The sequence below is a fragment of the Salvelinus fontinalis genome, chromosome 23, assembly GCF_029448725.1.
Source record: "Salvelinus fontinalis isolate EN_2023a chromosome 23, ASM2944872v1, whole genome shotgun sequence".
In the NCBI taxonomy this organism is placed as follows: Eukaryota; Metazoa; Chordata; class Actinopteri; order Salmoniformes; family Salmonidae; genus Salvelinus; species Salvelinus fontinalis.
Window position 1 is genome coordinate 4,569,881 of NC_074687.1, and position 144,179 is coordinate 4,714,059.

Below are 144,179 nucleotides of genomic sequence, written 5' to 3' on the forward strand. Positions count from 1 at the left end.
GCAACCTGAGGAATGGATTGTGAAACACTGACCTTACCTGTGGTCAATTCTAAAATCAGGTGACCTGAGACATAGGTAAAAAAAAATGTGATACTGCTTTAATGCAGAGTGTCCGGAAGTGAGAGACAACAAATGATGTGACTTGTCAACATTCAGCAAGATCAATTGAATTCAGAGCTGCAGAGGCGGTCACTTTCCTATGGAATAAATAGGGCGAAGGTCACTAGAGCACTGTCTGGCCTGACAAACACTAGACACAAGTCTAGATCATTTTGGCATAACATGCACAGAAATCGAAATTGAATCATTTTTTCAAGAACATCAACAAAAACACACATATAGTCAGATGCTTGGTAAACAACAAGTGTGTAGACTAACAGTGAAATGTTTACTTACGGTCCTTCCCAAAAATGCAGAGAGAGAGCGAAAAGAGAGGAATAATACAAAAGTATTAACACGCAACAATAAAAGTGTTACCTTGGCAATATACACAGGGTACCTGTACCTAGTAGATGTGCAGTGCTACGAGGTAGTTGATGTTGATATGTACATACTGTATAGGTAGGGATAACGTGACTAGGCAACAGGATAGGCAATAAAACTGTAGCAGCAGCATAAAGGGTCAATGCAGATAGTTAAATACTTAACCATTAGCTACCCAGACGTACAATTGATCAGTCTTATGTTTTGGGGGGTAGAAGCTGTTCAGGGTCTTGTTGGTTCTAGACTTGGTACATCGGTACCGCTTGCCGTGTTGTAGCAGACAAAACAGTTTATGACTTGACTAGCTGGAGTCTGAACATTTTTAGGGTCTTCCTCTGACACCGCATGGTATAGAGTTCCTGGATGACAGGGAGCTCGGCCCCAGTGATGTACTGGGCCGTACGCACTACCCTCTGTAACGCCTTGCGGTCGGATGCCAAGCAGTTACCATACCAAGCGGTGATGCAGCCAGTCAAGATGCTCTGAATGGTGCAAATGTAGAACGTTTTGAGGATCTCGAGAGCCCATGCCAAATCTTTTCAGCCTCCTGGGCAGTGGAGGCTGCTGAGGGGAGGACGGCTCATAATAAATGGCTGGAACGGAGCGAATGGCATCAAACACATTCAAAACATGTTTGATGTTCCACTTATTCCGCTCTCGTCATTACCACGAGCCCGCCCTCCCCAATTAAGGTGCCACCATCTTCCTGTGCTCCAGAGGGGGAAGAGGCGCTGTCGTACCCTCTTCACGACTGTGTTGGTGTGTGAGGACCATGACCGATCCTAAATGATGTTGACTCCGAGGAAATTGAAGATCTCAACCTGCTCCACTACAGCCCCGTCGATGTGAACGTCCTTTACGTTTTCTGTAGTCTACAATCAGCTCCTTTGCCTTGCTGACTTTGAGGGAGAGGTCTCTGACCTCCTCCCTATAGGCTGTCTCATTGTAGTCGGTGATCAGGCCTACCACCGTCGTGTCGTCAGCAAACAATGACGGTGTTGGAGTTGTGCACAGCCGCGCAGCGACCATAAAATAAACACCCCCCAAACATGAATGATGCCATAATCCTCATAAATCAGGTTTTGCAAGAAGCCTGATCTCTCTCCTGATCACTCAGTTAATCATGGGGGGTTATCAGAGGTTTGTTCAGTGTGCTTGAACCTTTTCTACATTGTGGAATGTTTTGTACTGAACAACACGTCTCCTCAAAACATTCTCTTGTGTACTCGAACAGACTTTAAGATACGTTTGCTCCCGTTTGGTGGCTGTGGCAAGGTGTGGGTTGAAGCGATGAGTGACGTAATTAAAGGGCAGTGGCCATGTTAACAGCGTTCCCCAACCTCTCTGTTTTTCAACTGTTCGTTAAGTACATGTCACGTTCGTATGAAGAGATTCGGGAGATAGGCGCAGGAATGCGTAATAGGGTTTTTATTTAGCCCAAATTACTGCGAGCCGTGTAAAGGTACAGGGACGAAGACCAAACAAACACGTACACAAAACACAGGGTTGAAACCCAAACAAAAGAGCGAGGAGTACCTCGAATCAATACACGCACGCACAATGATTAACACACGGGACGAGACCTGTAATAACCTGCGCAATCCACAAGGGAACGAAAGCCCAAAACACAGGTACTCACACGCACCAACGGACAATGTAACAATAATGGACAGCCCAATGGAAACCAAAGGGCACACTTATACAAGTACAATCAGTGGGAATAAGGGACAGGTGTGCGTAATGAAAGTTCCGGAGTGATCCGTGGCAGTACAGCAGTTTCCGCACCAGAATGTAAAAACGTACTGAACGCAACCCAGTTGATTCAGTGGGTGTTTCCTGTTTTATTCACTCTCATCTAGGGTCAGAACAGAAGTACATTTAATACAGATCCTTGGTCAGATTGGCTGTGCCCTTCTGTTTGTCTATTTGTTTGATAACAAGCATTTTTAACTCATCTTGTTGCCCCTCATGTCAGCAAATTGCACCTCCATCACCCATTTCTGATTTTAGTAGCTCTGAAAATAAACTACACACAATCAATTTCTCATCAACTACTTGAATTATTTAACTGCCATAGGTGTAACCCAGATGAAGCCAATGCCATGGTTACCATCCCCAGGGATTGAGATCCCAGTCAGCTGGGTTGATTAGTCCAATGGGAGCTAGCGCCGGCTTAGAAAGCTGCATGCAAACACATGAAAATAACTAGATGCTATCTCACTTGGTTATGACTGTTCAGTGACATTCAGCTGTGCTGTAGGAGCCTCCATTTCAGCACAAAAGGTGTAATGGCAAGCAGCTGGATTACATACTCACAGACCAACACGATAAAGAGGAATCATGACCTTGCTGATAACTGAAGACGTGATGATTCATTTCTAACTAACTGATCTGCTCCACTCATTGGACTATTAAAGGACAAGCTTGGATGGACTCCAACCAGATCTGCAGAAACCTTCATCTTTCATAAAAACCTCAAAGTCCTGTCTGACATGGGCCTGGCCCTGTGCAGACAGTCTCACAGCCACACGGCCAAAGTGGTTCTAGTGGGCCTGGACGGGGCGGGGAAGTCCACCCTCCTCCACCGCCTTCAGAGGGGCGAGCTGGCGCACACCACCCCCACCGTAGGCTTCAACGTGGGCTCGCTGGAGCTGGACTCTGGCCCGGAGCTGACCGTGTGGGACATAGGGGGGCAGGGGGGCATGCGCGCCCAGTGGGGAGACCACATGGAGGAATGCGATGCCCTGCTGTTTATGGTGGACGCGGTAGACCGGGTACGGATCAGGGAGGCAAGGGCGGCGTTGGGGCAAGTGCTGGGGGATGAGAGGGTGAGGGGAGTCCCTCTAATGGTGCTGGTTAATAAGATGGACCTCCCAGAGGCGATGGGGCTCCAGGAGGTGACGGGTGGGCTGGGGCTGGAGCAGTGCTGGGACAGAGACTGGGAGGTGCAGGGGTGCAGCACTCACAACGGGCTGGGGCTCCAAGAGGCCCTGGACTCTCTGGCCACACTGATCAGAAAGCGCTGAGGGGTAACTCAGACACACACACACACGAGGATATATGGAAAACTTTGGCAAATACACAGATCAATGGACAAGGCATGGGCTCTCATACAAACAGGTAAAGAATAGGCACACACACATTTGGACAAAAGGGAACATGTGAAGCTTTTCATAAGCTAACTGTGCTCCTATCACTAACTAGCCCCATGTCGCACAGTATGTATCATGCCAGTAGGTTATTTGAATATAGAAACAGTTGTAACATTCACTATGAAGGAAACTATTTAATGGGACTTGAGAATCGCAGATTGGAATTAAATGGCTACTTTTATCAAAAGGACAAAACCCAACGGGATCATCCACCTGTTTTTACACTCACTGTAACAATGACATGTCTTACATTCAACTAATCTCCCCACAGCAATGTCACAAGTGCCACTCATTTTTACAATTTACAGAAGATGCAGTATCCTTCTACACCACAAGGTGGTCTCCTTATTTAGCCACAACTTAGTCCTGCTGGTCATAGTTTCTCCCTGGAAGTTAAATCAATGGTTACTACTACAGATTGAAGTGTTGACACTACCAGACTGAAGGGATTGGTGATATACAGTTACATTAAAATAGAACCTTTAGTTGTATATTCAGTAAAGCCGATTACTTTCATTGGTCTTAAGTATTTAAGAGCAAATGTGTCAGGTATATTTATCCAGGTACCATGTACAGCAACTCTAAATCACATCCATGAGAGCATAGTCACCTTGTACCTTCTTTCAGAATAAGAATCTCTCACCAATTTTTCCAGACACAGACAATACACCTTGATGTTACTGTATCAATCAGAAAGCTTGCAGCACGTTTATTTTGGGTTAGGATCAGTAGTACAGAGAACATGTCCTAAGGATGAGATGAGAGGAAGTGATGTCATAATCCCCTGATTAGCAGAATGTGGCATTGATGGGTTTGTTTGTGGTGAGGTGAATGTAGTGTCTTCAAAGTATTTACACCCCTTGGAATTTTATAGAGTTTGTTGTGTTACAACCTGAATATAAAACAGATTAAAATGTTGATTTTGTGACACTGGCCTAGACACAATACCCCATAATGTCAAAGTGGAATTGTTTGGACATTCTTACAAATTCATTAAAACTTAAAAGCTGAAATGTCAAGTGAGTGTTCAAACCTTTTGTTATTTCAAGCCTCAGTAAGCCCAGGAGTAAATATGTGCTTAACAAGTCACATAAGTTGCATGGACTCACTGTGTGCAATAATGGTGTTTAACTTGATTTTTGAATGACAACCTCATCTCTGTACCCCACACATACAGATAATTGTAAGGTCCCTCAGTCTGGCAGTGAATTTCAAACAGATTCAACCACAAAGACCAGGGAGGTTTTCCAATGCCTCGCAAAGAAGGGCACCTATTGCAAGAACGGTAAAAAAAAAGAAGCAGACATTGAATATCCCGTTGAGCATGTTGAAGTAATTACACTTTGGATGGTGGATCAATGCACTCAGTCACAACCAAAGATACAGGCGTCCTTCCTAACTCCATTGCCGAAGAGGAAGGAAACCGCTCAGGGATTTCACCATGAGGCCAATGAGGACTATAAAACAGAGATGAATGGCTGTGATAGGAGAAACCTGAGGATGGAACAACATTGTAGTTACTCCACTATACTAACCTAAATGACAGTGAAAAGAAAGCTTGTACAGAATAAAAATATTCCAAAACATGCATCCTGTTTGCAATAAGGCACTAAAGTAAAAATGTGAAAAATGTGGCAAAGAAATTAACTTTATGTCCTGAATAAAAGTTGTGTTTGGGGCAAATCCAACGTCACTGAGCATGGTGGTGGCTGCATCATGTTATGGTATGCTTGTCATCAGCAAGGACTAGGGAGTTTTTTGGGGAGGGATAAAAATAAACAGAATAGAGCTACTGTAAGCACAGGCAAAATCATTGAGGAAAATCTGGTTCTGTCTGCTTTACAGCTGATATGGAGACAAATTCACCTGTCAGCAGGACAATAACCTAAAACACAAGGCCAAATATACACTGCAGTAGCTTACCAAGACAACATTGAATGTTCCTGAGTGACCTACTTACAGTTGATTTATCAGCTAGAAAATCTATGGCAAGACTTGAAAATGGCGGTCTAGCAATGATCAACAAACAATGACAGAATGAAGAATTTTTAAAAGCAAATGTCACACTTCCCAGGTGTGCAAGTCTCTTTAGAGACTTCCCCAGAAAGACTCACAGCTGTAATCGCTGCCAAAGGTGATTCTACATATCAACTCAGGGGTGTGAATATTTCTGTAAATTATAGTATTTTCTTGTCTTGGTCATTACAGGGTATTGTGTGTAGATGGGTGAGAATTTGTTGTTGATTTAATGTATTTTGAAACATTTCTCAAGACACTGTAGTTATAGGAGGAAAGAGGGGTGATATGTCAAAATGGGTTACAATTATCAAACAACAGAATAGGAGTAGAACAAATCGCTCTCTTCAGCAGAGCACAGCATTGACTACTCCAGTGGCAGACTCCAGCAATATGAGACACCACATGAACATCTCCCATTCTGGATGCCTCAACAGCTTCTAGCATTTTGTTTCTTTTCTCATTAGTACATTTGTGGTTGAGAATTTTTTTGTTTCGTAGAAATTAAAAACAAAAAAGGCACAATGAATTTCCACTCACTCACGTCTTTAATGTGCACAAGAGTTGAAAGCATCAGCGAGCCACCTTAAAAGAGAAGAATTCAATCTAAAATGTATAAATGAAAAATACTGACATTTTATTAAGTTCTTTAAAAACAACTTTTCTCTGGCAAGTAAGAATCTTGCAACAAACATAAGCTTGTATCGTTTTCTGATACAAGACAAAGAACTTGTAATTCGTTAAAGTGGCTCGGTCCGTCTAGGGATAGTTCACGACACCCTCTAGGGTTTTGTTCATCAGTAATAAACTATTGGTTCCCAAACAAGCCTGGGCTGCTTTGAACACCCCCCTATTCCAAACCCACTCCTTACAAATCCTTCCCGGCTTTTGCTGTGCGCTGTTTGAACGGGCCATAACCGAGGAACACAAGTTCAGACAAGGGACCAGGGCTTTGGGTTAGCGTTTTCCCTCACACTTCCTAGATCCTGGAAACAAACTGGGACTGGCTCTTGGACGGTACAAAGACACAGTCTGTCCCTACAGACAGACATAACTGTTCTCAGATTCATCAGCATGTCATCACAACACATTATGAATGTTCAAAAAAAAATTGAATGAAAATCAAAAACAAAAAACCCAAAACGTCAAAGGAACAACCTCCCCGTCCATCTCTGACAATAAGTAGCCAATGTTATCGTTCTGCAGAGTGAGTCCGTTTCAACAATGACTGTTCAGCTGCAGCAGCTTTGTACAGGCTTTATGGAAATATATATATTCTCAAAAGACGAGTTTGAGAGATATACATTATTCAGGATGCTTATGAACTGTGACCTCATTTAAAAAAACATTAAATAAAGTTCTGTATAGGTCAGAGGTCATGTTCTATCCTCTGTTAGTCCTGTCTTCTTTCCGCAGGAAGAGAGAAAAAAAATGTGCATAAGACAGAAGAAAATCTAAAAGTAAAAATAGTAAACCTGGAGGCTCCACATACTTGTCCGAGAGAGATAGAGGACTCCTCTTTGTTTCTGTGCCATTTCTGTGATAGCAGGGGTGGCGCCATTGAGGCAATCTCCATTTTAAAAAGTAGTCAATTTTAGCTGTTCCCTCCTGATGACCCAGTTGGACATTACTCCAACAGGGTCACCAGGAGGGCTAAGCCAATGAATTTGGAAGTTCCACCCAGTTGACTACATTAAAATTGTGGAAGCCCTCAATGGCTCTGCTCATTCTAATATGACCTTTAGCCACTAAAGGCCTCAGTCATGTTCTATACCTGGACCAGAAAAAGACAAACCTTGCAATATTTTCTATTTCAACATAAAATACAATTTTTTTATAAGAATGGGGTAATACTTTTTGTTGTTGTTGCCAAATATAAGTTTGTTTTAATTTTCACAGTCAACTCTTCTGTTGGAGTTCTGACAAGGTGTTTCTGATGCATTCTGGATCTTACAAAGTCTGGACAGGTATTTTACATATCAGCTAACCAACTCATGTGTTACAGCAATCTGTCAGTCGATGACGTGGCACACAACCATTAGTTAATACAAGGAATGTCTGAGAGACCTATGACATCACTACCTGCTCTCCACAGGAAGTGACATCATTTCTGCAGCAGGATTTCATGTCCTCTGGGCTACAGTGTTTTCCTCATGGACATTGCATCATTGTACCGGTCCCATTATGGCGTCTGTGAGAGAATGGGCAGCACCATTGAGGCCATCTCCATTTTGAAGTAGTCCATTTTCTAATACTTCTATGAGTTTGTAAACAAACTAAAAGGATGCATACTGACACCTGTAGTGTGTTTGAACAGGTATTAAGCCAAGGTTGGCTGCCACCTGCTGTTATGAAATGTTTACTCACAAGTATAATTCATTGGCTGATGACCTAGATGGAATTATGTGAGCCTTCCTTAAGCGAGACATCCCACTCTCTCTTTTTCCAATGGTAGTCAATGAACTAAGTAGACCAGACTCAGCTGCTACGCATTGGTGTCTATGGGAGAGCCACCCCATTACATTTTTTCCAATGGTAAACAGCCTGAGTGACCCATTTTTATTTATCCACCATCTTGGTTTAAAATGGTGAAAGTCTTCAATGGAGTTGCCCATGTTAAAATGAGCTTTTGGGCCCTAGAGTCCTCTAGCATTCTCTGTGGTTTTCCTCCAACCTCAGGTTGCCAGACCTGAAAAAAATGAAGCTTTTTTATTTTGCTCTCCCCTGAATTAGAGCAAAATTGCAAAACAATTATATACTTATATGAACAGTTTTGCAGCATTATATATATTTTTAATTACATGTATTTTTTTTATAAATAAAAATCCATAACTCATGATTCAAGAGAAGTCAAAAGCAAAAATAAAAAATAAAAATAAAAGTGAGTCAAAATGTCTTGTCAGTCAGTCTGCCTAAAAACCTCTTCCTGCCTAAATCCCACCTCTTCCTGTCCTAGGACTTTGGGGAGGGGGACAGGGTCCATGCCTGTTCATTGTTTCGCTCTGTGGTCAACATCATTAATTGGGGGCACTCGGACATCAAGGGAGAGCGAGCGAGCGTGTCCACAACCAGGGGACAATCCAGAGGTGAAGCACAAAAATAAACCGCAGTATCCTTTCCCAGTCTGTGATATTGTTTTCTAAAACAAATATGCACAGAAATTATTCCCAAGTGTCTTCAACTGTGTGTTTTGTGCGTGTGTGCATGTGTGTAGTTGTGACATTTGGCAATTCAAAAATATTGCCTCAAAAGGCTTTTTCTTCCTTTGTGATTTTCACGTGACATTTCAAAGCATTTGCTAAGATTGCCTGAGATCCTCCCCACACGGGTGGCCAGATTGTACTGGTGCTGGATGAATTACCTGGACCCGTTTGTATTGGGTTGCCAGGTTGTGGTGGCAGGTGGTAGTTTTAAGTAACCCTTCAGTGCAGAGGTGGTGTATTGTGGAGTTGGTGGGTGAATCCTTCAAATCGCAAGGTGGGTTGCCATGTTGGAGTAATGGTGATGGTAGTAGGTGGGTTCAATCCTTCAGTATTAGGTTGCCAGATAGGAGGAGAGATAGATGGATGAATGTCTGGGGTGGGTTAGACAGTACTAGTGAAGCTGGATGGACCGGCTCCTAGAACTTGAACTCCTTCTGCAGGCTGGAGGTGGAGTCAAAGTTGAAGGTCCCTCCTTGGGTGGCTTCAGGAATCAAACTGGGATCCTCATCAATCTAGGAAGGAGAGACAAAGACGAGGAATGGTGAGGGATGTGTGCGTGTCAGCGTTTCTGTTAGCTGGTAAAAGACGATAAATAAACATGGGTGCCGACCAATTGTCCAGAAGAAAAGGTAGAATCCCATTGCAAAACAATGCTTTTTAGCCTATTCATTTATGTAAATACAAGTTTTATGTAAATACATTTGACTGGTCATGCTTAAAAATGGATCTAGGTTAATTTGCTAAATTTAGTGGGATTAAATTGGCACGTGTGTATTTGTGTTAGTCGTTATGTGTCCTAATATTTATCACACGCGCACAGCATACAGATACAGAGGCTAGTTTAAGGGGGAACTCTGTCAGACAACAAGAGGGCTGCTGCTACAGCTCTTCAAAGAGCTTGTGATGGAACATTTTATGTTGGTGCTTTTCTATTTATGAATTTCTGTGTTCTGTGTTTGTGCTTTTCTAATAACCGTTTTCTGTGTTCATGCAAGTGACTGAACGAATCCTCACTATCAGTATCTGCAATTCAGCTTAGAGAGAAGAAGCCTTGTGACGTATTGGTCTGTCACATGAATGACGCAGACGTTAATGATGAATTATGAATAAGCTAAATCATGCAAATATAACTTGTCTGTATTTAAAAGAGATCTAACGGGACTGCCCCAAAGGAGCTCCTAATCACCATGTGTACTTGGTGCATTGAGTTGGTTGGAACCTCTCCAATTAACAAAACAAAGATTCCTTTAAGTTTGACTTTGTCCCTGGTGTAGAATTTCCACGACAAGCTCATTCATTGCTGCTGGAGTCCAGTCATTACGCAACAATTCTAAATTCCAATCAAATGTTAAAAACAGGTAGATGGCCACAATTAAAAAGAACTACAATTTTTACACTGAACAAAAATATAAATGCAACATGTAAAGTATTGGTCCCATGTTTCATGAGCTGAAATAAAAGATCCCAGAAATGTTCTATATGCACAAAAAGCTTATTTCTCTCAGAATTCTGCACAAATTTGTTTATATCCATGTTAGTGAGCATTTCTTCTTTGCCAAGATAATCCATCCACCTGACAGATGTGGCACATCAAGAAGCATGATCTTTACACAGGTGCACCTTGTGCTCAGGCCACTAAAATGTGCAGTCGTCTCACACAATGCCACAGATGTCTCGTTTTGTGGGAGCGTGCAATTGGCATGTCCACCAGAGCCGTTGCCAGATAACTTAATGTTAATTTCTTTACCATAAGCCATACCATTGATCATGTTTGGGATGCTCTGGATCATACGTGTTATAGCATGTTCCAGTTCTCACCAATATCCAGCAATTTTGCACAACTATTGAAGAGGATTGGGACAACAGGCCACAGTCAACAGCCTGATCAACTCAATACAAAGGTTGATGTGTCGCGCTGCATGCGGCAAATGGTGATCACACCAGATACCGACTTATTTTTAAAGGTATCTGTGAGTACAGATGCATATCTGTATTCCCTGTCATGTGAAATTCATAGATTAGAGCCTAATCAATTTATTTCAATTGACTGATTTCCTCATATGAACTGTAACTCAGTAAAATCTTTAAAATTGCTGGATGTTGCATTTATATTTTTGTTCAGTATAATTCAACTGGTAAATGAAGCACGCTTCCCATTCATGTCGATTGGTAACGGTAGGCAGGCGGTGAAGCGCGTAAAAATGTCTGTCCTCGGTTTCAGGATTAATGGTCTGGGGCTGTTTTTCATGGTTCGGGCTAGGCCCCTTAGTTCCAGTGAAGGGAATTCTTAACGTTACAGCACACAACGACATTCTAGACATGTCTTTGCTTCCAACTTTGTGGAAGGTCCTTTCCTGTTTTAACATGACAACACCCCTCTGCACAAAGCAAGGTCCATACGGAAACGGTTTGTCGAGATCAGTGTGGAAGAACTTGACTGGCCCGCACAGAGTACTGACCTCAACCCCATAAAACAACTTTGGGATGAATTGAAACGCAGAATGTGAGCCAGGTCTAATCGCCAAACATCATTGCCCGACCTTACGAATGCGCGTGGCTGAATATAATTAAGTCCCCACATCTAGTGGTTATGACAGCCAGTCATAAACAGTTGCAAAAACTCTTTCTTGCCCTGCAGTATTGGAAGACTAAGGAGTTTCAGAGAGACTTTTGCTGGCAAAAACTCTAAAACGGCCAAAGAATGAACTTCGGAACAATATTCATTAGATAGGAATGTTATTAATGGTAAGACAGGATCGAAAGAATAATCCTGTCATATGGTTTATTATTTTGTGTTGTCAAGGATGGTATGACAAAGTAACTTACTCTGAAAGTGCACACGTCCTATGTATCAAGTTTACATCTAAATGTGGTATAAAATGACTAAATATGAGAATACTTTTGTGAAGATAGCAATGTGGTTTTAGCCTTCTAAATGAGAATAGTTATTCATATAAACTTGTGCCCAGTCAGTAGCCACGTCCAAGTGAGCTCAGAGTTAGCGTCAGCATGACGTAACGTCCCTTTGGCGAGTGCTAAAAGGACTCGCTAAGAATAAACATACAGACCAAGCAGACGGACGGTATAAACCGGACGTCATGAATGGTTAAAACTACAAGACCAAAAAGACGTGAGGTCGCGGTCCACACGTTGAAATGGTTAGAAACGTTGTACTGAGACCAGACAGCGTGGAGCGGTGGCTACATGGCTGAAAATGGTTTAAACTCCACAGACCAGCCGACACGAAATGGTTAGAAACTATGAAACTCTCAATCTCTACAGAAGAAGATAACCTCACCTAGGAGACCAGAAACACCCACAGTCTGCAGCTGTGCATGTAAAAAGTGGTCCTAGAACTTTGACTAAAAGACACGAGGTGGGAAGGAAGAATCCCTCCCATACAACAATTGGTATGTCTGAAGTATCTATTCTAAAGAACACTCCAAGACCAGAGAAGCTCTACAACTAAGGACATTGTGACCTCTGGTGGATAATCAGAGCCTTACATCGAGCCATTACCCATAGAGGGATCGATTGGTTTCAGAGAGACAACAGAGAAACACATCTACCGTAAATATATATTGCATTTCTAATCTGAATGAGCAGTGGTTAGGGTGCTAAGTATACGTATTTCCATGAGCGCAGCTTCCAAAATGTATGTACAGTAAGTTGACTCTCTCCCTCTCTTTCCCCTCCCCCTTATGTAACAAGCCCTCATACGGAGTCAGTTCACTAGGGACTTTTATCTCATGTAAGTGTGTACGGGTATTCTGTGTTATTATTTATTAAGCCAATTTGTGTATTGCTGATTCATCAATGAGGTTAGTGTTCTTTCAGATATCAAGGAGTATGCGACGTTCAGAATGAGACTGATATGAGGTAATAATAAATTCATAATTGACTGTTATTGATGTAAGAGATATCTGTATATCTTTAGAGTTTAAAGTCGAGAGACAGCAACTCGCTAAACAACTTTTCCTGTGGTGCACCAAATGTCTAATGAGTTAATTGTTACATGATTAACTTCAATCGAGTAACAATTAAACATACTTTAAAACACAGTCATCAGATTAATGATAGTCACGACACCTACTGGTTGTATGAATTTGTGATCTATCGTCTCATAACAGTCCCAGAGTCTGTTTAGATATTTATTTCTCGTAGCGAACGACAAGCTGATCAATAGAAAAGGTCAACTTTTCTACTCTGGTGGATAGTAGATTGACAGGCTAGTGATTTTGCTGTTTGTTACTGGTCTTGTTGTCTGAGGAAAAGTACATGTGGACAGTTATTCTAACATCTTCAAAGTTTGCATCGGAATTCAGTAAGAAGGATGCACGCCGTTGCATGTTCCGTTAAGATTAATTACCTTAATCAAAATGTGATCTGTATTTCTGAGCACCGTGGGTAGACACCCTAATCAGGTTACGCACCCAATGCATATGGGTCCGGTTAATGAAAATGCTGCAGGTCAAATGTCTGGCGCCACATTTTCCTAACAGAAGCCCTGGACTGTGTGTGTGATTTATAACTCACATCGTCGCCTGAGAAGTACTGGTCAATAATCTCGAAGGCTAGTTTGTAGATCTCTTCATTCTCATGTTGCTGTAGATTCTCAATCTTCTCCAGACCTGAGCGGAAAGCAGATCAGAAAGCAACAATTCACCTCAGACACACAGTACCTCCTCTAGCCATCATGAGAACATGCAGGCACACACACACACCTCCACACTCCTCTATGATCTCAGTGACGGTGCTAGCCTCGTCCCCGGCCATGATGAGGACGTTCTTGAGGCCGTCTAGGAGCACCTGGACCACCTGGGAGTCCTTCACTGAAAGCAGGCTGCAGAAAGGAGGGACTACATTCTGCTGTACCAAGTACTCCACCTACACAAACACAGCAGTAAGCAATTCTGACAAATCACTGCTGACACTCATGATTGAACCTGCTTACACAGTCACTGGCATTAGACTAGATCATAAACTCACTGGTCTGAACGCTCCAGAGGCCCTGGCATGACAATGCAGCCCCGTACCTGTCCATGTCTAAGTCAATAGTCTATCTGATAGAGGTTGCAATGTGTGTGACAGACTCACCTGGTCTTTCCGGCCACTGATGGTGAGGTTGCTGATGGTCCACGCTGCCTCCTTCTGAGTCCCAAAGTCCCCCTGGAGACACACGGGCTGTCAGCACTACGTAACATATCACTACATAGCAATGACAGGAAAATCATCTCTCTCAGGCTCACACAGACACCAGCCATCTAGGCACGGGGGAGCCAGGCCCACCCAATCAGATATATCCTGTTTTATCATCTCTACTAGACAGTGTTCCAAACAGGCAGAGGTAGGTAGTAACATGTACTAAAGTACATTTTTGCTTGTAGCGGCACAACTGAGGAGAAGGAGAAATTCCCAGCCAGCCAAGAAAAGATCCTTCAAAGTGGAGAGGTTTGGAAGAGGGTAAATCCTACCATGGCAAGAAAAAGATGATTTGAGTTCACTATGGCAATTGATATCAGCACTGTTTATTTATTACCCGAATACCAATCTTGATGTTTTATCCCATGCTGAAATCGGTGTGATTTGCATACTAGACTAGTGACATTTCGATATGGATTGTTGTAACACTTACCTGATCTTCCTTGTTAATTTTTTACTCAGAATTAAATGTCATCACACTTGGAGTAAAATGTTTAGTACACATTCACCATCACATGTACTTGTAGTATGAAATATTTCTCTCATGAATGCTATTGAAATTGTGAAATTATTCAGATGTCTCGAGTACCATTCACCTTTTTATGAACTTGAGCACATTGATAGATATTAAAACAACTTTGAATAAGACTAATTTAAACTGTACAGTCTACGGATTTTCTTTGATGTCAGTCTTCATTGGAGACTACCTGTGCTGGAGGACATCTGCAATTTAGCATTTTTATTTGGATCCCGTTAGCTGCTGCTAACAGTCGCCACAAGATGGTGCTGACAGGCTTAAATAATACATTTATGTCAAATAAATTGCACTAAGTTGTTTCTCTTCTTGCTGTCACAGTTTACCATTAGGTGTTAAAAAAAATATTACACAAAATATGTAACTAGTACTGAAAAAGTTGTGACCGGAAACTTTTTTACTATTTTTTTTATTAACTCATCCACCACCCCCTTTAAAAATATTTTTTTTACTCTTGAGTAGTTTAAGAGGGCTACGTTTACTTGAGTAAATCACAATCTACTGTAGGTAACAGTACATTTACTTCGATTTTAGGTACTCTACCCACCTCTGCAAACGGGACATTATTTGTATTTTTACCTAAACATGCAAATACCATCAGATAGAATTCATAGCAAGCTGTGAACTGGCACGGCCTTCAGATGCACTGGCACGGCCTTCAGATGCACTGGCACGGCCTTCAGATGCACTGGCACGGCCTTCAGATGCACTGGCACGGCCTTCAGATGCACTGGCACGGCCTTCAGATGCACTGGCACGGCCTTCAGATGCACTGGCACGACCTTCAGATGCACAATGAGCATTGTATTTGGTACAAATCATTCCCTAAGTTCTAGACCTCAGATGAATCTGGTGATGAACGGTGTGGCTGTTGAACAAGCTGAGGAGACTAAATTACTTGGTGTTACCTTAGATTGTAAAAACGGGTCAAAACATACAGGTTCAATGGTTATAAAGATGGTGAGAGGTATGTCCGTAATAAAGAGATGCTCTGCTTTCTTGACACCACACTCCAAATAGCAAGTCCTGCAGGCTCTAGTTTTGTCTAATCTTGATTATTGTCCAGTCGTGTGGTCGAGTGCTGCAAGGAAAGACCTCGTTAAGCTGCATCTGGCCCAGAACAGAGCGGCATGTTTTGCTCTTCATTGTAATCAGAGGGCTGATAGAAATACTATACATGTCAGTCTCTCTTAGCTAAGAGTTGAGGAGAGACTGACTGCATTACTTCTTTTCATAAGAAAATGTATTGAAAATCCCAAATTGTTTGCATAGTCAACTTTTCACAGTCCCCAAACCCAGAACAAATTCAAGAAAGATTACAGCATAATATAGAGCCCTTATTGCAAGGAACGTCCATCTCATATTGCTCAAATGAACAGCAAACTTCGTTTCAAAAAACAGATAAAGCAACACCTCAGGACACAACGCCTCTCCCCTATTGGACCTAGATAGTTTGTGTGTATGTATTGATATGTAGGCTACGTGTGCCTTTAAAAAAATAATGTATGTAGTTCTGTCCTTGAGCTGTTCTTGTCCAATGATGTTCTGTATTATGTTTCATGTTTTGTGTGGACCCCAGGAAGAGTAGGTGCTGCTTTTGCAACAGCTAATGGGATCATAAAAACAATTTTTGTTAACTTTAATTAGCTTTAAAAATGCACAATTCTCTCAGCCTCATGGCAAAATGTGTAGAACAGCATGAGATTGTGTTGTCACGATACCAGGCCAAGTATCATGATACCACGGGGGAAAACTTCCGTGGCCTAGCGTCCTGTTCACCCTTATACAACATATTTAAAGTTCACATTGTTCACCATATAATAGAATACTGAGAAGGCCTACCCATGATGTGGCTGGAGGAATGACTACACGTGCATAATGATTTGAATGTCATTGTGGCAGTAAGCAGAAAACACTGCATGAAACCACCTTTACTCTTCAGTTAAGACTCCCTCCCTGACTCATAAACACACACCTCTCTCTCCCACAAACACGTACACACACTGTTCCCAACTTTAAAAGCGTTAGGCACCAAACAGAATGTAAGGAGCACCACAAATATATATATTTTTACACTTTAGGCTTCCATTAGGCCTATAAGAATCCTGTGCCAATGAAATTTTCTTAGAACTACTGTCAAGTTACCATGTTGTTAGCTAGCTAGGTAACAAGACTGAACAAAGTTGTTTGTTATCAAACGAATAATTAGTGTCCGGGATTAGTTTAAAAACGGCCCTCGACATGGTGTGTGAAATTATATCAAATGCGCGCGGCGTCGCACAGAAAGAACAAAAATTATCTCCGGTAATATGGGTCATATTTTTAACCGTTTGAGATCGAGACGAGACGTTTTCTTTCCTGTAAAGCTGCAGACATGCCTCTTGCAAAACGGGGTTTCCTCTCTGGCACTGCTGCGTGACGGTGAATTTGCAAAGCCTATCAGACTGGCCTGTACTGTTGGTTATACAAGGGATGAAATTATACAATGTATCAACTTTTCTCACTCTGCACGCTGCTCCAATGTATCACATGTAACAGAAGACTGACTAGAGTCTGCACCCCCTCGCCATCACAGCTAAATTATATTTAAAATACTGATGCAGGAAGAGCGGACAGAGAGAAGCAGGTGAGTGGTGGCTGGATTTGGATACGGCTGGCTGATTACAGATGCCACACGTGATATGCAGACATTATTGGACTGGCGCATACAAGAGACTTGTTGATGTTGCTTAAATACAACAGAATTTATAAACATTTTATAACAGGCACGAGTACTTCATGGCAAAATGTGTAGAATTGCAAAGTTTTTTTGGGCACACCCAAATAACACATTTCAGGCTACGCTACTGACAGACGCAGACCACAGATCTCTCACCTTGGCCAGTTGGTGGATAATCAAGGGGATGAGTCCTGCGTCGATCACAGCCTGAACCTGCTGCTGGTTCCCAGCCGTGATATTGGACAGGAACCACACTGCTTCCTGTAGACGAACCAATCACAGACAGTTATGCCACAACACTTCCTATTAACGGTCCAATTTCACACAGTCAAACCAAATAATTTCCTGTTGGCCTGCTAATCATGGACATTGGCTTCTCCCCTCCCCGTTTCCGTTCCCTCTCTCGGGGGAGTGTGTGTGCTCTACCTTGTTGATCTTCTCTTTGGGGTGTGTGAGCAGGTTGGGGAAGTGGGAGAGGACGTCACAGTTGAGAACCATCTGCGTCTGCTCGTCTGTCCCTGTCACGATGTTGCCTACTGCCCTCAGCGTAGCAGTCTACAGGAAGTGACATCACAGCAGGTCAACACCCACAATATCAGCACGTCAGAAAAGACAAGAAACACACCCTGATTTATTACTTATAAAACGCATTGTTTCCTCCCTTCCTTGAAATGATCACTGTATGTTGTAAGGAAAGCTAGGAGTTCCTTCAACATATGGCTGCAGTTTTACTAAAATACACCTAACCCTCATGATCAGTAAAGCCAAGGTTTTCATACTTGTTGCTTTTAAATAAAATGTTATTGGTCACATGCAATAACATCTGCTAAATATGTGTAAGTGTAGCGAAATGCTTGTGTTTCTAGCTCCAACAGTGCCATTCCAATCAATGATTCATTTTATAAGCACACCATCTTTCATGCCGTCCCTAGGAGGTGCATCACTTGAGTGGGTTGAGTCACTGACGTGATCTTCCTGTCTGGGTTGGCGCCCCCCCTTGGCTTGGTAAGACAGGACCATGCCTCAGGACTATCTGGCATGATGACTCCTTGCTGTCCCCAGTCCACCTGGCCATGCTGCTGCTCCAGTTTCAACTGTTCTGCCTGCGGCTATGGAACCCTGACCTGTTCACCGGACGTGCTACCTGACCCAGTCCTGCTGTTTTCAACTCCTAGAGACAGCAGGAGCGGTAGAGATACTCTGAATGATCGGCTATGAAAAGCCAACTGACATTTACTCCTGAGGTGCTGACTTTTTGCACCCTCGACAACTACTGTGATTATTATTATTTGACCATGCTGGTCATTTATGAACATCTTGGCCATGTTCTGTTATAATCTCCACCCGGCACAGCCAGAAGAGGACTGGCCACCCCTCATAGCCTGGTTCCTCTCTAGGTTTCTTCCTAGGTTCTGGCCTTTCTAGGGAGTTTTTCCTAGCCACCGTGCTTCTACACCTGCATTGCTTGCTGTTTGGGGTTCTAGGCTGGGTTTCTGTACAGCACTTTGATATATCAGCTGATGTAAGAAGGGCTATATAAATACATTTGATTTGATCTATACCACAGTGTGTTTGGGTCTAAGTCTGAATGTTATCAGTTACCATGGTAATTGTTCCCAATTCTATGGCTGTCCCCTGTTGAGCCATCTTACCTGAACTTTGACCTCCTGGTGGCTGAGCAGAGGAACGAGGAAGGGGACTACGCCAGAGTCTATCACCATCTGAATCTGCTCGTTCCCACCATCAGTCAGATAGGACAGAGCCCACACCGTGTCCACCAGGATCTACAAAATTATGTCATCAACGAGTCCAATAAGTGTTGTTTTAATGGGGCTGCTGATGTCAAAATGATGGTGTGCGAATTGTACCATTTAGGGGTAATGAAAATACACACTTACATTTATATCTGTGTGGTATAGAAGAACACACAGAGCTGGAAGAATCTGGAAAAGAGAAAACAGTTTGAGATAGAGAGAGGAAAAGATGGTGTGAAAAGCAGACTAGAAATGTGGTCATGAAAGGTATGTCGCTAAACATTCCTCCTAGTGATGAGTCATTTGGCTGACTGGCTGGAGAAACTCACTATAACACTGCTCACACATTGAAACACACACGGTACCCACATGTACATACCTCCTGTACAGTCTGCATGAGGGGAGGTGGCTCCTTGTTGCGACAGAGGTTGACGATGACCCAGGTGACGTTGCGGAGGAAGGAGATGGGGATGGAAGGGTTAATGAAGGACAGCAGGGGCTTGACCACGCCCAGGGATATGACGTAATCCCTGCACTGTGGCCCGTCGCCTGGGGGAGAAGCATCACAGGTCAGGGGTCATCATTTGGGCACAGCGTTTTTCCTGGTTAGGTAGTGAGCTATGACAAATACAATTAAGTTAAATGAAGACTCAGCAATATGAAATAGATGCAGAAAGTCAGTTAGTTTTCTCAACAACAACAGAACGTTGAAGCGCAAGTTCTCCACTGTTTTGGTGCCCTGGCTACTACGCTGTGAACAGCGTGACGTGAACCTGTGCACATACGCAGACACTGCGTGTGACTGTGTGAAGGCAAAGTCCAATATCTGCGGTGCTGCTCGTGGCAACGTCATTTCGCTGATATGCTGACCACCCCATTCGTTATGCTCGCACGGCAAAATAAATGTACACATACATGTTATTCAATCATTTCATCCAAACTAGCATCTGCGTAGCCAGGCGCTAAAATAGAACTTGGTTCCATTTGACGCTGGATGCGATTCAAGTCCCATCTCTACCAGCTCCTCATTGGTTTTTAGGAGCATATACCCACATGGGTGACTGAAAGATGAACTGAGGTCCACAATCCAATCGGTGGTGGTAATGCACCTTAAAATTGGTTGCCAACAGCGATATAAAGTCCACAGACAACTGAAGGAGAGATTACTAGAAACTTTTATCTGTGGATTAATTGTCAGAGTAGAGGACACATGATTGTGTGACTCAAAAATGGGTAAAAATTCTACAAAGACTTTGCGCATTTCAGGTAAAATAACAACTCAAATGATTATATCACAGGACAAATTAGCTAGCAACAGCAAGGTAGCTAGCTAAATGTCCATGAATGTTTCATGTGTTTCGTTCCAAAATGAACATAGTTGGTTCAGAGTTAGTTTGGACATTTCAACCTGAGGATCCTCATCTGGTGTGATTGGACAAACATGAACATGCCAGCATGTTTAGTCAGCATGTATGTATCTTTACTCACCTATGATGTTGCCTAGTGCCCACACAGCCTGTTCACACACATTCTGATGGGGAGAGTGGAGCAGTCGCAGGAACAGGGGAACAGCATCTGTTCGTACACACACACAGAGAGAGTTAGGAATTGACATAACACAATTTCACACTAGAGGTCGACCGATTAAATCAGAATGGCCAATTAATTAGGGCCCGATTTCAAGTTTTCATAACAATCGGTAATCGGTATTTTTGTACACCGATTTGCCGAGAATTTTTTTTTGTACACGTTTATTTAACTAGACAAGTCAGTTAAGAACACGATCTTATTTTCAATGACGGCCTGGGAACGGTGGGTTAATTGCCTTGTTCAGGGGCAGAACGACAGATTTTTACCTTGTCAGCTCGGGGATTCGTTTTTGCAACCTTCCGGTTACTAGTCCAACGCTCTAACCACCTGCCTTACATTCAAATCAAATCAAATGTATTTATATAGCCCTTACATCAGCTGATATCTCAAAGTGCTGTACAGAAACCCAGCCTAAAACCCCAAACAGCAAGCAATGCAGGTGTAGAAGCACGGTGGCTAGGAAAAACTCCCTAGAAAGGCCAGAACCTAGGAAGAAACCTAGAGAGGAACCAGGCTATGAGGGGTGGCCAGTCCTCTTCTGGCTGTGCCGGGTGGAGATTATAGCAGAACATGGCCAAGATGTTCAAATATGACCAGCATGGTCAAATAATAATAATCACAGTAGTTGTCAAGGGTGCAAAAAGTCAGCACCTCAGGAGTAAATGTCAGTTGGCTTTTCATAGCCGATCATTGAGAGTATCTCTACCGCTCCTGCGGGCTCTAGAGTTGAAAACAGCAGGTCTGGGACAGGTAGCACGTCCGGTGAACTCCACAAGGAGCCTGCATGGCAGGCTGACTACCTGTTACTTGAGGGCAGCAAGAAGCCAAGGTAAGTTGCTAGCTAGCATTAAACTTATCTTATAAAAAACAAATCTTATCACTAGTTAACTACACATGGTTGATGATATTACTAGTTTATCTAGCGTGTCCTGCGTTGCATATAATCGATGCGGTGCCTGTTAATTTCTCATTGAATCACGGCCTACTTCAACAAACGGGTGATTTAACAAGCGCATTTGCGAAAAAAGCACTGTCGTTGCACCAACGTACCTAACCATAAACAACAATGCCTTTCTTTAAAATCAATACACAAGTATATATTTTTAAACCTGCATATTTAGTTAATATTGCCTGCTAACACGAATTTCTTATAACTAGGGAAATTGTCACTTCTCTTGCGTTCCGTGCAAGCAGTCAGGGTATATGCAGCTGTTTGGGCCGCCTGGCTCATTGCGAACTGTGTGAAGTCCATTTATTCCTAACAAAGATCGTAATTAATTTGCCAGAATTGTACATAATGACATAACATTGAAGGTTGCACAATGTAACAGGAATATTTAGACTTATGGATGCCATCCGTTAGATAAAATACAGAACGGTTCCGTATTTCACTGAAAGAATAAATGTTTTGTTTTCTAAATGATAGTTTCCGGATTCGACCATTTTAATGACCAAAGGCTCGTATTTCTGTGTGTTATTATGTTGTAATTAAGTCTATGATTTGATAGAGCAGTCTGACTGAGCGATAGTAGGCACCAGCAGGCTCGTAAACATTCATTCAAACAGCACTTTCGTATGTTTGCCAGCAGCTCTTCGCAATGCTTCAAGCATTGCGCTGTTTATGACTATCAACTCCCGAGATTATGCTGGTGTAACGGATGTGAAATGGCTAGCTAGTTAGCGGGGTGCGCGCTAATAGCATTTCAAACGTCACTCGCTCTGAGACTTGGAGTAGTTGTTCCCCTTGCTCTGCATGGGTAACGCTGCTTCGAGGGTGGCTGTTGTCGATGTGTTCCTGGTTCGAGCCCAGCGAGGAGAGGGACGGAAGCTATACTGTTACACTGGCAATACTAAAGTGCCTATAAGAACATCCAATAGTCAAAGGTATATGAAATACAAATCGTAGAGAGAAATAGTCCTATAATTCCTATAATAACTACAACCTAAAACTTCTTACCTGGGAATATTGAAGACTCATGTTAAAAGAAACCAGCAGCTTTCATATGTTCTCATGTTCTGAGCAAGGAATTTAAACGTTAGCTTTCTTACATGGCACATATTGCACTTTTACTTTCTTCTCCAACACTTTGTTATTGCATTATTTAAACCAAATTGAACATGTTTCATTATTTATTTGAGGCTAAATTGATTTTATTGATGTATTTTATTAAGTTAAGTGTTCATTCAGTATTGTTGTAATTGTCATTATTACAAATAAAATGAAAAATATTTTATTTTTAAAGGGGCCGATTAAATCGGTATCGGCTTTTTTGTCCCCCAATAATCGGTATCGGCGTTGAAAAATCATAGTCGGTCGACCTCTATTTCACACACAACGATAACAAAACAGAAGCATTAGTGAAGCCCAGACAAACAGTCAGAATAAGAGCAGGGCAGAGAGACCGAGTCCAGACAGACAGACCGAGTCCAGACAGACAGTCAGAATAAGAGCAGGGCAGAGAGACCGAGTCCAGACAGACAGTCAGAATAAGAGCAGGGCAGAGAGACCGAGTCCAGACAGACAGTCAGAATAAGAGCAGGGCAGAGTGAGGGCTGAACTTACTGGATTTGACCACAGCCTGGGTCTGTTGTGAAGTACCAGACGCTATGTTGGTCAGGGCCCAGGCTGCCTCGAACTGGAGAGACGGACTAGCGCAGAGAAAGGAAGGAAAGTGAGAGAAAGAATGAGAGGCCTTCCACTAATATCAACCTATCTTCATCCTAACCACACACACACACACACACCCCTATTGTCCTGGGTGTGTCTCCATTCCTGACCACAAGGTCCTCTGTGTGTGTGTGTGTGTTATCCTGAACACAAGTTCCTGGGAATGGGGAAATATTTTGTTTGGGTTGGCTCCAGAGAAATGGGCCAAGGGACTGTCCTGTGCCTGACACACACACCTTATCTGCATCATATCTCCTAGACGTGAATCCTGTCAGACTACAGGGTTACCTACACACACACACCTTATCTGCATCATATCTCCTAGACATGAATCCTGTCAGACTACAGGGTTACCTCCCAGCAAATGTCCCAACAGTGCATTAGTAGAGACAGTCAAAGGGAGGACATTGGTCTGAGGCAGCAGCAGACTCACTTGTCGTCTCTCTCGAGACATTTGACTAGGATGGGCAGGACGCCCGACTTTATCAAGTCATCAATGGGAGGGTTTCTGTCACTGGAGAGGAGTTTTCTGACGGACACAAAAACAGGAAGTGTTATGTTTGAGTCATGGAATAGAAAACAGGGTTTGAGAGATACAAAGCAGAGAGAAGGACAAGGTGATCACACGTCTTACTTGTAAAAAATAATATTTTCCCTAACCAGCACCCCAATTCTAACAATAAACTTAACCCCTAAACCTAAAAATAGATATTTTACAATTGAGGACCGGCAAAATGTCCTCACTTCTCAGAATTGTAGTTGGTTTACTATTCTTGTGAAGACTTCTGATATTCACAAGTATAGTAAAACTTGTACACACACTTTTACCTGGCAGCCTGTACGGCACTGAGCTGGAGCACAGCGTTATCACTGGTGGCGTTCTTCAGCGATAAAGAGAATGAGAAAACACGTTACACCACCACACTCAGAGGATGTTTTTTAGTTAACAAGTAGACGTGTGTACATGAAGTTGAGGCTGACCTGCAACATGACTTCTAGTGTGATGTTTTGCTGTAAAGACAGAAGGGACAACATCAGTACCAGGTTACAGAGCAACAACTTGGGGGGAGGGGATTCAATTCACATAAACATCCATTTAACAGATCATTCTGAGGAGACAGTGCTGTTTTTCCTGTGGCTGCTGCTGAGTTGGTGTGTTGACCGGCCGGTTGAGGCCGTGTGAGCTCACAGGCTGAGAATGTCATGCTAGCCTATCACTACAATAGACATCACCACACTTCACCTTGTAGCAGCTAAACCAGGCCAGACCAGGGCCTATTCCTCATTTCATTAGCTTAGTGACAGGTCTCCAGTCAGCAGGATGAAAAAGCTTCTCTGAATTTACCATTACATCCCCCTGTGGATCCCCATACAGTGCATTCAAAAACTATTCAGAGCCCTTTTTCCACATTGTTACATTACAGCCTTATTCTAAAATTGACATTTTTGTGTAATACATATTTTTATTGTTCTCAATCTACACACAATGCCCCATAATGACAAAGCAAAACCAGGTTTTTAGATTAAAAAAAAAAAAAAGTAAACTGAAATATCACATTTACAAAAGTATTCAGATCCTTTACTCAGTACTTTGTTGAAGCATCTTTGGCAGCCTTGGGTATGATGCTACAAGCTTGGCACATGTATTTGGGGAGTTTTCCCATTCTTCTTGGCAGATCCTCTCAAGCTCTGTCAGGTTGGATGGGGAGTGTTGTTGCACAGCTATTTTCAGGTCTCTCCAGAGATGTTCGATCTGGTTCAAGTCTGGCCTCTGACTGGGCCACTCAAGGCAATTCAGAGACTTGTCCTGAAGCCACTCCTGCATTGTCTTGGCTGTGGGCTTGGGTTGTTGGAAGGTGAATCTTCCTCCCAGTCTGAGGTCCTGAGTGTTCTGGAGCAGTTTTTCATCAAGTATCTCTCTGTACTTTCCTCTGTTCATCATTCGCTCAATTCTGACTAGTCTACCAGTCCCTGTTGCTAAAAAACAACCCCACAGCATGATGCTGCCACCACCATGCTTCACCATAGGGATGGTGCCAGGTTTCCTCGAGACGTGACGCTTGGCATTCAGGCCAAAGAGTTGAATCATGGTTACAAAAGACCAGAGAATCTTGTTTCTCATGGTCTGAGGCTTTAGGTGCCTTTTGGCAAAATCCAAGCAGGCTGTCATGACTTTTACTGAGGAGTGCCTTCCGTCTAGCCATTCTACCATTAAGACCTGATTGGTGGAGTGCTGCAGAGATGGTTGTCATTCCGGAAGGTTCTCTCATCACCAGAGGAACTCTTGAGCTCTGTCAGAGTGCCCATTAGGTTCTTGGTCACCTCCCTGACCAAGACCCTTCTCTCCCGATTGCTCAGTTTGGCCGGGTGGCCAGTTTTAGGAAAAGTTTAGATGTTTGTAAACTTCTTAAATGGAAGAATGATGGAGGCCACTGTGTTCTTGGGGACCAACAATTTTTTCGGTACCTTTCCCCAGATCTGTGCCTCGACACAATACTGTCTCTGAGCTCTATGGACAATTCCTTCGAACTCATGGCTTGGTGTTTGCTCTGACATGCACTGTCAGTGGGCCCTTATATAGACAGGTGTGTGCCTTTCCAAATCATATCCAATCAATTGAATTTACCACAGGTGGACTCCGGTCAAGTTGAAGAAGCATCTCAAGGATGATCAATGGTAACAGGATGCACATTAGTTACATTGAGTCTCATGGCAAAGGGTCTGAAAACTCATTAACAAGATGTTTTTACATTTCTAATACATTTTCAAACATTTCTAAAAACCTGTTTTCGCTTTTTCATTATGAGGTATTGTGTGTATATTAATGAGGATTAAAAAAAAAAGTTGAATAATGCTGTAACGTAACAAAAATGTGGAAAAAGGGAAAGGACTGAATACTTTCAATGCACTGTACATCATAAAAACCATAAAGAAACCAGGGGGTTTAAGACCCATGTCTAGATCACAATGTCACACATAGAAATGGATTGTATAGCACAAACACAATGTCTAATGTCATTTGATCTCCAGGAGGGTTGGCCACATCTGTCCGGCTGGTACTACCTGACAGATAATCTAGGCAGGACATTTCCACCTGTAACAAGTCTCTCGTCTTAGAGATAGCCAGCCCAGCGCAATAGCAAATGGGTCGCTAAAGTGACATCACACCCACCCCTTTGAAGTCAGAGTCTATGTCGGAGTCCTCAAGACTGTCCTCCTGTGGGACGTTCCTCTTCTTCAGTAGATGCTTGTCTCGTTTGTTCTGACCGAAGAGAGGGAGAGATTAATGAACAAACCAACACATTGATTAATACTGAAATATATGACAGAGTAGCAACACTAACTTCTACAGCACCAACACTTAAGTGCAAGCTGGATATCGGTTGAAAAACAACTGACCCTCGCATCCCTAGGATGTATGTCGTCTGTCTGCCCAGAGACATCTGGGGTACAGTTGGGGACAAAGTACAAACCCTGTGTCGCTATGGGGATGTCCTCTATAAGATTACTCAACTTTAGATACAGTGCTTTCAGAAAGTAATCACACCCATTGACCTTTTCCACATCTTGTGTTACAAAGTGAGATTTAAATGGATGTTATTTTATTGTCGTCAACTACCTACACAAAATACTAGAATGTCAAAGTGGATTAGATTTTTATAAAACACAATACATCTTGTTTAGATCAGTATTCAACCCTCTGAGTCAATACACGTTAGAGTCACCTTGAGCAGTTGGGCAATATGTTTATTCTGTGCAGGCTTCCTTTTCACTCTGTCATTTAGGTTAATATTGTGGATTAACTACAATGTTGTTGATCCATCCTCAGTTCAATCACAGCCATGGTGAAATCCCAGAGCTGTTGCCTTCCTTTCCTCTAATTGAGCTAGGAAGGGCGCCTGTATTTTTCTAGTTACTGGGTGTATCGATACACCATGCAAAGTGTAATTAATAACTGCACCATGCTCAATGGGATATTCAATGTCTTTTTTTAAAGATATCTACAAATAGGTGGCCTTCTTTGCGAACCATTGGAAAAACTCCCTGGTCTTTGTTGTTGAATCTGTTCTTAAAATTCACTGCGACCTTACAGATAATTGTGTGGGGTACAGAGATGAGGTAGACATTTAAAAATCAAGGTAAACACTATTATACAACACAGAGTGAGTCCATGCAACGTATGTGACTTGTTAAGCACATATTTACTCCTGACCTTACACTACGTAACCAAAAGTATGTGGTTCCTGCTCGTTGAACAACTCATTCCAAAATCATCGAGTTGGTCCTCCCTTTGCTGCTATAACAGCCTCTACTCTCCTGGGAAGGCTTTTCACTAGATGTTGGAACATTGCTGCAGGGACTTGCTTCCATTCAGCCACAAGAGCAATAGAGAGAGGTCGGGCAATGATGTTGGGCGATTTGACCTGGCTCGCAGTCCCAACTCATCCCAAACGTGTTCGATGGGGTTGAGGTCGGGGCTCTGTGCAGGCCAGTCAAGTTCTTACACACCGAAAAAACATTTCTGTATGGACCTGGCTTTGTGCACGGGGGAGTTCTGCTGACACAGGAAAGGGTTTTCCCCAAACTGTTGCCACAAAGTTAGAAGCACAGAATCACCTAGAATGTCATTGTATGCTGTAGCATTAAGATTACCCTTCACTGGAACTAAGGGGCCTAGTCAAAACCATGAAAAACAGCTCCAGACCATTATTCCTCCAAACTATACAGTTGGCACTATGCATTGAGGCAGGTAGCGTTCTCCTGGCATCTGTCAACCCCAGATTCGTCCGTTGGACTGCCAGATGGTGAAGCGTGATTCATCACTCCAGAGAACGCATTTCCACTGCTCCAGAGTCTAATGGCGGCGAGCTTTATACCACTCCAGCCGACGCTTGGCATTGGTGATCTTAGGTTTGTATGCGGCTGCTCAGCCATGGAAACCCATTTCATGAAGCACCCAACGAAAAGTTTTTGTGCTGACGTTGCTTCCAGAGGCAATTTGGAACTCGGTAGTGAGTGTTGAAACCGAGGACAGACGATTTTTACACGCTACCCTGGTCCCGTTCTTTGAGCTTGTGTAGTCTACCACTTTGCGGCTGAGCCTTTGTTGCAGAGCTCTTCAGTCAGGCCATTCTACTGCCAATGTATGTCTATGGAGATTGCATGGCTGTGTGCTCGATTTTATACACCTGTCAGCAACGGGTGTGGCTGAAACAATCGAATCTACTAATTTGAACGTGTGTCCACATACATACATACATACATACATACATACATACATACAAAAGTATGTATATATGAGCATTTAGGCTTTCTGTAACATGTCGGTTCAATTATTTACTTATTTTATGCCGGCCATGTTATTTTAGTGTGGGGCAAACAGAGAGAGAGAAGAACGTGTGATCGAGAGGAATAGAGAGCTGTTGCATCGCGAGATATCTCTACCTGAAAATACAAACCTAAATGATTGATAGTTGGTATTCAGCAGTCATAAAAGTAAGCCTTATTTACTTTGAAGAACTAGAAAAGTGATTTTGTCAGACAGCAGCTCTATAGAGATGACTTGGAATGAAATAGTCAAATTCAATATACACAACAACCAAAATATTTTATTAAAGTAAAGTGAATGACAGGTAAGTGATAACCAGTAATGGGCAGTCACCGTCATGGGACTGTGTTAGGGTATTCAACCCACATGATGCATAGCATATTGAAAATATTGAAAAAAAATCATAACCGAACTAACCTTAAAAAGCACTAAGACACACACACACCAACTGCAAGGCTCCTAGGGTACAGTGAAACACACACACCAACTGCAAGGCTCCTAGGGTACAGTGAAACACACACCAACTGCAAGGCTCCTAGGGTACAGTGAAACACACACCAACTGTAAGGCTCCTAGGGTACAGTGAAACACACACCAACTGCAAGGCTCCTAGGGTACAGTGAAACACACACACCAACTGCAAGGCTCCTAGGGTACAGTGAAACACACACACCAACTGTAAGGCTCCTAGGGTACAGTGAAACACACACACCAACTGTAAGGCTCCTAGGGTACAGTGAAACACACACACCAACTGCAAGGCTCCTAGGGTACAGTGAAACACACACACCAACTGTAAGGCTCCTAGGGTACAGTGAAACACACACACCAACTGTAAGGCTCCTAGGGTACAGTGAAACACACACACCAACTGCAAGGCTCCTAGGGTACAGTGAAACACACACCAACTGTAAGGCTCCTAGGGTACAGTGAAACACACACACCAACTGCAAGGCTCCTAGGGTACAGTGAAACACACACCAACTGCAAGGCTCCTAGGGTACAGTGAAACACACACACCAACTGCAAGGCTCCTAGGGTACAGTGAAACACACACACCAACTGTAAGGCTCCTAGGGTACAGTGAAACACACACCAACTGTAAGGCTCCTAGAGTACAGTGAAACACACACCAACTGTAAGGCTCCTAGGGTACAGTGAAACACACACCAACTGTAAGGCTCCTAGGGTACAGTGAAACACACACCAACTGTAAGGCTCCTAGGGTACAGTGAAACACAAACACCAACTGTAAGGCTCCTAGGGTACAGTGAAACACACACAAAAACAAATGCAGGTGCAACAAAGATGAGCAGACAGACACACTGGTGTTGAAAAGAGTGTGAAAGACTCACACAGCCGCTCGGCATGTGAGTCAGTGGTAGGAGAGATATTCCCTTGGCCTACATTCCAGTGTGCTGCAGTGCCGGGCCATGCATCACTGCTGGCGACTAACCAGCCCTGTGCTGCTCTCTGCTCCGGCAGGCAGCACCAACAGACCCTATTCTCCCTCACCCGCTATCACCCATCAACGGCTATGTCTCACTCTCTGTATCAGTGGTAACTTCACTCAGTTTCCCTTCCTCAACCAAGTGACTCAGCAAATCCCAATCAGCATCATGAATTAAAAAGAGTGAGCGACAGACTCAGAAGCCTTGACGAGGGGGATTGTTTCAACGTCTGAGACAAAAAACAGGAAGTGGAAGGAGAGTTAAGAGTGTGTCAAAGCCCAGAGGGGGGGTCTAGCAGAGGAAGATAGTAGGGGGGAGGAAGTAAGATTCAAAGCCATGAACAGGGTAGGCTTTTGCATCAGAGAGATCACAGAGTCAACATGAGAGCAGCAGTTTGTCAGACATATGAGTGACAGAGATAGCTACGTATTACAGGAGGGGGGTCAGAGCAACCCTTCAGTCTCTGGCTCTTTACAAAGGTGTAAACAGAGCAGCTGCATGACTACCATACTAATTGGGTGTATTGTATCCAACACAGTACAACCTGTATATTAAAGTATTCAGACTAAAGCCAATTTTTGCTTGATCTGAAAATGTGGTCGGAAGCTCCGTATGGAGGGTGTGATGCAATTTTGGAGCCTCTGGGGTAATTCAGAGGCCAAATTGAGCTCTGTACCAAATGTTTAAACAAATGCGGAGGGCTCTGTATAGCTCCGCATTGACATGATTGGTTGACGGGTAGGTGGGGGCGGGGAGGTCCTGTATAAACAAACTCACTTCCTTGAGAACTTCCTTCACAACAGCTCTGCGAAACACAAGTACACTATATACAGTACCAGTTGAAAGTGGACACACCTACTCATTCAGGGGTTATTATTATTATTTTTTCTACAGAATTGTGAAGACATCAAAACTATGCAATAACACATATGGATTCATGTAGTAACCACAACATATATTTTATATTTGAGATTCTTCAAAGTAGCCACCCTTTGCTTTGATGATAGCTTTGCACACTCTTGGCATTCTCTCAACCAGCTTCATGAGGTAGTCACCTGGAATGCAATTCAATTAACAGGTATGCCTTGTTAAAAGAAGATAAGAAATTTCACAAATTCATGCGTTTGAGGCAATCAGTTGTGTTTTGACAAGGTAGGGGTGGTATACAGAAGATAGCCCTATTTGGTAAAATACCAAGTCCATATTATGGCAAGAACAGCTCAAATAAGCAAAAAGAAACGACAGTCAATCATTACTTTAAGACAAGTTTCTTCAAGTGCGGTCACAAAAACCATTGAGCGCTATGATGAAACTGGCTCTCATGGGGACAGCCACAGGAAAGGACACAGAATTACCTCCGCTGCAGTTCAATTAAATTAACTGCACCTCAGATTGCAGGCCAAATAAATGCTTCAGGGTTTAAGTAAGACGCATCTCAACATCAACTGTTCAGAGGAGACTGCGTGAATCAGGCCTTCGTGTTCGAATTGCTGCATAGAAACCACTACTAAAGGACACCAATAAGAAGAAGAGACTTGCTTGGGCCAAGAAACGTAAGCAATGGACATTAGACCGATGGATGTCTGTTCTTTGGTCTGATGAGTCCAAATGTGAGATTTTTGGTTCCATCTGCCGTGTCTTTGTGAAACGCAGAGTAGGTGAACGGATGATCTCTAAATGTGTAGTTCTCACCGTGAAGCATGGAGGAGGAGGTGTGATGACGCTTCGCTGGTGACACTGTAGGTGATTTATTTTGAATTCAAGGCACACTTAACCAGCATGGCTACCACAGCATTCTGCAGCGATACGCCATCACATCTGATTTGAGCTTAGTGGGACTATCATTTGTTTCTCAACAGGACAATGACCCAAAACACCTCTACACACTAAGGGCTATTTGACCAAGAAGGAGAGTAATGGAGTGCTGCATCAGATGACCTGGCCTCCACAATCAGCCAACCTCAACCCAATTGAGATGGTTTGGGATATGTTGGAGTGAAGGAAAATCAGCCAACAAGTGCTCAGAATATGTGGGAACTCCTTCAAGACTGTTGGAAAAGTATTCCTCGTGAAGCTGTTTGAGAGAATGCCAAGAGTGTGCAAAGCTGTCATCAAGGCAAAGGGTGGCTACTTTGAAGAATCTAAAATACAAAATATATTTTGTTTTAGTTACTACATGATTCCGTGTGTTATTTCATAGTTATGTCTTCACTATTATTCCATTCTGCAAATAGTAAAAATAAAGAAAAACCCTTGAATGAGTAGGTGTCCATACTTTTGACTGGTACTGTATATACAAAAGTATGTGGACACCCCTTCAAATTAGTGGATTGGGCTATTTCAGCCACACCCGTTGCTGACAGGTATATACAATTGTGCACAGAGCCAAGCAACCTCCATAGACAAACACTGGCAGTAGAATGGCTTTACTGAAGAGCTCAGTGACTTTCAACGTGGCAGTGTAATAGGATGCCACCTTTCCAACAAGTCAGTTTGTCAAATTTCTGCCCTGCTAGAGCTGCCCGGTTAACTGTAAGTGCTGTTATTGTGAAGTGGAAACGTCTAGGAGCAACAACGGCTCAGCCTCTAAGTGGTAGGCCACACAAGCTCAGAACGGGACCACCGAGTGCTGAAGCGTGTAAAAATTGTCTGTCCTCTGTTGTAACACTCACTACTGAGTTCCAAACTGCCTCTGGAAGCAACGTCAGCACAAGAACTGTTTATCGGGAGCTTTATGAAATGGGTTTCCATGGCCGAGCAGCTGCACACAAGCCTAAGATCACCATGTGCAATGCCAAGCGTTGGCTGGAATGGTATAAAGCTCGCCGCCATTGGACTCTGGAGCAATGGAAACAGGTTCTCTGGAGTGATGAATCACACTGCCCCATCTGGCAGTCTGATGGACGAATCTGGGTTTGGCGGATGCCAGGAGAGCATTACCTGCCCGAATGCATAGTGCCAACTGTAAAGTTTGGTGGAGGAGGAATAATGGTCTGGGGCTGTTGTCCGTGGTTAGGGCTTGGCTCCTTAGTTCCAGTGAAGGGAAATCTTAATGCTACAGCATACAATGACATTCTAGATGATTCTGTCCTTCCAACTTTGTGGCAACAGTTTGGGGAAGGTTTGTCGAGATCAGTGTGGAACTTGACTGGTCTGCACAGAGCCCTGACCTCAATCACATCAAATACCTTTGGGATGAATTGGAACGCCAACTGCGAGCCAGGACTAATCTCACAACATCTGTGGCTGAATGGAAGCAAGTCCCTGCAGCAATGTTCCAACATCTCGTGGAAAGCCTTCCCAGAAGAGTAGAGGCTGTTATAGCAGCAAAGGGGGGAGAAACTCCATACTAATGCCTGTGATTTTGGAATGAGATGTTCGAAGAGCAGGTGTCCACATAATTTTGATCATGTAGTGTACGAATGCCCTGACTTCTGCAGAAGCCGTATCACTGTAAATGCTGCAAGGCCAATGCAGGCGTCAGATTGACCATGTAGCGCCTTTTAACAGGCAAGCACACCAAGCATCTCAGGATAGATTACATCTGAAAATCATTTTAAATCTCTGTTAATCCCTAGGATGTAGTGTGTTAGTGCTCATCACTAAGTCTGATAGAGTATACAGATACAGTACACAGGTCTGCAGATCAAGGTGATGTGGAGGGAGTGGCTGAATGACTAAGGTGAATAAGAATTGGGCTAACAGTTTCAGGGGTCAGTTATGGTCAAGGGCTCCATCCAAACTGGGATCCCATGAGATCCCCGGGAGTTAGTGATGGGTGGGGGGGGAATTTATACAGTTACATATCTGGATATTATTTTTGACTATATACAGTGGGGAGAACAAGTATTTGATACACTGCCGATTTTGCAGGTTTTCCTACTTACAAAGCATGTAGAGGTCTGTCATTTTTATCATAGGTACACTTCAACTGTGAGAGACGGAATCGAAAACAAAAATCCAGAAAATCACATTGTATGATTTTTAAGTAATTAATTTGCATTTTTTTGCGTGACAAATGTATGGACGGAGAGGAATACCAGTCTGTCTGGGGCAAGATACAGGGTGAGAAAGAAACAGCCTGTTTAAAGGTCTGTGTAAGCAGAGAGGTGAATACTAATACATTAATATAGGGAGCAGTAGAAGCACAGAGTCGTGTGTCACCAAAAATACTAAAATCAGGCTTCTTCACTCACCTTTCTCAGTTCCACTGTCACGTCATTTCGATGTCTTCTCATAGTCTGGAACACAAACGAAGCAATATGAGAAAGAGAATCATTCATTTATAAAAACATTTTTTAGGAGAGTTATTCATAACATCTCTCTGGACTCAGGTCAGAACATAGGAATTGAGGGGACTAATATGTAAACTATAGGCTAACACCATAACAGTAACTCCACTGGATGTGGTTACGGTTCAGGTTAATCAATGTGTTTGTGTACCAGTATTAGTGAGCGTGTCCCTCTGCAGCAGAAATATGGTGAGAAATGTGTTTGAAACATTGAATCGGAATAGAATCGCATCGGCACCTAAGTATCATGATAATATCGTATCGTGAGGTCCCTGCCAATTCCGAGCCCTAACCGGTGTGTTCGTAGTCCACTCATTGCTGTGAGCTGGTCTCAGATCTTGTGACTTTCGATGCGGTTCATATTGCCATCCTAAATAGCCCCTTACGTCACGTGGGTCAGTAACATCATACACTGCCTTGGTCTGGTCTTACCCCTGTCTAGGGAGGCTGAGGTGCAGAGAACCTGAGTGAGACACCTTCTCCTCTCTCTAACAACCAGACAGTGTCCCAGTCAGGGCATCGGTGTGAGCATCGACTACATCAGCAGAGGGCCAATGTGGGTCGATGCAGGCTTTTGTTCTAGCCAAGCACTAACACATCTGATTCAACTAATCTGGATTCAGATTAAAGACAATGATTAGTTTATACATATATTAGGCTGTAGACTAAACATAGCTTCACCAGCGGGCAGTGTCCTGAGCCAACGGTGAGTGTTCCCCCCTGGATACAGTGACCTGGGATGAACAATTAAGTCCAAGGCCACAACACTGAATGAGCAAGTCCAAACATGTTAGACTTTACAGAGCAAAGCAGATATTTGATAAGTAATGCTGGCTTTATCTCACATGATGTCCCATAAGGCTGTTTAGTGAGAGACAGTTGAACTGGGAGGAATTGGCCAAAGTTCCCCCTTCTGCTAGAGCAGGGTCAGATCATCCTAGTGGTTAAGGTCAGGATTTGGGTTAACCAAACTCATCCTAGATCTGTGGCTATGGGAAACTTTAACCTCGACCAAACCCCAATGAATTATTTTCCCACTGCCCACCCCACTACTAGAGAGTGTGTGCCAAATTGTTTCAGTAATCAACAATTGCAGGAACACACAACTCTCTGGTCCCAGATCAGTGCTTCTTAGGGCTTATTCTACCTCCTGGCCCCTCCACTAGGCCCCAGATCAGGTTGTACCTCCTGGGAGAACCCAAGCTAGACATCTAGGATGCCAAAAATAGCCCTAGTGACGCACTTTGCAATGTCTGCCTGTCCATCATAGTAGCCATGTGTTTGTAGCGTTAGCTTGCGGTTTCAAAACAACCACTTATGGGACTGGTCCACATCCCATGGTTTTAGATGGCTCCCAAAGACAAATCAACTCCTAACTTCATCTACTATTTAGAAAACTCGCTCCAATGGGAACCTTCATACACTGGGGATGTCTGAAAGATGACTATTTGTATAACTCTGTAAAGCTATAGAACAGAGTGTGTGCGTTATTGTCAAAGATACCATAGCTAACCAATATAAATACGTGAAGTCAGTATGCCATAGTTAACATTGACAGCTCGACCATAAGATACCGACCTAACATTATGGGAATAAAAAGTTGGTGTGTGGTGGAACTAGCAAGTAAACCGATTCAAAAACGTTAGCATGGAGTCCTAACATAATAATTCAATCGACATATTAACCGAGCTAGCTAACTAGCTTATATAAACAACTATAAGATAATTTACTGCACAGGCAGTCGTTCAAAAATGCCTATTTTAGCTGGTCACAGTTAACGTTAGCTAGCTCATTATTGTTGGACAAGGCAATGGTACTAACCAAAAAAGATATCGAGCTACTGTAAGTTCTGAACAGGGTTCAGTTAGTTAGTCTATGTAGCTAATACATGCTTTTGCTAACTACCGTCTTTGGATTTGGCGAGTTGGGCTGTCAACTATATTCTGCTTTCAAAACAGGTGGTAGCTAAATTAACTGCTTAGGTAATCAGCTACGTAATAGTTCGTCGTTAGCGAAGCCGTCTGAGCACATTGCTAGCTTACGTTACAATCTTTGCTTGCAAGCTAGCTAGTTTGCTAACAAGGCTTCATCAACAGCTTGTCAGACAAGGCCGGTGAAGATAGCCGGTGTCTAAAGTAAAATCCAACACGAATCACTGGTAAACCGCTCTATCCAAATGCATCATACCTCGACATCGCGTCCCTTGTTTTTGAAGCTCTTGATACGGTGGTTATCCAAGTCGGCGTTTTCTGCCATGTCTGTTTGCTTGGTTCGTGAGTCCTCCGGCGTTTTATCTCCAGTGAAAGGCAGAGCACTGTAAATATACTGCTGAGTACAGAGAGGCGACTAGACGTAATTCAGATCGGTAGTATGAAGGAGGAGCTCGGTGACGGGCTATCCTATTTTTGATGGGATGTTTTAGAAATGGCTCCCAAGGCCATCACCATGGTTATTTTTTAAATATCATTCATTTAAAACATTTTGAAAATCTGCAGACACCTCAGTAAATCATGTACCGTGGCTTAGGCAATAAATATTTTCCCATCAGGATTTTGACCTATTCACTACATGGTACACGGTGTCATAAAGGCATCAGTAAGAGAGCCCTGTGAATCAAATCAAAATCAAATCAAACTTTATTTGTCACTTTATTTGCCGAATACAACAAGTGTAGGTAGTCCTTACCGTGAAATGCTTACTTACAAGCCCTTAACCAACAGTGCAGTTCAAGAAGAGCTAAGAACATATTTACCAAATAAACACAATAAAATTCAAATAACGAGGCTACTGTATATACAGGGGGTACCAGTACTGAGTCAGTGTGCGGGGTACACTGTGTTTGGACCATGATAGTTTGTTAGTGATGTGGACACCAAGGAACTTGAAACTCTCGACCTGCTCCACTACGGCCCAGTCAATGTTAATGGAGGCCTGTTTGGCCCACCTTTTCCTGTAGTCCACGATCAGCTCATTTGTCTTGGTCACGTTGAGGGAGAGGTTGTTGTCCTGGCACCACACTGCCAGTTCTCTGAGCTCTTCCCTATAGGCTGTCTCATCGTTGTCGGTGATCAGGCCTACCACTGTTGTGTCGTCAGCAAACGTAATGATGGTGTTGGAGTCGTGTTTGGCCACCCTGCCGTGGGTGAACAGGGAGTACAGGAGGGGACTAAGTACATACCCCTGAGGGGCTCCAGTGTTGAGGATCAGCGTGGCAGACATGTTGTTGCCTACCCTTACCACCTGGGGGCGGAAGTCCAGGATCCAGTTGCAGAAGAAGGTGATTAGTCCCAGGGTCCTTAGCTTAGTGATGAGCTTCATCGACACTATGGTGTTGAACGCTGAGTTGTAGTCAATGAGCAGCATTCTCACATAGGTGTTCCTTTTGTCCAGGTGGGAAAGGGCAGTGTGGAGTGCGATTAAGATTGCCTCATCTGTGGATCTGTTGGGGCGGTATGCAATTGGAGTGGGTCTAGGGTATTCGGGAGGATGCTGTTGATGTCAGCCATGACCAGCCTTTCAAAGCACTTCATAGCTACCGACGTGAGTGCTACGGAGCGGTAATCATTTAGGCAGGCTACCTTCGCTTCCTTGGGCACAGGGACTATGCTGGTCTGCTTGAAACATGTAGCTATTACAGATTGGGTCAGGGAGAGGTTGAAAATGTCAGTGAAGACACTTGACAGTTGGTCCACGCATAAAAGGCATTTAGCTCGTCTGGTAGGTTCGCGTCACTGGGCAGCTCGCGTCTGGGTTTCCCTTTGTAGTCCGTAGTAGTTTTCAAGCCCTGCCACATCCGACGAGCGTCAGAGCTGGTGTAGTAGGATTCAATCTTAATCCTGTATTGACGCTTTGCTTGTTTGATGGTTCGTCTGAGGGCATAGTGGGATTTCTTATAAGCGTTCGGATTAGTGTCCCGCTCCTTGAAAGCGGCAGCTCTAGCCTTTAGCTTTATGTGGATGTTGCCTGTAATCCATGGCTTCTGGTTGGGATATGTACGTACAGTCACTGTGGGGACGACGTCGTCGACACACTTATTTATGAAGCCGATGACTGAGGTGGTATACTCCTCAATGACATTGGATGAATCCCGGAACATATTCCATTCTGTGCTAACAAAACAGTGTTCGTTTGTGTGCTTACTATTCACATCAAATTGTGAAAAGGGGAAAACAATAAAAAATATTTGTCTACTATATGTAGTTTCTATAAAAAAACATCTCCATTATGAAATGCATGGCAAGGTTTGTATGATTCCTTTATCAAAGCATGCCTTATGGTGTTTTCACATTGTCAGTCCTCTTTAACCTTTCTGGACTACCCATCCCGGATCCAGGATCATCCTCATCAAAAAAGCTGACTAGCATAGCCTAGCGCCACAGGGATATAGTGAACTCTGGGGTAAAGAAAAAGCTAAATAACTCAGTTCTCTTTGTATTCATACTGCCCTTGCCTTTCAATGAGGACTCAACTCTTTTGCCAGTTCACTTCAACTATTTAGAAAGGAACCAATATCTTTTTCCAACATGCACTCTGTGTTTTAACAAAGTGTAGGACAAGCCATTCAATCAGAATGCGTTATATGGACAGCTAGATATACCTACTTACAATTTGGAAGCTAATAGACTGCATTTAGTTAAAATATGAGACATAATAATTGTAATCCGTAGTTACTATTAACATCTGATTGCTATTTATTCTGTAACCAATAGAATAACTGCAAAATAAATAATGCTGTAATTGAAATTGTACACCCGAGGTAGGCTACTGCTCCTTTAAGAGCTAGAATAGATTTTGTGCCCTGTTGTGATTCTCACCAAATCTGTTGTCTACTCACACTATTCAAACCCCACAATCAAATAATAGCTTAAAGCTCTCTTAGCCTTTATATCACATTTTGCAAACAAATAATCTGAACTAAAAACATCCTTGACAATCACTAATCAATATCCAAAAACAGCAACAACAAAAAATATGCAAAACTGCAGATCAGCTTCTCTTTTGTGGCAACAATGTCAGGGTTTATGGCAGGGGAAAGGGTGTTACAGTAGTCTAGTGTGTCAGGGTTTATGGCAGGGGAAAGGGTGTTACAGTAGTCTAGTGTGTCAGGGTTTATGGCAGGGGAAAGGGTGTTGCAGAAGTCTAGTGTGTCAGGGTTTATGGCAGGGGAAAGGGTGTTGCAGTAGTCTAGTGTGTCAGGGTTTATGGCAGGGGAAAGGGTGTTGTAGTAGTCTAGTGTGACAGGGTTTATGGCAGGGGAAAGGGTGTTACAGTAGTCTAGTGTGTCAGGGTTTATGGCAGGGGAAAGGGTGTTACAGTAGTCTAGTGTGTCAGGGTTTATGGCAGGGGAAAGGGTGTTACAGTAGTCTAGTGTGTCAGGGTTTATGGCAGGGGAAAGGGTGTTGCAGTAGTCTAGTGTGTCAGGGTTTATGGCAGGGGAAAGGGTGTTACAGTAGTCTAGTGTGTCAGGGTTTATGGCAGGGGAAAGGGTGTTACAGTAGTCTAGTGTGACAGGGTTTATGGCAGGGGAAAGGGTGTTGCAGTAGTCTAGTGTGTCAGGGTTTATGGCAGGGGAAAGGGTGCTGCAGTAGTCTAGTGTGTCAGGGTTTATGGCAGGGGAAAGGGTGTTGCAGTAGTCTAGTGTGTCAGGGTTTATGGCAGGGGAAAGGCTGTTACAGTAGTCTAGTGTGTCAGGGTTTATGGAAGGGGAAAGGGTGTTACAGTAGTCTAGTGTGTCAGGGTTTATGGCAGGGGAAAGGGTGTTACAGTAGTCTAGTGTGTCAGGGTTTATGGCAGGGGAAAGGGTGCTGCAGTAGTCTAGTGTGACAGGGTTTATGGCAGGGGAAAGGGTGTTACAGTAGTCTAGTGCGTCAGGGTTTATTTCAGGGGAAAGGGTGTTACAGTAGTCTAGTGCGTCAGGGTTTATGGCAGGGGAAAGGGTGTTACAGTAGTCTAGTGTGTCAGGGTTTATGGCAGGGGAAAGGGTGTTACAGTAGTCTAGTGTGTCAGGGTTTATGGCAGGGGAAAGGGTGTTACAGTAGTCTAGTGTGTCAGGGTTTATGGAAGGGGAAAGGGTGTTACAGTAGTCTAGTGTGTCAGGGTTTATGGCAGGGGAAAGGGTGTTACAGTAGTCTAGTGTGTCAGGGTTTATGGCAGGGGAAAGGGTGTTGCAGTAGTCTAGTGTGTCAGGGTTTATGGCAGGGGAAAGGGTGTTACAGTAGTCTAGTGCGTCAGGGTTTATGGCAGGGGAAAGGGTGTTACAGTAGTCTAGTGCGTCAGGGTTTATGGCAGGGGAAAGGGTGTTACAGTAGTCTAGTGTGTCAGGGTTTATGGCAGGGGAAAGGGTGTTACAGTAGTCTAGTGTGTCAGGGTTTATGGCAGGGGAAAGGGTGTTACAGTAGTCTAGTGTGTCAGGGTTTATGGCAGGGGAAAGGGTGTTACAGTAGTCTAGTGTGACAGGGTTTATGGCAGGGGAAAGGGTGTTACAGTAGTCTAGTGTGTCAGGGTTTATGGCAGGGGAAAGGGTGTTACAGTAGTCTAGTGTGTCAGGGTTTATGGCAGGGGAAAGGGTGTTACAGTAGTCTAGTGTGTCAGGGTTTATGGCAGGGGAAAGGGTGTTGCAGTAGTCTAGTGTGTCAGGGTTTATGGCAGGGGAAAGGGTGTTACAGTAGTCTAGTGTGTCAGGGTTTATGGCAGGGGAAAGGGTGTTACAGTAGTCTAGTGTGACAGGGTTTATGGCAGGTGAAAGGGTGTTACAGTAGTCTAGTGTGTCAGGGTTTATGGCAGGGGAAAGGGTGTTACAGTAGTCTAGTGTGTCAGGGTTTATGGCAGGGGAAAGGGTGTTACAGTAGTCTAGTGTGTCAGGGTTTATGGCAGGGGAAAGGGTGTTGCAGTAGTCTAGTGTGTCAGGGTTTATGGCAGGGGAAAGGGTGTTGCAGTAGTCTAGTGTGACAGGGTTTATGGCAGGGGAAAGGGTGTTACAGTAGTCTAGTGTGTCAGGGTTTATGGCAGGGGAAAGGGTGTTACAGTAGTCTAGTGTGACAGGGTTTATGGCAGGGGAAAGGGTGTTGCAGTAGTCTAGTGTGTCAGGGTTTATGGCAGGGGAAAGGGTGCTGCAGTAGTCTAGTGTGTCAGGGTTTATGGCAGGGGAAAGGGTGTTACAGTAGTCTAGTGTGTCAGGGTTTATGGCAGGGGAAAGGGTGTTGCAGTAGTCTAGTGTGTCAGGGTTTATGGCAGGGGAAAGGATGTTGCAGTAGTCTAGTGTGTCAGGGTTTATGTCAGGGGAAAGGGTGTTACAGTAGTCTAGTGTGTCAGGGTTTATGGCAGGGGAAAGGGTGTTACAGTAGTCTAGTGTGTCAGGGTTTATGGCAGGGGAAAGGGTGTTACAGTAGTCTAGTGTGTCAGGGTTTATGGCAGGGGAAAGGGTGTTACAGTAGTCTAGTGTGTCAGGGTTTATGGCAGGGGAAAGGGTGTTACAGTAGTCTAGTGTGTCAGGGTTTATGGCAGGGGAAAGGGTGTTGCAGTAGTCTAGTGTGTCAGGGTTTATGGCAGGGGAAAGGGTGTTGCAGTAGTCTAGTGTGTCAGGGTTTATGGCAGGGGAGAGGGTGTTACAGTAGTCTAGTGTGTCAGGGTTTATGGCAGGGGAAAGGGTGTTACAGTAGTCTAGTGTGACAGGGTTTATGGCAGGGGAAAGGGTGTTACAGTAGTCTAGTGTGTCAGGGTTTATGGCAGGGGAAAGGGTGTTACAGTAGTCTAGTGTGACAGGTTTTATGGCAGGGGAAAGGGTGTTGCAGTAGTCTAGTGTGACAGGGTTTATGGCAGGGGAAAGGGTGTTACAGTAGTCTAGTGTGTAGTGTAGGAATAATGACAAATGAACCTGGGGAGCTTTGCATTCACATGGTCCTAAAATAGGAACCGGACCACGGAATTCAAGCGAACCAAACTCATCTCCACATCTCTAGATGGTCTCAGTTCAGTGGCTCTTTTGAGGGGTCTGAGTTCCTTTGGAGTGTTCAAGCTGTACAAAGAAATAAGCGAACCGCACTGAGTTCACAAAAATTGTCAGAAAGTGACCAAGTGTGAAAGCACCCTTAGGTGTTGTGCCAAAAGCTTAGCCACAATTTGTTTAAGCTGAATGTTTTTAACCTTCTCTAAAACAAACACAATACCCCCCCACATACTATTAAACCAATGAGTTCCAAAATAGTTAATGCTTCTAGAGACAACAGTTTCTTTATTGTAATCAACAATAAGTATTCAGATGTGGGTTAATATTCAACATACATCTCATTAGTGCAAACTAAAACAAGCGTTTAACATTTCAGACAGTTTTCACACTTCAAAAGGAGAAATGTGTTCATCTGATGGTTGAAATAAAATAGGGTAGGACAATGTCACATCCACAAATACAGGGTTGGGGAGTAACTGAATACATGTAATCTGATAACCGCCCCAAAAATACTAATCAGTTACATTAACAGCAAAATTGTCATAGGATCACAGAAAATTTAGAAAAACTAGATTACTTCTTGGATTACTTTCACATTATCTAACACCTCTTAAATGGAATGGAATCCAAAAGTAATCAGAATACGTTACGGAGTTTGGGCAATCCAAAAGTTATAACTCTGATTAGAATTTGACGGGTAACTAGTAACTGTAAAGGATTACATTCAAAAAGTAACCTACCCAACCCCAATTTGGAATAACCATCAGAGCCGTGACAAATTACTTTTAAAGACAGATCATGATCAAAATATGAAAACTCTAAATACGAATAACTAAATCAATATCAATTGTTAGGGAAACAAAACATTGAACATTAGTGTCAGCTATAAACAAATAAAATGTGTATATATATTTTGGGGTGTGTATGCCCCCACATATCAATATGGCATTAAGAGTTCATTGAGATTCCATAATCAAACCATACATAGGTAGCAGTAAAGAACACTCAACATGGCTTCTGGTCCAGACCAATGGACATGTGTAGTGATTGCACAACAATACTGTCAGACTCAACACCTAAACATTGTTTAAACTCTTTTCAGAAAGAAGCAGCAACCATAACAAATGGTGGCAATGCAGGATGATTACAACTGAAGCAAAGCAATATTGACTAACTTGACTGTCTTTCAGCTGCAAATGCACACACACACACACACACACACACACACACACACACACACACACACACACACACACACACACACACACACACACACACACACACACACACACACACACACACACACACACACACACACACACACACACACACACACACACACACACACACACACACACACACACACACACACACACCACTTTGGTTACTCAATGCCCTTCACTTCTGACTTGGGATCCATTTTCTTACTGCTCCAGTGTTGGCATCAACCAAGAGCTAAACCAACTGGACCCAGAACAGCTTTAAAGCAGAGTAACCAGAACACATACAGAGGGACACTCAAACCAGATGGAACGAGGGTGGGGGTCACAGATCTCTGCGGAGCAACAAGGAGCGCTGAGGGTTGTATGTGTGTGTGTGTGTGTGTGTGTGTGTAAAGGCCTGGAGGTATAAGGAGGTGCTGGTCAGAAAATCTGCTGCTCAAACAGAATCTTCTCAAAGCCTTGCGGCGCCGTATGGTAGAAGTCACTGAACTGGCAGTCTAAGATGGCGCTGTCATCCACTGGGACAGAAGAGAAAGATCAAATCAACATGGGTTCAAGTCAGGGTTTCATGAGGATACTTTAGCAGGTATAACTCACTGACTGGATCTCAATTTAGCACTTCATCGTTAGTAACCACAGGGGAAATCCTGTTTGCAAGCAACAACAAATAAACAGTAGTATTAAATTACCTAACATCGTATGCTACAAAAAGGCTGTCAGTTTCAGCTTTGTACTTACTGCCCTCTTGTGGCAGAAAAATAGAACTACCATAAATCATTTTGGGGCAGATTTACTAGGCGTTTGAGCCTGTTTTTTTCCCACAGGGAATTAACAAAATGGAGAGCAAGTGTTAATATATATTATGTTAATACAAGTAAAGAGAAATAATAAAATATGAATACAACTTTGATATTGGTGGTTTTCCCTCCTGAGAAAGTAAGAATCAAATCAACATGTCACATGCGCTGAATACAAGTGTAGACTTGACGGTGAAATGCTTACTTACAAGCCCTTAACCAACAGTGCAGATCAGGAAGAGTTAAGAAAATATTTACCAAGTAGACTGAAGTAAAAAGTATTAATAAAAAGTAACACAATAAGAATAACGAGGCTACAGGTTAGTTGAGGTAATGTGTACATGTAGGTAGGGGTGAAGTGACCATGTACAGATAATAAACAGCGAGTAGCAGCAGTGTACATGTAGGTAGGGGTGAAGTGACCATGTACAGATAATAAACAGCGAGTAGCAGCAGTGTACAAAAGAGATGGGGAGGGTCAATGTAAATTGTCCAGTGGCGATTTGATTAATTGTTCAGCAGTCTTATGACTTGGGGGTAGAAGCTGTTGAGGAGCCTTTTGGACTTGGCACTCCAGTACCACTTGCTGTGCGGTAGCAGAGAAAACAATCTATAACTTGGGTGACTGAAGTCTCTGACAATTTATGGGCTTCCTCTGACACTGTCTATTATATAGGTCCTGGATGGCAGGACGGTTGGCCCCAGTGATGTACTTGGCCGTTCACACTACCCTCTGTAGCGCCTTACGGTCAGATGCCGAGCAGTTGCCATACCAGGCGGTGATGCAACCGGTCAGGACGCTCTCGATGGTGCAGCTGTAGAACCTTTTAAGGATCTGGAGACCCATGCCAAATCTTTTCAGTCTCCTGGGGGGGAAAAGGTTTTGTCGTGCCCTCTTCACGACTGTCTTGGTATGTTTGGACCATGAATGTCCCTGTGCATGCAGCTGTGTACACACACACACACACACACACTCACCATAAACCACCGGGAATACGGTGCCTCTGATCCCTGAAGCTGGACAGTGCATATTCTTCCCATTCAGATAGAGATTCAGCTCCACGTGGTCGTATGTGATGCCCTGAGACGAAAAAGAACTGATTAGATTCCCTGTACACCTTCTGACTGAATTTCCCCTTAGCCTGTGCAGAGGAAGAGGTAAATCGAAAGATTTCACTCTTGCCAAAATAAGCCCAATGTGTTTCTATAGGTTTATTTTGGACCTAAGCTTGTCGCCTGCCTTCCTGACTTTGGGACGGCGACTCCCACTGGGCAGAGACATGAGCATCTCTTCATTATGTACAGGTCCAAGAGGCTTCTAAACAGCTTCTATTCGCAAGCAATAAGACTCCTAATCAAATGGCTACCCAGACTATTTACATTGTCCCCCCTCTCCTCCTCTTTTACACCGCTGCTACTCTGTTATCATCTATGCATAGTCACTTTAATAACTCTACCAACATGTACATATTACCTCAACTATCTGGTGCCCCCGCACATTGACTCTGTACTGGTGCCTCCTGTATATAGTCTCCCTATTGTTATTTTACTACTGCTCTTTAATTCCTTGTTACTTTTGTTATTCTCAGCCGTATTTTTTTTAACTGCATTGTTGGGGCTCGTAAGTAGGCATTTACTGTTCTATTCAACACATGTGACTAATACAATGTAATTTGATCTCAGGCCTAGCCCAATCCAATCTACCTTTATAGAGGTGGGACTTCCTCCAAAACACCTTAAGTAGCCATAATCAGTGTGACAACCTAATGGACTGGAACAGAGATACTAATTAATATATAACCGAGATGGTCTCATCTCCGACCTAACAATGGGAGTCGTTGATCTCATTATTGGCCTGCTTATCACTGTTTCCTACGTGGACAGATTGACAGGAGTGGACCCACCCACTTCACCTCTTCCGCTCTGACTGCAAGCATGACTGTGTAGTGTTTGGAGAACGTGTTTATTGTGTAGTTTAAAGCTAAAGACTAATGGTTTTTTATTTGTATAACCTGGATGCGTTACTGAGCAAGTAAGTTTGTCGCATTCCTTTTTGCCCAGGCATTTGGTGTTGGACTGCCTTTTGTTTATCAGAAGATAATAATATTGCTGTGTCAATTATGCCATGTGCTTTCCTTGCTTTATTTGAGATGTTATAGAGCATGTTCATTAACGCTTTAATAAAGACCTTGAGTATATGTATAAAACCAGCTTAGTTGCGCTCCACCAGACCAGTCCACTCACCACAATGTCCCCCTCCTGTGGAAGGCTATTGGCAGGGAGGCAGTTCTTCTCCTCGTTGTTGTGATACATCGAGCCATCATGCCTCAGGACAAGGCTGTTGATGTCCTGCCCCATGGGGACCTGGTTCAGGTTCACCTTCTGAGTTGCCACACCTATCCCCCATATACCTGCACACAGATGTCAGAACCTTTAAAAACAAGCTTGCCAACACAAACCGTACAGTGCTGGTCTTCAAACCATTTTACTTGAAGTTCAGAGGCGGAACTATATTGGCATATGGTCATTTTAACTACGAGGAGAGCATTCCTTCTAGTCAATGTTTTGGCTAGCTTTGACTGGCTTTTTTTGCTTTCCAGTATCGCTTCCAGCAACTATGGTTGGTGTGTAACCAGGCTGATGCAGTTCCGGACAGTATGTATGTAGACTTCTACCCACACGTACCCCCAGTAGAGGGTGTGTACTGTAAATCATATAACCACTGGAGTGGACCGAGGGGAATCTCCTCTGCCTGTAGCCCTGATTCCGCCAGATGGCGCTATTATCCTTACGTCGTTTGTCATCGACGTCCTGCATTAAACTGCCGAGCTGGTAATACACTCGTGTTCCCTGCGACCTTTTCGTACATAAAACATCATCCATTCAGGCTGCAAAGGCGTCATTTTCCTCCTTAACCTGATTTAATGGTCTAAAAATGGTTAATATGCATACTGTCTTAACAAAACACAATATTCCAATGCAGCCAATCAGGTTGAAGCAGTTTGTTTACCCCAGGATGAATGCGTTGCGCAGCAAGTAGCATTAGCTACTCTAGCATTGTGGTGAAAAAATGTGTTTTGTTAAAACGGTATGCATAATTTCCCAGCTTTAAGCCGGCGGGCCATTACATTAAACTACTTCTCCAGCCTGAATGGAGGATGTTTTATGTACGAACCGGTCGCCGGGGGACAAGTGTATTACCAGCCGTGCAGTTTAATAAAATATTATCTATTATATCAACAAGATGGTCTAGTGAACACTAACAATATAAATACATCTCCTCAAAGGCAGGCGAGAAGCAACACCAGGTGGGACCATTATAGCCAATGAGAGGGCAGATAAGTGTGAACAGCACAACGTTGCCGAAATGCCACGTGTGTCCACTTATCAGTACCTTCATAACAACCTAACCATTACATAACTTATATTTGATCAAATAAGCCTCAGGTGCCAAATTAGAAATTAAATTTGTTGACCAAGATCGATACTCATTGACCTCCATACAAAAAAATCCTCACTTTGTGGACAGTTTTTGGGCAGGGTAAACCCTTTCGCGTCGCCTCTTCCTTTCTGGTTTAATACAAATGACAAACGACGTAAGGATAATAGAGCCATCTAGCGGAAGCAGGGTTTTGACTATGTGGTATAAAGCTATGACAGGAAGTGACTTAGGTTCAGGCTAAGAGAATTAGGTTACAGTTTGGAATAGGGTTAGCTAAAATCTGAGAGAGACTTCCGGGAATGCTTGCGAAACACACCTGTATGAAAGACTATGGAGAATACATATGAGTTTATCATAGGAGAGCTGTAGCGCCACCCACCAGTGATGTGAAGTAGATGCACGCTGGGCGATCTCTGAGAAATAATTAACTGAACAAAAATATTTAAAAAACTCAACATCCAACAACTTTACTGAGTTACAGTTCATATAAGGAAATCAGTCAATTGAAATAAATTAACTAGGCCCTAATCTATGAATTTCACACAACTGGGCAGGGGCGCAGCCATGGGTGGGCATAGGCCCACCCACTGGGGAGTCAGGACCAGCCAATCAATCAGAATACGTTTTTCCCCACAAAAAGGCTTTATTAAAGACAGAAATACTCCTCAGTTTCATCGGCTTTCTGTGTGGCTGGTCTCAGACAATCCCACAGGTAAAGAAGCAGGATGTGGAGGTCCTGGGCTGGCGTCATTACACATGGTCTGCGTTTGTGAGGCCGGTTGGACGTACTGACAAATTCTCTCAAACGACATTGGAAAACACGAGATTGTAGAGAATTTCACATTCAATTATCTGGCAACAGTTCTGGTGGACATTCCTGCAGCCAGCATGTCAATTGCACACTCCCTCAAAACTGTTGTGTGGCATTAACTGCACATTTTAGAGTGGCCTTTTATTGTCCCCAGCACGAGGTGCACCTGTGTAATGATCATGCTGTTTAATCAGCTTCTTCATATGCCACACCTGTCAGCTGGATGGATTATCTTGCCAAAGGAGAAATACCAACAGGGATGTAAAAAAAAAATTGTACACAAAATTCTATAGAAATAAGCTTGTGTAGATGGAAAACTTTTGGGATCTTTTATTTCAGCTCATGAAACATGGGACCAAAACTTTACATGTTGTGTTTGTATTTTTGTTCAGTGTAGAGAAAGTACACAAGCCAAATGATAAATTCCAGCAATCTTTAGTTAGCATTCTTTGTTTTAGCCAAGATCAGTGTGCGTCCTTCAGAAATGTGAGTTCATATTTCTTACGCTTCATGTGTTGTGGATGCACTCCTCATTTTTATGCTAATTTGTGTTTTTACTGCAAGCTAGCAACTGTACGCTTGCGTCTTCTCATTTCAGACATTTAGCATTTAATTGTATAGTAAAATGTCCACGCCTAGTTATATGCCCTGTGGTTGTATACGGTGCAGATTATGTGGGTATGTTGTTAGTTATGAGCCTTGTGGAGATATATATACATACAGTACCAGTGTATGGACACCTACTCATTGAAGGGTTCTTCTTAATTTTTTACTATTTTCTACATTGTACAATAGTGAAGACATCAAAACTATGAAATAACACATGGAATCATGTAGTAAACAAAAAAAAGTGTTAAACAAATCTAAATCTATTTTATATTTGAGATTCTTCAAAGTAACCTCCCTTTACCTTGATGACAGCTTTGCACACTCTTGGCATTCTCTCAACCAGGTTCATGAGGTAGTCACCTGGAATGCATTTCAATTAACTGGTGTGCCTTGTTCAAAGTTAATTTGTGGAATTTCTTTCCTTCTTAATGCGTTTGAGCCAGTTAGTTGTGTTGTGGCAAGGTAGTGGCGGTATACAGAAGATAACCCTCTGTGGTAAAATACCAAGTCCATATTATGGCAAGAACAGCTCAAATAAGCTAAGAGTAACAACAGTCCATCATTACTTTAAGACATGAAGGTCCGTCAAAATGGAACATTTCAAGAACTCTGAAAGTTTCTTCAAGTGCAGTCGCAAAAAACCATCAAGCACTATGATGAAACTGGCTGTCATGAGGACAGCCACAGGAAAGGAAGACCCAGAGTTACTTCTGCTGCAGAGGATAAGTTCATTAGAGTTACCAGCCTCAGAAATTGCAGGCTAAATAAATGCTTCAGAATTCAAGTAACAGACTACTCATTATCAACTGTTCAGAGGAGACTACGTGAATCAGGCCTTCATGGTCGAATTGCTGCAAAGAAACCACTACTGGCTTTTCTAGGGAGTTTTTCCCAAGCCACCGTGCTTCTACACCTGCATTGCTTGCTGTTTGGGGTTTTAGGCTGGGTTTCTGCACAGCACTTTGTGACATCAGTTGATGTAAGAAGGGCGTTATAAATACATTTGATTGATACTAAAGGACACCAATAAGAGGAAGAGACGTGCTTGGGCCAAGAAACACGAGTAATGGACATTGGACAGGTGGAAATCTGTCCTTTGGTCTGATGAGTCCAAATTTGAGATTTTGGTTCCAACCGCCATGTCTTTGTGAGAACCAACCGCCGTGTCCTCGTGAGACACAGAGCAGGTGAATGGATGATCTCTGCATGTGTGGTTCCCACCGTGAAGCATGGAGGTGTGGGGGTGCTGGTGACGCTGTCTGATTTATTTAGAATTCAAGGCACACTTAACCAGCATGGCTACCACAGCATTCTGTAGCAGTACACCATCCCATCTGGTTTGAGCTTAGTGGGACTAGCATTTGTTTTTCAACAGGACAATGACCCAACACACCTCCAGGCTGTGTAAGGGCTATTTGACCAAGAAGGAAAGTGATGGAGAGCTGCATCAGATGACCTGTCCTCCACAATCACCCAACCTCTATCCAATTTAGATGGTTTGGGATGAGTTAGACCACAGAGTGAAGGAAAAGCAGGCAACAAGTGCTCATTATATGTGGGAACTCCTTCAAGACTGTTGCTAAAGCATTCCACGTGAAGCTGTTTGAGAGAATGCCAAGAGTGTGCAAAGCTGTCATCAAGGCAAAGGGTGGCTACTTTGAAGAATATTAAACATATTTAGATTTGTTTAATGCTTTTTTGGTTACTACATGATTCCATGTGTTATTTCATAGTTTTGACATCGTCACTATTATTATATAGAAAATAGTAAAATACAGAAAAACCCTTGAGTAGGTGTGTCTAACCTTTTGACTGGTTCGGTGCGTGCATATATATGCAGTTGTGTGAGGATCGTGGTGCTGTGTGGCTGCACCCATCTGATCTTTCATCTGATCTTTCACACAGCCGTGTTGTTAGGCTGTATTGTCCTGTGCAGCACATAACCTATTGCAGCTGTATTCTTTATAGATCATGTAATTGGAGGTTGTATTAAGCTTATACCGGCCATTTACGATTGTATTTAATTTCAGAACCACACACACTCTTGGTTAAAACAATTTAAACCATACCTTAAAGTGCCTTAACACATACTCTGTGCTGTGCCATTCCTGCTTTATGTGAATCAAGGTTATTAAACCACCTCAACTGGAATCCTACCAGTCTGTCATCTGTGCCCTTACAAGCACCTGGGAGAGAACACATTGTGCTCAGAAAACACTAAGAACATACAGTCCAACAGGTCCTCCTACACTTCAAGGCCAAACAGACCAGGGTTTGGAAAGTCAATAAGAAATGAACAATTCTTCCATAGTTGTTCATTAAAAGGCACAACCTAAATTCGAGAAAATGTCTTAAGTAGTTGAACATGCCATTACTCAAACCTCGTGAAAAACGGACACGTTTTAATTTGTCAAAAACAACATCGAAGGAGTGCCTTTGATTTGAAGGCATGCACATGCGCAGTTCAGCGCAAAATGACCGTTAGACCCGATGACTAAAGTCGCCATGACATCTCACACAAGTGTGATCGGGGATTTTTATTGGAGACGCAGTTTAATCCTATCTTCATAGGTCATGGCTAGAGGGGATCCAGCTTTTTTCAAAATAACTTTAAAAGTGTATTTTAGGTAACCCTAACCTAATGATGCTAACCTGCTACGAAAAGTAAAATCTGACGTTAATTTGTCAAAAGATGGATCCATTATAGCCATGACCATCGTCATATTGTAGCCGTAGGCCTGTCTTATCCTAACCTGTTGCGAAAATTCACAAAAGACAAAAGTTGGATTCAGACGTCCATTTTATAGCGAGGGACACATTTCACTTTACATCTGGTAAGTATAGTTTCTAGAGATTATACATATTTTGTTGACAGTACGTTTTTTTTGGTGATGTCGGCTCTATTGTAAAGTTAAGGTTATTTCCCGTCACCAGCCACCAGAATGAATTACAACTCGGGGAGTTATTATATTATACAAACTCCCGATGTTACGTCCCAAAGCTACACTGCCTGATGCGCGCACACCAAAAGATATTCCCCATAGTTCCTTTTTCATTTTATCTCCAACACAAAGACAGACAGGTGGACAGTAACGTTATCATGGACTCATGTTCAATCATTACCTGTGGACTGGATCTTGAACTCAAAGTAACTCTTGTTTTGGTGCAGGGGAGCGTTGGCGAGGCAACCCCCGGTGCCACATATCCTCCGGCCACTCTTCACGATAACCACATCCGTGCCTGTACAAGAACATATCAATATTTGTATTTTATTTACGACGGCGTTGTCAAAAACAGCCAGCTGGACAGTAGCTAGGCTAACCCCATCGGCATTCTCTCGAGGATTTACAGCTTAAAACAACGACCCGTCAGAATAGATTCTCTCACCCATATGATGCGTGTCTAACTGGACGTTAGGCATTTCTTTGAGGGGAATATGCCCGGTTCCCCCATCTCCGCAGCATCCCAGACAACACGTAAACAGTGCAGCCATTCTTGTGCTAAAATATTATCCGGAAATGGTCACGCCGACGAAGTCAATAAGAGCTGAAGGAGCTCATGAGAAAAGCTACCATCAAACAGCGACACCTGGTGGCAGTCATACCACATTGTCATGAGCCATATATGCGCGCCTTTCCAATGCGTCCAATCACATTGCTTATAAAGCAGCGGCTCCTGATGGCATGGAAACAAGGGAAGAAAATCAAGGTCAAAATATTTTTTTTACACGTGACTTAGTAGCTATTGGTTATCAATGTGTCAAGCTTGGGACACATGGCATGATCAAATTTGTGTAGAGTGGGAATTCCATCTCCTATCAAATAACGGGGCAAATGTCTGTAATGAGCACCAATATTGTTGCTGGGTAGGCCTACATGTCGTCAGTTAAAAAAGGAGCCAATTCAGTAGCCTATCACCAAGTCTTTTGAGAGCACTTCCAATAGGCTACTTTGTATCCATGCACTGGGTATCAGTGGGGATGAAAATTACAATGCAAATTTACATGCACTATTGCCTGACGTTCAAACTTCACACATAAGAATCGATTAACGTTACTTCAAGTTCATAATGACGTATACAAATGGTGCGATAGAGGCAGTGATCAAAAGCCGGGTGACTAAGAACCTAGTGGTTGACAATCTTTCACGCTGTAAAAATGTTTTGCATAGCAACAGCCCGCCTCCCCGCTCCAATTTGCAGGGATCCTCTATATTTTTCCTACTGAAAAATAAAACGCATCTTGTTCTTTAAAATAAAAAAATATGTAGTTAAAAAAACGCTGCCATTAATATCACTGAGATGTTTTTACTTTCTGCGCGCCACTGTATCAGGCGCGTACTATAGTGCGCGCTATTTGGAGCTGGAAGGATCGCTAGTGTAGTGCTGTGGCCATGAAAGGGTTAATTTTTTCTCCCGGAAAGGGCGAAGTCTGCACAGCAACAAGCGCCATGATTGCGTTGCACTGTGCGTCTCAGCAGCTGGTAAGTGTTTTTTTTTTTGGTCCAGTTGCATGTTGCTATACGCTTGCAAAAGCTGTCATAACCATCCTCAATACCTTGCCAATAGGACATTCTCGTGTGTGATCTAATTTATAGACTGCAACTTGTTTATACTGAGTGGTAATCGTTGGTGGAAGTTTGTGTTTATGCAGCATAGCTTATATTGCTAAGGATACGTTTCAGCGGGCTATTAACATTAAAGCAGAAGTCAAATCTGAAGTGAGTGGGAACTTAGTCGTTACCATCTCATCTATATATAGACCAGTTGGATGAAACGGCTGTGTCGTGATTGCGTGATATCCCGTCTCATGAAAAAACCCATCTAGTGTGAACACTAGAAAGTAGGTCGTTGAACATAGGAAAAAAATAGGGACCGTTGCGAATGGTTTTTCACTGTAGACAAATAGTCTATGCACCTAGGCATGATGTTCCACTGCGCTTTCTATTTTCATATTTTACGTGGGTACATCGACACCTCTCATTTTCCTTTTTGAGGGTGGCTGAATTTTAACACCAGTCGCTGGAGTGGATAGTCTGTGCGTTTTATCCAAAATGTTGTCATGCGTAATTCTAGTGATGTCCATTTCCACAATCACTACCTGTGAATTATTGCGCTGCTGGGTGATGTAGCTAAACAAACGGGTATGTTTAACTGACGGATAGTGTATTGATCTATTATTTTCGATTTGTTCTCCACTCAATCCTGGCTGTATTTTATTTCAGAACACCATGGAGCTTCTAGAGGAGGACCTGACTTGCCCAATTTGCTGCTGTCTCTTTGAGGACCCCCGAGTTCTGCCGTGCTCACACAGCTTCTGCAAGAAGTGCTTGGAGGGGATTCTGGAGGGGAACAACCGAGGACCTGTTTGGAGACCCCCGTTCAAATGCCCCAGTTGCCGCAAGGAGACTCCTCAAAACGGCATAAACAGCCTCCAGATCAACTACTCGTTACGTGGAATCGTTGAGAAATACAACAAAATCAGAGTGTTACCCAGGATGGCCCTGTGCAAACACCACAGTGGTCAACCGCTTAATATATTCTGTGCCACAGACTTGAAACTTATTTGTGGATTTTGTGCAACAACTGACGACCATAAAGGACATACATTCTGTGCCCTGGAAGACGCGTACGAGCAGGAGAAATCCGCATTTGAGGAGCTGTTCCAGGGAGTGGAGAGCTGGCACAGCACGGATATTCTATCCTGCCTGGAGACGCTGGAAGCCAGTAAGAAAAAGGCGCTCCAGTTAGTTTCCAGGGACGCAGAGAAAGTAACCGACTATTTTGTCAAACTGATCAACGCCCTGGACCACAAAAAGAACGAGATCCTCTCCGATTTCGAGACGCTGAAGTTGGCGGTGATGCAAGCCTACGACCCAGAGATCAATAAATTGAGCGATGCGTTGGAGGAGCAGAAGCGCGCTCTCAGCATCGCCGAGTCCTTCAGGAATGTGACCGACCCCCTTTGCTTTCTCGAGCAGATGCAGGAGTTCAGGGAGAAGTTGCGCGTTGTCCGGGAAACGCCGCTGCCCTCCCGGACAGACATGGACGTCGGTCCCCTGGTCAGGAATTTCGACGTCAAAAACTGGGACTCGATGAAGCTCAAAGATGTGGACAAGCTCTCCGTTCCGCACGAGAGTGGCGTGTATAGCTCAACGACCCCGCATTCCGGTGGCAGAGCGCTGGGGAAAGTCATCGTGTTTTTTGTGTGCCTTTTATGCGTCCTGGTTCTTCTGCAGCCGGACAGCCTGACCGCGGTGTCAGCCCAAATATCCTCGCTCGGCCATGCCTACCTGCCAGTGCTGGCTGGATGGCTGGAACTGGCTCACGGTGCGTGGCAGTGCTGGGGAGAGGTAGTGGATGCCTGCGTTGCCTGGTGGATGCGTTTTTTAACTGTATCCTGAACCTCTAAGACACCTGCCGATTTTCTTGACCGTCTTGTAAACACAACTAGCGAATTTCTTATCCGTTGTAAATTTCTTTAGATTTCCGAGTGTTATTTTTGCTACATGGATCTGAAGCAAGCTATGTCCAAGCTATAAGTAGATTTATAGCAAACACTAGAAAGCTAATCAAGTATTTACAAGCACATATGTATCATGCTTTGTGAATGTATTTATATATATCTATATATCTCCTAAACGTAGAACAATACAACACTAAGTTAAATCAAAACACTATTGCAGTACATTAAATGTTATTTGAGAACTATTTTGCTATTTTGGTGAGTGTTAAGCATCAACTCTGACCAGTAGCACCATCCATCCTTCTCCAAGCCATATGATCATCACACAGGTCATAGTCTGTCACCTCAGGATATGTTTTACTATACATTCCACAGGCTAGATTATGTAGGATAGGCCTAATATTTACATCGCGTTTAAGTGTCTGAGTGTTGATAGATTTTTGCCTTACTTTTAATGACCATCTGTTGAGTTGTCATAATGCCTCTGTCACCAGACTCATTTTTTGCCAAATAAAACATCAATTTGGTCATTTCCGTCATCTTTATTTTTGAGTGACTGAGGGGTTTCACAAATTGTGGAGGCACTATTTTTCGCACGTGTAGGCTACTTTACCGGTCAAGGTCATAAGTGAAGCCTCAATTGGTGCGCCTGCTCATGTGAGATGAAATACCGACATTGTGACTGAAATACCATGCACTCGCACAATGCTCGTTTGATTTTTGCCTTCCCTGTGGATCGGTCATCACTGCGCGATTTAACCTCCACGGGGGCCAAGGTTGAATGTTGCATAACTAGGCCTTTAGAAAAGAGTCGTCTTCGCTTGTCTAAATATAACTATATAGTAACTTAATTTGCATTATTCAAAAACATGTTTTGGCCTTTAGGCCTAGGTTACGTTAAGACCACATTGACGATTGTTTTTTGTGCGTATGCATTGGGCCTATACATTTTTTTTTTGTGCAAAATTAAAAGGCAATGAGCCAAATCTAATTCTGAAATTCCATTTAGAACAACTAATGATACATGTATGGGATTAAATAGATTTAATAAACTGTCCCAGTGAATGTCAATGTGTGCGCAACATTGAATGGCACGGATTGTCATATGGCCATGGTTTGCCTACTGGCCCGTTATGCATGTTTCAAGTAGATGACGGAAGAGCAATTCTTACTTCTAACAGGCTATACTCAATAATTCCATCCCATATGCAACATTGTCTAGAAGTAATAGGCCTATAGCTACAAAAACGAATCTATTTTTTAGTTTGCAGAAAACGTATAGGCCTATACAGAAGCAACTATATAGGCCTACATTGGGCCATCATTTATGAAAATTGGGCAGTGCATCCATTGGACGTGTCCATTGGACATGTGCGGTTTTAATTTTTCTGAAGCAACGAAATCCTGATGGAAATCCCAGGATCAGACCACAACAAAAACCTGATGTAAGCACCGACCAGAATTCAGTACCAACGTCACGGCATGTATAGGCCTAGGCTATATATAGCCCAACTGTTACCAGGCAAATAAGGGATGAAAATGTAAAGTTGGTCTTTCTCTTTACTATAATAACTCAATAATATATATCTAATAGGCTACGACTTCAAATAAATACATATATACTGATATTATGAAATTTGGCAATCGATGCATTTATCTAAATACACCCAAAATATTGGGTGATGGCATGATGACTTGGTGCCAGCATGCATAACGATCTTATATAATGATTATCGTAGGCCTACCGTATTTTTCTAACAATTCCTACTAACTCTTAAAAATCCAACTAAATTCAACATATTGAATAATATTCAGTGGGAATAGCATAAAGGGCTACCCTAATGGCCTATGGTGCGCAATCAACAGAACTGTGGTTCCGAAAGGCCTTCTTGCAATTAAATAAGCCACTGAAGTCATATTTAGACCCCAAAACGTTATCGACCAAATAAATTATATTACAGTACTATTATAATAAACATCAGGCGTTTAAGAATATATTAAAAAAGCTATAGCCTATAATTCCTCTCCGTAAGTCTGACTACTGAATTGTATAATTTCTAAAGTAAAATGATTTGTCTCACATGAAGGAACATGTGAATGCATGGCCAGAATAAAACATTTAACAAATGATTGGTAGTCTATAGCAGAACAGATTAAATCAAATGAGCAACGAGATATTATACAGAATGCCTGACAAACACTTGGATTCCCAAAAATACTAAAAGTTATATTTAAAAGGCGTTTAAGACGTAGCCTAAATAGGCCTTTAACTAAACATTCTTAAGTAATTGCACAACATAAAGCATGGCAAAGTCATTTGGCAGATTATTAAAATACATTTGACTATGTGAACAGGAATGAATAAAACGAAATGGGTGCTCTTCAAAATAGTTTGAAGAGAAAATACCCAAAATACCCGAAATAAAAAGTATACTGTTCTTTCGATAATAACCTTCAGTGACAAAGGTTGGGAAGTAAAATATAAATGCATAGGACTATTTTCGACCAGGGTAAAGCAGTCTACACCCACGGCCTGTATACAATAACGTCCCCTGAAATTCACCATAGGCGATAGTTAAATTACTTCTGCAAACTTATTTAGGCTATCTTCTTATTTCAGCATTTAATAGATTTTTTTCTCTTCATATGTAGCATTTAAAATATAGCATAACTCGTGGGCTGCGTGTGCATACTTTCCGGATGGTAGAGGCCTATTTGCCCGAGACAAAATTGAACTCCTTGCTTTATTTTCTTATAGCAAAAGAAAGTTACAATTAGCCTAAAAATAAGATATGCAAGCATAACCCATGCACTGCTAAAACCATGACTTTCGGCTCATCTTGATAACAGGCGACTGGGTTTAGGGCATGCGTGATAAATTCCTCTATAAAATCTGATGATTAAAATCCTTTGTCTATGTTAGCTGGCACAACCAAATATGTAGACTATCCGCTTTTAAACATATTTGGGACTTTCAAATAGGCTATGCCAAGTTCCCTGAAAGGTGAAATGTCTGCTTAAAATAGACTGATCAAGCATCCAATCTAAATGACAATTGACAGAAAAGTATAGATCAAGTGTTATAGCCTCTCCGCAGATTACATTGGTGAGTGTGATCATGCATGGCCTTGCAGGAACTCGTATTGGCTCATAAAAATATTCCTGACCTTTTTTAGGCCTATATCAAAGTTATGCTAATGATAGACCTATATGCGACCGCTACTCTACGGTAAAGTCTTCCTGTTTGCCCGTGAGCCCCACCCAGATTTTTCAATAGGAAATAGGCCGACCCGGTGACAGTGGCGGTTCGAGACCAGTTCAACTGGGGGGGCCAAGCTGGGGCCAGTTGTACTGTTAAAGGGGCCAGTTGAACTGCTAGAGGGGCCAGTTGTACTGTTAAAGGGGCCAGTTACATTAGACGTTATTGTTGTCATATCGTTTTCTTCACTGCATTGCAGGCATTAGCAGGCAGAAGACCATGTTCATAATCATCAACGTTGCCACTGTCTAATTACGGATGTAAATAAGAACGATAGCAAAAATTAGTTATGTAAAAATTATTTCATACTCCACATTTAGGGGGGTCACAAGGGGGTCCAAAATTGTTGTCACAGGGGCACTGCCCCCCCCCCAGAACCACTAGTGCCTGGTGACCTTACCGCTGTAGAAAGGTGTGAAGCTCGCAGGTAACATTCACGAGTGTTTGGCAAAGTGATGATAGATGCTAGAAATATTAGGCTAATTGTACACAAGATTATAAGTCTTCAGCCTATAGCTTGCTAAAATATATAGGCCAATGGCCAAATTCGATTTAGTTATCTGGTCATTTTCTCTGGCTAAAAAAAGAAAATACAACCACTCCCAAAAATATCAGGATGAGGGTTAAATTACTATACATATTAAAACAGATCTTGACATTATCAGTGTTTGGAATATTTAAAAAAAATCTGAAAAAGCCAATTTACCCTCAATAGGCCCACATATGCTAACCATTCAAATTGAACTGATGCAAATTAGACAAGTGTGGCTCACTTTAGGCCTACACAGGTGATAGGCCTGTGTGATTGGAATCCATCTTGCATAAAATAAAACTCAGATGATTTGTGAACTTAAATCAGCAGTGTAAGGGTATAGGTCTGGTCAAAAACTGGTTGAATCAACATTGAAATGTGGAAACAACCTACCTCCCTCACCCAAAAACGAATTGGATTAGCAAAAAGATTCAAGTTAAGAGCATTTATTTTTTCGCGCCAAATTTTAAAACCTAAATCCAATGACCTGGTTAATTTTGTTGATTTCACATTGCATTCACATTAGTTGACAACTCATTCAAATGTAAATCAAAACTAGACATTGGACTGACATCTGCACCCAGAGGGATGGTAGCCTAGTTGTATGGTAACTTACAAGGACTGAAACATGAGAATAAAATAAAAGGTGCACCCTTTCAAAATGTTTATTAGTAAATGCAGCACATGTGAGTTTACATAAAAAAGTAAAGCATTACGGGCCAACTAAATCATGCAAACAAGTAATTTAATGTGCAAAGATAGTTAAAATGGATATAAAAATGCATGAACATGTTCCAAAGCAATGAATTATAAAATACAACATAGTCCTAGCTGTAAAATGAATTATAAAATACAACATACTCTTAGCTGTAAAATGAATTAGAATGGAAATAAAATTGACAAAAGCAACTTAAACCTCATGTCTGTACCTGTCATAAAGATGACACACTGCGTCCCTCTCGGTGTCTCCCCTCCTCCTGCGCATCGTTCTCCCATGCTGCGCGTGAGGGATGCATGCAGACAGACTCGAGGCGAGCGGTCAGCTTTGCTTCAGCAGCACGAGCAATACTGGAGGCTTCAGCAGTAGTTTTAACTCCAATATTTACGTGCTGCTACAGCAAGGCAGCCAGTGACGAGGCAGGTGGATCCCAAATACACACACGCTCTTCTGGATGGTTCCACAGATGCCCGTCTGTCCAGGCGTTACTGCTGCAGCACAGTATGGCCTGCATCTCTGTGTAACCCACAAACCATTCTGTGCTGCTACAGCACAACCAGCTCCATCTCATTCACACATCCTTGCAGACTCCAGCTCCCTCTCCTGCATACACTCATCCTGACTCGCTCTCTCCCCTCCTTGCTCTCTCTCGCACATCCCCTTTCTCTCACCCACACATCCCTTTTCTCTCTCTCTCTCACATCCCCTTTCTCACACACTCACACATATACACACACACACCCACCCATATATACACACATACACCCTCTCTCAAATATACACACACACACACACACACACACACACACCCTCTCTCATATATACACACACACCCTCTCATATATACACACACACCCTCTCTCATATATACACACACACACACACACACCCTCTCTCATACACACACACACCCTCTCTCATACACACACACCCTCTCTCATACACACACACACACACACACCCACACACCCTCTCTCATATATACACACACACTCTCTCACACACACACACACACACACACACCCTCTCTCATACACCCTCTCTCATATATACACACACACCCTCTCTCATATATACACACACACCCTCTCTCATATATACACACACACACCCCCTCTCTCATATATACACACACACACCCCCTCTCTCATATATACACACACACACCCCCTCTCTCATATATACACACACACACCCCCTCTCTCATATATACACACACACACCCCCTCTCTCATATATACACACACACACCCCCTCTCTCATATATACACACACACACCCCCTCTCTCATATATTCACACACACCCCCTCTCTCATATATACACACACACCCCCTCTCTCATATATACACACACACCCCCTCTCTCATATATACACACACACCCCCTCTCTCATATTTACACACACACACCCTCTCATATATACACACACACACACACCCTCTCATATACACACACACACACACACACACACACACACACACACACACACACCCTCTCTCATATATACACACACACTCCCTCTCTCATATATACACACACACACACCCTCTCTCATATATACACACACACACCCTCTCTCATATATACACACACACCCTCTCTCATATATACACACACACACCCTCTCTCATATATACACACACACACACACACTCTCAAATACACACACACACACACACACACACACACCCTCTCTCATATATACACACACACACACCCTCTCTCATATATACACACCCCCTCTCTCATATATACACACACACACCCCCTCTCTCATACACACACACCCTCTCTCATACACACACACACCCTCTCTCATACACACACACCCTCTCTCATACACACACACACCCTCTCTCATACACACACACACCCTCTCTCATACACACACACACACACCCACACACCCTCTCTCATATATACACACACACACTCTCTCATATATATATACACACACACACTCTCTCATATATATACACACACACACCCTCTCTCATATACACACACCCACTCTCATATATACACACACACACACACACACCCACTCATATATACACACACACACACACACCCACTCTCATATATACACACACACACCCTCTCATATATACACACACACACCCTCTCTCATATATACACACACACACACCCTCTCTCATATACACACACACACACCCTCTCTCATATACACACACACACACCCTCTCTCATACACACACACACCCTCTCTCATATACACACACACACCCTCTCATATATACACACACACACCCTCTCTCATATATACACACACACACCCCCTCTCTCATATATACACACACACACCCTCTCTCATATATACACACACACACCCTCTCTCATATATACACACACACCCTCTCTCATATATACACACACACCCTCTCTCATATATACACACACACACCCTCTCTCATATATACACACACACACCCTCTCTCATATATACACACACACACCCTCTCTCATATACACACACACACACCCTCTCTCATATACAGACACACACACACTCTCTCATATACACACACACACACCCTCTCTCATATACACACACACACACCCTCTCTCATATACACACACACACACCCTCTCTCATATACACACACACACACCCTCTCTCATATATACACACACACACCCTCTCTCATACACACACACACACACCCTCTCTCATACACACACACACACACCCTCTCTCATATATACACACACACACCCTCTCTCATACACACAGACACCCTCTCTCATATATACACACACACACACACACCCTCTCATATATACACACACCTCCCCTTTCACTCACACACGCATTCGGGTCGTCTCTCAGTGGCTGAAGGAAACTCCAAGACTCTCCAACCATCTGAAAACACAGGGAGGATGGGGTAAAATCAGGTAATTAGCTAAATAAAGGAAAAACACTTTTCTTTCCTTCTATAACTTTCACGTGTGTGTGTGTGTGTGTGATTGCTCTATATAGATGTATTTATTATGGCAGATTGAGTCCGGATCAGCTAAATTTAAGGGGAGATGCGGTTTCAATCACTTCCTATAAGGGAAACAACAGGGACAGTTTTACTAAGCTAAACTATGGTGCAAAGTCTATAAACCTGGCCCCAAGACTTGGGTTAGAGTGAAAAGCATTCATCTTCATAGTCTTTTTTGTTCCCAAAATGAACGGGCCAAAATGAAACCTAAGACATGTTAGTACCTTAAAATTACTCAACAAAACAAATCTGATAAATTGCAATATATTTAGAAAATAATGCTAATTTTGAAAGAGCTCAGTTCAAGAATGAATGATCTCAGAATCCAATATTACTCACTCCATCCCCTAAAGTCAGAAGAGGTACTACTATGAGACAACAACCATAGCATGACAAAGGGACATGAATATCAAATCTCAATGTCAATGTTACTTAACACTTGAATATGAATAGCCCCTAACACTGCTAAGTAACATTTAGTCTACTGAAAAGAAAACCGTAGTTGACGGACATTGAAGGATGTTTTATTCACTGTCATCTGGTCAAAAGGGAAGCTATTGAAAGGCAGGTCAGCAACATATACAAACAGGGTTTAAAGTGACAAGCGTTATGGTGTGGTATTAACTTGCATCACAATTATGGTTACCCTAGTTTCCAAATATCACTTGCTTCTGCTGATTTCATCAAGTCCGATAACCACCCCAATACCACTAATGCACAATTCAACAACTGCCCAACATCACCAGATAAAAAGGTAAGTCTGGAAGACCAGTAATTAGTTGATGATCCACTCCCCCCTGGCAAGACAGAGAGCATTTTCAAAAACGATCATTAGAAAGTGTGCATGTACATTAAAAAAAAAAGAAGCCATAAATGTGTAAAACAGAGGCATCCAAAAGGACATGGAATAGCACCCCCTTGAACGACAACTGGATGTTGTCAGAGATGAAAATAAACCTTTTGAGAAATACATCAGACATTGTAGAGCAGAGAATGGGTGGTTTTTTCTATTCCCTACAGGTGTTTATACTGATTAACAAACAATGACGTCATCTGCCATCTTGGACACGACTGTGGGTGTATATAAGGAAATACCCCAGAGTTAACACTGTGCTATGTCGGGAGATGGGCCTCGGTATTACAGGGTAGGAACAGAGAAGTGTACACATACCTAACCTAAAATTACACAACATTCAAAACATAGTAACACATTTAGCCTAGTATTTTCAAACAAGATTAGATTCACTCAAGTTATACCAACTAATGCGAAGACATAACGTAAAAGTAATTTCAGCAAAAAATATTGCAAAGTACACCTGCTGATACCAAATGCATGTCTGAATTTGAGATAATTGCACCCGTGGTCCCTTTACACTCCCTCTTACGGGACACAAAAATATATTTCCAGTATTTCATAACTTATCCATTTCAGATCTTATAGTTTTCACAGGACTCCATGTTAACTACGATATACAAAAGCTACATGAGCATTGGTAATGTCTGCTCCATTGTGTCCATAGAACAGAGGCTCCCCGTGAACTTAACCAGGACAGAGACACACACACACACACACACACACACACACACACACACACACACACACACACACACCATCTCTCCCAATATTCATTTGGACAAGGTGGACCAAAAGACATGCTAGAACACTAATGACTGATGGATTTCTGTTTGTTGTGACAAACTTTTTACTTGTCATTTTTCAGAAGGGCGTTACAGGTACAAAAACAATCAAATGCATACAAAAAGATGACCAGCCCATTTAGATGGATTTCTACTTGGATTCATAGACAGTAAGATGAAACCCAGTTTCCTTCATACTGAACACAGCAACAGATGCAATGTCACCACTCAATCTCTCAGAGAATGAGTCAAATAGCCACCGACAACTAAATGTGCAGCACAGCAAACCACAAATTACTTCTAGATATGAGGTCACTTAAATTTGTCCCCTTTTCAAAAGAGGTTTTAGGATTGGGGCTCAACTGCAACAAGCCTATATTTCATGAAGCTGAAAATATGAAAAATAACATCCAAAAATGTTTATTCCATTGATTTTCTACATTTAAGGTTTGAGGTACAGAGGATGTATTCTGGTCACTATATAAATACACTCTCTCTCTCACACACACACGACAGAACTGTTCATTATTGCCTGAATAATATTAATGCTTCAGACTCAGTCATGCACATTGTAATAAATAAATAGTGTGTGTCACCATAACCTACATTTTCCATACCAGCAATTACAGTGTAGACTTCAGTTGATTACATTTCAAGTCAGACATGTGAATGATGTAAAATAGGTATTATTCAAATTCAATAAAATTGCACTCCCAGTTAAATTGAAAAATAAATCTGACCTGAATTTATCTAAAAGAAAACTCTCCACACATACACTCCAGTGCCACTCCTTCGGGCATTCCTCCTCTGACTCTCTCCTTCTTTTACCTATATGACAATCATAAATTAACTCCCATGAACCAGAGGAGTGGAGGAGGTCCGACAGTCGCCGGTGGGTCAAGGGGAGTCTTGACTGCAGTCAGTTCTGACGAGGGGTCACTACAACCCAATATCCACACACCCAATTAATCACTACAACCCAATATACACACACACACACCATTATGGCTTTAACCTTTCCCTGCTGTCTCCCTATGAAGGGAGCATGTCTGGACATGTTGCCTCTACTCCTCAGACCTTGAACCCATTCCTACAGCACTCACACCCGCAACAGAGTCACCTGACCCTGGGGGCAAAGGTCAAGTGACCCCTTTCCACTGGGGGACTCCAATTCAACACAAAATCTTGTTCTGCTGTGTGTGTGTGATAGATATATATCTATTAGTGTGATGTAGGCTAAATTGTAAATGTAATGACTTAAGACAAAAACATTTTATGAACAAATATGTTGATTGATTGTGATTCTATGGGAGGATGATTCAGTCATCAACTTGATAAAACTTTACCTTCACCAAAGTCTGGATTTAACTTTGCCCTTAACATTCTTAGCTCGGTTATGAGAATGTTATGCACAATACTGAGTATAAAACAGCCATGATCATTTGTTTTGCCTAAACTATGAATTATGTAAAATGACTACATAAATTATGGAAGCCTGACATTATATTCTGGGAAAGGACTAAGTATGAACTGCAGATGTTATCATACAACTAAAATGGCCCACTAAATAAATCTGCAAAACTAATAATAGGGCAATTTCACTAGGGCTTTATTTTCTAACATCTCTCCGTACACAAGTACCCAGATGAGACCTGGTGTAACTAGACTGAAGTTGAAAGTACATCTGGATACTTGTGTACGGAGAGATGTTCTTGTCCATTATCTAATATGGTTTACCTCCGCAAACTTTAAATCACTTTTCAAAAATATTATATAGGCCTACGTCAAAATACTCAATGTGGTCATGGTGAGTGTAGAATTTACTTATGAGTCGTGTCAAAAGGATGTGAGGAGTTTGCATAAGTGGTTCATCTAACAGCTTTACCAGAGCAGCACGCGTGTCATTAGTTGTTCATCTAACAGCTTTACCAGAGCAGCACGCGTGTCATTAGTTGTTCATCTAACAGCTTTACCAGAGCAGCACGCGTGTCATTAGTGGTTCATCTAACAGCTTTACCAGAGCAGCACGCGTGTCATTAGTGGTTCATCTAACAGCTTTACCAGAGCAGCACGCGTGTCATTAGTGGTTCATCTAACAGCTTTACCAGAGCAGCACGCGTGTCATTAGTGGTTCATCTAACAGCTTTACCAGAGCAGCACGCGTGTCATTAGTGGTTCATCTAACAGCTTTACCAGAGCAGCACGCGTGTCATTAGTGGTTCATCTAACAGCTTTACCAGAGCAGCACGCATGTCATGTGACACTGCAATTTTCCTGAAATCCTTACCATGATTTCTTGAACAGAAAAATTATACAGTTTATAAATCACTTAAAATAAGCCAGCTACAAAAATCGAGTCATGTTTAACCAACATCTCAATTCTCAGCATTCATCTAGAATGGGTATGAACTTGAGGCTTGATCCACACTTGGTTTCAAATCCATCTATTTTAGAGTTAATTTCTCCCTAAAAGACTGGAGTGGTGAGTAACTAGCCGTAGGTAACTTTTTTGGACAGGGGTGTGTAGAGGCAGGGGTGGTGGTGGAGGTTCAGTTTATTGTAATTTACACCAGGCCTGTTATCTAAAAATAGTACCCCTTCCCTGCCGTAGAAACACCAGTCATGCAGTTGTGGGCGTTAATCCTGCAACAACGAAAGCAGCCCCATTCCCACTTGTCCAACACACATCCAGTAGTTCCCCAGGCAGGCAGAGACGGCAGGGCAGAGTGACTGACTGGGGTTCCCTCTGCACAACACTAGGACCGGGACAATACAAGTATCGCGATACTTGTTAGCATCGTGGCAAGGAGACAAAAACACAAAGCGGATTTAACTTTAGGAAAACAGCCCAAATGTTGGAAACAAACATGTGATCCAAAGTCCCGTTTATTTTCCCAGCATTACCACACAATATTTACATACAGCAGGTTTTTAAAAAGACGGAAACATTTGGCCTACTTTGTGTTTTTATTTTTTGCCAAGGAAAACATCTCGATACGGGTATAGTCCTGCCCTACACAACACCGATGTCAGAGATACACACCATAGACTACACAGTCTCACACACACACCATAGACTAAACAAAAACTCACAGTTTCTTCCTTTCGAGACCTCACTAAAAAGGGGATTGTGTGAAGTCACCTCTTCTCTCCACAGGTTTGCACCACTCTCAGCTTAGTGGCTACCACTCTCAGCCTAGTGTGTAATCTCCCTATTCACTGTCAGGTAGGGCCCTTGTAACACTCCAATCACTAGGCCTAGATCTACTGGGACACACAACCTTAATACAGCACCACATGAAAATATACATTTAAAAAAGTGACATATCAATTGAAAAACAGCACAAAACACATTTTTAATACAATGAAAGTGTTGATGACTGAGGACACAAAAAAGGGAGTAAAAACACCTGGAATCATGGCCATTGGATAATGCAGAAGAGGTCAAATAATATAAAGCCAATCATGTAAAGATGAACGCTAATTGAAAACAAACTACCAGCCTTATCACAACCCTACACCAGTCCAGATGCATGTTGTGAACTGGGGGAGACGTCCAGTCAAGGTTAGGGAGAGGGCTTCCCATACAACAAATTCCCATGACTAGTGTCTGCGTGTATATGGAGGAAAAGCATGCCACACACACACACACACACACATCCAGCCTCACATAGCAAACATCTGTCTAGTAGTGTACAAATCCTACGTTCACACACCTGCCCGTACAGAAAACCAAAAACACACTAATGTACATTAGGCCCATGTACACCAAACTTATCAGACTTCCAAAACACTGCTCACTTCTGGCTCTAGGGGTTTCTCTTGTCAACTCACCACTTCAATAGAGCTGCTGTTGCCGCCTTCGCCTCCCCTCAATAGCCACTACAGGGCCAGAAAGCAATCAACAGGAAGTAGACAAAGCAGAAGCAGTGCGACGCCAGCCGTTTCAGAGCTGCGCCCAGACAGACACCTCGGCACCAGACCCACAGAGAAAACTACTAGTGACTGACTACCCTACGTACTGCAGCTCCATCACAACCCTCGCCTGGCCGTAAACACTGATTCCGAACCAACGCCTGTCGCACTAGCAGTCCAGAGAACCAGCAGTGAGGGAGATTTCGATCCAAGTTCAGGGTGTGTGTGTGTGAGAATGAATTTACAAGCACCCCCCCCCCCCCCCCATCTAAACCACACACACTGCACCCCATCAACACAATTGGGCCAAAACTCACTCCTGACCAGTGTCTAAACTTTCCCTAACTTAAGAGTTGAGCTTGTCTGAAATGCTTTTCCACTAATGTGAGTCCTTTGTCAGTCCCTCTCCATCCCAAAAGCTGGGTTTTGCACAAGGGCCTCAAAATATAGACACGTTGAAACAAAACATAAATTTGATATTTGTATTTATTAATCCACTGTTCCTGTTTGTGATGTACCAAGAGGGCCATGACGCTTTGTGATGCTGGGGGCCGGAGGAGGCACGACATCCCCAAACCCAGAGGGATAGAGAGAGGAGAGGTCACCATGGTTATATTCTCACATCTCCCCTACACGGTTGACTGACAGGGTAGTACCCATCAAATAAAAGTTTAAAAATATACGAGTGCTGCTCCTTTGAGTTATTCTAACAGTCAGCTTACAGTTATGGAGTGGCACCCATACAAACAATATGAATTATAAATATTTTTTAAATCCAGTTAAAACTCAAGGACCACTTGTGCCACTGACTACAACCAGTGTAAAAAAACAAACAATTAGGTTGATCGTTTACTCGCTCCCTCACACAGTGAAAAATACTAACTGGAAGGCTAAAGCTAGAAAAGTACAACACTATTTTCCAATTTTACTACATAATATTTTGGGACGTATGAGTATTTTTAAGTAACTGGGGCAGCAATGTCTACCCATGTCTTCCCTAAAGTCAATCCTGAAGTGAATGGTAAAATACAAAATGTGTTTCAATATGATCAGAAGTCAAACTTAGTGTGGAGTATTAACCAGACAGCATTAGTTAATGTAATGAGTGATTTATTTTAATAAAAGGCTACATTAATACCTTAAATATCTAGTAAACCATCCCACCACATTTTGCACAGAAAAGCCATAGAATGTCAGCTAGTGACCGCAACACATGTTGTCCATACAGACTGAGCTGTAGTTACTGTGATAAACCTTTTTTTAGTAGAATATATACACTGATCAAAAATATAAAAGGCAACATGTAAAGTCCACAGATTTGTTTACATCCCTGTTAGTGAGCATTTCTCCTTGGCCAAGACAATCCAGCCACCTGATAGGTGTGGCAAATCAAGAAGCTGATTAAACAGCGTGATCATTACACAGGTGCACCTTGTGCAGGGAACAATAAAAGGCCTCTAAAATGTGCAGTTTTGCCCCACAAAAATGTCACAGATGTCTCAAGTTGAGGGAGCGTACAATTGGCATGCTGAATGCAGGAATGTCCACCAGAACTGTTGCCAGAGAATTTAATGTTCATTTCTACCATAAGCCACCTCCAATGTTGTTTGAGAGAATGTGTCATTACTTCCAACTGGCCTCACAACAGCAGACAAGGTGTAACCACGCCAGCCCAGGATCTCCACATCCGGCTTCTTCACCTATGGGATCGTCAGACACCAGGCACCTGGACAGCTGATATAAAACTGAGGAGTATTTCTGTCTGTAATAAACACCTTTTGTGGGGATAAACTCATTCTGACCGGCTGGGCCTATGCCCTCCCAGGCACAGGCCCAACCTGTAACTTAGTAAAAATCTTTGAAATTGTTGCATTTATATTTTTGTTCAGTACACACACACAAAATATGAACTGCACTAACTTGTGCAAAGCTTTACAATATCCTCAATGATATAAAATGGCATTATCACTTCACCAGTATAAAAATATTAGGACTTCAATACAATTGCTCAGCACACCAATCTGAGACATTGTTTTAAGTAGGGGGTGATGCATGCATGACACAAGCAACTTGATGTGTGAGCCAGTGTGTACATAGCATACCTGTCTGCATCTCTTTATGTATTGGTGTCTCGTCGTGATGTGTGTTTTGTCCTATAATTTTAATCCCAGCCCCCGTCCCCACAGAAGGCCTTTTGGTAGGCCGTCATTGTAAATAAGAATTTGTTCTTAACTGAATAGCCCAGTTAAATAAAAACATGCTTCCAATGATAAGCACTTATCTGACATCAACAGTAGCCATACACTTTACATAATACCAGTTACACTCCCAAAATAATAAAAACAAAAACATGGATTCTGCTCTGAACTGGTTAAAAAGTAAAAATTATCAGGACGTGTTAAGTAGTATCCTGTTTTATGAGGGAGGCACCATGATAGCCTGTTTCTGGCCTGCCTGTGATACTGCAGTTGTGGAAGCACACCATGACAGAGCCCTGGAAAATAACCAACAAAACCTGTAAAAACCTGCTCGCATCATGGTGAATTTGAATACTACAGAGTTTGTGCTGCATGGGGTGGTTCTCTATAGACCAGCTACCACCCGTGTGAGCAGAGAGGAGGCACAACTCCACCAGGAAATGGGGGTGGGAGCCCATTTTGCCAGCGGGGCCTCAAAACACAGAATGATGAGTCACAGAATGTCATACTAATGTTCTAGAACTGCACAAACACTCCGTGTTTCACTACCAGCCTACTCAACTGACTAATAATAAAGCAGATCCATTTCCTTTTTTTTTTTTTTTTTAAACAATGAGAGAGCTAGCACTAATATTTCAACCATCCAAGAATATTCATTACATTTATCTGCAACATAATTTAGCCTATGCTAATTTCAATCTACTTCCTGCAAATGCTGCTGTGCAAACATTAGGATCACTTGAGGAAATGTATGATACAAAACTACTGTAGATGTGAGCATTATATGCGCTGCATGTCTTGCTCACAACTACACTGACTTATATTGCATTGGAGGGTTTCTTAGACACCAGTCTGCACTAAGCAGTTTAAGTAAACACAAACATACCAATAATCACAGGGGGGGGGGTCACTTGTTATTACTAAAAAAACAGTAAAGTACATTTCACATGGTACATGACATTGTCCAAACACTCATACAAACCTAACACTTCTCTTCAAAATGACACACTTTCGTTTGGAATGACAATGTGAAATCTTGGATCATATGAAGTTTTGGCTTAAAAAAATTTGAAGAAAAAAAGCCTCATGCATCACCACCTCCACAATGTGGTTTTCTGAGGGATTTTCCCTCATGCTGGGTTCAGCAGAGGTCACAGGAACAAAATGCTATCAGAACTACGTCTATGCTCTAGGTAACAAAAAAACTCAAAAAAACTCCTATATGCTTTAACTGACTAACTACACGGGTGGCCTAATTGATACAGAATGCAAAACATTGTCTTTGTTGTGCAACAATATATATTGTCTGGGCTTCAAGTATAACTGATATTTCGCTGTACATACAAGGCTGTATCAGTAATACACTCCCTGGATTCAACAGCAGGGAGTACATCTTCGGTTATACTGTAGACGACATGCACAGTTTAGACTTAACTCAGTTTTGTAAAATCTTTACCACAACCCTAAGTAATCAATATATTGTTACTGACAGGAAAAATCATTGAGACAATGAATGGGAAAAGTGTCTTATTCAACTTTAAATAATTAATTACATTAGTAAAGCCTCAACTCTTGAGAATCCTGTGTATTTTTTTTATATTAATATACCACCCCCACACACAAAATAAAATCTAGAGGAGCCTTTTTTTGCCTCAACGCAAGGCGCATGGGACAGCTTGACGTGGAAAATGGCCCACGTTCACTCTTGTTAACCCCATTTTCACATCACAGGAGAAGAAACATTTACATCAGTTATGATAATTGACAGTCGGGACAATTGACCCCCACTGCAGCGGCGACTAAGGGGGAAGTGCCGAGTAGTCACTTCGCTACAAGTTAACTTTTTGTAGCAGGTTAGGAGAGCATTTTCACTAACCCTCACCCTTTTCCTAAACTTAACCCAATTCTCCTAACCTGCTACGTTAATTATCATAACCTGCTGCTTAAGTGATTCTTACCGCTATGATAAAGTCATAGCTGTATCTAAGAAAAGTCGTAGCTGTATCAAAGTGGTGTTCATTATTCTTTAAATCCCCTCAGATGATTGTTTAGCAAAAATATAATTGTTTGGTGGAATGGAGGTCAGGATTAAAAAAACGACTGAAAGAACAGTGGGTTATTCTGTATGAGCTGTGTAGCAGCTAAAGGCAATGGTGAGGCAGGATTAAAAGAACGAGTGTAGTCTATATATTGTGGTTAAATAATATAATTTCCATGTTGAGTAGGACTACCATTTTTTTCTAGTTTGAGATGTTGCGAGAGAGATACATGTATGTTCTACACCGCCACGATTTCAGTAGTATGAAAGACCGGGCAAAACAAGTATGACTCGTACGAGAGGCTACTTTACCGCATCTGACTCGTGCCAGCAAGCCGCCTCCTCATCCACAGAATAAATCGCACAAGTTCTTGAACTAGCAGTTTAAACTGCAGAAAATGACTCACTCCGGTAGCAAACGTTACATTATAGCATACTTACTATTCAATGCAAATCATATTCTGACTACCTGGTATCAGTCAGTCAATATTGAAACATTGTATCACAATCAAGCAGCCCTGACACTGCTCGTACAATGTGCAATTTGATTATCGTGTGCTCACGTACAGGATACAGTAGCCAAGAGTTTGGTAAAAATTGCACACTGTGTTGTAATCACAGTCGTTACAATGTGGCACTCGCCTGACTGAGCAAACACGCCCTCTCAATCAAAAGGCAAAACACGATAACTACAGCTGATATTATGTCCAATGCAAAAAAAAAAGTAGGCTAATAAGTCACGATGAATCAAAAGAATGATAGCAAAACGTGGCAACTGTTACGGCAGGCAAAATCAGACTACCTAAAACCTTACACGACGCAGCTAGTTACACATAAAGGCAAATTGCATCGGGATGGTAAAAACAAACATGACAATCATTGAGTAAATACTGTAGACATTGTATGCCAAGCTGCTGGAATTGTCGATTTGCTAGTTGACTAACAAACGTTCTCTTGTTAGTTAAAACAGCAATCAATGGACACTTACCATAAAACGTTGTATAACGTTTTCAATCAGGCGAATCCACCAATGTTAACTTAGCTAGAAACGTGAAACAAGACTTTTAAATTCCTAAAAAATACATTAAAAAATATATATAAATCAAACATGAAAAGGTGTCCTCAGCTTTACAGAAAAATCCTTGCAGCGTTTTCAAGAGGTAGCCAACGATATGAAGATTCAGCTTGCAGTGCATGTTGTTGACAGCGGTGCCGACTGGCTCTTCACTCCAGTGCCTCCCGCTTTTCCACCTCCCGCTCAAACGGAACGTTCTAAAATATGACTAAAACGCAAAAAAAAAATCTAAATTCTACCGGTCATTCTCCACTCAATCCACCCTGAAATATTTTCCTAAAATGTTTGGTTCTTTTTAGAGAGGTCCACTTATTTGTCGTAAATGCATTTATAAACGTTACATTTCTACACAGACGCCAAGTCAGAACCCAATTTATTATCGCTAGTAATGCTAACGTTACAGTAGCTGGCTAACTATCTAACGTTTTCCCCGGTCCTGATACGATGTAGTCTTGGCCTTCTTTCCCCTTTCTTTATCCATCGGTGTTCTTTTTCGGGATAATATTTGTATATATTTTTCCGAGTCTCCGAAAATAATGTCCGTCTCTTGCGACAGCTCCAGAGCTCGTCTTGCCTACTCACTGCAGCCGCTCCTCTCAGCTGTTGAAGCAATCGCAGCTCACTCGAAAATGGCGCCGAAAGCTACCCTCTTCATTCAAATTCGTTAGAGCCACCCCTTCTCCCCATTGGGCATATGGGGAGTGTGCTCTGTGTAGCGGATTGGAGGGGAAAAATGCACTCTCAAATGATCTAGCAGCCCACGCAGCGTTCTCTTCAATGGCCAACGGAGGGGGGGAGTTAACGCTTAAGGACCTGAAAAAAAAGTATACAGTCCATATTAAAACGTAAAAACGTATAATAGCCTATATAGTCCTATTTCCACACTTAGGCTAAACACCAATGTTCCATTTAAACTCCGAAGTATTACTCAAATAAAGAGGAGGTGGTTGAAAGATAAGAATTCAGATAAAAAACGGATCATTTCCTGGTTGAACGTCAACAGCAAAAGAGCACAGTAGCCTACGAAATTCACCCTGACAAGGCGAACTGGTGATAACCCTCTTTACTTACTCACGCACCGGGATGTAGACTCAGGCTACTTTCAAACCTTTCAACCAATCCAGACCAGATGTTTTTTTTGCTTTTGCAATTGATTTGAAGTAGGCAACACTTTACTAAGAATGTCAGACTTCTTTTCTAACCTTCCTTTGAATGAAAGACTAATCAGACTGCAACTGCCAGACTAAATTATTGGGGAGGGGGGTATAGTCAGTGCCATGCATAGATGTAAATTATGGACAACAGACTTAAAGAGGTGTGTATAGGGAAAGGGAAATAACTGCACTTTCTACCCACCAGCATAACAGCAGCACAGCGCTCGCTCACACCAATGGTGATGATGCACCGGCACAACGTGGGGGTTGGGTTTGGAGGAGAGTCGGCGGGCGCCTCTCTCCGTCACTCCCGCTTAATTTCTGCCAGCCATGGCAACTTGCATCGCTGTAGAGTTTGTAAGACTGCTTTGCAGTGTAGGAGATACTTTCTCACAGACATATGAAAGACAGAGGGAGTTCTCAATGAACATAGGCTATTTGAACAGACACGAGGCCTATAGCGCGAGTTTAGTCTATAGCCAGGCTTGAATAGCCCAGCCGAGACTAACTGAGCGACTTTGTGGAATCCATTCTCTTGCAACCTGCCTATAGCCGCCAATGCCAAATTAGTTTAGATTCATAATTATTTTTACATTGTATGATAGCCTGATTCTAAGAGATAATGTGTGAGAGGCCTATTATATAACTTTATGCTGAATTGTAGGCATAGCCTATACATAGGGTGGCTGTTTGGTTTGTGCCAAACACCGAAATTCAATAAAACAGGGCCTGAGACTATGCACAGCCGCGTACAGACAGGCCAGGCCAGGACTCGGTTGGGCTGAACAACCTGTCAATAAGCAGCCTGTTATCACCTCCTGCGCTGTGTGCACCTCGGACAAGATAAACAAAGACAGCCATTTCATCCTAACATACACCTATTGTATCACCATTCTCACACACAGGCTCCCGAGTGGTGCAGCGGTCTAAGGCACTGCATTGCAGTGTTAGAGGCGTCACTACAGACCCGGGTTCGATCCTGGGCACTATCACAGCTGGCCGTGATCGGGAGTCCCGTTGTGCGGCGCACAATTGGCCCAGCGTCGTCTGGGTTGGGGGGGGGCTTTACAAGTAGTCCGTCATTGTAAATACGAATTTGTTCTTAACTGACTTGCCTAGTTAAATAATTATTTTTAAAAACATACACCTGTTATGTCTACAATACACCATGGCCCTCAGCATCTGCTCTGCTTAACATCCAGGCCTCATTTTAAGACACTCCTGAACTACTATACAGGAAGGAGAGAGCTAGGGTCAGGTGTGTAACATGGTGACGGGTACAAATACAGACCTACACTTAGGGTTGCAAAATCCCGGTAACTTTCCGCAAATTCTCAGGTTTTCTAGAAATCCTGGTTTGAGGATTCCCGGAATTATAATAATCAGGAAATCCGGAATCCTCCAACCAGGAATTCTGGAAAACGGGAATGTAGGGAAAGTTACCGGAATTTTGCCACCCTAGACAAAGAGGTAGACATTTGTTTTTAGACAGGCACTCGTGACAAACAGCTCGGATGAAAACAGACAAATTGGAACTCATGTTTCTTCTAACTTTAATCTAACAAAATGAGTAAACTTACAGTTTGTATTCTGCCATTGTCTTCCCCATCCTAATCTTTCTAAATGACATTCAGAAAACATACATTTAATAAATACATAAAGCTGTTCAAACTAACTGGCGGTCTAAGTGGGCTGTATCACAACCGGCCGTGATCGGGAATCCCGTAGGGCGGCGCACAATTGGCCCAGCGTCGTCCGGGTTAGGGGACGGTTTGGCCGGGGGGGCTTTACAAGTAGGCCGTCAATGTAAATAAGAATTTGTTTTTAACTGACTTGCCTAGTTAAATAAAGGTTAAATAAAATAATTTAAAAACTTCATCTGATTATCAAACAAGTGTTTGAGTTCTCAGTAAAATCTTTCTCTGTAAAAGGCAGTCCACTTTGAGAGAGACACACACACAGAGAGAGAGAGAGAGAGAGAGAGAGAGAGAGAGAGAGAGAGAGAGAGAGAGAGAGAGAGAGAGAGAGACAGAGAGAGAGAGAGAGAGAGAGCGAGAGAGAGAGAGAGAGAGAGAGAGAGAGAGAGAGGGAGAGAGAGAGAGAGAGAGAGAGAGAGAGATAGATAGGACGTGCATTCATTGTGTACATGCCTGCTGGTACAGTGTGGACAATGAGACTGGAAGGGGAAAAAATGCTTGTTTACAGATAAACTGGTTTGGACAGGAAGCCAGTTAGGAGGAGCTCCATGTTGTTAAACAGGCGTGTGGAGAGTCAGGGATGACCCAGCTAAAACACACCCATGGCCTGGAGGGAAATTCTGATGCTAGCCTAAGTTTACACACAAGACAACACACGCACACAACTTACCAGCTATATACAGGATCGGTTAAATGCTGTGTTTCTCACAAAGTGAAAAAGAAAAGTCAGAGAATTAGAGGGAGTGTGCGAGCGAAACAAATTCACCACCATTGCTAAAAGGTTAAAAGCAACTAGTTGGACAAGAAGATGCTGTTTACTTCTTAACTTCATGACATAAATCTAGGAGATAATGTGAGTAGTAGCCCTATGGGTCTCCCTTTACTACCAGCTGTACACAGTAGCCTTGCCCAAGCCCAACCCATCCCCCGGAATACTACACAGTTTGTTCTGCATTGTGTCACTGTCACATGAGCACACAGTGCACACACACACACACACACTGCCTTGCATTAAGGAGGGAGAGATCCTTATGACTCACGAAAACAAGAGTCACATGTCACCACACAAATGAACCATGCTACTCACACTGTTCTGTTATCCACAGGGTTTATTTTTTCCCTCGCAGGGGCACTAAATGAAATCACATCATAATGCATCTCTTCATTAGCGGACGTTTGGAACGTACGGGGAGGGGTGGGGGGGGACTCTCCCCTGCCTCCTTCCCCTGATGGGTGTTAGTGAGTTGGTGAGTGAGAGTGAGAGTGAGAGGGAACAACAGCCACAGTGTGGTGGTGGCAGAAGAGCAGTGCAGGCACAGTGGGACGACCCAGCACACAGTTGGCCACGCTGGGGAGGCTGATTTAGCCTCTGATATAATTTGATTTCATGTTAGAAGACTTGCGTGTATGGCCAGGCTGGCTGTAACACTCAGCTGCTTCTTATTGGACGAGTACTTGGTTTTGAGGGTTGCTTTTTCCTCAAGTGACTCTGAGGATGGCCTCCTTCACACTGCAAACAGACAATTTGGGAAAATTGATGTTGGCAACAAGGGAGTTCACAACACTCCTGCAGTGTCTCATGCAAACATGCATAATACATGTCGGCACACACACACAAAGCAAGGTTTGGCTTGACACTCTGACATGGCCTAGTGTGCATATAAGATCATGATGTTTCAGTTTCTCTACCTCTGTCTGTCCATCCCTCCATCCAGTCATCCATCGTACAGTTTGTAAACCTGGTTGTCCTCTCGGTCCCTTACCCAGCCACCCACAGCTTAGCCATGACAGGGTGGCAGCCATGGCACTCTGATGAACCATCAAACAGGAAAAGTGTCAATACAGGACCAAGATCGAATCCTACTACACTGGTTCTGACGCTCGTCAGATGTGGCATGGCTTGCAAACTATCACGGATTACAAAGGGAAACCCAGCCGAGAGCTGCCCAGTGACGCGAGCCTCTCAGACAAGCTAAATACCTTCAATGCTCGCTTTGAGGAAAGCAACAATGAACCATGCATGAGAGCACCAGCTGTTCCAGATGACTATGTGATCACGCTTTCCATGTGAGTAAGACCTTCAAATAGGTTAACATTCACAAGGCGGATTACCAGGACTTGTAATCCAAGCATGCACTGACCAGCTGGCAAGTGTCTTCACTGACATTTTCAACCTCTCCCTGACATAATCTGTAATACCTACATGTTTCAAGCAGACCACTCTAGTCCCTGTGCCCAAGAAAACTAAGGTAAGCTGTCTAAACGACTATCGCCCTGTAGCAATCACTTCTGTAGCTATGAAATTCTTTGAAAGACTGGTCATGGCTCACATCAACACCATCAACCCAGACACCCTCAACCCATTCCAATTGGCATACCGTCCAAACAGATCCACAGATGACGCAATCTCTATTGCACTCCACACTGCCCTTTCCTACCTGGACAAAAGGAACAACTACGTGAGAATGCTGTTCACTGAGTAAAGCTCAGTGTTCAACACCATAATGCCCTTAAAGTTCATCACTAAGCTAAGGACTCTGGTATTAATCACCTCCCACTGTAACTGGATCCTGGACTTCCTATCGGCCGCCCCCAGGTGGTGAGGGTAGGCAACAACACATCCGCCATGCTGACCTTTCAACACGGGGGCCCCTCAGGGCCGGTGCCTAGTCCCCTCCTGTACTACCTGTTCACCCACGACTGCGTGGCTGTGCACATCTCCAACGCCATCTTTAAGTTTGCTGTTGACATGATGGTGGTAGGCTTGATCACCAACGACAATGAGAAACACTTCATGGAGGAGGTCAGAGACCCGGCAGTGTGGTGCCAGGACAACAACCTCTCCCTCAACATCAGCAAGACAAAGGAGCTGATCGTGGACTACAGGAAACAGAGGGCTGAGATCGCCCCCATTCACATCGACAGGGCTGTAGTGGAGCGGGTCGAGAGTTTCAAGTTCCTAGGTGTCCACATCACTAAGGACCTATCATGGTCCAAACACAACAACACAGGCATGAAGAGGGCACGACAACGCCTCTTTTCCGTCAGGAGGCGGAAAAGACTTGGCATGGGTCCTGAGATCCTCTTTTTTTTTTTTTTTTTTATTTTTTTTTTTATCCCATTTTCTTCCCAATTTTCGTGGTATCCAATCGCTAGTAATTACTACCCTGTCTCTTCGCTACAACTCCCGTACGGGCTCGGGAGAGACGAAGGTCGAAAGCCATGCGTCCTCCGAAGCACAACCCAACCAGCCGTACTGCTTCTTAACACAGCGCGCCTCCAACCCGGAAGCCAGCCGCACCAATGTGTCGGAGGAAACACTGTGTACCTGGCCCCCTTGGCTGGCGCGCACTGCGCCCGGCCCGCCACAGGAGTCGCTGGAGCGCGATGAGACAAGGATATCCCTACCGGCCAAACCCTCCCTACCCCGGACGACGCTATGCCAATTGTGCGTCGCCCCACGGACCTCCCGGTCGCGGCCGGCTGCGACAGAGCCTGGGCGCGAACCCAGAGACTCTGGTGGCGCAGTTAGCACTGCGATGCAGTGCCCTAGACCACTGCGCCACCCGGGAGGCCGGTCCTGAGATCCTCAAAAAGTTTTACAGCTGCACCATTGAGAGCATCTTGACTGGTTGCGTCGCCGCTTGGTATGGCAACGAATAGACGATTTAGTCTAAATAGAGTAATAAACAGAGTGGAGGAATGACTTGTTTACAGAGTAGAATCAACTCCAGATAAATGCCATATGGTTGGGGACTCATGTGGCTTGTGTGCGCACTAAACACTAAACTTGTGCATACAGATATCAGATGCAATTTTTTTTAATAAAAAGTGCATTTTAACGGGGACTGGTGAACCGCAGTGTGCAGTTTACTCTTTATATTATTACTACATCATTACATACAGTGTATTCGGAAAGTATTCAGCTCCCCTGACTTTTTATACATTCTGCCTTATTCTAAAATGGATTAAATGCATTTTTTTCTCATTAATCTACACACAATACCCCATAATGACAAAGCAAAAACAGGTTTTAGAATAAAGACAAAACCCATAAATACCTTATTTCCATAAGTATTCACACCCTTTGCTATGAGACTCGAAATTGAGCTCAGGTGCATCCTGTTCCCATTGATCATCCTTGAGATGTTTCTACAACTTGATTGGAGTCCACCTGTGGTGAATGTAATTTATTGAAAAGTTTGTGGTCATTCGCACATCCTTAAAAACATAGGTGCTGGGCTAATAAAGAATACTAGTATAGAACAAGAAGGCTTTAACATGGTTAAAGCTCCCAATTCCCCGCTTTATTTGTTATTCATTTAAATAGGCAAGTCAGTTAAGAACAAATTCTTATTCACAATGACGGGCTACCGGGGAACAGTGCCTTGATCAGGGGCAGAACAACTGATTTTTACCTTGTCAGCTCTGGGATTCAATCCCGCAACCTTTCAGTTACTGGCCCAAAGCTCTAACCACTAGGCTACCTGCCGCCCCATGTTTAATATCAAGGAGAAAATGACATAGTATCTGACAATATGTAGAGTATTGTGTTATTCTACTCGCACCTTTAAGATCCTACTCTCCATGCTGCTCCGCCACGTTTTTTCCTCCTCCTCATCCCACTTATTGATAACGTTTCGATCCAAAACCGATCTTCGTCAGGTCAAACACACTGAGTGTTCACATCCCAAAATATACACATTTCACCTCACATGACCATTGCGGACATGACGCATGGTGGGTGCAAAAAACATTTTTATATCTCTAATAATTAAATAATAATGAGATGGGTGCATGTAATTGTTCCAGAAAATAATATATATATATATACAAAATTACCAAGTGGCTAACCTGGAAGGCAAGACAAATCAAAGTAAAGTAACATGTAAAGGGTAAGAAGGGTAAGTAAAGGGTAAGAAATGGTCTGATATCAAACTCTTGATTCAGACTTCTAGGAGACATGGTTCAAATGTAATTGATTGACATGATTTGGAAAGGCACACACCTGTCTATATAAGGTCCCACAGTTGACAGTGCATGTCAGAGCAAAAACCAAGCCATGAGGTCGAAGGAATTGTCCGTAGAGCTCCGAGACAGGAATGTGTCGAGGCACAGATCTGGGGAAGGGTACCAAAACATTTCTGCAGCATTGAAGGTCCACAAGAACACAGTGGCCTTCATCATTCTTAAATGGAAGAAGTTTGGAACCACCAAGACTCTTCCTAGAGCTGGCCGCCTGGCCAAACTGAGCAATCGGGGGAGAAGGGCCTTAGTCAGGGAGGTGACCAAGAACCTGATGGCCACTCTGACAGAGCTCTAGCGTTCCTCTGTGGAGAAGTGAGAATCTTCCAGAAGGACAACCATCTCTGCAGCACTCCACCAATCAGGCCTTTATGGTAGAGTGGCCAGACGGAAGCCACTCCTCAATTAACGGGACATGACAGCCCGCTTGGAGTTTTCCAAAAAGCACTCTCAGAACATGAGAAACAAGATTTTCTGGTTTGATGAAATCAAGATTGAACTGGCCTGAAAGCCAAGTGTCACGTCTGGAGGAAACCTGGCACCATCCCTACGGTGAAGCATGGTGGTGGCAGCATCATACTGTGGGTGTCTCACCTCTGTCATCATAAAGTGCTTTGAGAGACAAGTCAAGGATCATATCACCTCCACCCCACCTGTCATCCTAGACCCACTTCAATTTGCTTACCGCCCCAATAGATCCATAGACGATGCAATTGCCATCACATTTATAAACTGTCCTATCCCATCTGGACAAGAAGGAATACCTATGTAAGAATGCTGTTCATTGACTACAGCTCAGCATTCAACACCATAGTACCCTCCAAACTCATCATTAAGCTTGAGTCCCTGGGTCTTGACCCCGCCCTGTGCAACTGGGTCCTGGACTTCCTGACGGGCCGCCCCCAGGTGGTGAAGAAGGAAACAACATCTTCACTCCGCTGATCCTCAACACTTGGGCCCCACAAGGGTGTGTTCTCAGCCCCCTCCTGTACTCCCTGTTCACCCATGACTGTGTGGCCACGCACACCTCCAACTCAATTATCAAGTTTGCAGACGACACAACAGTAGGCTTGATTACCAACAACGACAAGACAGGACAGGGACCTCAGAGTGTGGTGTCAGGAAAATGTTCTCTCACTCAATGTCAGCAAAACAAAAGAGATTATCATGGACTTCAGGAAACAGAAAAGGGAGCACCCTCCTGTCCACATTGACGGGACAGCAGTTGAGAAGATGATTTATTTTTTTTATTCCTCGGTGTACATATCCCCGAAAAACTGAAATGGACCACAGTGCCTCTTCAACCTCAGGAGTCTGAAAAAATTGGGCTTGTCACCGAAAACCCTCACTAACTTTTACAGGTGCACAATCGAGAGCATCCTGTCGGGCTGTATCACCGCCTGGTACGGCAAATGCACCGCCCACAACCACAGGGCTCTCCAGAGGGTGGTGTGGTCTGCACAACGCATCACTGGGGGCAAACTACCTGCCTTCCAGGACACCTACAACACCCGATGTTACAGGAATTCAAAAAAGATCATCAAGGACAATAACCACCTGAGCCACTGCCTGTTCACCCCATTTCCATCCAGAAGGTGAGGTCAGTACAGGTGCATCAAAGCTGGGACACAGAGATTGAAAAACAGCTTCTATCTCAAGGCCATCAGATTGTTAAACAGCCATCACTAGCACAGAGAGGCGGCTGCCTACCTACAGACTTGATATCATTGGCCACTTTAATAAATGGAACACTAGTCACTTTAATAATGCCACTTTAAGAATGTTTACATATCTCACATTACTTATCTCATATGTATATACTGTATACTGCATCCTACACTATCTATTCTATACTATCTATTGCATCTTACCCGCTCTGTCACTGGTCATCCATATATTTTATATTTATATATTCTTATCCCATTCCGTTTCTAGATTGTGTGTATTAGGTTTTGTTGTGGAATTCGTTAGATATTAGGTTTTGTTGTGGAATCGTTAGATATTACCTGTTAGATACTGCTGCACTGTCGGATCTAGAAGCATAAGCATTTCGCTACACTCGCAATAACATCTGCTAACCATGTGTATGTGACCAATACAATTTGATTTGATGTTTTTCAGCGGCAGGGACTGGGAGACTAGTCAGGATCGAGGGAAAGATGAATGGAGCAAAGTACAGAGAGATCCTTGATGAAAACCTGCTCCAGAGCGCTCAGGACCTCAGACTGGGGCAAAGGTTCATCTTCCAACAGGGCGACGACCCTAAGCACACAACCAAGACAACACAGATTGGCTTCGGGACAAGTATCTGAGTAGCCCAGCCAGAGCCCGGACTTGGACCCAATCGAACATCTCAGGAGAGACCTGAAAATAGCTGTGCAGCGTTGCTCCCCTTCAATTTTAGAATAAGGCTGTAACATAATAAAATGTGGACAAAGTCAAGGGGTCTGAATACTTTCCGAATGTACTGTATGTGAGCACACATTCATAGGCCTTCATAAATGCATATAACATAACCTGTCCCTATTGCACTTGTTTGTATCTGAAGACCTCTTCGTCTCTGTGTGTCCCAGAGAGAGAGAGCACTAAAGAGACACTCCAATAAGCCCTCTATTGATGTGTGCCTGGTGCCCCTCCCCCTCCTGGGTGCCCCTCCCCCTCCTCCTAAAGACATCTGTAGCAGCTGCCCCCTTGTACTCCTGTCAGCAGAGCAGGGGGTGGGGTGGTGTGTGGAGGGGTTAGAGGGGGCGTGTTAGGGCACCTCCCCTTTGGGAGGGGGCCAACCCGCACACTTGTGCAACATCACATTCATGAATGGCTAATAGTCGCTATCAGGTCACCCTGAAAACACAACATCGACCTCTGACCCCTTTTTAGCACAAAGCCGGTCCAATGCAATCATGCAAGCCCCTGATAAATCTTCTCTCTCTCTCACACACACACACACACACACACACACACACACACACACACACACACACGTTTCATTTTAGCACTTTCCTTACATAACTGACACACTAGTTGAATTAGCAGCTAGTAAAAAATAACTCTGCCCTATACATTCATATTATGTCTAGTATAAAAAACAAACATTTCTAAAGTGTGTCTATCACTATCAGCATAGAAAACATACCTTTAAACGTGCTAAATTTTTGGACTTGCAGCATAAGTAGCCACAGTCTAGCTGTGGAGTCTCACACCCACTCCCACACGCACACACATTAAGCGTGCAAAATGCCAGGAGTACAAATGCCATTATACACAGTCAGGGTGCAAGGGAGAGAAGCCTGACAAACTTCTGCTTGGCCCTTTCTCAAACGATTTAGAAATATACAGCGAATATTACCATTCATGTTTCACACAACTTCATAGACCAAACAATGGGTAGGTGCAAACACTTGATTCATTGGTGAATAAGTTTAGGAGTAAGCCTTTGGCGGTCTGATTTCCGAAAAGCGCTAAACTCCTGCGGAAGTCCCGCCTTCCTACTTCTATACCTCGATGATGTAACCACTTTCCAAATATAGTGTGTTGCCGATGGTTAAGCGGCTTTACCTCTGGCGGAGGCTGCTGTCAGTTAGACGACGTCACTGGGATCGTGTTATTATTGTAAACAGCCCGCCTGCTTTCCACTGGCGCTCTCTGCCGAGCGGACTATCCCTAGTCCTTTGTTCGCACAGTGAAAATACTAGCGCGACAAAGCAAAGGGACAAGAACTGTTTGTCTGCGCTAGTGGTGGATTAAAACACGGGACAACGTTTAAATCCAAGACAGAAAGAGGGTTTTGTGAATAAATGACAAGTGGTAGAAATTAATTTGGAGTTGCGGCATGTTGATTATCAATGTATAGCCATCAAACCGGCTACTCGCTATAATAGCCTACACTGCAACCCTTTTATATTCGGTCTATTCTAGAAAAAAAAACTATTAGCCCGAATGCCAATTGAGTATCCTAAAATAAACGCTGAAGAATTAGATCTAGAAGGGGTATTTAGGCCTACCAATTATAGGCCTACTGTTGTCAGACATTGCAAGATGACAAGACACCACAAGTAAACAAGACAATGCCACCAGTGTTATCCACTTAAAGAGATTAGTTAATGGCAAATTCCTTTCCAACTCAAAACAAATTAATCAACTTGGCTTCAATAAGGTACAGGTCAGAGTCATGTATTAAAGAAGATCGAAATTCAAGATGAATCTGATGGCACTTTGTGTCCAATTTCCAAGGAAAACAAAGCGCAAACAAACCTATAAACCTATGCTCAACATTTCGTTTAAACATTTAAATCCATCAAGGGGTGCAACTGGCTAGATCGACGACACAACCCCGGCATCAAAAGAAAAAAGTTGAAAGAGTATATGAATGGTTAATGACACTTACTATGCGCCTTGGAGACGAGTGTTCGAGTGGGGTCACACAGCTCAACTCGCTGGAAGATATACTTAATCATATCTTCTCGATATTTTCATCCACTTGACAACAAGGATCCACGTCCAGATTAAGTGCAGTTTCAGCAGGCTTCAAGGAAGTTGTTCTTTTGTTCCAGTATTTATAGGTTGCGTCAATGTTGCGAAAAGGGGGAGGCGGAGCGGTGGCACAAGAGAGCGAGCGAGAAGCAAAAAAAACAGACTATGAGCGCAAAACATTCGAGTCTGGATCGCACGATGTAGCCAGAAAAAACCTTCTTCAAAATCCCAGACAAAATTGTCTGATCAGATCACGTGCTCTCGAACGACCAGCATCCCTCCAAACTCCAACAGACACGAGTGAAAAGCCCCATCACCACCAAGGGTATGATCTACGGGGCGCTCACCGTGCGCATCGGAGACTGTGGAGTCCTAGCTGGCCGGCAGTCAGATATAGGACCGGGAAATGCACAGAGACGCCAAATGCAGACCAAATTCTTCCTTCAGCATCGTGATGACTCACTGACCCAACGTATAGGCTAGGCTGAAGGTGTTCATGCTCCAGTGGTTGGCAAGCTGGATAGCTCCATGGAGTCTCCGTGGAGGGAGGAAACAATTCCAGTTTAAGCTTTAAAGGGATACTTCGGTATTTTGGCATGATGAAATCATGGATACAATTGTTATATATCTGTGTCCAGTCAACACAGTCCAGTATGAAAGAAGTTAGATATAGTTTCGCTAGCCAATGCTAACTAGCGTTAGCGCAATGACTTGAAGTCTATGGGTATATACTAGCATGCTAGCATTTCAGTCCCAGAGACCGATAGACTTTCAGTCATTGCGCTAACGCTAGTTAGCAGTTTCCTTCAAACTGCATGCAGAGACATAAAAATGGTAGGCCTATCCATGAGTTCATCTGACTCTTGAGAATTAGATAAAGGGCCTCAATGCCAAAATCCCTAAAGAGCCCTTTGAGCACTCTAACTTGTTTTTATATAGGCAATCACAACTTGGAAATGGGGTTGAGTAGCATTGAATTGTTAAATCGAATAGCCTGCAAAAGATGGTTTGGAGTGTCCTAAAATCAAAAGGTGAGCTGTCCGTTTCCCGCCATTACTGTTGCATCCTGAAGTTCACTCGTGACAGTGTTGCCACCACCACGAAGCCATGTTCTCATCTCTCCATTTAATTTGTCAAAGATGACAGGCAACAGACGTGAGGGGAAATACTCAAACATCACTGCATCCATTGTATATCTTTGTATATCCACAAAATAAAAATATTATGGCAAAATGACGGCCTATGCTTTTACGCAAATACTGTAAAAGCATTTACGCAGTCTATTCTATTGAATCAAAGTTTTCTTGGCCGCGGAGACCGTTTGGAAGTTGTAATAGGTCTAGTGGGTGCAGCGAAATGCTTGTATTAGGCCTACTAGCTCCCATAAAGATGCATTAGGCCTAACTAACAATGAAAAATCCATATAGGCTGGAACTTGAGGTAAATGAAACATACAAAAGACTCGAAACTGTGTGGAATAGTGAAACAACCTTATCTGCAACGCCACGCCCATAGAATTAGGAATTAGAAGACTACTAGTAATTTAATAGGATCTATATGGCTGCGCCTCACTGATGACAGAACAATAACCACCTGCTTCGAGCATACTGCTCCATCTCTCCAAGCGCACCATCTATCCAAGCGCACCACATAAACTTCAATAGGCTATTACAGACTATGCGTCCCCTCAAGTATTTTCCATAAATAACTAAACGGGGGGATAGTGAGCAAAAAGGCTAGACTGCCCTCTAACATGAATTCAATCCTCAAAAATAAGCAATGCACTTTATAGGCGAGATAGTGTCCAATTTAATTTAGACAATAGGCTACAACGGACCCGCACGTGCAAACGTAGTGTACGTTGATCGAATTGTCCAATTTTGTGAACAATAAAATACCAGTGTCCTTTCAGAGCGACTTGTCCCTGTGAGATCACCGTTACATCGTTCTGAAAAATATTGCTCACAGAGAACCACTCAGCCCGCAAACTCACAGGGTGACTTTGAGAGAACGAAATAGGATATTTTCATATTTTTTCTCTAAATGGAATAAAGAAGCGACTAAAATAAACTCACAAGGCCTACATGCAAACTGCTGCCTGCAGTAGTTCTGCTAAACTACATTTAAAAAAGGAGAACATCAGCTATAAAGCATGAGGCCACTTGAACCGAATGTTATCCTGTTACGCATCAGAGCCTCTTTGTTTGGTTTTGAAACGCTAAGTCCAAGACCCAACATTTGAGCTATTTCCACTTAGTGCCCCAAGTTCTCCCAGTCTCTGGTTTCATTGGTGTAAATTAGAGTATAGGCGATCAGGCGCGGACAACACAGCCAGTGGGTTGAATGCATTTAGTCTAGGCTACTCATGGCCATTTCATATTGTTATTGTTGCGTTTGTTGCGTGACCTATCCTGTTTGTTGGTCCAGTTCTCGCAAAAATGAACCTGAATATTATTTCAAAATCAAATCCAGTTGTGTCGGTCATGGATTTGAATAATATTAAGGCTATTCTCCAGACTTTCAAACAGCCTCTAAACCATAGGGCCGAGAAGGCCTGCGTGACCAAAGTATCTTGACAGGAGGTCTATGTGCATTATTTAAGGCTAGGCCTATGCAGTCCATAATCTCCCAAAATGACATATTTCGGAATAAACTGCACAGACTAATGGAGAAGTGCATAATCGATACATTAGGCCTATTATTGGCATTGGCCATATTGTTGTCTGAATACAAATGCTATAACAATGTATGCAGGTATTAATGGAGAGACCAGTATCGCTTAATAAAGTTTTATTTTTGAAGGGACGAAGCGTTGAGGAAAAGTGCTAGCCTATATTTATGGAAGAGAAAAACATTGCTCTTGCACAACTGTTTTCCAGAAATGACCTATTGCTCTCTTTTCCTTCAAATGCACTACTAAAAGAAAGAAAAAGCGTATTTGAGAAAACAGCTGTAAACTTCGAAATATATTTGATTCCGGATAGGGCTGAAAACGTGTTATTTTACACCAATTTGGATATGAATTTCAGCGTATCCAGTCGGCATTTAAACAGCAACCTATGTGGCTATTTTGAGATAGTAGGCTTCTTTATCAAAATAATAACGGGGCCGTGCTGTGTGAATAGTGAATATTTAACATGTTGCCTTATCTTATTGTCTCGTATTTATTTCACTGTGGGCCTATTTATCAAACAAACTGAAGAAATATATGGCGAAACATGACTTAAACTTTGTCCTGGTTCTTTGCATTTTCTACTGTTTTTGTGGGGTAGGCTAGTATTTTTATGGATGAATCCCAATTCGCCACAGACAAAATCGCCTGCTCATATCGAATTGGCTCACCTTTAAAATGCATGGACGCAGATAGAACATTTTGGCCCATCCGGGGAACCCTTACTTATCGTGGTCAAAATGAAGTCTGAAATAATAATTCCTTACTCAGGTATTTCCTATAGGCCTAAACTAACTTTGTTTGTTGAGAAACAATCGCTGAAGATCTTTGTAGAACATCATCAGACTAAGCATATATGTCTAATCAAGATTCTATGTGAATAAGCATTGTGATGCTTGTAGCTTTTTTCTCATATTTGGAAAATATATATATATAATCTTTAGAAATCTGACCAAAGATTGCTTTCGTAAAGTAGCCAGCCTATAAGAAAGATGAGCTTTATTCAGAATTGCATGAATCTTGAAATCCGCGTAATTCGAAGGGGATCAAAGGGATATTTCATTTCAAAACAGATGTCCAGTCCAGAATTTGCTGTCAATGACAGAATACAAGCATTATATATCTGGAGATACCTTTTTGAAGCGGGAAAAACATTGTGCCAATCTTGTAAACATCTTATAACCGTGAGTTACTTTTACTTTCACAAAGTAGCTTAATGCAATTAGCCTACTGTCCACATTGAAGTAACCACCACGCAAGACAGGGCAGGACTCACCCTGAATTAGACACACCAGTGACTGAGGCTAGCAATAACTTTTTAAACTCCGGATATAGGTTAGATAGGCCTACATCACGTACACTCACCTCAATATACCTTTTGTATAAATGACTTACCTTTAGCATCACGATAATGAGTGTACAGTCGTCAGATCATGGGAGAGAAACGGTTACAATGTGTCACTTTAGTTAGGCTAAGCTTAGATTGTCATAGGTCATCATTAATTCACATTCGAGGTTTGATGTAAATCTTGAATTGCGGGTTTTACTGGGAAACAATAGCCTTGGTGATTTATCAAACAAACTTCGGCAAGATGAAACAAACAAACCCCATATATATATATCAAGTCTGCAATTAAGATCAACTTGTACAAGTTTATAGGTTACGAAAACATTGACAGGAAACAAGAGGTGACCGGAACGCGTTGAGAATTGTTTTAACCAAACTCCTCAAAGGCCATCCCTCGTTCACTGCTTCGCTGGAGTTATGAGTGCAACATTGATGTCAGCCCGTCAGGGTCACGAGTTCATTGATCGATCAACCTGAGAATTTGATGTTCCTGATTGTCCTCACATTTCACTTCCCGTCTCTCCCATGTTTTTCATTTGCATTAGGGCTATTTGCTATAAGATAGCATTTGTTAGATTTGAAACGAATAAAAATATGATGGTGGTTATTTTTGTCTAACTGGATAAACGATGGATCGGGCTAAGTATTACAATATGTTCGACTAGAGGTAATTTTATGAATACTCATACCACACATACGCACACGCACACAAACCAGTCGCCCACACACTTGTTTGATGTGTTTAACTATGTGTTTGTGTGTGATCAGTTTGCATGTCTGCCAATGCGTCTGTACTGTGTCAGTCCCTGTATTATAACTATCAGCTCATTTGCATGGTGTGTGGGCAGACGTACCGTCAGAATGCAAAAGGGAAAGGGTAATCATTAGACAGATCTGCTGCTCATCTGAAAGGTCATTCATGCCAAACCAGAGACACAGGCTCAGAGCAAAAGGGCTGCAGCTCAGGGGTCTAAAGGGCTGCAGCTCAGAGCAAAAGGGCTGCAGCTCAGGGGTCTAAAGGGCTGCAGCTCAGAGCAAAAGGGCTGCAGCTCAGGGGTCTAAAGGGCTGCACCTCAGTAGTCTAAAGGGCTGCACCTCAGTAATCTAAAGGGCTGCAGATCTAAAGGGCTGCACCTCAGTAGTCTAAAGGGCTGCAGCTCAGTAATCTAAAGGGCTGCATCTCAGTAATCTAAAGGGCTGCACCTCAGTAATCTAAAGGGCTGCACCTCAGTAATCTAAAGGGCTGCAGCTCAGTAGTCTAAAGGGCTGCATCTCAGTAGTCTAAAGGGCTGCACCTCAGTAGTCTAAAGGGCTGCATCTCAGTAGTCTAAAGGGCTGCATCTCAGTAGTCTAAAGGGCTGCATCTCAGTAGTCTAAAGGGCTGCATCTCAGTAGTCTAAAGGGCTGCACCTCAGTAATCTAAAGGGCTGCACCTCAGTAATCTAAAGGGCTGCATCTCAGTAGTCTAAAGGGCTGCACCTCAGTAGTCTAAAGGGCTGCATCTCAGTAGTCTAAAGGGCTGCACCTCAGTAATCTAAAGGGCTGCACCTCAGTAGTCTAAAGGGCTGCATCTCAGTAGTCTAAAGGGCTGCAGCTCAGTAGTCTAAAGGGCTGCACCTCAGTAGTCTAAAGGGCTGCACCTCAGTAGTCTAAAGGGCTGCATCTCAGTAATCTAAAGGGCTGCACCTCAGTAATCTAAAGGGCTGCAGATCTAAAGGGCTGCATCTCAGTAATCTAAAGGGCTGCACCTCAGTAGTCTAAAGGGCTGCAGCTCAGTAGTCTAAAGGGCTGCATCTCAGTAGTCTAAAGGGCTGCAGCTCAGTAGTCTAAAGGGCTGCATCTCAGTAGTCTAAAGGGCTGCATCTCAGTAGTCTAAAGGGCTGCATCTCAGTAGTCTAAAGGGCTGCAGCTCAGTAGTCTAAAGGGCTGCACCTCAGTAATCTAAAGGGCTGCAGATCTAAAGGGCTGCACCTCAGTAGTCTAAAGGGCTGCAGATCTAAAGGGCTGCATCTCAGTAATCTAAAGGGCTGCACCTCAGTAGTCTAAAGGGCTGCAGCTCAGTAGTCTAAAGGGCTGCATCTCAGTAGTCTAAAGGGCTGCATCTCAGTAGTCTAAAGGGCTGCAGCTCAGTAATCTAAAGGGCTGCATCTCAGTAGTCTAAAGGGCTGCATCTCAGTAGTCTAAAGGGCTGCATCTCAGTAGTCTAAAGGGCTGCATCTCAGTAGTCTAAAGGGCTGCATCTCAGTAGTCTAAAGGGCTGCATCTCAGTAGTCTAAAGGGCTGCATCTCAGTAGTCTAAAGGGCTGCACCTCAGTAGTCTAAAGGGCTGCATCTCAGTAGTCTAAAGGGCTGCATCTCAGTAATCTAAAGGGCTGCATCTCAGTAGTCTAAAGGGCTGCATCTCAGTAGTCTAAAGGGCTGCAGATCTAAAGGGCTGCATCTCAGTAGTCTAAAGGGCTGCATCTCAGTAGTCTAAAGGGCTGCACCTCAGTAATCTAAAGGGCTGCAGCTCAGTAGTCTAAAGGGCTGCAGCTCAGTAATCTAAAGGGCTGCATCTCAGTAATCTAAAGGGCTGCATCTCAGTAATCTAAAGGGCTGCATCTCAGTAGTCTAAAGGGCTGCATCTCAGTAGTCTAAAGGGCTGCAGATCTAAAGGGCTGCATCTCAGTAGTCTAAAGGGCTGCATCTCAGTAGTCTAAAGGGCTGCACCTCAGTAATCTAAAGGGCTGCAGCTCAGTAGTCTAAAGGGCTGCATCTCAGTAGTCTAAAGGGCTGCATCTCAGTAGTCTAAAGGGCTGCATCTCAGTAGTCTAAAGGGCTGCATCTCAGTAATCTAAAGGGCTGCAGCTCAGTAGTCTAAAGGGCTGCATCTCAGTAATCTAAAGGGCTGCAGCTCAGTAGTCTAAAGGGCTGCATCTCAGTAATCTAAAGGGCTGCAGCTCAGTAGTCTAAAGGGCTGCACCTCAGTAGTCTAAAGGGCTGCAGCTCAGTAGTCTAAAGGGCTGCACCTCAGTAATCTAAAGGGCTGCACCTCAGTAGTCTAAAGGGCTGCAGCTCAGTAATCTAAAGGGCTGCATCTCAGTAGTCTAAAGGGCTGCACCTCAGTAGTCTAAAGGGCTGCATCTCAGTAGTCTAAAGGGCTGCATCTCAGTAATCTAAAGGGCTGCATCTCAGTAGTCTAAAGGGCTGCAGATCTAAAGGGCTGCATCTCAGTAGTCTAAAGGGCTGCATCTCAGTAGTCTAAAGGGCTGCATCTCAGTAGTCTAAAGGGCTGCAGCTCAGTAATCTAAAGGGCTGCATCTCAGTAGTCTAAAGGGCTGCACCTCAGTAGTCTAAAGGGCTGCAGCTCAGTAATCTAAAGGGCTGCATCTCAGTAGTCTAAAGGGCTGCATCTCAGTAATCTAAAGGGCTGCATCTCAGTAGTCTAAAGGGCTGCATCTCAGTAGTCTAAAGGGCTGCACCTCAGTAGTCTAAAGGGCTGCAGCTCAGTAATCTAAAGGGCTGCATCTCAGTAGTCTAAAGGGCTGCATCTCAGTAATCTAAAGGGCTGCATCTCAGTAGTCTAAAGGGCTGCAGATCTAAAGGGCTGCATCTCAGTAGTCTAAAGGGCTGCATCTCAGTAGTCTAAAGGGCTGCATCTCAGTAGTCTAAAGGGCTGCAGATCTAAAGGGCTGCACCTCAGTAGTCTAAAGGGCTGCATCTCAGTAATCTAAAGGGCTGCATCTCAGTAGTCTAAAGGGCTGCATCTCAGTAATCTAAAGGGCTGCATCTCAGTAGTCTAAAGGGCTGCATCTCAGTAGTCTAAAGGGCTGCACCTCAGTAGTCTAAAGGGCTGCATCTCAGTAGTCTAAAGGGCTGCAGCTCAGTAGTCTAAAGGGCTGCATCTCAGTAATCTAAAGGGCTGCATCTCAGCAATCTAAAGGGCTGCAGCTCAGTAGTCTAAAGGGCTGCATCTCAGTAGTCTAAAGGGCTGCACCTCAGTAATCTAAAGGGCTGCATCTCAGTAATCTAAAGGGCTGCATCTCAGTAGTCTAAAGGGCTGCAGATCTAAAGGGCTGCATCTCAGTAGTCTAAAGGGCTGCATCTCAGTAGTCTAAAGGGCTGCATCTCAGTAGTCTAAAGGGCTGCATCTCAGTAGTCTAAAGGGCTGCAGATCTAAAGGGCTGCATCTCAGTAGTCTAAAGGGCTGCATCTCAGTAGTCTAAAGGGCTGCAGATCTAAAGGGCTGCATCTCAGTAATCTAAAGGGCTGCATCTCAGTAGTCTAAAGGGCTGCATCTCAGTAGTCTAAAGGGCTGCATCTCAGTAGTCTAAAGGGCTGCATCTCAGTAGTCTAAAGGGCTGCATCTCAGTAGTCTAAAGGGCTGCATCTCAGTAGTCTAAAGGGCTGCATCTCAGTAGTCTAAAGGGCTGCATCTCAGTAGTCTAAAGGGCTGCATCTCAGTAGTCTAAAGGGCTGCAGCTCAGTAGTCTAAAGGGCTGCAGATCTAAAGGGCTGCACCTCAGTAGTCTAAAGGGCTGCAGCTCAGTAGTCTAAAGGGCTGCAGATCTAAAGGGCTGCACCTCAGTAGTCTAAAGGGCTGCAGCTCAGTAATCTAAAGGGCTGCATCTCAGTAGTCTAAAGGGCTGCACCTCAGTAATCTAAAGGGCTGCATCTCAGTAATCTAAAGGGCTGCACCTCAGTAGTCTAAAGGGCTGCACCTCAGTAGTCTAAAGGGCTGCAGCTCAGTAGTCTAAAGGGCTGCAGCTCAGTAGTCTAAAGGGCTGCAGCTCAGTAGTCTAAAGGGCTGCAGATCTAAAGGGCTGCACCTCAGTAGTCTAAAGGGCTGCAGCTCAGTAGTCTAAAGGGCTGCAGCTCAGTAGTCTAAAGGGCTGCAGATCTAAAGGGCTGCACCTCAGTAGTCTAAAGGGCTGCAGCTCAGTAGTCTAAAGGGCTGCAGATCTAAAGGGCTGCACCTCAGTAGTCTAAAGGGCTGCAGCTCAGTAATCTAAAGGGCTGCATCTCAGTAATCTAAAGGGCTGCATCTCAATAGTCTAAAGGGCTGCAGATCTAAAGGGCTGCACCTCAGTAGTCTAAAGGGCTGCAGCTCAGTAGTCTAAAGGGCTGCAGATCTAAAGGGCTGCACCTCAGTAGTCTAAAGGGCTGCAGCTCAGTAGTCTAAAGGGCTGCAGATCTAAAGGGCTGCACCTCAGTAGTCTAAAGGGCTGCAGCTCAGTAATCTAAAGGGCTGCATCTCAGTAGTCTAAAGGGCTGCAGATCTAAAGGGCTGCACCTCAGTAGTCTAAAGGGCTGCAGCTCAGTAGTCTAAAGGGCTGCAGATCTAAAGGGCTGCACCTCAGTAGTCTAAAGGGCTGCAGCTCAGTAGTCTAGTAGCTTCCAGTGACCTAAAGTGGCACCCTAAATGTCTTTACAATCGTCTCTGTGTGCATTTCTCTCTGTTTTGTTCAAATGATACACAAAGCAAATTCATTTAAAAGGAAAACAAATTCAAATTGAAAATCATAGTGTTCTACGACTCTGTAGTGTGTGGACGCGTACGTGTGTATGTGCGTGTGTGTGCATGTGTATGTGTGTTTGGGAGGCCATGCCGTTATGAGTCTGGTTCCACTCGTTTTCCAAACACACTGCTGTTGTCTTCAAAGGAGAAGACAGCTAGGACGTCCTGCTCCCTCCAGACGACCAGGCCTTTGATTTACACTAAGGCTGCACTGCACAATGTATGTGTGTGTGTGCATTGTGTGTGTGTGTGAGTTTCAAACCGCCTCCAGACTCTAACTGCTGAAAACAAGGGGAATTCATTTTTTTTGTTATGACACTCAGACAGCATGCCTCCAGACCAATCCTTTTTGTAACAAATGTTGCTGAAGAGAGAAAGTGTTTGATTAGGATTTGAAACACAGAAGGCAAGAATAATATACAGCAGCATGCCACTGGAGCTGATAAGTATACGCAGAAGATATTGTAAATGTACACAATATTGCGTTCTTTGCTTTGTCTGAAAAAATAACACCAGGGTCGTTCCCTTTCAAAAAGAACAAGAAAGAGGATTTCAACACCCACAATGTCAGATTGTTCTGAAATCATTTTCTGTTGTTGGAAACAGATAAGATGAGAATTTATTTCTGCAACATTATTTTGTTGAAATATAATTTGATCTCTGAGAAATTAAGCTAATTGATTGAATTCAAATTGGACATTTGAATGTATAGGATTCATATAATATTCAATAAATATAGTTCGTAAAATCTGATTTGGTCCAAACTTTTTTCTAACAATGAGTTAAACACGAGAAATCCAAAGGAATTGTCAAAAGCCAACCACGGAAACCCCACGCCCAACGCCCCACGCCCCACGCCCCACGCCCCACGCCCCACGCCCCACGCCCCACGCCAATCCTCCCCAACAACGAGTATATAGTATCAGTTCTTGTGCCTGACAAGTAGTATGGAGTTGCGGCTTGAAGTATTGTTTCTCCCCCCCAGTCAGATCATTTAGTCATTGAAGTTCTAAGGTTTATTTCCCATCTGACATATTACCAGGTTCTGATCACTAGATGGTGCTGTTTCTGCTATTAGGTGAAATAAGTTTGAAGCCTCCCCCCAGTTCACCCAAATTACAACATGACATCGGTTTCCTTACCCTGTAAGAGGTCTATTGACAAGGTGTGACAGCAACACATGCTTAGGTTTTGTTGGCAGCTGTTTCAAATGCTAACTTTTTAGAACTCGTCGCACAAATCCAATGCAAGTCAATGGTACCTATATTAGCATCTTCACGCTTGTTCAAATCATCCTGAAGTATACAAAAATTGATTGTGTAACTCAATGATGTTACTTATAGATGACGTGGATAAGAAGTGTGAAAATACAAGTATAAGTACCATTGACTTGCATTTGACTTGTGCCACAAATTCTGAAAATGTTGCATTTGAAAACGTGGCCAAAACCAAAGCGTGGGTTGCTGTCATACCTTGTCCATAAACTGCTTACTGTGTAAGGAAACCAATACGACATTTTGTAATTTGGGTGAACTAACCCTTTAACATTGAAGGGGGAGGGGGTTCTTTAAAAAAATACCTAATAGCAGGAACTGCACCATCTAGTGGTCAGAACATGGTAATATTAGGATGTAGGATGGGACATAAACCCGACAACTTCAATGACTCATTTATCTCTGAACAGTGGGGAAAAACATCGCTAAATGAACTGAGAATACATTACATAGGAAGGAGAAACAATACTATAAGCCGCAGCTCCATACTATTTGTCAGATATTGAGACCTAATACTGTATACTGGTTGTTGGGGTGGGATTGGTGTGGGGTGTGGGAGGTCTGTGGGTGACTTTTTACCATGTATTTGGATTCCTCATGTCTTACTCATTGTTAAAAATCATGTTAGGTATTATATTTATTTAATATTATATGAATCTTATCAGTTAAAATGGCCAATTTGGGTGCAATCAATTAGCTTAATTTCTCAGAGGTCAAATTATATTTAAACAAAATAATGGTGCAGTAATGCTAATTTTATCTGTTTCTAACTACAGAAAAAAATTCAGAACAATCTGAGATAGTGGGTTTCATGGTTTTCTGCAGTGGTGGAAAAAGTACCGAATTGTCATACTTGAGTCAAAGTATCAGGAATCAAGGGAAGACCCAAGTGCAGACTGTGTGAAGTAACAATGTTTATTGTAACCACAGGGGCAGGCAAATGACAGGTCAAGGCAGGCAGGGGTCGATAATCCAGTGCAAAGGCCAAGGTACAGGACGGCAGGCAGGCTCAGGCACAGGGTCAGGTCAGGCAGAGGTCGGTAATCCAGAGGTGGAGCAAAGGTACAGGACGGCAGGCAGGCTCAGGGTCAGAGACAGGCAGTGGTCAGGTCGGCGGGTACAGGGTCAGGAAAGGCAAAGGTCAAAACCAGGAGGACGAGAAAAAGAGATACTAGGGAAAAACAGGAGCTGAGACAAAACGCTGGTAGTCTTGAACAAACAAGACGAACTGGCAACAGACAGACAGAAAACACAGGTATAAATACCCAGAGGATAAGTGGGGAAGATGGTCGACACCTGGAGGGGGTCGCCCATCTACTTAAGTATTAAAAGTAAAAGTATGAATAATTAAAAATTCCTTATTTTCTCAAAAACCAGACATCACAATTGTCTTGTTTTTTAAATTTACGGATAGCCAGGGGCATACTCCAACACTTAGACATCATTTACAAATGAAGCATTTGTGTTTCGTGAGTCCGCCAGCTCAGAGGCAGTAGAGATGCACAGGATTGTTCTCTTGATAGGTGTGTGAATTGGATCATTTTCAGTACTGCTAAGCATTCAAAATGTACTTTTGGGCGTTAGGGAAAATGTATGGAGTAAAAAGTACATTATTTTCTTTAGGAATGTTAAAGTAAAAGTAAAAGTTGTCAAAAATAGTAATGTAAAGTACAGATACCCCAAAAAACGACTTAAGTAGTAACTAAAAATAATTTTTACTTAAGTACTTTTCACCACTGGTTTTCTGAAATGACATGGAACAACCCATCAACCCCAGTTCATTCATATGCAATAGTAACTAACTGCATTGTATTTTAAATGTAGAGTTTCACGGCAGATTTTTTAAAATTACAAACAGCAGACTGCAATATAATTAAAGAGATAAGGATTGCCATGGAAATGATTAGAACAACAACATTATAATACTTAACCCAATTATAACAGGTATTTATACTATGAAGAACTGAAAGGACATATTGTGTGGGAGGACTCTGTTAATGACTCACATTCACACAACGATGCTGTGTGTGTGGCTCTGTACATCTTTGTTTCTTTCAGCCAGGTCACCTGTGATACAAGTCAGTATTCAACATCCATCCATGTCTGAGGACATCAGGAGATGACATGGAAACTGGCCACTAGGGGCAGCAGTGAGCATTGTGGATGAGGATGGCAGATGGGTGAAGGCATCTGCCTCAGATTGCAAAGGTGCAAGATCGAATCCAGTGATAGAAAGTTGTTTTTGAGATTTTTGTTTTAAGCCTCTCCCAAACCTTAACTCTTACCTTAAACATACAGAGTTAATGCCTAACCTTAAGAATTTGGAGTTAATACCTAAACTTAAAAATGTGGAGTTAATGTCTAAACTTCACCTTAAACACTTTCGACGTTGAGAAACATGGATGAATGTCTAATTCTGACGTGAGACTGTGAGAGCTAGTTGGTTTCTTTGTGTGTGTCTGTGTAACTTGTAACAGCATTTGTTTGTATGACTCCCAGTGACACAACACGTCTTAGATACCAGCAGCTTTTCACCCCGTAGACAAGGTGTTGGTCCAAGTGTGTAACCGAAGGGTTAATGTTAGCCATTCTATAAAAAATGTACAGGAAAAAACACATTAAAATACAGTTTAACCCAAACAAAGTCACAGTGGAATGTGTTACATTGTTGTAAAAGTGAACTACATGTAAGAAACTCTTGTGTGAGTGTGTGTATACTTGAATGTGTGTATCCAGAGATTTTCGATTGGGTTCAAGTTCGGGCTCTGGCTGGGCTACTCAAGGACATTCAGAGACTTGTCCCGAAGCCACTCCTGCATTGTCTTGGCTGCGTGCTTAGGGTCGTTGTCCTGTTGGAAGAGGAACCTCTCTGTACTTTGCTCCGTTCATCTTCCCTTTGATCCTGACTAGTCTCCCAGTCCCTCCCACTGAAAAACATCCCCCAGAGCATGAGGCTGCCACCACCATGCTTCACTGTAAGGATGGTGCCAGGTTTCCTCCAGATGCAACGCTGTGCATTGAGGCCAAAGAGTTCAATCTTGGTTTCATCAGACCAGAGAATCTTGTTTCTCATGGTCTGAGAGTCTTTAGGTGCATTTTGGCAAACTCCAAGCGGGCTGTCATGTGCCTTTTACTGAGGAGTAGCTTCCGTCTGGCCACTCTATCATAAAAGCATGATTGGTGGAGTGCTGCAGAGATGGTTGTCCTTCTGGAAGGTTCTCACATCTCCACAGAGGAATGCTGGAGCTCTGTCAGACTGACCATCGGGTTCTTGGTCAACTCCGTGACCAAGGCCCTTCTGCCCCGATTGCTCAGTTTGGCTGGGCGGCCAGCTATTGGAAGAGACTTGGTGGTTCGAAACTTCTTCCATTTAAAAATGATGGAGGCCACTGTGTTCTTGAGGACCTTCAATGCTGCAGACATTTTTTGGTACCCTTCCCCAGATCTGTGCCTCGACAGAATCCTGTCTCTGAGCTCTACGGACAATTCTTTCGACCTCATGGCTTGGTTTTTGCTCTGACATGTACTGTCAGCTTATATAGACACGCATGTCCCTTTCAAAATCATGTCTAATCAATTGAATTTACCCCAGGTGGACTCCAGTCAAGCTGTAGAAACATCAAGGATGATCAACGGAAACAGGATGCACCTGAGCTCAATTCCGAGTCGCATAACAAAGGGTCTGAATACTTACGTTAATAAGGTATTTCTGTTTTGTATTTTATATGTTTTTGCAACATTTCTGAAAACCTGTTTTTGCTTTGTCATTATGGGGTATTGTGTGTAGATTGATGATATATACAGTAAAAGTCTAACGTTTGGACACACCTACTCATTCAAGGGTTTTTCTATATTTTCACTATTTTCTACATTTTAGAATAATAGCGAAGACATCAAAACTATGAAATAACACATAAATCAAATCAAATCACATTTTATTGGACACATATACATGCTTAGCAGATGTTAATGCGAGTGTAGTGAAATGCTTAAGCTTCTAGTTTCGACAGCGCAGTAATATCTAACAAGTAATCTAACAAATTCACAACGACTACCTTATACCCACAAATGTAAAGGGAAGAATAAGAATATGTACATATAAATATATGCAAGATGCAGAAGATGGTATAGAATACAATATATACATATGAAATGAGGAATGTAGGTTATGTAAACATTTTTAAAGTTGCGTTATTTAAAGTGACCAGTGATAACTTAATTAAATCCATTTATTAAAGTGGCCAGAGATTTGAGTTTGTATGTTGGCAAGCCTCTATGTTAGTGATGGCTGTTTAGCAGTCTGATGGCCTTGAGATAGAAGCTGCTTTTCAGTGTCTCGGTCCCTGCTTTAATGCAACTGTACGGATCTCGTCTTCTGGATGACAGCGGGGTGAACAGACAGTGGCTCGGGTGGTTGTTGTCCTTGATCTTTTTCACCTTCCAGTGACATCAGGAGCTGTAGGTGTCATGGAGGGCAGGTAGTTTGCCTCCTGTGATGCGTTGTGCAGACCGCACTACCCTCTGGAGAGCCTTGCAATTGAGGGCGGTGCAGTTGCCATACCAGGTGGTGATATAGCACGACAGGAGGCTCTCGATTGTGCGTCTGTAAAAGTTGGTGAGTGTTTTAGGTGACAAGCCAAATTTATTCAGCCTCCTGAGGTTAATGAGCCGCTGTTGCGTCTTCTTCACCATGCTGTCTGTGTAGGTGGACCATTTCAATTTGTCCGTGATGTGTACGCTGAGGAACTTAAAACTTTCCACCTTCTCCACAACTGTCCCGTCGATGTGGATGTAGTGTCGTCTGCAAACTTGATGATTGAGTTGGAAGCGTGCATGGCCATGCAGTCATGGGTGAACAGGGAGTACAGGAGAGGGCTGAGAACACACCCTTGTGGGGCCCCAGTGTTGAGGATCAGCGAGGTGGAGATGTTTTTTCCTACCTTCACCACCTGGGTGCGGCCTGTCAGAAAGTCCAGGACCCAGTTGCACAGGGCAGGGTCGAGACTCAGGGTCTCGAGGTTAATGACCAGTTTGGAGGGTACTATGGTGTTAAATGCTGAGCTGTAGTCAATGAGCAACATTCTTACATAGGTATTTCTCTTGTCCAGATGGGATAGGGCAGTGTGCAGTGTGATGGTGACTGCGTTGTCTGTGGACCTATTGGGGCAGTAAGCAAATTAGAGTGGGTCTAGGGTATCAGGTGGGGTGGAGGTGATATGATCCTTGACTTGTCTCTCAAAGCACTTCACGATGACAGAAATGAGTGCTACGGGGCGATAGGAATTTACTTCAGTTACCTTAGCTTTCTTGGGAACGGGAACAATGGTGGCCATCTTGAAGCATGTGGGGACAGCAGACTGGGATTGGGATTGATTGATTATGTCCGTAAACATACCATCCAGCTGGTCTGCACATGCTCTGGGATGCGGCTAGGGATAACGTCTGGGCTGGCAACCTCTAGGGTTAACACGTTTAAATATTTTACTCAAGTTGGCCATGGAGGAGAGCCCACAGGCTTTGGTAACAGGCCGTATCAGTGGCACTGTATTGTCCTGAAAGCGAGTAAAGAAGTTATTTAATTTGTCTGGGAGCAAGACGTCGATGTCCTCAATGGGGCTGATTTTCTTTTTGTAATCTGTGATTGACTGTAGACCCTGCAACATACGTCTCGTGTTTGAGTCGTTGAATTTCGATTCTACTTTGTCTCTATACGGACCCTTTGCTTGTTTGATTGCCTTGCGGAGGGAATAACTACACTGTTCGTATTCGGTCATGTTTCCAGTCGCCTTGCCATGATTAAAGGTGGTGGTTCGCACTTTCAGTTTTGCGCGAATGCTGCCGTAAATCCACGGTTTCTGGTTAGGGAAGGTTTTAATAGTCAACATCTCCGATGCACTTGCTAATAAATTCGCTAACCGAGTCAGCGTATACGTCAATGTTATTGTCTTAGGCTACCCAGGAACATATCCCAGTCCATGTGATTGAAGCAATCTTTAAGCGTGGAATCCGATTGGTCAGACCAGCGTTGGATTGACCTGAGCATGGGCGTTTCCTGTTTAAATTTCTGCCTATAGGATGGAAGCAACAAAATTGAGTCTTGGTCAGATTTGCTGAAGGGAGGGCGGGGGAGGGCTTTGTATGCATCGCGGATGCTAGAGTAGCATTGGTCCAGAATGCTAACAGCTTGTGTCGCACATTCGATATGGTGATAGAATTTAGGAAGCCTTGTTCTCAGATTGGCTTTGTTAAAATCCCCCGCTACAATAAATGCAGCCTCAGGATATATGGTTTCCAGTTTACATAGAGTCCAGTGAAGTTCTTTCAGGGCCGTCAAAGTATCTGCTTGTGGGGGATATACACGGCTGTGACTATAATTGAAGATAATTCTCGAGGGAGATAATGCGATCTGCATTTTATTGTAAGGAATTCTAGGTCAGGTGAACAAAAGGACTTGAGTTCCTGTATGTTGTTATGATTACACCATGAGTTGTGAATCATGAGGCATACACGCCCAACCCTTCTTTTTACCAAGGAGATGTTTGTTTCTGTTGGCGCGATGCATGAAGAAACTGGTGGCTGTACCGACTCTGACAACATATCCCGAGTGAGCCATGTTTCGGTGAAACAGAGAATGTTACAATCTCTGATGTCTCTCTGGAAGGCAACTCATGCCCTAATTTCGTCCAACTTGTTGTCTAGAGATTGGATATTGGCGAGTAATATGCTCGGAAGCGGTGGACGGTGGGGTCGCCTTCTAAGTCTGACCAGTAGGCCGCTCCGTCTGCCTCTCCTGCGGCGACCGCGTTGTTTTGGGTCGGCCTCTGGGATTAGATCCCATGTCCAGTGTGGAGGTCCGAACAAAGGATCCACTTCGGGAAAGTCGTTTTCCTGGTCGTAATGTTGGTAAGTTGATGTCGCTTTTATATCCAATAGTTCTTCCCGGCTGTATGTAGTAGCACTTGATATTTTCTGGGCTAACAATGTAATAAATAATACATTAAAAAATGAATTACTGCATATTTTCCTAAGGACCTTAAGCGAGGTGACCATCTCTGTCAGCGCCGTCACATGGAATTATGTAGTAACTAAAAAAGTGTTAAACAAATCTTAATATATTTTATATTCTTCAAAGTAGCCACCCTTTGCCTTGCTGACAGCTTTGCACACTCTTGGTATTCTCTCAACCAGCTTCACCTGGAATGCTTTTCCAACATTCTTGAAGGAGTTCCCACATATAATGAGCACTTGTTGGCTGCTTTTCCTTCACTCTGCGGTCTAACTCATCCCAAACCATCTCAATTGGGTTGAGGTTGGGTGATTGTGGAGGCCAGGTCATCTGATGCAGCACTCTATTACTCTCCTTATTGGTCAAATGGCCCTTACACAGCCTGGAGGTGTGTTGGGTCATTGTTCTGTTGAAAAACAAATGATAGTCCCACTAAGCTTAAACCAGATGGGATGGCGTATCGCTGCAGATAGCTGTGGTAGCCATGGTGGTTAAGTGTGCCTAGAATTCTAAATAAATCACCTACAGTGTCACCAGCAAAACACCCCCACATCATTACACCTCTTCCTCAATGGTTCACGGTGGGAACCACACATGCGGAGATCATCTGTTCACCTACTCTGCATCTCACAAAGACACGGCGTTCAAATTTGGACTCATCATACCAAAGGACAGATTTCCACCTGTCTAATGTCCATTGCTCATGTTTCTTGGCTCAAGTAAGTCTATTCTTCTTATTGGTGTCCTTTAGTAGTTGTTTCTATGCAGCAATTCGACCATGAAGGCCTGATTCACGCGGTCTCCTCTGAACAGTTGATGTTGAGATGTGTCTGTTACTTGAACTCTGTGAAGCATTTATTTGGGCTGCAATTTCTGAGGCTGGTACCTCTAATGAACTTATCTTCTGCAGTAGAGGTAACTCTGGGTCTTCCTTTCCTGTGGCGTTCCGCTTGAGGGCCAATTTCATCATAGCGCTTGATGTTTTTTTGCGACCTCACTTGAAATTTTCCATATTAACTGAACTTCATGTTGTAAAGTAATTATGGACTGTCATTTCTCTTTGCTTATTTGAGCTGTTCTTGCCATAATATGGATTTGGTATTTTACCAAATAGGGCTATCTTCTGTATACCATCACTACCTTGTCACAACACAACTGATTGGCTCAAATGCATTAAGAAGGAAAGAAATTCCACAAATGAACTTTGAACAAGGCATACCTGTTAATTGAAATGCATTCCAGGTGACTACCTCATGAAGCTGGTTGAGAGAATGCCAAGAGTGTGCAAAGCTGTCATCAAGGTAAAGGGTGGCTACTTTGAAGAATCTCAATGATAAAATATATTTAGATTTGTATAACACTTTTTTGGTTACTACATGATTCCATATGTGTTATTTCATGGTTTTGATGTCTTCACTATTTTTGTACAATGTAGAAAATAGTAAAAATAAAGAGTAGGTGTGTCCAAACTTTTGACTGGTACTGTATATATATTTTTTATCCAGCTTAGAATAAGGCTGTAACGTAACAACATGTGGAAAAGTGAAGGGGTCGGAATTTTCCGAATGCATTGTATGTCAACAGGATACACAGAGAAAGGGAAAGGGAAAGGAGGATACCTAAGAAGGCCAACAGGAAGTGAAAGACACACACACACACAGCACAATAGGTGTTCTATTTTCTAGGGCAGTGCTTATAGAGTTGCTCACATAGGCCCAGCTCTTCCTGTATGTCTGTGCTAGACCATCCTGTCCTGTCCTGTCTTGTTCTGTCAAAGTTTAAATCTACAGGCTGCGAGGCACTTGCTGTTGTTGGAGTAAATATGTTGTTGGAGTAAATATAAGCCACATATAGTTTGTCATATCGTTTTTCACATAGCTTTTCATTTGCTCTGACTTTCTCTCTCTCACACAGGCACACACATACACCAGTGGAGGCTGGTGAGAGTTGCTATGAGAGGACGGGCTCGTTGTAATGGCTGGAATGGAATAATGGAACAGAATCAAATACATCAAACATATGGAAACCATATGATTTTTTTTTGACTCGGTTCCATTTATTCCATTCCAGCCATTACAATGAGCCCGTCCTCCTATAGCTCCTCCCACCAGCCTCTTCTGATAAACATACATTAAACGTAACCCTTCTTTCTGTCAACCCGAGCACTCCTTTCTGCCAACCCGAGCACTCCTTTCTGTCAACCCGAGCACTCCTTTCTGCCACCTCAGGTCTCTTGGCCCTCCGACCCCTACAGGAGGGATTCTCCCGCTCAGCCCAGTGCAAGCTCTTCTCTGTCCTGGCACCCCAATGCTGGAACCGCAAAGTCCCTGCCCATCTTCCGAAGACATTTGTAACCCTATCTCTTCAAAGAGTATCTTAAATAATCCTTCCCCTCACCTCGACCCCCCCCCCCCCCCCCCCCACGCTCAGACATACTTTCTATGCCTGTGATATGCGGTTGTCTTAAGATGAATGCACTAACTGTAAGTCACTCTGGATAAGGGCGTCTGATAAATGACTAAAATGTAAATGTAAAATGTAAGGAACAACACTGTGGTAATGATGAAGCTCTTGGTCTTTCTCACTGATAAACACACTGGTAGAGCCACACACATGTACTGGGGCTCAGCTGGTGATTTATTACAGATGTAAGATTTTAATGCAGATGAGCTTCGTGATTTACATATTTTCACTGAAAACCCACACTAGCACTCGATTATACTAATAGAATTGCACTTTTCATATAACCTACAATTGTCCAGTTAATAGCCTAACCACCGATCAAGCAACATTGTGGAATAAATGTTAAAGTCCTGTGCTGCAGGATTATTTTGCTGTGACAATATGGGTCAAATTAAGCTCCTACATCTGTAGAGAGGCCTGTAACTAAGAAAGACCAAGAGTATGATAACCATACCAATACTGTACAGAGACAGAGATAGGGAGAAAAAGAGAGAAAGGGAATGGTAGAGAGAAAATGGGGAGGGAGAGAGATGAGCTGTGAGAGAGGGGAGAGAGAGAAGGGAGAGGGAGAGAGAGAGGGGGAAAGGGAGAGAGAAAGAAAGAGAAACTCATTCAAAGCCAAGGGGGAGACATAGAATAATGGAGGGAAATTTAAAGAAAAAGGAGATGCCTGTTTGGAGATGATGGGAGGAGAGAGTGGGATGGGAGAGATGGAGAGAGTGCAATGGGAGAGATGGAGAGAGGGAAGGTAACTCCAAACAGAGTTTGAAATGACCTTTGTCCTTAAGCCATTTTTCCACAACTGTGGAAGTATGCTTGGGGTCATTGTCCATTTGGAAGAGCCATTTGCGACTAAACTTTAACTTCCTGACTGATGTCTTGAGATGTTGCTTCAATATATTCACACAATTTTCCTACCTCATGATGCCATCTATTTTGTGAAGTGCACCAGTCCCTCCTGCAGAAAAGCACCCCCACAACATGATGCTGCCACACCCGTGATTCACGTTTGGGATGGTGTTCTTCGGCTTGCAAGCCTCCCCCTTTTTTCTCCAAACATAACGATGGTCATTATGGCCAAACAGTTCTATTTTTGTTTCATCAGACCAGAGGATATTTCTTCAAAAAGTACGATCTTTGTCCCCATGTACAGTTGCAAACCGTAGTGTGGCTTTTTTATGGCCGTTTTGGAGCAGTGGCCTCTTCCTTGCTGAGCGGCCTTTCAGGTTACGTCGACGTAGGACTCGTTTTACTGTGGATATAGATACTTTGTACCTGTTTCCTCCAGCATCTTCACAAGGTCCTTTGCTGTTGTTCTGGGATTGATTTGCACTTTTCACACCAAAGTACGTTCATCACTAGGAGACAGAATGCGTTTCCTTCCTGAGCGGTATGACGGCTGCGTGGTCCCGTGGTTTTTATACTTGCGTACTATTGTTTGTATAGATGAACGTGGTACCTTCAGGCATTTGTAAATTGTTCCCAAGGATGAACCAGACTTGTGGAAGTTTACAATTTCTTTTCTGAGGTCTTGGCTGATTTCTTTTGATTTTCCCATGATGTCAAGCAAAGAGGCACTGAGTTTGAAGGTAGGCCTTGAAATACATCCACAGGTACACCTCAAAGTGACTCAAGTTATGTCAATTAGCCTATCAGAAGCTTCTAAAGCCATGACATAATTTTCTGGATTTTTCCAAGCTGTTTAAAGGCACAGTCTACTTAGTGTATGTAAACTTCTGACCCACTGGAATTGTGGGTCAGTGAAATAATCTGTCTGTCAACAATTGTTGGAAAAATGACTAGTGTCATGCACAAAGTAGATGTCCTAACCAACTTGCCAAAACTATAGTTAGTTAACAAGACATTTGTGGAGTGGTTGAAAAACGAGTTTTAATGACTCCAACCTACGTGTATGTAAACTTCCAACTTCAACTGTATATACCACAAGCCAAATGTATCTGTGATGAGTGTATGTGTGGGCTCTGCATGTGTATGTTTGTTTGTGTTTGTTTATATGGTTGTTTATGTCTGCATGAAAGTTTAAGAGGGTCTGTAAAGCTATGTTCATGTATTGAGAGTATTAAAATAATCTCTCTCTCTCTTTTTTTCTCTCTCTCTCTCTCTCTCCTCTCCTCTCTCTCTCTCTCGCACTCTCTCTCTCTCTCTCTCTCTCTCTCTCTCTCTCTCTCTCTCTCTCTCTCTCTCTCTCTCTCTCTCACTCTCCCCTTCTCTCTCTTGAGCCTATCCCAAACCTTAACCCTTACCTTAACCATTGGGAGTTATGCATAAACTTAGGATTTGTGAGTTATGCCTAAACTTCAGATTTCAGAGTTAATCCCTAAACTTAACCGTAACCTTAAACATTTGGAAGTAATGCCTGAATTTAACTTTAAACACTTTGATAAACATGGATGAACGTCTAAATCTGCTTTGAGACTGTGAGAGCTTGTTGGTATATGAATCATCTCACATTGTTGGTTTCCTCTTTGCTCTCAGAGTAGCTTTATCTCTTTGTTATCTTTTACCTTTGTTGTCAGGAGGATCCAACTTAGTGATGAGCTACAATATGTAGCTGAAGGGGAGTTATTTGTCAGTGATGGTGTGGCTGTTCCTCATCCTCAGTAGTGGACTCAGAAGGTTGGATTATGAGGCACGCTGGGAGCACACAGTGGAGCACAGCACCGCTAAGTGGACAACTGTGGAATCACGCAGAGAAACGAGAGGGGTGTGACATGAATTTGTGTGTGTGTGTGTTTATGTGTATGTGTGTGTGTGTGTGTGTGGGGGGGGGGGGGGTTGTATTGATTTTATTGCTGCCTGTCTGCTGTCTCGCTGTGTATTTCTCTCAGGGGCTTACGCTACCTGCTCACAGAGCGAAAAGGAACTAGAAAGAACAAGAGGACATGGAAGAATGTCCATGACAAAAAAAAATATTAAATGGGACCAATTGTCATCAGCTCTTCTTTTTATTCTCTCTCTCTATCTGTCTATCTCTCTCTCTCTCCTTCTCGCTGGAGGATGCTAACTCGCCAGGTCCCTTGGCTCCTGCCCAGAGGATGATGTCATTTTGTATGACATCACCATGCGGTGTCAGCCCTCCTCCCTCCAGCCCTCCCGCCTCCCCTTCCCCATCCTTTTGAGAGAAGGTGCTGCTTCGACAGCTAAGCCCCCGTTGTCTCGCTAGCTTTACTATTTAAGGGAAGAGAGGGAGGGTGAGGGGAAGAAAGGAAGTGTATAGAGAGAGGGGGGAGGAGGTGGAGGGAGAAGGGAGTTGGGAGAGAGGAAAGGAGGGAGGAAGGTGGAGAGGAGGAAAAAGAGGGATAGAGGGAGGTATGGATGGACAATAGGGGAGGGGTAGAGACAGGTTAGGGGAAATGAGTGGGGAGCAAAGGAAGGATGAAGAGAGAGACAGAGGGGTAAGAGTGATGGAGAGAGGGGAATAGAGAGAAGGAGTGGCAGATGGTGAAGGAGAAAGAGAGAGAGAGATAGACAATGGTGAGTAAAACAAGAGAGGGAGAGAGAGGGATGGAGGGAGGAATACTTAGAAAAGGATCATGGGACGGAGTGGGAGAGAGGAACAGTGGGAGAGAAAGAAAGAGAGGGGCATCGTAGTTTAATTGCAGTTCTTTGCTTTCACCATTCCACCACAAGGCCCAGACGTACACTGTCATTAGGCATGCCCATGGGAGACTGGCTGACATAGGTTGCTGCCTTCAGACTCTAAAGATCCATTGTCTGCTGTGTTCACCACACTATTTTAGTCTACTCAGCCCAGGGCAAAGAATTGATAGAACTTTTTTAATATGTTCTTTATTGGAAACAAAAAAGAGACAATTACACTCACACAACAACCATTTCAAAAGAAGAAATACCTTAAGTGCAAGATGGTACACGTAGAAATGTTCAACATTACCTAATATTTTTGTCAGGTCAATGGAATAAATAATGTTTTCAAATATTTGTATGGCTTGAATGATTGACCAGCCAGTATACAATGCTTTTCAATCCTGCATAAGCAGCACACATACAACACACCCAGGTCTCCCAATGCAGCTGGTGCACATGCACATTCAAACACTCCTGAGCTTTATTGAGTTCTGTTGGCACAGGCGGGAGCCAATGATGTCATTATTAGGACTGGGCCAGCAATAAGGGGATCAGCAGGATTCAGAAATGAGGAATAGTGGAGGTGTGGAGAGGGTTGGGGAGTGTGGGAGGGATGGGAAGTGGGGGAGAGGAGGGGATGGGGAGTGGGGGTGAGGAGGGGATGGGGAGGGATAGAGGAGTGGGAAAGATGGGGCTAGAGAGAGAGATTGATGGGAGTGTGAGGGTTGGGGGAGGGATTGAAGGTGAGGGAGAGATGGGGAGAGCGACTGAGCGACTGAGCGAGAGAGGGATGGGGGTTATTGGGGAGTGCTACAAGCAGTGGAATGCCGTTGTCCCATGACACTGATCTAATCTCAGTTTTGAGTTTCGCTCCCAATGGTTATTGTCAGGAAATAGAGATGATAAGCTGACACTAGATCTGTGATAAGAGCAACTTCTACTCTGAGAGGATTTTAGCAGGGTGGGGGGAGTGCTTTAGGATAAATAAGGTATTACACATAGACAGATGTAGGCTCTTAATTTGATCACACTATCGCTGGAGAACTGTAAAACGTGTAGAGTATTTGAGGTTTTAAAAAGGCTAATGTTTGTGCTGTCTTTGGCTTGGTGTGGATGGGGTTTGGCGTTTACGGTTGGGTGGGCGACACATGGTGATGCACATTGTAATATTCACAGTTTTAGGGAGATGCTGGTGGAGGGGAATTTAATATTTACAGTGACCACGTTTACATGCGCTCAGTATTCTTATTAGTAACTCATATCACGCTTCAGGTCTCATTCAGGATAAGCTGTTTACACGCACCTTTTGATATCCCACCTACGAGTATCCCTGTAGCCATGAATAAACAGAATATTCCTAATTTAAGTTCATATGAATTAAGTGAAATAGTAACTGAAATATGGACACTGACTGTAGGCCTATAACCTCTTACATGTAGCATAATATAATATGAATTCCTGCACAATTATGCATTTCTTGCAGTGAAATTATATATCTTTTTTTATTATAATAGTGGAGAAATATGATTTCTTTCTATATCTCTTAAGAAAATGCCATTGTTATGCAATTATTCAACCACATAAAATATGCACCCAAGACCAACACATCAGAAATGTGTTTCATCATTTTTTCAGCTTTTAATTTCCTTAAAACTTGTCAAACTGATGACATTTGGACATTTTGCACAGGACCAATCTGTATTTTCTTTGTTATTGCGTTTTCTCCCCAGTCCCTAAACGAAACAGACAACTTTACCAGTGTTAACTACATTACAAATGCATTCATTCTATCAATGTAAGACATTATTCTGGTGAGCACCACTATATTTAGTCTCAAAGGGCAACAAGTTGTGACAGAAGAGAAGCTGCATGTATCTAACTATAGTTGGCAAACAATAGCCTACCAAATGTCAGAAATTATAATATGGCCCACCAAATCATGGAAATTATAAGCAGAAACGTAATTAAAATGATGGCAGATGAATTATAGTAGGCTAAATGATAACGGTGGATCTACTGCGCAGGTATCCTACTTTTTGAAATGATTTGTTTGAAAATCATATGAAAACATGGTAACACTTTACGTGACACCTAGTGTCAGAACAGTCATGACTGTGTGGTAATATGTCATAACGGCTGATATAACTTGCCCTAACCTGTCATAATATGGTCATAACACTGTCATGACACATATATTTAGACCTGTTGTGACATATATTGTGTTATTTTATGGCTGGTTGTGACACCTAAAGAAGAATGTCAAAACCCACAAAATCCACAGTGGCAATTTTAGCATGTCAATCTTGGTGGGCAAACATTGTTTTTTTAATGTTTTAGATGCATGCCAGCAAAGCCACTACGCAACACTAAACAATACATTCATTGCACTATAACGATGACAAATGGTGCCGACAAACTGTTAGGGCCTACATAAAGCTGTCCTGACAGCAGAGCTTTCTTTTCAGCACCATGGAGTGAATCCTTACCACTGCTACACCTGGTTATCAGCAGAGCCTTGTCTGGCAGCAAAACAGTTCATTCAGCCTCATTTACTGCCTTTTAAAAAAACATAGCTGACTTGCTGACTTGCTGACTTGCTGACTTGCTGACTTGCTGACTTGCTGACTTGCTTAAACAAATGTGGTTTCTACTGACAATTGAGATGCACAAACTATGTTTTTTTGTTGCTGCTCTTTTGACCCTATGATCACTCGGCTACACAGCTGATGCCCCCTGGACTGTTTCAATAAAACAGAACCTAATTTTGTTTATCTGTCGGCCCCAGCCTCGAACTCAAGTCCTGCATGTACCTAACTGGCCCGCTCTGCCCATTCATCACCATTTACCTGTTATTGTCTTAGCTCTCCTGATCAACACCTGTGATTGCTGTATGCCTCTCTCTAATGTCAATATGCCTTGCCTACTGCTGTCTTGGCTAGTTCTTATTGTTTAATTTCACTGTAAAACCCTCAGTCCCGCTCAAAATGCCGTAGATAGCTCTTTTATCCCACCCCACAAACATGCGTAGACCTCACCTGGCTTAACTGGTGCCTCCATAGACAAAACCTCTCTCATCGTCACTCAACGCCTAGGTTTACCTCCACTGTACTCACATCCTACCATAACATTGTCTGTACATTATGCCCTGTATCCATTCACCCATGCCCAGAAATCTGCTCCTTTTATTCTCTGTCCCCAACGCACTAGACGACCAGTTCTTATAGCATTTAGCCGTACCCTTATCCTACTCCTCCTCTATTCCTCTGGTGATGTAGAGGTTAACTCAGACCCTGTAGTCCCCAGTTCCAATCCTATTCCCCAGGCGCTCTCATTTGTTGACTTCTGTAACAGTAAAAGCCTCGGTTTCATGCATGTTAACATCACAAGCCTCCTCCCTAAGTTTGTTTTATTCACTGCTTTAGCACACTCCACCAACCCTGATGTCCTAGCCATGTCTGAATCCTGGCTTAGGAAGGCCACCAAAAATTCAGAAGTGTCCATCCCCAACTGCAACATTTTCTGCCAAGATAGAACTGCCTAAGGGGGTGGAGTTGCAATCTACTGCAGCGATAGCCTGCAGAGCTCTGTCATGCTATCCAGGTCTGTGCCCGAACAGTTTGAGCTTATACTTTTAAAAATCCACCTTTCCAGAAATAAGTCTCCACTGTTGCCGCTTGTTATAGACCCCCCTCAGCCCCCAGCTATGCCCTGGACACCATATGTGAATTAATTGCCCCCATTCATCTTCAGAGTTTATACTGTTAGGTGACCTAAACTGGGATATGCTTAACACCCCGGCCGTCCTACAATCTAAGCTAGATGCCCTCAATCTCACACAAATGATCAAGGAACCTACCAGGTACAACCCCAAATCTGTAAACACGGGCACCCTCATAGACATCATCCTGACTAACCTGCCCTCTAAAAACACCTCTGCTGTCTTCAACCAGGATCTCAGAAATCACTGCCTCATTGCCTGCATCCGTAATGGGTCCTTGGTCAAACGACCACTGCTCATCACTGTCAAACGCTCCCTAAAACACTTCAGCTAGCAGGCCTTTCTAATCTACCTGGCCCAGGTATCCTGGAAGGATATTGACCTGATTCCGTCAGTAGAGGATTTCTGGTTATTCTTTAAAAGTGCTTTCCTCACCATCTTAAATAAGCATGCCCCATTCAAAAAATGTAGAACTAAGAACAGATATAGCCCTTGGTTCACTCCAGACCACACTGCACTTGACCAGCACAAAAGCATCCTGTGGCGTATAGCATTAGCATTGAGTAGCCCCCGCAATATGGAACTTTTCAGGGAAGTTAGGAATCAATATACACAAGCAGTTAGGAAAGCAAAGGCTAGCTTTTTCAAACAGAAATGTGCATCCTGTAACACAAACTCCAAAAAGTTCTGGGACACTATAAAGTTCATGGAGAATAAGAGCACTGCCTCCCAGCTGCCCACTGCACTGAGGCTAGGAAACACTGTCACCATCGATAAATCTACAATAATTGAGAATTTCAATAAGCATTTTTCTACGGCTGGCCATGCTTTCCACCTGGCTACCCCTATCCTGGTCAACAGCTCTGCACCCCCAACAGAAACTTGCCCAACCCTCCCCCATTTATCCCCCTCCCCCAGATAGCTGATGTTCTGAAAAAGCTGCAAAATCTGAACCCCTACAAATCAGCTGGGCTAGACAATCTTAACCCTCTCTTTCTAAAATGATCCGCCGCAATTGTTGCAACCCCCTTTACTAACCTGTTCAACCTCTCTTTCGTATCGTCTGAGATCCCTAAAGATTGGAAAACTGCCGCGGTCATCCCCCTCTTCAAAGGGGGAGACACTCTAGACCCAAACTGTTACAGACCTATATCTATCTTACCCTGCCTTTCTAAAGTCTTTGAAAGCCAAGTTAACAAACAGATCACCGACCATTTCGAATCCCACCGTACCTTCTCCGCTATGCAGTCTGGTTTCCGAGCTGGTCATGGATGCACCTCAGCCACGCTGAATGTCCTAAACGATATCATAACTGCAATCTATAAAAGACAATACTGTGCAGCCGTCTTCATTGACCTGACCAAGGCTTTCGACTCTGTCAATCACCGCATTCGTAACAACATCCTTGGTTTCTCAAATGACTGCCTCGCCTGGTTCACCAACTACTTCTCAGATAAAGTTCAGTGTGTCAAATCGGAGGGCCTGATTCACGATGATGACTGCTTGTCTAACTTGCTAGCTAAGATTTGGAAAGTATGATGTTGACATGATCAGTCCAATCAAAGCTACGGTAGATATAACGTGATTTGATGTCATTTTATCTGTAGCCAATGACCTTGAGCCTTCTTGGATGGGCACTTCTAACATAACTCTATGTCAGCACCCAAGAGGCGTGAATTTTTAAGCTCTCCCCGTACACTTTGCAGTGACGTATTGTCCCCATGAATGACAGAACACTGAGTCAATCACGATGCAACTAGAGAACATTACCAACCCCTATGCTCCGTCTTCTCCGCTGGTCACAGAAAGCACTGAGCTAAGCTGAAACACCTGCATTTTGGAACTGCCTTACTCAAGAAAGCTAAAAAGAGACCATGTTTGTATGCAGCTTTATTAACTCAAATATTTTTAGTTTTTTTGTTTGCAAACTGATATGTGACACATACGTATTAATGCCAGAATAATATGCAAAACAGGCAACAAACCAAACAGGTGGAGCTCAAACAGGTGGGGCTCAAAACAGGTGGGGCTCAAAACAGGTGGGGCTCAAAACAGGTGGGGCTCAAAACAGGTGGGGCTCAAAACAGGTGGGGCTCAAAACAGGTGGGGCTCAAAACAGGTGGGGCTCAAAACAGGTGGGGCTCAAAACAGGTGGGGCTCAAAACAGGTGGGGCTCAAAACAGGTGGGGCTCTGCTGTCACGTCTACTCCTGCTCCTCCCCTCTGGTGTTCGACGTCACCGGTTTACTAACCACCGGTCCTGGCATTCATCATTACGCGTACCTGCGCTTCATCAGTAGGCACACCGGGACTCACTTCGCTTCACTGATTACCTCCCTTATATCTGTCACTCCCTTAGTTCCATTCCCCAGGCAGTATTGACTATGCATTTCATGTCTGTATGCTACTTGTGTATCTTGTATTGTTCCATGTTCCTTTTATTATTAAACTCACCACCTGCACTTGCTATCCGACTCCCAGCGTCCACGTTACAGAATACTGCCTCAACAAATGGAAGCAGCAGGAAATCAGGACATCTCCCAGACGGTCGACGGACAGGGGTACCTACTTCATAAGCACCACGACCAGCTGGCGCAACTAGGGACAGCTACGGAAGAGGTTCTTTGCAATCTTCAATGTCTCGAACATGCCCGAGAGGCATTGCCTTTCACTAGCGGAGGATACTCTGCCAGCAGTCAACCCAGCGACCCAGAACATCAGTCCATTCAGCAGTCCACCCAGGTCAGCAATGCCGATTTGTCCCTCCTGGATAAATATGATTGAATTCCATCTAAATGCCGTGGATTCCTACTCCAGTGCTCCCTCTATTTTATGTATCAGATGGGAGCCCCCACCACTGAGAGGTCCAAGGTTGCCAGTGTTATTTCTCTGCTGACTGGGCGGGCGTTGAAGTGGGCTACGGCCATCTAGGAGAGAGGAGAGGAGGAGCTGGCTTTGTATGAGGGGGTCATGGCTCTGTTCATAGGTATTTTTGATCATCCACCAGAGGGCAGAGAGGGGGGTGAGCACCTACTCCAATTACGGCAGGATGACCAGACCGCTACCAAGTACGCGCTCATCTTCCGGACAGTAGCGGCATCCAGTGGTTGGAATGAGCCGGCACTCCGTACACTATTCCGAAGAGGACTGCGCGAGGAAGTCCAAATGGCACTGGCATCGCAATGGCCATCTGGTTGGATAATTTACTTTGTGTGCGTTGGTACTCAAATCGCTTCTCTCCCTCCCTCCCTCAGTGAACACTCTGTAGCAGAGCCTGTACCTATGGAGGTAGGGGTCACACGCATCCATGTGGCGGAGCGACGCAGACGGAGACAGCTGAGGCTATGTCTCTATTGTGGTCAAGGGGGTCACCAGCTTCAGCACTACATCCCAACTCGGGATCCACAAAATCAGAGGGACGATCACGTGATCTTCCACCTCCTGGGGCAAGTGGGAGTATCCCATCTTCATCAGTTTCTGTTAAACCCTTTTTAGTGTCGATCACACCAGCTGGCTGTTCCTCATGTACTGTTTCTACAGCGCTAGTTGATTCCGGTGCCGCTGGGAACTTTATTAACCAGACCCTTGCCTCCTCTCTGAACATACCCTCATACACGCTCTCCTCTCCGTTTCCATTTCAAACCCCTGATTATCGGCCACAAGGATCCGGAACCATCACGCACATCACCACACCACTCACCCTCACCGTGGAGTCCATTCATCAGGAAAAAATCCCCTTCTTCGTCACTAGTGCACCAGCTCACAAGATCATCCTCGGCCTCCCATGGCTCCAACGCCATAACCCCACCATCTCAAGGTCGAGGATGCGAGTTACGGACTGGTCACTCGAATGCTGGAGGACCTGTTTTCCTGTTCCCTCTCATGTCGTAGCCCCTGTGGTTTGGGGCATAGATGTGGACATTTAACTGTGTCTGGAGAGGGAACCCGTTCCCACTACCTGTCCTCCTGAGCGCATATATGTTCCCACAGGGATAAGGGAGCGCCTGTTGACCTGGGCACACACAGCTGTTGTCGCTGGACAACCTAGGATCACCCGTAGTATACAATCACTCTCCAAAAAGTATTGGTGGCCCACCTTGGCGCAGGCCGTTACCCGTTACGTCAATTCCTGTTCTGAGTGTGCCCAAACTAAGTCTTCCAAGCACGCTCCAGCAGGGAAACTCCTTCCCCTTCTCGTGCCTCAGCATCCCTGTTCTCATCTGTCTATTGACTTTGTTACCAATCTCCCCTCCTCTGATGGTTTGACCACCATTCTGGTAGTTGTGAACATATTTTCTAAATCATACTGGTTTATTCCTCTCTCTGGTCTACCTACCCCTCTCCAGGTCGCTGAGGCACTGTTCCAGCAGGTCTTCCAGTAATATGGCCTTCCGGAGGACATCGTCTCCAACCGTGGCCCCCAATTCCCGTCACGGGTATGGAGTGCTTTCATGGAGAAACTGGTGGTCACAGTCAGCCTCACTTCCACCAGTCCAACGGGCAGGTGGAGAGGATGAACCAGGAGTTGAGGAGGTTCCTGAGGAGTCACTGCCAGGACCGGCATGGAGAGTGGGCCCGATTCCTTCCCTGGGCGGAATACGCCCAGAATTCATTACGTCACTCCTTCACCGGGCTTACTCCTTTCCAGTGTGTCCTGGGTTATCATCCGACCCTGGCTCCATGGACTCCGAGCCAGACCGAGACCCCTGCGGTGGATGAATGGTTCCGGCGTTCAGAGGAGGTTTGGAGTGCTCTTGTGAGGCTCCAGCATGCCGTCCGTCGCCAGAAGGAGCAGGTGGATCGCCACCGCAGTGAGGTGCCCGTGTTCCATTCTGGTGATCATGTCTGGCTCTCCACCAGGAACCTCCCACTTCGCCTGCCCTGCAAAATGCTGAGCCCCCGGTTTGTGGGGCCATACTGTCATGTCTACTCCCAATCCTTCCCTCCAGCGTTCAACGTCGCCGGTTTACTAACCATCGGTTCTGGTATTAATTACACGCACCTGGCATTCATCATTACGCGCACCTGCGCTTCATCAATTGGCACACCTGGAATCCATCACTTCACTGATTACCTCCCCTATATCGGTCTCTCCTTTAGTTCCATTCTCCAGGCAGTTTTGACTGCGTTTCATGTCTGTACGCTACTTTGTATCTCGTATTGTTCTGTTTATTATTAAACTCAATACCTACACTTGCTTCCCGACTCCCAGCGTCCACGTTACACCTACCCTGAATGACGCATCGCCACTTCACCTACAAAAGAGTGTCAAAACCCACAACCTACCACACGAGGCAAACATTCCATTACACTATAGCCTAATTGTCAACAGTATTTTTATGTCATATAACATTCTCATAAATTTACCATTGTAATTACGCACACATTGATGTCAGACATGCACATAACCCAATGCTCTGTTGCTATTGACTGGGATGAATGCAGGAGCAGATTTCAGGAGCAGGACAAGACACCCTCTTTTTGACTGACATAAGGGCATGTACGTGTTACGTAAGCCAGATAGGCCTGACTCTGATGGTTATAATGCTTCATGACAGTGTCATAAGGTGTATTTTCTTATTCGAAGTAAAGTGACAAAGGATGGTCATAACGCTTCTTGACAGTGTCATACAGTGTATTTTCTACAAGTTCTTTAAAGTTTGTTAAAGAATTCATTACAACAACAAAGGATTTTAAGAAACAAACTTTCAAATGAAAGGAAACTTCTTGGCAGGGAAAAAACACATTTGAATAAATGTGGGTTTTGACACTCTAATTCAAAATATGTGACAACAGGTGTAAATATATGGGTCATGGTCGTGTTATGACCGTATTATGACAGGTTAGGACAAGTTATGTCCGCTGTTACCGAAAACATCACACAATACCCAAGATATGTAAAACTGAGCCTGCGCAGACGGCAAAAACAACAGTAAACGGGAAAAGATTAAGATGTTTACATGTCACTGTATCCCGTCTTAGATTAGCATATCCCAGACTTATCGGGTTATTATAAACGGGATATGATGTTTATATGCATCAACTCAAAAACAGAATACTTGAGTATACTGAATAATAACGAGATAACGGTGTGCGTGTAAACATTTTTGTTCCTAGGGAGATGCTGGTGGAGGTGGGGTGACTGGTGTATTGTGTATTGACGGTGACACGCACAGTGTGTGTGTATCAGTGTGAGTCTGTGTGAGTGCCCGTGTGTAAATGAGTGTCTATAGTATGTGTGTTTGTATGTATGCATGTGTATGTCTGTGTGTGTGTGTCTTCAGTGTGTGTGATGAAGGCGTGTTACACATCTTGGCAAATCTCATCATGCGCTCTATAATTAGAGTGCCAGGTCAGAGCTCTGGTCGTGCCATTCACCCGTCTGTCCCCTGAGTTGGGGCCAAGGCCCCCGTCACCACCACCTGCTCCGGCCTCCAAGGGGAACACTGCTAAACTTAGCCCAGAGAGGAGGCTCCGCCGTGGGGTATGAGGAGGCAGTGAGCGCCTCCAGATTGTAAGAGGACCGGGACCCTCGTCCATGTGCCAAGGATGGAGAAGGGAGAGGAGGAGGATGGAGAAGGGAGGGGGGGATGGAGAAGGGAGGAGGATGGAGAAGGGAGATGGGGGGAGGAGGAGGATGTGTTGTCTCCCATATGGGTGTAGGCCAAAAACCCTTTCTCACACACACACACACACACACACACACACACACACACACACACACACACACACACACACACACACACACACACACACACACACACACACACACACACACACACACACACACAACACACACACACACACAAAACACACAAAACACACACCCCTGCCCTGCCTGCACCTGTTGTCCTGTAGTCTCTGTGGAACATCGAAGTAACACTCCCTTGGCCAGGAGGAAGAACCCTCAGAACTTCCACCTGCGTGTGGGAGGGGTGTGTGTGTGTGTGTGTGTGTCTGTGTGTGTATGTGTGTGCATGCGTGAGAGGTGTGTGTGAAACTCCCATCTTAATCCCCCTCCGTAAAAATCAGATCCACCTTTGCCCTCAAAGAACACAGCCACCCCCCCTCCCTGTCTCTCACCATTCAAACCCCCCCTGATTATCTGCCCCCCCGTCTCTCCCCATACCATTCTCCCCTGATTCTCTGCTCCCCCCGTCTCTCCCCATTCAATCACCCTCTGATTCCCCCCCCCCCCCCCTGTATCTCCCCATTCCCTCCCTTCCCCTGACTCTCTGCTGCGCCTCCCCTGCTCTCTGCCTCCCCCCTGCATCGACAAGCTTTGGGTCAGTGCAGCCGATTGGATCTCCAGGGAGGAATTAGCATGTGAAAAAAAAGTCCACCGTTTTAAAAGCTCTGTGTTTCCAATTTGCGGCCACATGCTTCAAATGAGCTTGTATTTACTAAGGTCAGGGAATGGGCACAGAATCCTTAGGGGAGTACATGTATGGGGTGTGGTGTGTGTGTGTGTGTGTGTGTGTGTGTGTGTGTGTGTGTGTGTGTGTGTGTGTGTGTAAGAGAGCGAGGGCAGGCATATTGCGCAAGAGTGACTTCGAAATTGGCCGTCTATCCATGTCCCGAGGACGTCGGGAAATTACTTCAAAACCGGCCACTAGGGGCAACAGAGGGCGAGAGTGAGAGAAGAGAGAGAGATAAACAAGGAATGAGAGAATGAGTGTAATGATGAGGCAGTGAGTCAGAAGCAGGTGAAACATTTTAAAACAAAACCAAGAACACGGCACTAGCATAAGCCTGCACCGATACACAATAACAATACCAAGTGAACATGGGAGAGTGACATATAAAGGGGAGGAAATTATGAAGGTAATGGAGTCCAGGTGTGAATCATAATGATTCACATAATGATTCACAGGTGCACGTAATGATGAGTGCCAGGTGTGCGTAATGATGAGTGCCAGGTGTGCGTATTGATGACCCCTAGGACCTGTAGTTAGTACTTTGGCGACGTCGTACCCCAGGGGGGAGGAGCAGGAGCAGATATGACAGTATCCCCCCTCTGAAGTGCGGCCCCAGCCGCAGGACGACGCCGACCAGGGGGACAACCCCGAGGACGAGGAGCAGGTCAGTCAGGGAAAGTGGAAATCCTGGATAATGTTGGGGTCCAGAATGTCCTCCACCGGAACCCAACACCGCTCCTCTGGGCCATAACACCTCCCAGTCCACCAGATACTGGAGCCGACCCCCACGATGTTGGGAGTCCAGTAGGGATCTGACAGTGTACGCTGGGCTCACCTCGATGTCCAGTGGGGGTGGTGGTGTGTCGTGGGGGACAGCCTCAGCTAGGGGACCGCCTCAGCTAGGGGACCAGGAACCAGAAGGGAGACATGAAGAGGGTGAGATACGGAAGTGACTGGGTAATTGTAACCTGTATGTCACCTCATTGACCCTCTGGAGGACCTTGAATGTCCCCACAAACCGGGGGCTCAGTTTCTTACAGGGAAGGCGGAGTGGGAGGTTCCTGGTAGAGAGCCAGACGCGATCCCCAGGATGGAACACAGGGGTCTCACTGTTGTGATGGTCTGCCTGCTCCTTCTGACGATGGACGGTGTGCTGGAGTCTCACGTGCACATTGTTCCCCACCTCCATGCGCCGGAACAACTCATCTACCGCAGGAGCCGCAGTCTGGCCCGGTGTCCACGAGCCAGGGCCGGCTAGAAACCCAACACACACTGGAAGGGGGTCAACCCAGTGGAGAAGTGACGTAGAGTGTTCTGGGCGTACTCTGCCCAAGGAAGGAAATGTGCTCGCTCACCCTACTGGTCCTGACAGTGACTCCTCAGGAACGTCCCCAGCTCCTGATTCATCCTCTCAACCTGCCTGTTAGACTGAGGGCGATACCCGGATGTGAGGCTAACTGTGACCCCAAGCTTCTCCAAGAAGGCCCTCCATACTCGGGATGTGAATTTGGGGCCATGGTCCGAGACGATGTCCTCCGGAAGGCCATAATGCCGGAAGAGTGCCTCGGCGACCTGGAGAGCAGTGGGAAGACCAGGGATTAATTGACATGACTTGGAGAATCTATCCACTACCACCAGAATGGTGGTGAAACCATCAGAAAGGGGAAGATCAGTAACAAAGTGAATGGATATATGGGACCAAGGTCACTGAGGCATGGGAAGCGGCAGGAGCTTCCCTGCTGGAGCATTCCGGGGGGACTTGTTTAGATCAAACACGGAACAGGAGTTGACATACCGCATAACATCCTGCACCAAGGTGGGCCACCAGTATTTCTCAGTGATGGAATGGATGGTGCGATAAATACCTGGATGTCCAGCGACAACAGCTGTGTGTGTCCAGGTCAGCAGCCGATCCCTTATCCCTGTGGGAACGTAGATGCACACGGGAGGACAATTCTGGGGTGCGTGCTCTCTCTCTAGAGCCTGGCAGATGTCCACATCTACGTCCCAAACCACTGGACTCGGGAGGATGGGATTATGGGTGCCCTCTGGACAGGAACCTCTCCGAATTGTAGATATGGGACAGGGCATTGGCACTGATATTCTTAGAACCTGGGCGATAGGTCAGCGTGAAGTCGAACCTGGTGAAGAAGAGGGCCCACCTGGCTTGGCGCGGATTCAATCTCCTCGCTGTCCGTATGTACTCAAGGTTCTGATGGTCGGTGAGGATGACGAACGAATGGTTCCTTGGCACTCTCCAGCCAGTGTCTCCACTCCTCTAATGCCAACTTCACCGCCAAGAGCTCCCGATCGCCAACGTCGTATTTCCTCTCTGAGGGGGACAGTTTCTTGGAAAAGAAAGCACAAGGATACAATTTTAGTGGATCCCCTTGTCTTTGTGACAAAACCGCCCCCACACCCACCTCCAATGCGTCTACTTCAACCACAAAAGGTAGCGTGGGATCTGGGTGTTTTAGCAAGGGGAGGTGAAACGGAGTTGAAACGCCCCTTGAGGAGATGAAAGGTCTCATCAGCTGCTGGAAACCAAACCAACCTACAAGGCCCACCCTTGAGGAGGGAGGTGAGAGGGGAGGCGACGGCGCTGAAGGTCCTGATGAAGGGGCGGTAAAAGTTGGCAAACCCCAAAAAACGTTGTAACCCCTTGATGGTGGTTGGGGCTGGCCATGACCTTACCACATCTACCTTCTTGTCCTCCATCCTCACTCCCTGTGGGCTGATTTGGTAGCCCAAGAAGGAGACAGCCCTCTGGTGGAATTGGCACTTCTCCGCCTTGACGAACAGGTGGTTAGCCAAGAGCCAATCCAGGACTGCTCGAATGTGAGTGATGTGATTTTCCAGGTTGGTCGAGAAGATCAGGATGTCATCAATGTACACAATCACCTGATGTACGAGCATGTCCCTGAACACCTCAATGATGAATGCCTGGAACACTGAAAGAGCATTGGCTAAACCAAAGGGCATAACCAAGTACTCGTAGTGACCAGACATCGTGCTGAATGCCATCTTCCACTCATCTCCCTCCCGGGTGCGAATGAGATTGTAGGCACTCCGCAGTTCCAGTTTGGCGAAGAACCCTGGCCCCGCGGAGCTGCTCGATGGCTGACGGCATCAGTGGGAGAGGGTACCGATACTTTGTGGTGATGTCATTGAGTCCACGGTAATCTATACAAGGGAGTAATCCTCCCTCCTTATTGGCCACGAAGAAGAAGAAACCAGCCAACCCAGGGAACGTGGACCTGCGGATGAAACCCTGTCGGAGTGCCTCTTGAATGTAATCCTCCATGGCCTGGGTCTCAGCCACCGACAGAGGGTAGATGCGTCTGAGCAGAGGTGTAGCACCTGAAAAAAGGTCAATGGCACAGTCCCAGGGGCGATGAGGCGGGAGAAAGGTAGCGCGGATCTTGGAGGATACCTCCCTTAAATCCTGATATTCCTCCGGGATGTTGGGCTGGAGGGAATCCACAAGACTCTCAACTGACGTGGAACCACAGGGGACAGGAAAGCAGGTCTTCTGGCATTCAGGTGACCAGTTGGTGATGCACATCCTCGACCATGAGATGGTAGGGTGGGAGAAAGCACGCAGGGAATTCTACGCCATTATAAAACTATTTCAAATTGAAATACATATTAAAATGTGGCTAAAACTAATTGAATGTGTCATTGAACCAATTGCACTTTATGCCAGCGAGGTGTGGGGTCCACTTGCAAAACAAGATTTCACCAAATGGGAAACACCCCATTGAAACCCTGCATGCAGAGTCCTGTAAGATTCTCCTACACGTCCAGAGGAAAACTACAAACAATGCATGCAGGGGAGAATTAGGCCAATATCCACTAATAATAAAAACTTAAAAAAGAGCAATTAAGTTTTGGAAACATCTCAAATACAATACTCTCATATCATTACCAAGCCCTGCAATGCCAAGAGCTGAGCAAAGAAAAGAGTCCACTCATCCAGCTGGTCCTGGGGCTGAGTTCACAAATCTGTTCTACTAACACACTGAAGCCTCAGGACCAGAACATCCAATCAATCAGAATAAACCAAATTACAACACAGTCACAACAAAACTACATTGCTTATTGGGAAACACAAGCACAAGCACAAAGCAAAATGCAGTGCTATCTGGCCCTAAATGGACAGTACACCGTGGCTAACTATTTGACCATAGTTACTGATCAAAACCTTTGAATAACCTTGACAAAGTATAGGCTCAGTGAGCACAGCCTTGCCACTGAGAAGGGTAGACAGGAAAACCTGGCTCCCCGTAGAGGAAAGGCTGTGCAACTACTGCACCACAGCAGAACCTGAGACAGAGCTGCATTTATTGACAAAATGTGAAAAATAGAAAACAATTAGAGAGTGTAATTTCTCCAAATTTGTAACCCTTATTCAAGGTTAAAGACCTCTCTGATGTGAATAGGCTACCCGTCCTGTTGGGGGAGGACGCAGAGAGCTGTGGGTTGGCAGCGCACTACATTGCTGCCTGCCATAAGATGAGGGACAGTGTCTGACAGACCAATCAACCTGCACATGTCCTCTATTGTATACGTTTTTGTTATGGTTCAATGTATGGTTATTTTGACCCTTGGTTATTGTTGTTACTGTTGTCCCGTTGACAATTTAGATTCTTATTATCTTAATATTGTAAATATCCAAAGTAAGCTTTAGCAATATGTACATTGTTAAATCATGCCAATAAAGCAAATTGAATTGAATTGATAAATTGAGAGAGAGAGAGAGAGATAATGAAGGAATGAGAGAATGAGAGAAGGGGAAAGGCTCTCTTTTATTTATGGTTGTGTTCTGTCTTTAAGTTTCAGAAAATTAACACAATGGTCCAAATATACTTTTTCAGTCCATTTTAAAGTAGTCCTAATGTGATTAGGCTCAGTGGCTGATTTAAAGGGAGCTTTTTCCGGGCAGGGAGGAATACGAGAAAATGTGGTCTGGCTTCTGTCAGAAAGCTAAAAGGCAAGCAGCTTATTATTAGACCTATTAACTTGAGCATGGAGGCTTGTTTGATTTGTTCTGTGGCCAAATGACATCCTTATCGCATCTGTTGTGTTTTGTGTTCCTGTTTATATCACTACTCACAGGAGGTAGGTCCTGAAAAGTGTGTGTGTGTGTGTGTGTGTGTGTGTGTGTGTGCGTGCGTGCGTGCGTGCGTGCGTGTGTGTGCATTTATGTACATCTGCTAAATAAATTGTATTGATGTATGTTCTGAGTATGTGCATTATATATGAGTGTGTATAGGGGTGGGACAGTGTAGTGTGTATGTGTGTGTGCGTGTGTGTGTGCGTGCGTGTGTTTTCTCACTAAGCCTGAAAGCGTTAGCGGGAATGGGAGAAGGTCTGGAATCCTGGGATGACATCATTATCCATGATGTCAGTGCTGCGGGCTGGGGTGATTTTGGCCCATGTGATGGTTGGTTGGGGTGAGGTCACACTTTTACTTTTAACCCGCTGCTGCAGATAATCAACGGGCTGAAAGGAAGGTCGTGTGGCTGGGCTGTTCAAAATCACCATTTTTAACGCCTTCCTTTTGATTAATGAATTTGCACAAGAAGGTTATTTGGTAATGCTTCCTTTGTACCGTATCTATTGTCTTGGAAATATCTTCATAGTTGATAATAACTGGTAGCATATCAAAATCATATTTGGTCAAAGTTATAATCAAGATGCTTTAAGCTATGAATGCTGGTTTCATTGCCTTTTGTCTAGGTTCCTCAATGCTTCCAGTGCTCCCATAAACCTGTTCATTACCTTTCCCATTTCTCAAACTATCTCCAACTATCAGCCCTATTTGCTGTGTTTGCATAATCTATCAGTTTGTTCCCGATTCCCCCGTCCTGCCTCTATGACCCCCCCACCATGTCTAAACCCTATGAATGCTTGTCTGTAACTAACTATCCCTCCATGTCTAAACCATATGGATGCTTGCCTGTAACTAACTATCCCTCCATGTCTAAACCATATGGATGCTTGTCTGTAACTAACTATCCCTCCATGTCTAAACCATATGGATGCTTGCCTGTAACTAACTATCCCTCCATGTCTAAACCATATGGATGCTTGCCTGTAACTAACTATCCCTCCATGTCTAAACCATATGGATGCTTGTCTGTAACTAACTATCCCTCCATGTCTAAACCATATGGATGCTTGTCTGTAACTAACTATCCCTCCATGTCTAAACCATATGGATGCTTGTCTGTAACTAACTATCCCTCCATGTCTAAACCATATGGATGCTTGCCTGTAACTAACTATCCCTCCATGTCTAAACCATATGGATGCTTGTCTGTAACTAACTATCCCTCCATGTCTAAACCATATGGATGCTTGCCTGTAACTAACTATCCCTCCATGTCTAAACCATATGGATGCTTGCCTGTAACTAACTATCCCTCCATGTCTAAACCATATGGATGCTTGTCTGTAACTAACTATCCCTCCATGTCTAAACCATATGGATGCTTGTCTGTAACTAACTATCCCTCCATGTCTAAACCATATGGATGCTGTCACGCCCTGGCCTTAGTATTCTTTGTTTTCTTTATTATTTTAGTTAGGTCAGGGTGTGACATGGGGAATGTTTATGTTTTGTTGGTTTTGGGTGTTTCTATGGTAAAGGGGTTATGGGGTGTAGTATATGGGTTTGTGTTGAGTTCAGATGTCTAGCGTTGTCTATGTATGTTTAGTTATCTAGGAGAGTCTATGGTTACCTGAATGAGTTCCCAATTAGAGACAGCTGATTTCGGTTGTCTCTGATTGGGAGCCTTATTTAGGGTAGCCATAGGCTCTCATTGGTTGTGAGTAATTGTCTATGTCAGAACGTTTGTAGCCTGTTGTGTGTGCACATCGTTTATTAGCTTCACGATCGTTTGTTGTTTTGTTAGTTTGTATTAAGTGTTTCGTGTTTATTTTTCGTCATCTTTAAAAATAAAAGAAGATGGCTTATTTTCCAAATGCTGCGTTTTGGTCCGTCAATCCGCCACACGATCGTGACAGATGCTTGTCTGTAACTAACTATCCCTCCATGTCTAAACCATATGGATGCTTGCCTGTAACTAACTATCCCTCCATGTCTAAACCATATGGATGCTTGCCTGTAACTAACTATCCCTCCTGGTCGTACTTGACTGCTCTTAAACCCCACACCACCATTCCCATCCCCATCCCCATCCACACACAGAAACACGAACGCACACGCACATGCACACACACGCACACACACAGCAGCCCATCCAGGTCATTAGCGTTCCGCTGCAGCCCACCGACCAAAGGGGCAGACTGAGCGTGTGCCAAACACATAAACCTACATATACCCCCTGCTGCCATTACCTCATCATCATGATACCAAACTACTGTCTCACACTGATGACTTCACACAGCCAGGTTCACCGTCCTCCTTTGAAAGTACATTAGACTTGGCCCGTCTGTGCCAACACCCTTACTCAGAGAGGCACAGAGAGACAACAGGAAAGCTGAGTGTTGAGTTTGTGAAACATTTTGGTAATGCTTTGAAATGGGTGGTTATATACAGTGGGGCAAAAAAGTATTTAGTCAGCCACCAATTGTGCAAGTTCTCCCACTTAAAAAGATGAGAGAGGCCTGTAATTTTCATCATAGGTACACTTCAACTATGACAGACAAAATGAGAAAAACAAATCCAGAAAATCACATTGTAGGATTTTTAATGAATTTATTTGCAAATTATGGTGGAAAATAAGTATTTGGTCAATAACAAAAGTTTCTCAATACTTTGTTATATACCCTTGGTTGGCAATGACAGAGGTCAAACGTTTTCTGTAAGTCTTCACAAGGTTTTCACACACTGTTGCTGGTATTTTGGACCATTCCTCCATGCAGATCTCCTCTAGAGCAGTGATGTTTTGGGGCTGTTGCTGGGCAACACACTTTCAACTCCCTCCAAAGATTTTCTTTGGGGTTGAGATCTGGAGACTGGCTAGGCCGCTCCAGGACCTTGAAATGCTTCTTACGAAGCCACTCCTTCGTTGCCCGGGTGGTGTGTTTGGGATCATTGTCATGCTGTAAGACCCAGCCACGTTTCATCTTCAGTGCCCTAGCTGATGGAAGGAGGTTTTCACTCAAAATTTCACGATACATGGCCCCATTCATTCTGTCCTTTACACGGATCAGTCGTCCTGGTCCCTTTGCAGAAAAACAGCCCCAAAGCATGATGTTTCCACCCCCATGCTTCACAGTAGGTATGGTGTTCTTTGGATGCAACTCAGCATTCTTTGTCCTCCAAACACGACGAGTTGAGTTTTTACCAAAATGTTCTATTTTGGTTTCATCTGACCATATGACATTCTCCCAATCTTCTTCTGGATCATCCAAATGCTCTCTAGCAAACTTCAGACGGGCCTGGACATGTACTGGCTTAAGCAGGGGGACACGTCTGGCACTGCAGGATTTGAGTCCCTGGCGGCGTAGTGTGTTACTAATGGTAGGCTTTGTTACTTTGGTCCCAGCTCTCTGCAGGTCATTTAGGTCCCCCGTGTGGTTCTGGGATTTTTGCTCACCGTTCTTGTGATCATTTTGACCCCACGGGGTGAGATCTTGCGTGGAGCCCCAGATCGAGGGAGATTATCAGTGGTCTTGTATGTCTTCCATTTCCTAATAATTTCCTAATAATTGCTCCCACAGTTGATTTCTTCAAACCAAGCTGCTTACCTATTGCAGATTCAGTCTTCCCAGCCTGGTGCAGGTCTACAATTTTGTTTCTGGTGTCCTTTGACAGCTCTTTGGTCTTGGCCATAGTGGAGTTTGGAGTGTTTTTTATTTTATTTTTCCGTTATTTTACCAGGTAAGTTGACTGAGAACACGTTCTCATTTGCAGCAATGACCTGGGGAATAGTTACAGGAGAGAGGAGAAGGATGAATGAGCCAATTGTAAACTGGGGATTATTAGGTGACCATGATGGTTTGAGGGCCAGATTGGGAATTTAGCCAAGACACCGGGGTTAACACCCCTACTCTTACGATAAGTGCCATGGGATCTTTAATGACCTCAGAGAGTCAGGACACCCGTTTAACGTCCCATCCGAAAGACGGCACCCTACACAGGGCAGTGTCACCAATCACTGCCCTGGGGCATTGGGATATTTTTTTTTTTTAGACCAGAGGAAAGAGTGCCTCCTACTGGCCCTCCAACACCACTTCCAGCAGCATCTGGTCTCCCATCCAGGGACTGACCAGGACCAACCCTGCTTAGCTTCAGAAGCAAGCCAGCAGTGGTATGCAGGGTGGTATGCTGCTGGTGTGACTGTTTGAGGTTGTGGACAGGTGTCTTTTATACTGATAACAAGTTCAAACAGGTGCCATTAATACAGGTAACTAGTGGAGGACAGAGGAGCTTCTTAAAGAAGAAGTTACAGGTCTGTGAGAGCCAGAAATCTTGCTTGTTTGTAGGTGACCAAATACTTATTTTCCACCATAATTTGCAAATAAATTCATTAAAAATCCTACAATGTGATTTTCTGGATTTTTTTTTCTCATTTTGTCTGTCATAGTTGAAGTGTACCTATGATGAAAATTACAGGCCTCTCTCATCTTTTTAAGTGGGAGAACTTGCACAATTGGTGGCTGACTAAATACTTTTTTGCCCCACTGTACAAGGAAGCTGATTTGCACCTGTACAAAGTTTATGCACCTAGCGATGTGACGAGCAGCGTAGAGGAGAGGAAGTCACTTCAGACAACTGAGATGTACCCATTCCATCTGACCCAAAGGTCAGCAAAGAGGTAAGGTAGCAAAAGGCTTCTCCTAGATAGTTTTACCAATTGGGGATGCTTCCATTACCTACAGCACATAGAGGAAGCCACTTTTAACTATTGAGAAACAGATACACTCATCTAGTCCAAGGACCAGAGCCCAAATTTCGCATATTTGTCCACTTTGTGGTGGTAAAGTCTAGTGATGATTTTCATTAAAGCTGAAATCACACTTGTGTAGTGTTTCCACTTTGAACTAAAATAAGGCGGTTGAGCCTTGAACCGACTTGGGCTGGCCTTCTGGGCTAGATGTGGCTTTGGTTGAGCCCTGAGCTGCCTTGGGCTGGCCTTCTGGGCTAGGTGTGGCTTTGGTTGAGCCCTGAGGTGCCTTGGGCTGGCCTTCTGGGCTAGGTGTGTCTTTGGTTGAGCCCTGAGCTGCCTTGGGCTCGCCTTCTGGGCTAGGTGTGTCTTTGGGCTAATCCCGCCTACTAGAATGACCCTGCTGCCCCGGTGCTGGAGATAAAGTTAAATTCACTTGTGAGACACTGTATTCCGTCTTATTCTTAAATAGATATATAGAATTGACGAAAGGGAGGAAAGGTCACGAGAAATTAGAGGAGTTAATATTGTGAGTAATTGTTTGTAGAGTTCTGAAAAAGCAATTGTGTCAGGTGCCAGCATTGGGGGTTGCCAAACCTAAAATTACCTTTTTACTTCTTATGGCTGGGGGCAGTATTGAGTAGCTTGGATGAATAAGGTGCCCAGAGGTGCCCAGAGTAAACTGCCTGCTCCTCAGTCCCAGTTGCTAATATAAGCACATTATTAGTATATTTGGATAGAAAACACTCTGAAGTTTCTAAAACTGTTTGAATGATGTCTGTGAGTATAACAGAACTCAACTCAAATGTTGTGGATCTTAATGTTTTTCCTCATAATCCTTGACTATCGGACCACCATTTTATTACGTTTGCAATCGCAACAAATAATCTGCTCAGACCCCAACCAAGGAGCATCAAAAGTTGTGCTATAAATTCTCAGATAACACAAAGATTCCTTGATGCCCTTCCAGACTCCCTCTGCCTACCCAAGGACGTCAGAGGACAAAAATCAGTTAACCACCTAACTGAGGAACTCAATTTAACCTTGCGCAATACCCTAGATGCAGTTGCACCCCTAAAAACTAAAAACATTTGTCATAAGAAACTAGCTCCCTGGTATACAGAAAATACCCGAGCTCTGAAGCAAGCTTCCAGAAAACTGGAACAGAAATGGCGCCACACCAAACTGGAAGTCTTCCGACTAGCTTGGAAAGACAGTACCGTGCAGTATCGAAGAGACCTCACTGCTGCTCGATCATCCTATTTTTCCAACTTAGTTGAGGAAAATAAGAACAATCCGAAATGTATTTTTGATACTGTCGCAAAGCTAACTAAAAAGCAGCATTCCCCAAATGAGGATGGCTTTCACTTCAGCAGTAATAAATTCATGAACTTCTTTGAGGAAAAGATCATGATCATTAGAAAGCAAATTACGGACTCCTCTTTTAATCCGCGTATTCCTCCAAAGCTCAGTTGTCCTGAGTCTGCACAACTCTGCCAGGACCAAGGATCAAGAGAGACACTCACGTGTTTTAGTACTATATCTCTTGACACAATGATGAAAATAATCATGGCCTCTAAACCTTCAAGCTGCATACTGGACCCTATTCCAACTAAACTACTGAAAAAGCTGCTTCCTGTGCTTGGCTCTCCTATGTTGAACATAATAAACGGCTCTCTATCCCCCAAAAAAAGCCTCTCTTGAAAAAGACAAACAATGACCAAGAAAATATAAAAAACTAAATCGGCCTATATCGAATCTTCCATTCCTCTCAAAAATTTTAGAAAAAGCTGTTGCGCAGCAACTCACTGCGCAACTATAGCTACAGAGCTCCATTTTTATGGAATGGTCTGCCTACCCATGTGAGAGACGCAGACTCGGTCTCAACCTTTACGTTTTTACTGAAGACTCATCTCTACACTCAATCATAGGACCTACTGAAGAGATGAGTCTTCAGTAGGTCCTATGATTGAGTGTAGTCTGGCCCAGGAGTGTGAAGGTGAACGGAAAGGCTCTGGAGCAACGAACCACCCTGCTGTCTCTGCCTGGCCGGTTCCCCTCTCTCCACTGGGATTCTCTGCCTCTAACCCTATTACAGGGGCTGAGTCACTGGCTTACTGGGGCTCTTTCATACCGTCCCTAGGAGGGGTGCGTTACTTGAGTGGGTTGAGTCACTGACGGGATCTTCCTGTCTGGGTTGGCGCCCCCCCTTGGGTTGTGCCGTGGCGGAGATCTTTGTGGGCTATACTCGGCCTTGTCTCAGGATGGTAAGTTGGTGGTTGAAGATATCCCTGTAGTGGTGTGGGGGCTGTGCTTTGGCAAAGTAGGTGGGGTTATATCCTTCCTGTTTGGCCCTGTCCGGGGGTATCATCGGATGGGGCCACAGTGTCTCCTGACCCCTCCTGTCTCAGCCTCCAGTATTTATGCTGCAGTAGTTTATGTGTCGGGGGGCTAGGGTCAGTTTGTTATATCTGGAGTACTTCTCCTGTCTTATCCGGTGTCCTGTGTGAGTTTAAGTATGCTCTCTCGAATTCTCTCATTCTCTCTTTCTTTCTCTCTCTCGGAGGACCTGAGCCCTAGGACCATGCCTCAGCACTACCTGGCATGATGACTCCTTGCTGTCCCCAGTCCACCTGGCCGTGCTGCTGCTCCAGTTTCAACTGTTCTGCCCGCGGCTATGGAACCCTGACCTGTTCACCGGACGTGCTACCTGTCCCAGACCTGCTGTTTTCAACTCTCTAGAGACAGCAGGAGCGGTAGAGATACTCTTAATGATCGGCTATGAAACGCCAACTGACATTTACTCCTGAGGTGCTGACTTGCTGCACCCTCGACAACTACTGTGATTATTATTATTTGACCATGCTGGTCATTTATGAACATTTGAACATCTTGGCCATGTCCTGTTATAATCTCCACCCGGCACAGCCAGAAGAGGACTGGCCACCCCTCATAGCCTGGTTCCTCTCTAGGTTTCTTCCTAGGTTTTGGCCTTTCTAGGGAGTTTTTCCTAGCCACCGTGCTTCTACACCTGCATTGTTTGCTGTTTGGGGTTCTAGGCTGGGTTTCTGTACAGCACTTTGAGATATCAGCTGATGTAAGAAGGGCTATATAAATACATTTGATTTGATATGGCAGGCAAAAACCTGAGAAAAAATCCAACCAGGAAGTGGGAAATCTGAAGTTGGTCGATTTTCAACTCTACCACTATTGAAGATACAGTGGGATATATGGGGCTTTGGCGACAAAATGGATGGCACGGTGATAGACTACATCCAATTTGCTGAGTAGAGTGTTGGAGACTATTTTGTAAATGACATCGCTGAAGTCAAGGATCGGTAGCATAGTCAGTTTTAGGAGGGTATGTTTGGCAGCATGAGTGAAGGCCTCTTTGTTGCGAAATAGGAAGCCGATTCTAGATTTAATTTTGGATTGGAGATGCTTAATGTGAGTCTGGAAGGAGAGTTTACAGTCTAACCAGACACCTAGGTATTTGCAGTTGTCCACATATTCTAAGTCAGAACCGTCCAGAGTAGTGATGCTGGACGGGCGGGCAGGTGCGGGCAGCGATCGGTTGAAGAGAATGCATTTAGTTTTTATTTGCATTTAAGAGCATTTGGAGGCCACGGAAGGTGTGTTGAATGGCATTGAAGCTCGTTTGGAGGTTTGTTAACACAGTGTCCAAGGAAGGGCCAAATGTATACAGAAGGGTGTCATCTGCGTAGAGGTGGATCAGAGAATCACCAGCTGCAAGAGTGACATCATTGATATATAAAGAGAAAAGAGTTGGCCCGAGAATTGAACCCTGTGGCACCCCCATAGAGACTGCCAGGGGTCCGGACAACAGGCCCTCTGATTTGACACACTGAACTCTATCTGAGAGGTAGTTGGCTAACCGGGCGAGGTAGTCATTTGAGAAACCAAGGCTATTGAGTCTGCCGATAAGAATGCAGTGATTGACAGAGTCGAAAGCTTTGGCCAGGTCGATGAAAACGTCTGCATAGTACAGTTATTTATCTATGGCGGTTATGATATCGTATAGGACCTTGAGCGTGGCTGAGGTGCACCCATGACCAGCTCTGAAACCAGATTGCAAAGTGGAGACGGTACGGTGGGATTCAAAATGGTCGGTGATCTGTTTGTTAACTTGGCTTTCGAAGACTTTAGAAAGGCAGTGCAGGATGGCTATAGGTCGGTAACAGTTTGGGTCTAGAGTGTCTCCCCCGTTGAAGAGGGGAATGACAGCTGCAGCTTACCAATCTTTAGGGATCTCAAACGTTACGAAAGAGGTTGAACAGGTGAGAAATAGGGGTTGCAACATTTTCGGCAGATCATTTTAGAAAGAGAGGGTCTAGATTGTCTAGCCTAGCTGATTTGTAGGTATCCAGATTTTGCAGCTCTTTCAGAACATCAGCTGTCTGGATTTGGGTGAAGGAGAAGCGGGGGGAGGCTTTGGCAAGTTGCTGCGGGGGGTGCAGAGCTTTTGCCGGGGTAGGGGTAACCAGGTGGAAAGCATGTCCAGCCATAAAAAAATGCTTATTGAAATTCTCGATTATCGTAGATTTATCGGTGATGACATTGTTTCCTAGCCTCAGTGCAGTGGGCAGCTGGGAGGAGGTGCTCTATTCTCCATGGACTTTACAGTGTCCCAAAACTTTTTGGAATTAGTTCTACAGGATGCAAATTTCTGTTTGAAAAAGCTAGCCTTTGCTTTCCTAACTGCCTGTGTTCATTGGTTCCTAACTTCCATGAAAAGTTGCATATCGCGGGGGCTATTCGATGCTAATGCCATATGCCACAAGGTGTTTTTGTGCTGGTCAAGGGCAGTCAAGTCTGGAGTGAACCAAGGGCTATATCTGTTCTTAGTTCTACATTTTTTGAATGGGGCATGCTTATTTAAGATGGTGAGGAAAGCACTTTTAAAGATCAGGCACCCTCTACTGACGGGATGAGCTCAATATCCTTCCAGGATACCCGGGCCAGGTTGAATAGAAAGGCCTGCTCGCTGAAGTGTTTTAGGGAGCATTTGACAGTGGGCCCATTACGGACGGAGGCAATGAGGCAGTGATCGTTGAAGACAGCAGAGGTGCATTTAGAGGGCAAGATGGTCATTATGATGATATTATGAGGGTGCCCATGTTTACTGATTTCGGGTTGTACCTGGTAGGTTCCTTGATAATTTGTGTGAGATTGAGGGCAACTAGCTTAGATTGTAGGACGGCCGGGTGCTAAACATATCCCAGTTTAGGTCACCTTACAGTACGAATTCTGAAGATAGATGGGGGGCAATCAATTCACATATGGTGTCCAGGGCACAGGTGGGAGCAGAGGAGGTCTATAACAAGTGGCAATGGTGAGAGAGTTATTTCTGGAAAGGTGGATTTTTAAAAGTATAAGCTCGAACTGTTTGGGCATAGACCTGGATAGTATGACAGAACTCAGCAGGCTCTCTGCAGTAGATTTAACATGCCACTCTCGACAGTGTAAGACAGGGATAAACGATGGCCGTAATGAGAAATATATATGGTCCCTTGTTGGTAAATGTACAATCTAACCGTGTCGGTGTGTGCTAAATTGAGGTTCTTGAATTTGAGTGATAACCATGATAACCATGATTGGGACATTCATAGTAGGGGTTTTGTTTTACCATGTTATCAGAATTCTAATGTTGAAGCGCATCAATACATATGACTTTCTGGATGATACAGTATAATTGACTTGAACATGTTTTAGTATGTTTATAACTACATAAGTGGACTAGCAGTAGTGACTAACATGTTATGGGTTAGATGGAATGATTTATGTGCAAATGTACACTACCGTTCAAAAGTTTGGGGTCACTTAGCAATGTCCTTGTTTTGAAAGAAATTCACATTTTTTTGTCCATTAAAATAACATCAAATTGATCAGAAATACAAGCGTAGACATTGTTAATGTTTTAAATGACTATTGTAGCTGGAAACGGCTGTTTTTTTAATGGAATATCTACATAGGCGTACAGAGGCCCATTATCAGCAACCATCACTCCTGTGTTCCAATGGCACATTGTGTTAGCTAATCCAAGTTTATCATTTTAAAAAGGCTAATTGATCATTAGAAAACCATTAGAAACTGAAGATCTCCTACAACACTGTGTACTACTCCCTCCACAGAACAGCACAAACTGGCTCTAACCAGAATAGAAAGAGGAATGGGAGGCTCCGGTGCACAACTGAGCAAGTGCATTAGTGTGTCTAGTTTGAGAAACAGACGCTTCACAAGTCCTCAACTGGTAGCTTCATTAAATAGTACCCGCAAAACACCAGTCTCAACATCAACAGCAAAGAGGCGACTCCGGGATACTGGCCTGTAAGGCAGACAGCGCTCCACCACTCTCTCTCCGAGAAATACATGTTTGTGTGATGTTACTGTACAAAATGTTATAGCCAGATACATTTTTGTGGTGGTCCTGGGCCGAAAATGCTGTCGAATAGCAAGCTAGCATTATCATCTACAAACGAAACACTCTAACATGTCAAGCATCTGGGTAACACTTTACCTGACACCCAGCGTAATAACATGTTATGACACAGTCATAACCATGTCATAATATGTCATTACAGCTGACATAACTTTTCAATACCTATTATAATATGGTCATAATACTGTCATGACACATATATAGACCTGTTGACATATATTGTGTTATTTTATGGCTGGTTATGACACCTACATAAGAGTGTCAAAACCCACAGAATCTACTACACAACGCAAACATTCCATTACACCATAGCCTAAGTTTCAACAGTATGTTTATGTAATATACGGTGCCTTCGGAATGTATTCAGACCCCTTGACTTTTTACACATTTTGTTAGGTTACAGCTTTACTCTATAATTGATTAAACTGTTTTTTTCCCTCATCAATCTACACACAATCCCCCACAATGACAAAGCAAAAATAGGTTAAGACCTTTTACTCACTACTTTGTTGAAGCACCTTTGGTGGTGATTACAGCCTTCAGTCTTTTTGGGTATGATGCTACAAGCTTGGCACACCTGTATTTGGGGAGTTTCTCCCATTATTCTGTGCAGATCCTCTCAAGCTCTGTCAGGTCGGATGGGGAGTGTCGCTGCACAGCTTTTTTCTATGCTTGACCATAGGGATGGTGCAAGGTTTCCTCCAGACTTGAAATTTGGCATTCAGGCCAAAGAGTTCAATCTTTCTCATGGTCTGAGATTCTGTTAGGTGCCTTTTGGCAAACTCCAAGCGGGCTGTCGTGTGCCTATAACTGAGGTGTGGCTTCCGTCTGGCCACTCTACCATAAAGGCCTGATTGGTGGAGTGCTGCAGAGATGGTTCTGGAAGGATCTCCCATCCCTGACCAAGGCCCTTCTCCCCCGATTGCTCAGTTTAGGCGGGCGGCCAGCTCTAGGAAGAGTCTTTGTGGTTCCAAAATTCTTCCAATTAAGAATGATGGAGGCCACTGTGTTCTTGGGGACCTTCAATGCTGCAGAAAATCTGCAGACAAAATCCTGTCTCGGAGCTCTACGGACAATTCCTTTAACCTCATGGCTTGGTTTTCGCTCTGAGATGCACTGTCAACTGTGGGACCTTATATATACAGCTATGTGCCTTTGCAAGTCATGTCCAATCAATTGAATTTACCACAGGTGAACTCCAATCAAGTTGTAGAAACATCTCAAGGATGATCAATGGAAACAGGATTCACCTGAGCTCAATTTCGAGTCTCATAGCAAATGGTCTGAATACTTACGTAAATAAGGTATTTCTGTTTTTTCTTTGTAATACATAAGCAACAATTTCTAAAAACCTGTTTTCACTTTGTCATTATGGGGTATTGTGTGTGGATTTATGAGGGAACATAATTATTTAATTGATTTTAGAATAAGGCTGTAATGTAACAAAATGTGTAAAAAGTCAAGGGGTCTGAATACTGTCCGAATGCATTTTAAGTTCAGTTAAGGACTGGGGAGTTTCAAGATTGAAAAAAACGTAATGGAGTTAAGTACAGGTGAAATCCTTGAGGAAAACCTGGTTCAGTCTGCTTCCACCAGACACTAGGAGACGAATTCACCTTTCAGCAGGACAATGACCAAAAACACAGTACCAAATCTACACTGGAGTTGTTTACCAAGAAGTTTTGAAGGTTCCTAAGTGGCTGAGTTTCAGTTTTGACTTAAATCTACTTGAAAATCTATGGCAAGATTTAAAAACGTTTGTCTATGAATGATCAACAACTATTTTGACAGAACTTGAATAATTTTGTAAAGAATAATGGGCAAATGTTGCATACTCCAAGTGTGGAAAGCTCTTAGAGACTTACCCAGAAAGACTGGGTAAAGTCTTACCCAGAAAGACACCTAAGGTGCTTCTACAATGTACTGACACAGGGGTGTGAATACTTAGAGTACCAGTCAAAAGTTTGGACACACCTACTCATTTAAGGGTTTTTCAATTTTTTTTACTATTTTCAAAATGATTGAAAAGTAGTGAAAACATCAAAACTATGAAATAACACATATGGAATCATGTAGAAACCAAAAAATAATTATTCAAAGTAGCCACCCTTCGCCTTGATGACAGCTTTGCACACTCTTGGCATTCTCTCAACCAACTTCATGAGGAATGCTTTTACAACAGTCTTGAAGGATTTCCCACATATGCTGAGCACTTGTTGGCGGCTTTATCTTCACTGCGGTCCAACTCATCCCAAACCATCTCAAGTGATTGTGGAGGCCAGGTCATCTGATGCAGCACTCCATCACCCTCATTCTTGGTCAAATAGCCCTTGCACAGCCTGGAGGTGTGTTTTGGGTCATTGTCCTGTTGAAAAACAAATGACAGTCGCAAACCAGATGGGATGGCGTATCGCTGCAGAATGCTTTGGTAGCCATGCTGGTTAACTGTGCCTTGAATTCGAAATAAATCACTGACAGTGTCACCAGCAAAGTACCCCCACACCATCACACCTCCATGCTTCACAGTGAGAACCACATATGCGAAGATCATCCGTTCACCTACTCTGCGTCTCACAAAGACACAGCGGTTGGAACCAAAAATCTCAAATTTGGACTCATCAGACAAAAGGACAGATTTCTGCTGGTCTAATGTCCATTGCTCATGTTTTTTGGCCCAAGCAAGGCTCTTCTTCTTATTGGTGTCATTTAGTAGTGGTTTCTTTGCAGCAACTTGAGCATGAAGGTCTGATTCACGCAGTCTCCTCTGAACAGTTGATGTTGAAATGTGTCTGTTACTTGAACTCTGCGAAGCATTTATTTGGGCTGCAATTAATTGTCTAACAGAACACAGAGGGTGTTCTTTAATGGAAGCCTCTCAAACATAATCCAGGTAGAATCAGAATCCAGGTAGATTCAGGAATTCCCCAGGGTAGCTGTTTGCTTTCAAAAAAGTTTACTAACAACATGCCACTGACTTTGAGTAAAGCCAGAGTGTTTATGTATGCGGATGACTCAACACTATTTCCATCAGCTACTAAAGCGACTGAAATGACTGCAACACTTAACAAAGAGTTGCAGTTAGTTTCAGAGTGGGTGGCAAGGAATAAGTTATCCCTAAATATTAAAAAAACTAAAGCATTGTATTTGGGACAAAACATTCACTAAACCTTACACTAAATCTTGTAATACACAATGTGGAAATTGAGCAAGTTGAGATGACTAAACTCTTTGGAGTAACCCTGGATTGTAAACTGTCATGGTCAAAACATATTGATACAACAGTAGCTGTGATGGGGAGAAGTACGTCCATGATAAAGCTCTGCTCTGCCTTCTTAACAACACTATCAATAAGGCAGGTCCTACAGGCCCTAGTTTTGTCGCACCTTGACTACTGTTCAGTCGTGTGGTCAGGTGCCACAAAAAAAGGACTTAGGAAAATTGCAATTGGCTCAGAACAGGGCAGCACGGCTGGTTCTTGGATGTACACAGAGAGCTAATATTAATAATATGCACGTCAATCTCTCCTGGCTCTAAGTGGAGGAGAGATTGACTTCATCACTACTTGTATTTATGAGAGATAGTTTCATCATAGCACTTGATGGTTTTTGCAACTGCACTTAAAGAACCTTTCAAAGTTCTATACATTTTCCATATTTACTGACCTTCATGTCTTAAAGTAATGATAGACTGTCATTTCTCTTTGCTTATTTGAGCTGTTCTTGTCATAATATGGACTTGGTCTTTTACCAAATAGGGCTATCTTCTGTATACCACCCTTACCTTGTTACAACACAACTGATTGGCTCAAACGCATTAAGGAAAGAAATTCCACAAATAAACTTTTAACAAGGTACACTTGTTAATTGAAATGCATTCCAGGTGACTACCTTATGAAGCTGGTTGAGAATGCCAAGAGTGTGCAAAGCTGACATCAAGGCAAAGGGTGGCTAATCTATATTTAGATTTGTTTAACACTTTTTTGGTTACTACATGATTCCATGTGTTATTTCATATTTTTGATGTCGTCACTACTATTCTACAATATAGAAAATAGTAAAAATAAAGAAAAACCCTTGAATGAGTAGATGTGTCCAAAAGTTTCAATGTATTTGCCAAAATATCAAACTTTTTTTTCTTCACTTTTTCATTGTGAATTTTGTTTTATTTAATCCATTTTGTATTCAGGCTGTAACACAACAAAATGTAGAATAAATCTAGGGGTGTAACGCCCTGGGTGTCGGGGGGTGCGAAGTCAGATGCAGGAACAGCAGAGCTTCAATATGTTGAGTCTTTAATACCCAACTAACAAACGAAATGTCCAACACGGAGGTACTGGGTGTCATACACAACGGTCCAATGACACGAGAAACAAACCCAGTCCACAATAACCATAAACACTCCCGAAATCCCTAAAGCTACAATGAAACAATCCCGCACAACGAAGCGTACGGGCTGGCTAATAAAGCCACACTAATTAACAACTAACTGAACACAGGTGATACAAATAAACAATTAAGGAGGGGGAGGAAAAAGAGTCAGTGGCAGCTAGTAGGCCGGTGACGACGACCGCCGAGCGCCACCCGAACGGGAAGGAGAGCCTGCCTCGGTTGGAGTCGTGACAAGGGGTATGAATACTTTCTGAGGGCACTGTAGATGGTGTCTATCTACACCATTTATGGATTTTCTTTTATTGTTGTATAGGGCCAGATCAAATTGCTAAAAGGCTGGATCTTTTCTATTAAAATTTGCCAACCAGCCACTGAACTAATAGCTACAGAATGATTAGGTAACATATTGAGAATTGCTGAGAATTGCTATATAACAGACTATTACAGGTGTCAACTATGAAACCAATATGCTAACAGATTGGGATGTCATAATAGTAATACTACGAACTTATTCAACTTATATAGCACTATTCATTACATAAAGACATCTCAAAGCGCTGTAAAGCAACAACAAAAAACAAGTCATTTAAAAACCACGACATTATTCATCATCATGAGTTGATCAACAGTCAAGAGACTGAAGGTTGAGAAAGGTTACGGCGTGATTGAGGTCAGAGGAGGAGGTCAAAGGGGAGAGCCAGAAGCAGGCAGGCAGCAGGCAGTACGTTGTCATCACGGTGTCTCGCCATCCAAGCCGTCTGTGGCTTAGTTGTAGGACTCAGACAGATGAAGTTAGAGTTCCGTACTAGCCACTGAACTATCTTGCTAGCTACTCCTTGCTACTACCAGAATTCAGCACCCACTTGGGTGATGCTACGGCAGTCATGAGGCACCAGAAAGCACACCACACTTCAATAGTAATTCAGGAGTAGCCTTTTAACTTAGTCCTTCATATGGCCATGGTCATCTGTCATCTGTCTGTACACCTCTGCCTTCGGGCTTCTCTCCATTCTCAACCTCCGGTGAGTTGGCATAATCTAATCCAAACATTGCCTCCTAGTCGGCTAACGTTAGGTCGCTAGCAAGCCAAAAACCAACCGCCAAATTCAGTCTTGAAAACGTGCTAGATTCAAACTATTCAGACTATAATAAGCTAAATCAATAGTTCATTCATAAAACCAAAAGTTTGTTAGGGAAAAATTCTATAAAAAATATGAATTATTACAAATATTTACACAAAATGTACAGCAGCTCTCTGCCTAGGCTACCTCACAGAAACTTTTGGACTTGTGTTATTTCCCAGTGTTACCAATATCACTAAATGTCACGATCGTCGTAAAGAGGAGACCAAGGCGCAGCGTGAGTAGAGTTCCACATCATTTTAATCAACTGAAACTCACCTAACGAAACAACAAACCGCTACAGGTGTGCACTCAGGCAACTCAATGTAGACAAGATCCCACAACACAAATGAGGAAAATGGCTACCTAAATATGATCCCCAATCAGAGACAACAAAAAACAGCTGTCTCTGATTGGGAACCATATCAGGCCAACATAGACATACAAAACCCCTAGACATACACCACCCCTAGACATACAAAAACCCTAGACATACAAAACTACCGTACCCACCCTAGTCACACCCTGACCTAACCAAAATATATAGAAAAACAGAGATATCTAAGGTCCGGGCGTGACACTAATACAAATATATATTTCTGCTATTTGTAACATTGTTGTTTCAATGATGAGTCAGTCTTGGTAAATCATTAGATCTGATGGCAATAATGTACTAGATGAGAAAAAATAAGAAACTCGTACACTGCTCTTGATAGTATCACTGTACTATATCCCATGGTTTTTAATATGAGATTAACCGAGTAGAATGTTCCATTGTTGTTTGATACAGTCATTTTCAATGTGCATGTGGAAATTCTAACTTGTCTCAGCATTCTTTTATCGGCCTGCATATCAAGATATACACACACGTGTGAAAAACGTATATGGCTATCATATATCAATTTGGTCGGGAGTTGGTGGAGAACAATTTAATACC

General features: G+C 43.6%; 3 protein-coding genes and 1 pseudogene across 4 annotated transcripts; 2 read left to right on the forward strand and 2 right to left on the reverse strand.

Annotated features, from left to right (window-relative positions):
* Positions 1 to 2,717: 2,717 nt before the first annotated feature.
* On the forward strand, positions 2,718 to 5,286 carry LOC129820750 (ADP-ribosylation factor-like protein 11). The gene has a single exon (XM_055877689.1). It carries the CDS (start codon positions 2,976 to 2,978, stop codon positions 3,507 to 3,509), a length of 534 nt encoding a protein of 177 aa, XP_055733664.1. The 5' UTR covers positions 2,718 to 2,975; the 3' UTR covers positions 3,510 to 5,286.
* An 890-nt stretch (positions 5,287 to 6,176) lies between these two features.
* LOC129820747 (importin subunit alpha-4-like) lies at positions 6,177 to 36,749 on the reverse strand. The gene is made up of 17 exons (XM_055877686.1): positions 36,582 to 36,749; positions 34,299 to 34,343; positions 26,495 to 26,584; positions 24,304 to 24,333; positions 24,151 to 24,203; positions 23,756 to 23,851; positions 23,218 to 23,303; positions 20,553 to 20,639; positions 19,444 to 19,613; positions 19,209 to 19,253; positions 18,963 to 19,094; positions 17,737 to 17,865; positions 17,467 to 17,571; positions 13,952 to 14,023; positions 13,579 to 13,741; positions 13,391 to 13,485; positions 6,177 to 9,366 (listed from the first exon to the last, which is right to left on the reverse strand). Exons 1-17 carry the CDS (start codon positions 36,648 to 36,650, stop codon positions 9,271 to 9,273), a joined length of 1,563 nt encoding a protein of 520 aa, XP_055733661.1. The 5' UTR covers positions 36,651 to 36,749; the 3' UTR covers positions 6,177 to 9,270.
* A 6,944-nt stretch (positions 36,750 to 43,693) lies between these two features.
* Positions 43,694 to 61,183, reverse strand: LOC129820749 (SPRY domain-containing protein 7-like). Of its 2 annotated transcripts, none has more exons than XM_055877688.1 (5): positions 60,405 to 61,183; positions 52,345 to 52,461; positions 46,604 to 46,770; positions 45,338 to 45,440; positions 43,694 to 44,080 (listed from the first exon to the last, which is right to left on the reverse strand). In XM_055877688.1, the coding sequence occupies exons 1-5, from the start codon at positions 60,469 to 60,471 to the stop codon at positions 43,983 to 43,985; spliced, it is 552 nt and encodes a 183-aa protein (XP_055733663.1). In that variant the 5' UTR covers positions 60,472 to 61,183; the 3' UTR covers positions 43,694 to 43,982. The 2 variants fall into 2 exon arrangements, with proteins under 2 accessions (XP_055733663.1, XP_055733662.1); XM_055877687.1 differs by lacking the exon at positions 60,405 to 61,183 and adding an exon at positions 52,609 to 52,828.
* On the forward strand, positions 53,598 to 56,214 carry LOC129820748 (tripartite motif-containing 13-like; annotated as a pseudogene).
* Positions 61,184 to 144,179: the final 82,996 nt, after the last annotated feature.

Bases quoted from the DNA above. Each gene is read 5' to 3' on its own strand.
- LOC129820750 (XM_055877689.1), top strand. From the start codon at position 2,976: ATGGGCCTGGCCCTGTGCAGACAGTCTCACAGCCACACGGCCAAAGTG.
- LOC129820747 (XM_055877686.1), bottom strand. From the start codon at position 36,650: ATGGCAGAAAACGCCGACTTGGATAACCACCGTATCAAGAGCTTCAAA. The intron at 23,852-24,150 runs GTAAAAGTGTGT...TGTGTCCGTCAG, and splicing joins AGTGCCGTACAGGCTGCCAG to AAAACTCCTCTCCAGTGACA. The intron at 9,367-13,390 runs GTGAGTTATAAA...TCTCCTTCCTAG, and splicing joins AGTACTTCTCAGGCGACGAT to ATTGATGAGGATCCCAGTTT.
- LOC129820749 (XM_055877687.1), bottom strand. From the start codon at position 52,714: ATGGCTGCACTGTTTACGTGTTGTCTGGGATGCTGCGGAGATGGGGGA. The intron at 45,441-46,603 runs GTGAGTGGACTG...TTTTCGTCTCAG, and splicing joins CACAGGAGGGGGACATTGTG to GGCATCACATACGACCACGT. The intron at 44,081-45,337 runs GTGAGTGTGTGT...CTTCTGTCCCAG, and splicing joins CGTATTCCCGGTGGTTTATG to TGGATGACAGCGCCATCTTA.